Genomic DNA, 136,774 nt, shown 5'->3' on the forward strand with positions numbered 1-136,774 from the left:
ATCGTAGAGACGAGGAAGAGTCCATCGTTCATCTTTGCAAATGTGTGGTTTATTTTGTTGCTGACCAAAAATGACGTAATGTCCGGATTATAAAATCGCGCCAGCCGCCCTCCTCGCACAGAGAAAGCCGAGTCGGCAACACGGGAGAAGTCTGTGACAGTGTCCAACCCGCGTTATTCCCGGGATATCTCTACATGTGTGAAAGCAATGACACATGAATTTACCAGGATATAAAACTATATATATCTGCAAATCACATATACCGTAATGTCAAGTCTCAAGGTTGCAAAGATGGAAAAAATAAATAAACACGTTATTTAAATAAACATTTGTCTAGCCAATGGCTTAATATCTTCATAGTGATCATCAAGCATGACCTTGAAAGTGCTCATCAACATCTGGCTAAATAGTGGCATTATCTGCTTGCATTAGGAGAGGTCGATCATCAAAAGCGGCAGCAGCAGCATCATGAATTTCCAGAGGGGGGAAAAAAAAAATCCTTTCGCACACATTTGAAAGAAACAGACGGCGTTAGGTTGCCAAGCGGGAGCGACCCGACCTTCCAGCCCGAGACGGATGTGCACGCTTGATGAAATTGGAGTCGGTGGATGGTATTGAATGTGAAAGTGTTAGCGGTGAGACCTAACTGGAGGAATACAGGTTAACTGTTATGTGATCCAAGTTGGAAAACTCAGAAAGGGATATCTTAAATTTTCATTTTCTAGAATTCTAATTTTTGTCGTTTATAATTTCATCCTGTTAAAATTTTAACTGGATCACATAAACAATATCATACTGACATTTTGTTCCGGTGTGAAGGCAATTCTCAACAGCAGTGCTAAATTTGTAAATCATAAGGTGTCGGAACGCAAAGTACATATGACAGTGCAGGGATGACGAGATGGGCACAGGTCCCAGAACATACGCAGAAAATGGTGCTGAAAACAACACGCAAATCCCCACTTTCCATAGACTGGACTTACAAGCCTGAATTTATGATATCCATGGTATAAATGATATGACAACAATTTACTTAAAAATAAATAAATAAATCAGATTACAATAAATAAAACAAACCCATTCTTTTGCGAGTTTCATCCCCCCTGTCTTTGCTGACCCCAAAGTTCCAACCGTCTTACAAATTGTGCAGCCTAAACCTGAATTTCCCATAAGGGTACTGGCCTGTTGCTCCGGCTGTTGGTGGTCCACTTGGCTGACTGCTGGCACTGCAGGTGGCCCCCACTCCAGGTGGCGCTGGACCTGACCAGCTGCTACCACGGTAGCAGCCTCCTCCCCCGGCTTGGCTGGCTGTCCGTGAACCTGCCAAGCTGCTGCGGCGCTAGCCTCCTGCTGTACCTGGTGCTGCCCGTTAGGATGATCACTGCAGCTGCTCTCATTGCCACTTGATGGTTTTCTGACTCGTTTTGAACCATCTTCCTTCTTTTTGAAAAATGACAGTAAATGCAACCGTCTTTTTGGCATGTTGAAATATCGTTTGATCCTGGCTGCTTGCTCCCCAGATGCCGCAAATTTCCAAAGTTTTTTTTCAGGGATGTGATTTGTTGGTCCAGCCTTTCAGTGCAGCAACAAATCTCCGACTCTTAAATGACGTTAAATTTTTATAAACAACATGCAATTCTTGGGATTTGCTCTGTAAATGAATTTAAGCATATTATTATTTTATTCTATAATGTCCGTAACAATGCACAATCCCTTTAAGAGATGCTCGGACTGGAGAGCTGTGAGGTAGTAGGAAGTGAGGGGGAGACGGGCGAGGGTCAAAAGCTAGTTTCGAATGTCGCGGCAGTGCACTGTTATTTTGTTTATTGTTTTCTTATTGTTGCCACAAAAAAGTGGAGAAAGACTCCTCTCCTTCTTTCTCCCCATTCGGAGCTAGGCGCAATTACAATACATTTTTTAAAAACGTTTTGATATTATCATTATTTTCTATTCTCTAAACACAAAACGTGCCGGATCTGCCCTAATCAGTCCCGGAACACAGGGAGGCCAAAATCAAGAGGTGCCGGATCTTGTTCTGGTAGGATCCGGCACAAATTAACCCCTGCTCGTCAGTAAAAAAACATTTGCTGCCAAACTTTAGCTCAGTATTTTAGCAGTTCTTCTTGGAATCTTGACATATAATCATCGTAAACAATTCAATCGTTTTTGAGTGGGTCTTGTAGTATTTACCAACCATACATGGGGATTATGCTTATTGTACAGAATTCGGAAAGCTCCATGAAAAAAAAGTCCCTTAAGTGTTTTATTTACAAAATTGCTCGTCAGACTCATGTTAAAAATGGACGGGTAACCTATAGACTATGTATAATCGTCCTCCTCTTGAGGTTCTGCACATACTCATTGGCCCGGTCCAGGTTAGTCTTCTCCACCTTAATGGGCGGTGGACCCTCAACCAGCTTGACGAAGTAGTGGCAGTAGACTTTATCCATGATGCCAAACATGCCTCTCCCGTGGTAGCGGATGCGCTTCAGGTACATGCCTTTGCCCGTGTTAGACTCCGCTGCAACATAGCAAAGAGAACAAGAAAGAGAGCATTAAATAAGATGAGGCAAAAAGGAACATTTAGCTCACCTAGATGCCAACATTATTATGCCCCAGTGGTCTTCAAAAAGTAAAAATTGCTTTAATGAGGGCTGAGATGTGAATGTGAAAGGTAGAAACAATACTTTGAATCATTTGATCCAATGTCAGTTGATGTTACAATGCCCTCTAGTGCATTGAATTCACATTGCATTGGTAGGGTAGATACTTGACAATAAATTGTTTTGGATTTCTTTTCATGACCATTTTAATAATAGAAACGAGTACCAGCATTTTATACTAATAAGTAACCATTATTACGTTTTCGATGTTTACATGGTTTTATTCTGATCGTTTTATTTCAATCTTAGACCTTTTTTTCCCATTTAATTTTCCTTTATGTTTTATTATTGAGCCTTTTTTGCACCAAGTATTTGTGCATTTTTACTTTAAAAAAAAACACAACATTAATACTTGTAATTTTGCCATTTTCACCTTTTAAAGCGTTTTTATTCCTGTAAAAATATGGTTTATTTTTTTTTCCATTTACATTTTTACTCATATACTATAAATTTATTTGTTCACTAAATCTTATTCTTATCCATGCCATTTTTTGCAGTGAGAAATGATGTGCCACACAGCGATGCATGTAATGCAACCTAAAACACTGATTGATTACTTGTGTCCTTATTGTATGAATTACATTTTTGCATGCAGCAGACACTCACCTACATAGAGGTTGGACTTGTACTCCACGTTGTGATTCTTCACCGCCATCTCCTGAGCTTCCAGGAGCACCTGGAATATAACATGGGATTCAGTCACGAGCGGATGGGGTGAAATCAGAAAGCATGCACGGAGCTCATGAACAGACTTCTTTCATGATCTTTGCCCCTTTTTTGTCATTAAACTCCAACTGTGCCACAGCCTGATCGATGCTCATCCCCCGGATCTGTGGAGGGAAACATAGATGCGTCTTTAAAATGTCTTCACTGTTCAAAAAACAGATTTTATGTGATTTGTAAAACTTTGCATTTCTTACCAACAGTGCTGTTAATAACGGCGTTAGAGTATAATGGTGTTATTTTTTTCAGTAGTGAGTAATCTAATTAATTACTTTACTCATCTTTGCAACTGCCGTTACCGTTACTGAGGATGTAAAGGTGTGCGTTACTATTAGGGGTGTTCAATCTTAGGCACCCCACGATTCGATTCGATTATGATTCATGTTGCTACGATCCGTTTATTAAACGATGATCGCGATATTGACGATGATCGCGGTTATTGCGATTATCACGATTATCTATGTATCGTTCATTACAACTTAATACAGTAGCCAAACAAATTTATGTCCATTGTGTATTTAAAATATCCTAATGAAGCAACAGGAACGATGGAAACATGCCCATACAACAAAAAGCTGCCCTTAAGCTTTTTTATTTATTTATTTTTTACAAAAAAGTGCAAAAACATTAAACATTTTAAAGGGAGTACTTATTTCTCTCAACAATACAATAAAATTTACACAGGTGGAATGAATTCTGCAATTTTCTGCAAACAAAGTGTCTTTAGAAATAAGACTTCTTTTCACCAGTATACTTTGTTTTCACAGAATTCTGTACTATTTGCATGTTTGTAGTGTTACCGCTGTACTTAATCGTGGTTTTACACGTTCTGCATATGAAATGAAAAATGAAAAAAATATATATATACGAAAAGTAACACCAGTTACTTTACAAGTAACTAATTACTAGAGGTGGGAATCTTTTGGCACCTAACGATTCGATTACGATTCAGAGGCTCCGATTTGATTATAAATCGATAATTGGATAATTGATGTTACACCCCCACCCCCGGGCGCTTTTAATGTTTTGTAGTTAGTTTCAAAATTGTTCAAAAATCCTCTCAGGCTAAACCAAACTAATATTTCAGTATCATGTTAACAGTTTAAAACAGTAAATAAAATACTGAAGTCCCATTCTGTATCAGCAGCTTTAAATTACATTCAATTAATGTAATGATGTGAATCAACCGTTAAAGTTGTTAAAATGCTTCCGTTATTCCATAATTTCCCTTCTGTCTACTTTCGACATGTCAAAGTTTTAAAACTGTTTCATCATTTAAAGATGGATTCAAGTTAAGATTTTGCTGATTTAGGAGTATTTTAGATAAAAAGTTAATTAGGTTCGCTACAACAGAGCCTTTTAGAGAAGTCTACTGCTTAAGATGGCGGCTGTTAACAACGCGGCAACTACTAAACGGCAAGTCTGTGATTTTGCATCTAGTTCTTTTTACATGTCCTACCAGCGACGTCGTCCGTCATTTAGCATCTAGTTCTACATATATATGTGATATCTACTATCGCCGTATGTGGCCGTATGTTTGTAGCAACTAGCAACTGGGCGTTGTTTGAAGCAGCTGTCGGCCGCAGTCCGCTATTACTGTTTTTTTTTTATCTAGCGGCATGAGTTGAACATGATATTTACTCTCGGTCCATTCCTCATTGCGTCCCGAAGACTGCGTTGACTGTGTTTTTGGTCTGCTTTACCTGGTATAATTTAATCATCAGAATTTGGATTTGTGTGAATCGTTCTCGAATCTTCCACGGCCGAATCGCGAATAATCTCAGAATCGGAAATTTCGCACGCCTCTACTAATTACTCTTACAGTCAGAGTTACTAACTCAATTACTTTTTGTGAGAAGTAATTTGTTACTGTAATTAATTACTTTGTTAAAGTAAAATTAACAACACTGCTTTGTGCTTACCAATTTAGCCAGGTACCACATCTTGTCTTTGCTGTACTTTATCTGTCGCCTCGAATGATGGACCTCCTGCGTGTGTGATCGAAATAACATATTACATATTTGCCATTTATTACACAATTTTAATTCGGAAAAGGACACACAGCCGGTCTGCGAGGCTCGCCGGGCAGCTGAGGCGGATAAACAATCTTGTTCTTCTTTTCCCAGTTTTTTGATTCAAATGCAGTGCTGGTGTGTATACATGATGACCTCTGAGGACCACTGCCTATTGCTGCTAACCTGGACAGGAACAGAGAATAGTGGCTGAAATGAATATCATTCGGTTTCAAGTGGATTTCGTCGCTGCATCCATGCTTCCATTTTCAATAGCGCTCAGTACTTAGCTTCGTTAGATAGACAAAGCTGTAAATGTGTGAAACCGTTGTTTTACTTCAATCATGTGATTCATGTCTAACTGTGTGGTTCACAAAGTGCTAAATAGTAATGACGATGTGTCCTTGTGATTGCTTTGCACGCAAACATAAGCACAACATACCTCGAATGAATAAGTCCAAATATACTCCTTATTGACGCGATACCTGTACATAAAACGTCAACATGTCAGTAGAAAAGCATGCCATACCAGGACTATAGGAATTAAAAAACGTCCTATATTACTTACCACATCCTTTCATGGTTGCAGCCATTTTGGCTCGGGTCAACGAATCACTTTGCGGCAGTTTTCAGTTTACGTTTATTTATTTATTTTTTTGTCGTACCTTTATTAAAACCAATACCGTATTTAAAGGAAAAGAATATTCATTTTCAATTCAAAACTCAATTAAAAACAAAATTTAATTAATTTAAAAAATACTTTATACAATATTTTGTAAATCTATGTCTGTTTAGAATAGTCGATTTGTGCTAGTCCGATTTCCGGAGTTCCTTTTTTTTACGACACTAGTGTGCCATACGGTCGTTTCCGCGACGCAAGACCAGTCCATGTGAAACATGTGAGCAGGGATTATGTTCTGTTACTTTCCGAAAGAGTTTTATATTCGGTAATCATTGAAAAACATATCATTATAATCATGCACGAACGTCGTCTTCCCGCCTCTCCCAATTGGTACTGCTCCCGCTGCTGTGACGTCAGTATTAGTGGCTTGCTGGGCGTCGGAGCCAAAAACTTTATCTACTTGATTGACGTGTCAGCATCCACCTGCCAAACTAAAGGTGAGCGTGTCACATTAAACACCTTCATATATTACTCTTCGTAAATCAATGCAGGTTTTGTGTCTTTTGTGTTAAATTATATGTTCATTGCCTAGCATGAAACATCTCAGCATTTAAAAAAACAAAATCTTTTTTTCTTGTAATCTTAGTTTTTCATAGGGGTGTAACGATACATCGATCTGGATTGATACAGCGACTGGTTAAGCAACGATCCAATCTAATTAATCGAGAGGCAAAACTTTGATTAGCATCGTCATCTGTTGTGAAGATAATAGTACAATATGGCAGTCTTTGTATTTCTGCCAAGATATATGGCGGAAAACACAGACAAGACTGAAAAAGCAGTTTCTGCTCTTGCACCCGTCTCTTTAAAATAAACTGCTGTATTTTAAGCCAAAAGAACTGTTGTGTTTGATAGGACAATATGTCTATATGCTGCCATAGCAGATTCATTAAGCCCCAGAACTATTTTTAATTTGTCTGTCTTATCCTGAAAACCCCCGCTTACAGTCCACCCAGCCAGAAAAACAAGGGAAGTAATTACATGAATTATTCAAAATGTCTGTAATTTTTAGCTTAAAATCATTACTCGATTAACTTTAAAAAGTTATTCACTCGCATATTTTAAACTTTTAAACAAATTACGTCACAATGAAAAAATGGCGTCTGTAAAAAAGTCACGGATATCTACCTCATAACTATCGACTAATTGTATTTTTTTGTTACTGTCACATTTTCCTCAATATTTTAGATGCTAAATAATCGATCCAAGCAAAGAAACATTTTTTTTTTTTAATTCAAAAGGGAAATATATGAAAACGCACATTTCGACCACTCCTTGATGTCTGCGATTTCTGCATTGCGACCCTTGTTATATTACCATGTTTCACCCATAAAATCCCCCCAAAAATCCGACTGTGGCCATCTACATCTGTTTCTTGACACTCGATGATACATGCTACATAGAGTTTTTGGATCGAAACAAGGTAAGTACACGATGATATCTCGTTAATCGTAGCGTCTTTAATTCTGCTCTCGTGTGCTCTCGTTTCCAGTTAGGGTTTTGCTGTTTAATTTTTTTTTTTTTTTTGTAATAAAAATGCTCTCCTGTTCAAAAAATTTCTTCCCCCAGAAAATTAAGATTTTAAGCTTTCCAATGATGTGTCACACATGCATATAGAACAATTTGGAAATTTGGTCAAATTGGGGGTCTCAAGAACTTCAAGTCACCTGAATGTTTTCCGCCATATATACCTAAGCCTCCAAAAATCGGCAAAATCCCAATTTCAATGTTGTTTTTACTAACAATTGATTCATTCACTATTTTGGTTTGCATCTTTTCCCTCAGTGTCATCTTTATAAGATTGTCTAAATGTATATTAACTTGATGTTTCAGGTGTTCTTGAGGGCCACCGAGGCTTGGTTTCAGGTGTTTCCTTCTGCCAGGATGCGACGCAAAGTCACATCTGCTCTAGCTCCTCCGGTGATGGCGTTGTCCTCTTCTGGGATACCAACACTAAATCTCTGTTACGGGAGCACACGGCTCATAAGGTCAGTTCTGAACTTCAGCGTCTTGACCTGATCCCGGATAACGAGTACCATTTTTTCCCCTCAGAGCGCAGTCTCGGCCTTACATTGGTCTCCGCTGGACAAAAATCTGGTGGTGTCTGGTGACGAAAAGGGGATGGTCGTGTGCCACCGCTACAACACTGGAGACACGGCCAGCTTCTTCCCCGAAGCCAAGAGCATCGTGTGTCTCACCTGCTCCCCGTATGAATGGAGCACAGTGGCTGTCGGGTAAGACGAGAATGCAGACGTTGAACTTTATGATTACCCTTATCGTGCTTTTGTTTTATGTGGTGCACATTATGGCGAAGCTTCAAATCTTGTTAGACTCTGAACCAGAGGTTGCACTACACTTTTTAGTTGTCTGTCATTTTGACTGACAGGGTCATAAAAATCCGGTCATAATATATTTTTACCCGTCACTTAAATTTTTAAAATGATGATAATGACATTGTGGTGACCCTTTGTTTGGCATAATTCACCTTCCGTACTTGTGTGTCCATTTGGCCGAGCGCGTTACCGGTGTTCGGCCATTCCTTACTACGCGGCGAAACGTATGCGCACATCGGTTAGAAGCGGCGAGTACTCGCTATTTTTGTTTTTATTTAGTTATTTAGAACCTTTTCACTGTCTCAAAGATACTTTTTGCATGTATTACCCTCTCATACTTTTAACCATTGTGTTTTTTTGTGTTAGCTTTGAAGCAGGTGACCACATTAGGCACGTAACGTATTTAAACCATCCTTATTTGATATAACTACATTTAAGTATTTTCTGCAGGCATTTTTTTAGTACGTTATTCCTGTATGCATCTAAACAAAACAAGTTTAGAGCGCACGGTAGTACTTTGGGTGTCAAATTCGACTAATTCGACTAACGTTTCGCCGATGTAGGAGATTTTGGCAGAACACCGTTGTAGGTTCAAGCGCCTACACCGGCTACGACAGTCACGTGACAGAGACACTTAAGAGCCGCGGTCCCCTCACTATCCACTCGCTCTCGCTATATGATTGGCTGAAGAGTCGAAATGCTCTCCCGTGAAATGCCTGTTTAAAAATGTTCCCGTTGTTACTTCTTGCGTTCGCTTATAAGGAAAAGCGATGGATGATGCTACACACAGAGCGTATTATTAAAAAATGTTAAAGTTGTATAATCATATAGCGAGAATAAGAAACGCCACTGAGGCCCCAGTAAGTAGGTAGCCTACCATATGTAGCATATGGAACAATGAAATTAACAGTTCACCTGCTGTGGCCTGAACGTAGTCTCACACTTTCCTCCTGGTGCGCATGGACTTGAATTGCGTGCCCGCTTGTGCGGTCCCTGTTTTTTCACCTCTTTTATCAACACCATCGTCGTTTTGGGGCTTTTTGAAGAAACTTCAGACACTCAGTTGCCTTGACATTTTTTCAGAGTAAGGCCAATGACGTCATGCATCAAGAGAGACAATAGCTAATTAATATGCTCACTCGCCACCCTGTGGTCTGGGGTGTGAATTGCAACCGGTCAAAATGACGGATGGACTTCAGTTTTTTTCTGTCACCGTTTTAAAAAATCGGTCAACGACGGAAAATATTCGGTTAACGTAACCCCTGCTCTGAACAATGGTGTAATCGAGCAAATGTCACGACTATTGCACAAATGTGCTTTTGATATGTGTTTTGTTTGCTCTGAGATGTGAGAACATGCATAATGAGGCTTTGTGCATGTAGTTACGGTATTGGTCGTAGGGAAGAAAGAGCAGGCTTTCAAGTTGGGCAATTCAGATAAAGCCAGCTAATGTGGAAGGGAGACAATTTTATGACCAACAGCAGCAGGACAACAGTCAATAGAATATCTTCTACCCTTCTATTTTGATTATAAAGTTCAAAGACAAAGTCATCCTGTCGTTGTCTCCTGTGTTAAGACCCCATCGTTTGCCAGGCTTCAAGGTGCTTGTTTGGAATATTGCACCAATAAAGGCTTTCTATTCTATTCTATTCTATTCTATTCTATTCTATTCTATTCTATTCTATTCTATTCTATTCTATTCTATTCTATTCTATTCTATTCTATTCAAATAATACTTTAAAACAACTTTACACATTACAATGTGTTGCACCTTACTAGAGATGTGCGAAATTTCCAATTCTTAGGTTATACGCGATTCGGCCGTGGAAGATTCAAGAACGATTCACAAACATCCAAATTCCGATTACTGAAATATGCTAGGTAAAGCGGAACTAAAACACAGTCCGCGCGGTCTTCGGGACGCAATGAGGAACGGACCGAAAGTAAATATCATGCTGAACTGCTCAACCTCCCCACGGGTCTGGCACAACTCATGCCGCTAGATAAAAAAAAAAAAACAATAATGCCTGACTGCGACTGACATGCACTGCAAACTACGCCCACGTAATGCTACAGTAGATACGAAATGACAGAAATGCCGGCGTTTGTAAACAGCCGCGTTCTTAAAGCAGTAAACTTCTCTGGAAGGCTGTTGTAGCAAATCTTCCGAGCGAACCTAATTAACTTTTTATCTAAAATACTCCTAAATCCGCAAAATATTGACTTGAATCAATCTTTAAATGATGAAACCGTTTTAAAACTTTCACTTCTCGAAAGTAGACAGAAGGGAAATTATAGAATAACGGGAGCAATTTTAATAACTTTAACAGTTGATTCAGAACATTAAATGAATTGAATGTAGTTTAAAGCTGCTGATACAGAATGGGGACTTGAGTATTTTATTTACTGTTTTGAACTGTTAACTTGATACTGAAATAGTAGTTTATTTTAAGCCTGAGAGGATTTTTGTACAATTTTTGTAACTAATGTACGAAACAATAAAAGCAGCTAATAGCTAGGGGTAGTGGGTGGGGACATCAATAATCGATTTTATAATCAAATCGTAGCCTCTGAATCGTAAACGAATCGTAAGGTGCCAAGATTCCAACCTCTACCTTACACATAATGGAAAATATCACCCCAAAAAAAAAAAAAAATCCTCAAATTTTATTTTATTTTACTGGGCACCTTTATGTTTTTAGTTATGGAATGTATATATTGCAGAAAACACTCAGATGACTTGAAGTTCCGCTCTGAGACCCCCAGTTTGGCCAACTTTCAAAATTGCCCAATATGCATGTGTGATACATCATTGGAAAGCTTAAAATCTCAGTTTTCTGGGGGAAGAAAAATTCTGAACAGGTAGGCATTTAAAAAAAAAAAAAAAAAAAGTTTTTTAAACAGCAAAACCCAATTTGGAAGTGAGAGCACGCGAGAGCACAATTACAGACGCCATGACTTTCATGAGATATTATCGCGTACTTACCTTGTTTCGATTCAAAAACTCCATGTAGCATGTATCACTGAGTGTCAAGACACAGCTTTGAATGGCAACAGCTGGATTTTTGAGGGATTTTATGGGTGAAACATGGTAATATAACAAAGGTCGCGATGCAGAAATCGCAGACATCAAGGAGTGGTCGAGAGTGTTTGGATCAATTATTTATCATCTAACATATCGGAGAAAATGCGACAGTAACAAAAAAATACAATTAAGCGATAGTTATGAGGTAGATATCTGTGACTTCTTTATAGACGCCATTTTTTTCATTGTGACATAATTTGTTTGAAAGTTTAAAATATGTGAGTGAAATTTTTTTTTTATGTCTTTTTTTTTTTTTTAAACGAAATATGACACCTCAATTAATGATTCTAAACTAAAAACGAAAGACGTTTTGAATCATAAATATAATTACCTTCGTTTTATGGCTGGGTTGAAACAAAAGCAGTTGAGCGATGTCTGTTAACGGGGGTTTTCAGGGTAAAACGGACAAATTAAAAATAGTTCGGGGGCTTAATGCGCCATGAATCTGCTATGGCAGCATATAGACATATTGTTCTATTAAACACATCAGTTGTTTTGGCTTAGAATACAGCAGTTTCTTTTAAAGAGGAGTGCAAGAGCAGAAACTGCTTTTTCAGTGTTGTCTGTTTTCCACCATATATATGTATGTATGTATGTATGTATGTATGTATGTATATATATATATATATATATATATATATATATATATATATAATATTTCCCATTGGCTTAAAAAATACAAAACATGTTCCTCAATCTTTTTGCACTTAAACAATTTTATTGTATTTTAATTAGCATCTTATATCTTTACTTTTTTTGTAGTAGCTTACTCCTGTTTATATTTTTAAAGGTTTTATTACATCTTACCTGCTATATTGTTGAATTAGAAAATACAGATTTTTTAAATTCATTATTTTAGGTTCAGTCTTCAGGTTTGTGATGGGGGGGTAGCAACTTCAATGTTAAAATATTTCTTTAATGTGCCACCTTTTAGACAAGACACCTTATTTTGTGTATTGCTCTTTTCTCTGTCTTGAAGCTACAAAGACGGCCTGATTGCACTGATTGACGTGAGCAAGAAAGGCCAAGTGATGCTCCGTCTGCGCGGGCACGACGATGACATCCACTCGCTTGCGTGGTCGCCATTCACGAACGAGGCAGAATCCGGGGACGGCATCTATGAACTCCGAGGTTAGCCAACTTTTTTTAAATTCAATATTCTCCCCAAGTGTGAGGAGTTATGATGTTGATATCTTTTGATCATTTCAACTTCAAATGGGGATACTGCAGCAGAGGAGAACTGCGGCTTCCTAGCATCTGGAAGTAAAGACCAGACGGTGAGAATCTGGAGCACTTCCACTGGAAAAGGTAAGATAATGCTTCTTCAAGAAGCCAGGTCAGTAATGTGAAAAGTGTACTCTCCAAGCAGTTGATGAAGTAAATTATGTGTAGGGCGGCAGCTATCGATTATTTTAGTAGTCGATTAATCTTTTACCTAGTTAGTTTGAATAATCAATAAATAATTTTTTAAAAGTTAGTTTGAATAATCGAGTAATCAGATTAGGAACATTTAATGTGTTGCAGAATAAATTTTAGGAAATGCAAAACAAAGGCAGGCTAAGATTGCACTTTCAAAAGAGCATTAAATGCAAATACAAAAAAAAAATTACCAGTTGTTTCTTCAAACTATGCAGAATTTTACTTTTATTTAAATAAATGATACTAATGGTTCATAAATTTAAATCAATTTAAATACCTTAGCTTAGCCTCAAACAGTATTAAAAAAATAAAAATAAAATGAGGATCTAAGTAAAACAAGAGAATAATTGGCTAACTTGCATACAAAATCTGATTGCTTAAATGCTATAAAATTTTAACTTTTTATTTTTACAATGCTCTTAACAAATCGTTCAAACACATATTCCCACAAAAAACGGCTAAATATACCTATATAATCTACAATAATTACAAATGCATAAAAATACATATTAGCTCAAACAAAAACTTACCCTATGTTAGTCTTAACAGGGAGAAGCTGGATTCAGGCATGGGAATTGAGTTATGCCATATTCACTGTTGCCACTAGAGAGCAGTGTATCCACCCAAATCAATAAAACTAAATACAAACACTTTCAAAACAAACCATTACAATGCCACTCTAATTAAATGAATACAGGAAGCAGAAAAATTTGATTTTAAGCTTTTTTCTAATCGAATTACTCAAGTTGATCGATTAATCATTGCAGCACTCATTGTGTGCAGGTATAACCACCTTGAAACTTCCCTACTTGAAGAGACGAGGCTCCGCTGTCGACCCCACGCTTAAAGAAAGACTATGGCTCAACGTCCACTGGCCCAAAAGACAGCCCACGCAGCTCGTTTCTAGCTGTTTTAGGTTAGTTGCTCCTTCCACCACTTCCACATGCCAATTTGTTTAACTTCTGTTGCTGCGCACAGTGGCGAGCTGGTCATGTGGGACCTGGCTCGCAGCAGCAAGCAGAAGTGGACTCTGTTTGGCTCTTCCGCTGAAGGCCAGAACCACAGCAGAATTGTGTTCAATACTGCCGCTTTCACAATGCCAGATGGCCGAGAACTGCTCATCAGCACGTCCTTGGACAGAGAGGTGCGTCTCCTCCTCGCTTGACAGCCACAACTTTGAGGTTGCCGCACATTGACCTGCGATGAACTGTTCTTATGAGCGGCCGGTCACTGATATTGGGTGATTCTTAATTGGAATTCATGTAACAACGTTACAGATTACAGCCAATCCAAATGCACATTAACTTTCTGTTCTGCAGAAAATTTCCCTATTAATTAGAGCCAGGTGACTGACTGAAAATTTAACGTTCTCGAGCTGGTTCACGATGACTGACATAATTTTAACCATGTCGGTAAATTTGTGTTTTTTAATGAAACGAAAAACATTAGTCTTTTCAGCCCGTTTTGACGATGTGTTGTTCGGCTATGCTCGATCTCCTTTATTAAGAAAGTACAGCCAGTGTGCTTACGTTTTAAGTCACGTGGCTATCAAAAAAATCAAACAGAAGCATGTTCTTATCAACCGGTACGCTAACGCTATAAGTGAACGTAATGGAGATGGGTAATAGTGAAACGGCGACCTGTAGCCTGTGAAGGAATCTGACCTTTTGGCCAGACTGCCAGAATTGGGCCAGCCGAACCGCCGGGCGCGTGCTGGCACAGCTCCAATGGCCCAGGAAGGCGGGAATCCGACATCTCAGCCAAAAGGCCAAACTCCGCACATTCACCTTAGTCTTAACCCCTTGTACTGACTCCATTCTTAAAGGTTTAAAGAAGGCGCACAGAAAACAAGTTGACAATTTATTCAGGTCGACAGCGATCAAACAGCAAGGCAAACAGGGGACGGAGAGGCAATTCTAGATCCAGGGTCAGCAAAACAACTAGCACATCGGAATGTCCCCGAGAAGCGACAGTGGTTAGCTAAACGTTCAGTCTTTTGAAGGCTGCAGTGGGGTGGGCCAGGCGAAGGGTGTTGTTTTAGGATAATTCTTCTGTTGCGGTTTTGGCGTCACCTTTTGTTGCTGGGTCGTGGTTGCTAAGGCAACTGAGGTGGGAGGTTGGGCCTGCCTTGACGTCTGAGAGGCGCCAACCTATAAAACTTAAGTTCTCCTTGTTTTCGGGTGCTGCTCTGGTAGGCCGGGATGTCTTGGCCCCACCGAAGAGATGACGAAGGCATCTTTTCCTTTATCAGGGCTGATATGGAACGTACTGATGACTCAGCGCTGGCCTCCTGCTTTGTGAGGAGTGCCTCTGTTCATTATAACTAGAATTATAATTCTTATTATATTAAACTATGGTTAAATGTCTTTTTTTATTATATCGAGTGTCTTAGAATAATGCAAACGGTTAGACGGTGCCTATGAAAAAAGGTACTATGTCCTTCACCTGGCATTTATTACGATTTTCAAATTATTTTACAGTCCGCTTGGGCGAATTTATCGTCATTTATCATTATCGAGGTAAATGTGCTCAATTTACCGTGATAAGTACTTAAGGCTGTATCGCCCACGCCCTACTATTAATGCAGTTTTCAACTTAACAGTCATTATACGTGCGACACAGGTGAAATGCTGGGACCTGGCCCACCTTGACTGTTGCTGGACATTGCCCACGCTGGGAGGCTTCGTGTACAGCCTGGCCTTCTCACCCGTGGCCACTGGTTGCTTGGCACTTGGCGTGGGGGACAACATGATCCGAATGTGGAACACGCTGTCGGCACAGAACCAGTACGACGCCCGCTGCTTCTGGCAGGGTATCAAGTCCAAGGTCACAGCGGTAAGAAGGCCTTTTTTTTTTCTATGAACGTTGTATTGGTTTGCAAAAATGAGAAAAAAAAATCGGGCATTTAGAAAATTAGCAATACTACAAAAATCTGTATTTGGAATTTGCTATTACTAGGATCTATATGTACTAGTATATTGTATATGTATATATTTTAATGTATTATTTGAAGCACATAAATTGTTTGCGTTTGTAGCTGGCTTGGCATCCTCAACGAGAGGGAACCTTGTCGTTCGGAACCGATGACGGCAAAGTTGGAATCTATGAAGTCTTTTCCAGCAAGTAAGTTATTTGAGAACATTTTCTATTACCCGGCACGTTTCTCGACTTTGTCGTCTCTTTGCAGGCCGCCGCAGATCTCGAGCTCCTACCACAAAATGACAGTTTACTCGCTGGCCTGGGGACCGCCGCTTCCTCCGATGTCATTTGGTATATGTGTTTTTCCAGCTTTGACCTAACAACAACACAATTATAAAGCAAGTCAGCGAAAAAATCTCACACATCTCTTTCCAACCGCTGTTCTTGTAATTGACTGTGTAATTGAACGAGCCCAGCTCATTTAAGCTGCTTTGGGCAGATGGCGTTTTAATGAGTCCATCCGTCAAACCCTGGCTCCCAAACCCCGATTGTTGCCATGCCGACCATCTGCCGTTGCTCTTTAACAGGACAAAAAGAAGCCTTTAATGTCAGCACAGGTCATTTGTCTTAAGAGTGTTAAAGGTTTTTTTTTTAGATTTGAACACCTGCATGCTGAGTGGACACTATAAAACAGATGCTCTCCTGACCTCATTTTAAGAGGCATTGCCAATACTGTCAATGGAGGCATCTGTCTCATGAAAAATGATCGTTCGGTTACTCGACTTATGAGTAGGCTCAATTCTTGTTTCTATTTTGAGTGTTGAGTGAGTGTTCGCTATGGTGCCATACAACTTCACTTATGCTGGAAATGGAAATTACCTTTAAAATTTAATTTAATTTTAAAATTCTCATACGTATGTCTGTGTGTGTGCCGTACAGGCGCAGTGGAGGGCAAGGCGTCCCTCAGCCTGTACAGCTGCGCTGGCGAAGGAATTATCTTGCAGCACGACCCAACAAGTCCGAGCGGTGATGCCTGTGACATTGATAAACTCATCAGGCAGACAAACAATATAAAGGTTCGAAAAGGTTTTTCAACTGTTATTTTCTCACAATATCTTTATCTATATTGTGAATAAATGAAGTGGTCAACCTGTGTTTTGCTAACAGCACAAGCTTTCTCCTCACACCGACCTCAGCTGGAAGCCAGACGGCAAAGTGATCGCTATTGGCAATGAGGACGGGTATAATGAACGACGGAGCCTGGTTGCTCACCATTCACCAGATCACCATTAACGCAATCCTTTTATCTTGTAGATGCATTGATGTCTACCTGGCTCCATCGCTGAAGCTGCTGTGCAGCATCCAGCAGCACCACAAGGTCATCAACACGCTACGATGGCACCCTGAAGACAACGCGACCCCGGAGCTTCATGGCCTACTGGCCTCAGGCTCCTCCAATGCCATCATTTATGTGCACGACCTGCGCCAGATTATAGGTAATTGGAATTTATTAGGGCTGCAGCTGTCGAATATTTTAGTAATCGAGTATTCTACTGAAAGTTCTATCGATTAATCAAGTAATCAGTGTGTTTATTTTTAGATGTACATTGTTGAAAAAAACGGCCAATAATTGCATCTCAGATGTGATGAGAAAAAAACAAATTCACTGCTTTCACTAAAAAAAACTTAAGATCTTATGTAAAAAAAAATTCATACCTAAAAATGTCATTACGCTTGATAACACACATCACTTAAAAGTTTTTCCACGTGTTTCAATTGAATTTCCATTTGTTTCAAACTATTTTAAAGTTCTAGTTAAGATTTAAGTTAGTTTAAATTGTAAGTCCTGATAGGATGACGAGTTTTTGCAGTGTTCAAAATAATGCTGCAACGATAATTCGATCAGAAAAAAGATTTGAATTAAATTTTGCTATTTCGAATATTTTTTTCTAATTAAAGTGGTGTTGTAATGTTTTTTTTTTTTTTTAAGTGTTTGCAATTAGTTGTATTGATTTGGGCAGATAACTCCCCTATAGGGTTGACAGTGAATATGACCTAACTCATTCCACATGGCTGAAGCCAGCTGCTCCCTGTCGAGACCAACATAAGCTAAGTTTATGTTTGAGCTATTTTTTTTTTTTTTTGATGCATTTGTAATTTAGTTTATTGGTATATTTAGACATTTTTGTGGGAATCTGTGTTTGAACCATTTGTTAAGAGCATTGTTAAAAGTTTTATAGCACTTTTGCTATGTAAGTTTGCCAGTTGTTCTTTTGTTGTTCTTAGATGCTCATGAATTTGTTTTTTCATACCGTTTGAGGCTCAGCTCAGGTATTTTAATTTTTCATGTTCCGTATCTGGTTACTCAATTATTCAAACTAACTAGTTCATTGATTAATCGACTATTAAAAGAATGGATAGTTGCAGCCCTTGGTTAAAAATAAATGTGTGATACCTGCTGTATTGGAGTACATTAGGCACCAGAGCTACTTGGTGTTTTATCCATCAATGACTACTGAGCTAAAATTGACAGTTAGCTATATTATGTTTTTAACACCCTATTCACTCAACAGTGCTGTGTTTTTATAGATTAAATAAAGCCTGTTTGAAATCCACGCATCGACAGTAATCATAATTAATAGAAACCTAGCCCTCCACAGGGCTAACGTTACGTTAGCAAGGTACAGTAACGTTAATCTTATATTTATTAACGCTACATTAACTTAATTTTACCTTGTCTCGGGTATCGGTCGTCCACTCTCGGAGTAAACAGGGCTCCTTTGGTGGAGCGCTGTCTTACAGTGAATACATGAAACAGTGTTCGCCTTGGTGTCCAGCTTGAAATGCTCCCACACTTTTGACAATTTCTGCTTTTGTTTGGTGTCTTTGCCTTCGCTTTCGTCGACGTCTTCGTCGTTACTTCTATGTTCATGCAAGGTTGAAATCAAATGTATCCGCCCCTTCTCTCTTCTTGTATGCACGTGACGTCAGCGAGTTGTGCCGCATTAAAAGTAGTCCGGGCAAAACGCCATGCTTAGAGATGGCAAAGTTAAACGATTCCTCGAGGCGGAGAAAATTCCTCGATCAATTTTTAAAATCGAGTTACTCGAATTATTCGAGTAATCGTTTCAGCTGTAGAGTTTATGTACAATTTTGTCCTAAAAAAGGGGTTTTACATGGCCTGACAAAATTACTGGTTTTATAGCACATTTGATGGAAGCAAAGGCAGCCTTACACAAAGTAAACACGTAACTAAACAGAAATTCACTAAATGTGAAAAGGTTTTCAAATCAGGTGAATTTTGATTGTCACAGCATATATGTTATATCTATTCTGTGTTAACCTTGACTATTAAAACATAAAATATGCTCCGGTAGATCTCTAGAGCTGCAAAGAACAGTGCAGAAAATCCTCAAACATAAATGATTCTGATTGAGTTGCTGTTTAGGTTTGTAACAAGTCAGAAAATAGGCAAAAAATGTAGCTCATTGTTTTCTCAACATATTTTTTTTCTCAAATGTCTGTTTTTATTAACAGATAATACATTTGCTTTAAAGAAGGACAACATAAATGTGAGAATATTTACAGTTGAGACATAAGTAAATTAGCTGTGATTCGCTCTATTGGGGGCAGTGTTGCTTTTGGCAGCTTTTTAATTTTCGCATTTGTCTTTGCGACAAAAATATTGTCCGAGTTAAATTTTAGTCATTTCAAAATGTGTTCGTCTTCGTCTAGTTTTAGTTGACCATTACTCTAGTCTCAAAATGTTTTCGTCTGTAAAATTTAAACATTTTAGTCCAAAAATAAAGGTTTCCAGCAATTTTTAATGAACATTGACAGACAAGACTTTGTGATGATAATACACTTTGCAGGAAAACATTATTTTCAATTAATTGAACCCACCTGGATGCCACAAACTATATATTACAAAGGTTGTCCGAGAGTGTAAAACCGCGTTCGCCACACTTAATGCTAATGGTCACGCGAACGCTCTGCTAATGCTACGGGTAACATCTAGTGTGTGATGATCATTAAGCACATTCCTTTAAACGCTGAAGCAACATTGCATATTCTCTCTTCCCAAGATAAAAAATCTTACCATGTGTTTCAAAACAAGCCTTGGAGCACAGCCTTGCTTGAAGATGAAGGGGGTTGGCACAGCACATCTCACATGAGTGACACGAACCAAACACAGCTATGATGCAGGCTGTTGCACTACACATACAAAATGTCAATCACTGTGACCATATGACACAGACTTTCGCATTTTCCTCTCGTTCTATTCTCGTCTGACGAAAACTGGCGTTCATTTCGTTATGTTTTAGCCTCTCAACACACGTGTTTAGCTCGACATTGTCACGAAAAAACTGTCGACAAAATATTTTTGTTATTGTTATCGCGGACAAAAAAAACAATGACTGTGGTTAATATTATCAAAACAAAAATGTTGTAACCTTAAGAAAATGTGTTTCAGAGAATCCTCCGGAGAACCCGTTGGTGTTGACGGAGCCCTATCGTAGACTGTGCGGCCACACGGCCAAAATCACCGGACTGGCTTGGAGTCCACACCACAGCGCCAGATTAGCCAGCGCCTCATACGATGGAACGGCCCAGGTCAGGGAAACTTTGCTAAGAATAATGCTTTTGAACTTAAGGGAACTTTTGTTGTTCCTGCAAAGGTGTGATAGTTTATTTGTGTTGCATTCAGGTGTGGGACGTGCAGCAAGAGGCAGCGGTCTGCAACTATCGGGGTCACACGGGCTCCTTGCTGAGCGTGGTCTGGTCGCCGGTGGACCCCGATGTCATCTGGACCGGAGGGAAGGACTTCACCGTGCAGGAGTGGAGAGTCTCCAAGCAGGAGTTCACCAAACCGCCCAAAGGTGACACTCGGCTGCCGACCCACCAACCCGTGAAAGGCAGTCTTGTGATGGTGATTTCCTCTCAGGGAAAAAGATGGTAGACCTGAAGGAGAAAGCCAAGCAGAAGAAGAAGAGTAAAAAAAACACAGACGCAGCATCTCTAGAAGTCAACGACCAGCGTGTGACTGAGGTAACGACAGCAACCAACGGAAAGGAAGTCTTAGATGAAGTCGAACAGGATGAAATCCGCTCTACAAGCAGTCCTGTACCACCACAAGGTGAAAATGACACCTGTTCTCTTTGTGTTGTTGAACCCTCACGCTAATGCAACAGCTCTGTGTTATTATTCAACAGCCACATTTGCAACTCAACACAAAAACACTACTGGAGTTAAGAGCAAAGACAAACAAGGTAAGTTATACACTGTTGTGTGTAGTACTAGTATATCATGCTTGAGTTTATGTAGAAAGATAAAAGTGAAGTCTTTTGTCAGTTTTCATATGTATTATTCCAAAAAGATGTAACGTAGGTTTGAAAATCTTTTGACACGTTTTCCATTTCTTTCTAAATCGACATCAATGCATTTATATCAATATCGAATAGAAACGGAATTGTGACTTATAGGACAGACAGCACCGAGTATAAATGACCTTCATGTGAAAGATGGTTGCTCAAAGTAATTAAGTATGCAAATCATGACATTCCGAAAACTCGAGAAATGACGAAAATAACTCGTTATTAAAACGCACTTATACGAACTCGCTGGGAGTACCACCATTGATAAAATGTGGCAGCCACTTAGCTGAAATGCTGCTTTTATTCATATTTTTGTCCACTATATTTTATACAGGCGGCAGAGTGGTTAGCACGTCTACTTCACAAGTTCACAGTTCTAAGATTGAGGCTCTATGGCAGTCAGTGGCAGCCAATGCTAGGCAATGATTTCATTTTGGCATTTCACGCCATTTCCTGTTGATTTTCGGTCACTTTCTTTTCCTTTGGGGGCATTTACGGGTCACTTCCTGTTGAATTTAGGGCATTTACAGGTCACTTCCTGTTGATTTTGGGTTACAGAATAGGAAGTGACTAAAAAATGTCCCCAAATGCATAGGAAATGACTCCAGATTAGTGTTGTTTTTGGTAGCCATTTTTAATTTTCGTCTTAGTCTTTTGGACAAAAATACTTATTAGTCGACAATTCTCAAAATGTTTTCGTCTATAAACTTCAAAAGTTTTAGTCTGTGAAAAAAATATATTAAAAGGTTTGAAACAATTTCGAATGAACATGACAGACGAGCACATAACTGTAAAGGACATCACCATTTTCATAATGACTTAGCAGGGAAGCAGCACATTATTTGCAATTAATTAAACTGACCTGGACGCCACGAACTGTGTGTAAAAATTAGGGCTGTCAAACGATTAAAATTTTTAATCGAGTTAATTACAGCTTAAAAATTAATTGTAATTAATCGCAATTCAAACCATCTATAAAATATGCCATATTTTTCTGTAAATTATTGTTGGAATGGAAAGATAAAACACAAGCTGGATATATACATTCAACATACGGTACAAAAGTACTGTATTTGTTTATTATAACAATAAATCAACAAGATGGCATTAACATTATTAACATTCTGTTAAAGCGATCCATGGATAGATAGAAAGACTTGTAGTTCTTAAAAGATAAATGTTAGTACAAGTTATAGTAATTCTATATTAAAACCCCTCTTAATGTTTAATTTTAATAAAATTTGTAAAATTTTCAATCAAAAAATATACTAGTAGCTCGCCATTGGTGATGTCAGTAATTACACAATGCTCATTCATGGTGCTGAAACCCATAAAATCAGTCGCACCCAAGCGCCAGCAGAGGGCGACAAAACACCAAAAAACACAAGTAACAAGTGGACATTACACTGTGCTGTCATTTTAATCTGTTTGAGCGGGGCATGTGCGTTAAATGCGTCAAATATTTTAACGTGATTAATTTTAAAAAATTAATTACCGCCCGTTAACGCAATAGTTTTGACAGCTCTAGTAAAAAAAAATTCCCAAGAGTTTAAGAAGACATCGCGCTAAATGCTCATGTTAACGCTATGCTAACGCAAACGCTACGAAAACGCTACAAGTTAATTTAATGTGTGATGATCACTCAGCACAGACCTTTAAAGACTGAAGCAACATGGCATATCTAGCCAAGATAGGAAAGCAAAACGTACCAAGCAGCACCTGACACCTATGTTTAAAAAAATAAGCCTGGAATCGGCACAGGCTTACCGGCCGGTGAGCAAGCATGTGTGTGGGGCGGAGGGGAGGGGCAGCACGTCACATGAGTGACACTACCAAACACTGCTAAATGCGTTCCAAAGACACATACAATAACAAAATATCACACATTGTGAATTTATGACAGAAACAATGGCAAATTATCATCTCATTCTCGTGTTGTCAGACGAGAACATCTCCCAAGACACGTTTTCAGCACGTCATCGTGACCTCATCGTCATGAAAAAAATTGTTCTTTGGCGAAATATTTTCGTTATTTTCATCGTTGACAAAAACGACACTGCGGGGTCTAAATCAACAGGAAGTAATCTGTAAATGCCCTAAAATGAACAGGGACTGGCCTGTGAATGCTCTGGTTTCAGTTCCATTGACGGCATTAGACGTCCAATCCAGTCAAAGTGAATTGGATATCTAGCGCCGTCAATGGCAGCACGTGAGCTAACGTACACGCTATTCTAATGGAAGATTTTAGTAGGAATCTGTTGGTTCCTATTTTTGAACTTTGACCCTTTTTGAAACAATATATCAATTCTTCGTGGGATCATATGGATAACCTTTTGGGCCACGAAGTATTGGATATATCACCTTTATAATATATTGTCAATGTCACACCCCTATATTGTATATAACGCTTGTGTAATTGCGCAGACGCAACCTTTCTCAAGAGAAAGAAGGCTCGCTCCATCTTGCCCCTCAGCACATCGATGGACCACCGGCCCAAGGAGGATCTGCTGCAGGATTGCCTCACACTGGCCGCAATCACGCACCGCGCTGGTCAGTGAGCTAGAGCGATGGGTTTAACAATGTTTGAATAGCATGTAATGCTCAAGAGACGTGTTTGTGAAACGTGCACGTTTATAAAATGTGTGTTTGATTGCATCTCCTTGCCAGTAAGTGTTGACTGTGGTCTGCTTTACCGCCCCAGCAGCCCCTGCAGACTGCGTCGCCGGCCAGGGCCAGCACATCCACCTGGGCCTTTTCTCCGACAGAGCGGCCCTGCAGCGTATGTTCCACTTGGAAGGTGCGTTTGAGTTTGACATTTTCTGAGTCCTTTAAGGTAACATAAGAGAGAGAACAGGATTTTTTATTTTTTCAGAGGAGGCTCACGTAGAAAGCGGCCACGTGGAGTCAGCTGTCTACTTACGGCTGTGGAGCGGTGATCTGAAGGGGGCGCTGCAGCTGGCTGCCGAGAGAGGAGAGCTAACCGACCACCTCGTAGCTATGGCACCCGCCGGTGAGCACTTTGCTGTCATTTTGTTATAGAAGGCTGTGTTGAGCAAACGGGTCATATTTTTGGTTGGATACGGTTTTGGCAGCGGGCTATGCAGTGTGGTGTGCCACCGTCGAGCACTACGTCAAGCAGTTGTGTCTGCAGGAGCAGTACTTGAAGGCAGCGGCACAACTACTGGCCATCAATCAGGTGTATCAGGCTGTTGACTTGCTGCGTTCCCACAAGCTCTACAGGTACATTAATACATGGCATTTCCAAACTTTTACAGTATCAAGAATCACCTAAAGAAACAAAGACAAGTTGCACCTTCATGAACAACATTAAGTACAACAGCTTAGTAAAGGTTTTATGTTATTACAGTGAACCCTCACACTTCGCGGTCTCAGTAATCGCGGAGGTTTCAAAATATTAATAGAAATGTTTATTTTATTGTTCTTCAAAGCTTACATTATAATTTGATTTTTTCTTTTAACTTTTTCCTGGACTTCTCAAATATAGTAAAACTGTAAATTGAAACAAGTTAATATTTATTTATGTTTAAATCGAACAGTGAACATTTGCCATTACAGTATTTTTTTTTCCCCGTTAAAATTATTTTTCTTGATTGAAAGCATGAAAGCAGACTTAAATGTGATCGTGTTTGTGCTCGAGGGAGGCGATTGCGCTGGCCAAAGCGCGACTGGCAACTGAAGATCCCGTCGTGAAAGAGCTTTACACCAGCTGGGCCGTCATGTTGGAGCAAGACGGTCATTTCTCTGCAGCGGCAAAATGGTGACTTGACTCTTGAGCAACAATAGGGGTTGGAACCTCTGGGTACCTCGCGATACAATGCAATTGGCGATACATAGGTCAGGAAATCATTCTAGGATATTCTACAAAAGAACTAATCAACAGGAACAAGCTCTTTTTACCCTTCATCTGTGAGTTTATCACTAGTAGACGTCCAATCCGTTTGAACTGAGAGGAATGAACATTTTATGCCATCCCTCCCACTGCAAACAGATTGGGCGTTCATGGCTGTAAGTGGCAGCCATGAGTTCACTTTGGGGTATATCACATGTCACATGTTGATTTTTGGTCACTTCCTTTTGACTTTGGGACATTTACAGGTTACTTTCTTTCTGATTTGGCGTTACTGAACAGGAAATTAATCAAGAATATCCCCCAAATGAATAGGAAGTGACTCAAAATCAACAGGAAATAACCTGTAAATGCCCTAAAATGTGAAGTGATATGTAAATACCCACTAAAGACTGGCTCTGAATGCTATGGTTTCAGTGCTATTCATGACACTAGACGTCCAGTCCAGTCAAAATGAATTGGATGTTTAGCGCCGTCGAGTGCGCTAACATAGACACTATTCTAATGGAAGATTTTGGTACCTACCTGTTTTTTTTTTCTTTTCAAACAGTCCCACTTTTTTTATAACGATATGCAGTGTTCTTGGTGGGAACATATCGATAACCTTTTGGGCCACAAAGTATCGCGATATATCGCCTTTTCGATATATTGTCACACCCCTAATGAGCATTGCAATAACATTTCACCCCATCTGCCAGTTATATCGCGGCCGGCGCCAGCTTCGACGCTGCCAAGGTGATTTCCCGCAAGAATGACGTGACATCGCTAAGGACGGCGGCGCGTTTGGCAGACGTAGCGGGTGAGGTGGTTCTGGCCCAGTCACTGGCACTGCGCTGCGCCAAGGATCTGGCAACTGCGCAGGACTGGGTCGCCGCACAAGAGGTCCTTGCTTCTCACCGTGGGCTACTGGTTAGTAGGAAGAAATTTTCTGACTATAAGCCCCTACTTTTTTCCCTCATTTTGAATCCTGCAGTTTATAGTCCAGTGCGGCTTTTTTGTAGATTTATTTGGGTTAACAGGTAACACTTTATTTGACAGCGGCATCATAAGACCGTCATAATTATGACACTATCATGGGCATTAATAAATGCCTATGACAGGTGTCATGAAGTGTCATCCGGAAAATTATGTCGATAACTCCATTTATGTCCTGCCTGGATCTTTTACGTCCGTTCAAAAGTGAGATAATTTGCCGGTTGACACAAAAATGACATCCGTCTTAAGCATTCATTAATGCTCATGGCAGTGTCATGTCATATTATGATGGTCTTATGACAGTTTTATAGCGCCACTGTCAAATAAAGTGTAACTGGCGATTAATGAAACAACTGGAACAGTAACTTAAGTAATTAGCACAGAACATGAATTTTTATTGTTATTTACATCTGTAGCGCTGCAGTGCATGCGAGGAGGCATGTTGCACGAAAACAATGTTGACAATAGGTGGCAGCAGAAGTTGAGTGTCTCCCTTAAGGGAGCAGTGATGGCCAAATAAGGCTTCTTGAAAAAATGAAGGTTTGCAGTCAATTGATTCAAAGCTAAATGGTGGTTCAGTAGGTCTTATGACAGTCTTATAATGCTGTCAAATAAAATGTTACTGAATAATATATTTTTGTGTAAGTACACCATAATACAATGAGGGACAGCTGCGGCTTATCTATGAACTAGCTGTTGTAGTGTCAAATTTGGTGGGTCGCAGCTTATTGTCAGTTGCGCCTTATAGGTTGAAAATTACGGTACATACACTGCAAAAACTAAAAGTTATGAAATGAGGATTGAGGAGTATATTTGTTTTAAGGATGGTAGAAAACACCACATTGTTATTTTTATTGATATGCCAGTTATATGTACAGTTTTCACAAAGTATGTTTTTGGTAGTTGGTAAAAGAAGAAAATTAATATTAAAAACGGCAATAGACTATTGCCATCATTGACAGCCAATGAGTTTAACAACAATGATGACAAGTAAAAAAAAAACATTTATTAAAATGTAGTTTTCAACTATTACAAATGCAAAATAAGTAAATAAAAATGTGTAATGTACTTTGAATTTGTAGCAATACAATAACAATCCCTGTTATTACACAGGTTCACAGGTTGCACTTCAGCGTGGCTGAGCTGCTGTGCGCCTCAGTCGCAGATATCCTCCCCGAGTTGCGTGGCGTCGGGCATGCGTGGGCGTCCCCAGGCAAGGATGGTGTCCTGAAGTGGGCACAACACGTCTGGGCCCAACACTTTGGCATCTCTCGGCTCGATTCAGACACCGGCGCATGTGACCTCCGAGCTTTGCTTGTGGAACTCCAGAATGTGGAGAGCCCCGCACCTAGTGCCAGTCTACCTCTTACACAGGTACCCCTCGTACATACAATATGTGAGCTGCTGACTATTAAACACAATATGTAGTTACTTGTTACCGCATTTCTTATGAAGTCTGAATTTTACCGAATTTCCACACACATTGACATATTTCCCAGCTGGGTATGGGACCTCAAATGCAGCAGCTCAGGATACCGGAGATTTCCCTGGTGGGCCGATGGTCAAATGAGCGAACCCTAAAATTAGCGCTCTCACATAATCCAAGCACTATGGTAAATGCATTCCGATTGAGCGCCGAGGCAGTTGACTTCTGTGTGCTCGCATTGTTTCCACCTCCTAAAAGCACTTAAAATATATACCGCTACAATTGTCATCATTTAAAAATGAAATAGTCGCCTGATCTTAAAACAACTCCATCTACATGTGTGTTACGCGCGCTGTCACGTCATTAGAATATTCTGCGATTCCACTGAGAAACAGGTCGTTTTAGTAGATGGTAGGTTACAGTTCTCATTTTTGTAGCACTCTAAGTCTACATATCTGAATAAGTACTGTTTATGGTTGGTGAGTATTGTTAGTGGACCTCTTTGACTACTCCCATAGTGAAACTATGCATTTTACTGTTCCAATATTTGGAAGCATGAATAAAAAGTCCTGCATTTGAACTTTAATCAGGTTACAGTTCTCATTTATGTGGAACTGTAAACCCAAAATGTTGTATAGGTTCTAGCCAACGTTGTCTAATATTAGTATTGGACCTCTCCGACTACTCACATATTCAAAAATGCATTTTTACTGTACAAAAATTTAGAAATGTTGAATTAAAAGTCCTACATGTATACTTACTTTCACTTATACTTAGGATTAGGTTACTGTTATCATTTTTGTGGTACTGTAAGTCCACAAATCTGAATAAGTTCTGGACAAGGATGGTGAATTTTAATGGTGGACCTATCAGAATACTCCCGTAGTCAAAGCTTTGCATTTTTACTATACCAGTATTAAAAATTAGAATTAAAAGTCCTGCGTGTGTTCTTTGATCTGGTCACAGGTTAGTTCTCAATTTTGTGGTACTGTAAATTCACAATTCTGAATAATTTCTGGCCAAGGTTGGTGAATATTACTAGTGGACCTATCTGAGAGCTCAAATTCTCAAAACTATGCATTTTTATTGTGCCTTGATTTACAAAATTTGAATTAAAGGTCCTACATGCATACTTTGATCAGGTTACAGTTCTCATTTTTGTGGAACTGTCAACCAAAAGCTCTGAATAAGTACTAGCCTGGTTGGTGAATATTAGTAGTGGATCTCTGTGTTGTCGGCTGGATGGCTTCCAACATCGTCCATGAAGTGGGCCCCTTCAGTAGCTTCTAGAGTTACATTAGCCAACACATTTCAGTTAAGTGTGCCTTGTTATGTTAGGTTACTAATTTTAAAATTAAATTTGTGGCTCTAAATTTAAGTTTTGACTTCAACCATTCCAAAAAGGAATGTCTGAATAACAGTAAAACTTTCAGGTGCTGCTGTGTTCATCCCGTCATGTGGCTCGCGGCATGCTGGCCTGGTTACTCGACGACGGCATCGTGCTTGCGAAGGAGCTGTGGCTGGCTGCGGCTTGGCTCCGGGAGACCGCCCACTTCCAAGTCTCAGCCATCCTCTTTGGAATTCTAGCAGATGCCTTGGGCCAGGTTCAGTCTCTACTGGATGATAACGCCAGGGCCGCCACCGACAGCCTACGGGCATGGGATGCCTACCATCGTCTGTATGAGTTCTGGTGGCGAACCCCAACTAGTATCGTAGCTAATGGCGTCCATATGGAAGAATCGCCAGAAGAGACTAGGGCATCGGCCGAACCAGACTTTGACGCGTCCTCGCTCCTGTCTGACGCTCATGCCGCCTATCAGGCAGAGCGACGGGCAGCTCAAGAAGCGAAGGACCGATTGGCCGCTATGGTGGCGCAGCACGGACGCAACCTGGCTGCCAATGGGGAGAACCCTGCTGGACAAGAGTGAGTGGTTAATAGAATTGGAAGGTTGAATTTACAGTAACCCTCTACATTTCATTTTTGCTTCCTCAGGCCTGAAGAGGAGACATTTCTTTCCTTGACTGCTAAAATGGCCAAACACCAGACGCAGCTTGCTGACATTCCTGACACGATCAAGGTAGCATTAGGATGAGTGTATTCAATAGATTTCATGACTTTATCAGTCCTAAAATGTTTTTCCTGTTTCCATTGTCTAGCTATATCCTCGTCCCGATGTGGTGGAGTGCTGTATGGTCATTCTCCACCTCGATTCCGCCATCCCAGAGTCCCTACAACAGAACGCCAAGGACCTGGTGCGGAAATACGGAACGGACGCAACGCTACAAAAGGCCTGCAGATTCTTGAGTTAAATCATGTATCCGCTATCCAATGTACAGCCATTTTTTTGTTGAATTAAACATATAACTTGTCAAAGCTTCCTTTCACGCATACAAAAATCAAGAAACAAGTATGCATTGAAAATACAAAACAATTTAATGTACAACAGTTTAAAACAAGTCAGAACGTAAAAACAATGGTAACATCTTCACGTCGACAGTATTTGGCCCGGACAAAAAACGGACGCATGCTTTTAAAACGTTCTCTCGGTCTCTGGAGAAAAATTCTAAAACATTTTTATTTCTCTTCTTTCCCCCAAAAATGATACATTAGAAATTTACAATGGGTGGTGGAGGGCCCGACCGGCGTTCACTTTAAAAGCAAGTGAGCGCAGCTTGGTAAGAAAAACGGGCGCTGGTGTTGTGGTCCCACGCTCGCTAATGACAAGCGAACCCAAAAACAAAAAAGAGGGTTTAAAAGGTTTTTAAAACAAGTGCAAGGAAAGCGAGGCCAGCCGGGAGTCAGTGCTTGTTGTTGCTCTCCTCCGGGCCTGAGCTGGAGATGCCATTCTGGGGTTGCGTGGAACCCGAGCCCAAACCGTACAAGCGGCCGCAATACTTGGCGTCGTCGATGTTGTCCTCGAAGAAGAGCTGGGGAAACAAAAAGCGCTTAGTATTGGAGAACCTGAGCACCACCGAGTGGAGAAATGTGTGCTACCTCTTTCATCCTGAAGAAGGCCATGCCGGTGAGCAGCGAGTCAGAACCCGCCTGATGCTGCCGACCGATCCGTTTCAGCTCGAGTTGGTCCGCTACTTCCTGTAGGCCGCCCTGAGAAAGTGGCTGAAGTTAGTAAAAGGACTCCAATTTTATCTTGAAATAGAGCTTTTAAATTATAATTCTAGTTTTTTTTTTAATCATTTCATTCTGCTTATTTGCCTTTTTTGTTATAACTGTACAGCATCTTTGAGCATCTGTATAGGTGCTCTACAAATAAATTTGTTATTATTGTCCTGGGCATAATGTGGAAAGGCCACCTAGATGTTTCTATACCAGCATTTAACTCTGTGGCTGCAGTTGATGGTGCTTAGTAGAGGCGTGGGAAATTTCCGATTCTTAGATTATTCACGATTCGGCCGTGGAAGATTCGAGAACGATTCAAAAACATCTTAATTCCGATTATTGAATTATACCAGGTAAAGTGGAAATAAAACAGCGCGGTCTTCAAGACACAATGAAGAAAGGACCGAGAGTAAATATCATGTTCAACTCATGCCGCTAGATAAAAAAAAAAAAAACAATACCTGACTGCGGCCATCAGTTGCTACAAACATACGGCTATGGTAGTTATCACATATCTAGAACTAGATGTGAAATGACGGACGACGGCCGCGTTAGTAAACAGGCGCCATCTTAAAGCAGTAGACTTCTCTAGAAGGCTCTGTTGTAGCGAACCTAATTATTCTTTATCTAAAAAAAACCCTAAAATCGGCAAAATCTTGAATCTATCTTTAAATGATCAAAGTTTTAAAACTTTCACTTGTCGAAAGTTAGAAGGGAAATTATGGAATAACGGGAGCAATTTTAATAACTTTAACGGTTGATTCACAACATTAATTGAATGTAGTTTTAAGGTGCTGATACAGAACGGGGACTTGAGTATTTTATTTACTCTTTTTAACTTGATACTAAAATAGTAGTTTGGTTTATCCTCAGAGGAATTTTGAACGGGGGGGGGGGGCATCAATAATCGATTTATAATCGAATCGATAAGTGCCCAAAGATTCCCACCTCTAGTGCTTAGGCATGTGCCTGTATGATAACCTTCAGCAAAAATATCACGGTATTGCAATTACAGGTCTAAAATGTGTTACATTGAGATCTGCATTAAAAAAAATCTATTGAAAAACATTGAAAACATTACCAAATTGGAACATAAGTACAGTGGTACCTCTACATACAAAGTTAATTCGTTCCAGGGCCTAGTTTGTATGTCGGAATGGTCATATGTCGAGCATGATTTTCTCATCAGAATACATTATAATTCCATTAATTCGTTCCACTGCCTGAAAACCTACACTAAATCTTTAATAAATCCTGCTGGTACTATTGCAAATCGCAATTAAGCAGAGCAAAACAAGCAAATTGTGAATAAAAAATTAATAATAATAACACCTTTAATAATGTAGCAAATCGGGTTCTAATGTGGCAGTTGTATTTTTGCGTGGTGTACCTGAACGCACCGCGTGGTTGACGTGCCAGAATGAGGGAGGACTTTTCACTTTACATGGTCAGCAGTGGGGGACTGTAGGCGTGTTGTGTAGCAAGTTGATGGAATAAATGACTCGAAACCTGACTAAGCTAACTGATTTCTTTGACGATGTTACCACAATAATAATTGTCACCTTAACTTATAACGACTGGCAAACGGAGGTCGGCGGAGGACCGTCGAGAGTAGACGGCCATATTGTCGAACCAGTGCACGGATGCGCACACGACGCTATTTTCAACTTCATTTCAATGGTAAGCATCACCTTTTTCACCACCTGTACTAAAACTATTGGAACCCATGTTGATTGCTCTCACAAGAAAATCTTCTGTGCACCCGTCTTGTGGGGAAAACACTCAACACTGACAGTTGCCAGAGAGAAAAATATACATGTTTTACCACTGCTAGACACACTAAACATGCTTGAGTTAACTCTCTGGTGGGAAACGGTCATGATAGTGTTTACTAACCTTTAATTTTGTATAAAAGCGAAATCATATTGGAGGTAGACGTGTGCGAAATTTACAATTCTTCGATTATTTGCGATTCGGGCGTGGAAGATTCGAGAACGTTTCACAAACATCCAAATTCCGATTACTGAAATACGCCAAGTAAAGCGGAACTAAAACACAGTCAGCGCGGTCTTCGGGGCGCAATGAAGAACGGTCCGAGAGTAAACATCATGCTTGTCATTACCCGGGTAATGACAATGCTCAACTCACGGCTGATGCATAGAAAACTAGATGCAAAATGATAGACTTGCCGACCTAAGTAAACAGCCGCCATCTTAAAGCAGTAGACTTCCCTGGAAGGCTGTTGTAGCGAACCTTCCTAGCGAACCTAATTAACGTTTTATCTAATACACTAAATCGCTAAAAACTTTACTTGAGTCTATCTTTAAAACAGTTTTAAAACTTTCACATGTCGAAAGTAGAAGGAAAATTATGGAATAACGGGAGCAATTTTAACAACTTTAACGGTTTAAATTACATTAATGGAATGTAGTTTAAAGCTGCTGGTACAGAATGGGGACTTGAGTATTTTATTTACTGTTTTGAACTGTTAACTTGATACTGAAATAATCGTTTATTTAGGCCTGAGAGGCTTTTTATACAATTTATGTAACTAATGTATGAAACATGAAAAGCAGCAAATAGCTTGGAGGGCGGAGGGTGTCATCAATAATTGATTTATAATCGAACTGTCGCCTCTGAATCGTAATCGAATCGTTAGGTGCCCAAAGATTCCTACCTCTAATTGGAAGTATTGCCCCCTCGGCAGCCACCCTCCGCAAACCTGGTTTACATGTTGGTTGGCCCTCCTCCTCTAATCCGCGGCCGTCTAACTATTCTGTACACGAAGTATTGCCATACCAGCAATTTAGTTTTCTTCGATGGGGAAAAAAGTTCAGGAGTTTCACCTCCTCTAGCCTTGTGGGGGAGGGTTGGGCCTTGCAACTGCAAGCGAGGGATTAATAGCTAATACCGTAGGGACCGTATGACGGAAAATTTTGCGGTTTTGAAACCATGACGTTTTCATACCACGGTATACCCTGAAACCAGTAATTGGCACATGTCTAATGGTGCTAGAGGTACAATGCATTTTGACAGGGAGGGAGGGGCGACTGATTATTCATTCGCCAGAAAATGTAAAAAGTGGTGCGATCTATTTTTTTTAAATTGCCTTTTCAATTAGCGTCAAGAGTATATATTCACACATTTTCATTATTCACAGTCGGACCTGGTCCCTTAAGGACTGCATATTAATTTCAAAGAAAAATACAGGTAGTCCCTGGGTTACGACATACCCGACTTGTATGATTTTGACTTTATGACGCCAGAGTCTCATCTGCCAATTTTTCTCCAGTCTTTGTTTTTTCTTTTTTTAAGTTGCGTAAACAGTACCTTATTGTACCTCACAGTATCTTATGTTTTACTTTCTACTATTCTGCCCTTTAACAAAAAGTGTATTTGATTATAATGTTGACTTTTGTTTTGTGATGCATAGTTTTATTTTGGCGCAGGAAGCGTGGAGCAGGTCGTACTTCCGCACGCGAGTAAGCGCATGTACACACGTAGAAAAACGCACGACACACACACACGAGGAAGAGCGCATATGCTCCCACGAAGAAGTCGCGCAGCCAAGTGAGAGAGAGAAAAGGAAATGATTAGAGCTTAGCTGTAACTGTCCAACTCGGACTTAGCTCCAACATCTTGGCGAGGACAATAAAATGACATATAATACATGTTTTGGGGTAGTTATTTTGAGATTTAGAGGGTATTTAGGGGTACTTAAAGGGTTAATTCCAATTTACGCTGAAATTCGGGTTATGTCGCCAGCATAAGATGGAACTCGTTCGTAACCCGGGGACTACCTGTATTTTGTGGGTTTTGAAATTCAGTCAAAAAGCTCTCTGCCGGCCTTTAATTAAAAAAAATGCACGTGTGTTGCGTACCTTGAGGTTCTTGCAGCTCTTCATTAGGTACTTAACATCGTAGATGGCAGGAAAGAAGAGGTTTAGGATCTGGAAGAAGTCATGTTCTTCTTCAGGCAGCCTAGCATCCGTCAGGAGTTTCACCAAGTAACCAAAGTCGTACCCGCTGGATAGAGGAAGACATCGTTACGACAAACACAACGTCGCTAAGAAAAAAAAAGCGAGAGCTGCGGACACGCACCTGTGGAACGAGAGCCACTTGACGTTGTCGCACAGAACCAGGCCCGACGTCATCAGCAGCTCGGCGAAGTAGAGCGTGTCGATGCCTTCCTCCTCGTGCTTCTTGAACTGAAGTCCTGAGTTCTGCAGAAGGTCGATCGAGTCCTGAGAATACATGTCTTCTCTGGCGGGACGGACAGAAACTCAACAATTAGTCATTTCCATTATTCCATTGCACTCAAAGGCAATAAATGATACAAAAAAATAATGAAATGTCGTACGTGAGGTTAAATTTGAAGTTGAACTGCCAGGTGGTGGTGCCGTGAGGGTAATCCCCATCCTGGTTCATGAAGGTGAGGCCCAGCTGGATGATCTTGAGCAAGTCCACGTTGCAGCGCAGCAGCTGGTACTGGTAGTCCACCGTGCTACGGAATTCGCCGATTGGACGCACCACCACTCCTGGGAACTCCGTGTCCTGTTGATGGATTTATTTTTTAAGTGGTCCTTTCATATACGGGACAAAATCACAACTCAATGGAACTGAAATATTATCATCTACTGCAAGCACTTCCATTTCATGTGGGTTGGACATTGTTCCGTGGCATGGAGTTACGGGACGCATTCCGTACAGGTGAAACCAACATAATTGTTTGTCCTTTGTTCGCTCCCAAAACGATATGTAATGTAAACTCATCAAAACATAACATAAAATTGACCAAATGTAAACCTTCTTACATATTTTTACATTCGTGTTTTTTTATTTGTGTCCTTTTTTTAAAAGTTCCGTTTCACCAAAAGCAAAAAGGATGATGAAGGAATGAATGTGTAATGTTATAGAAAGGTTACTTGCTTATATCAAGTCTAAAAAGTGGAGTTGTCGCAGCCAAATACACTGACAAAGTCTGTTTTGAAGTGTTTTTTCCAGCTCACCATGGCGATGTAGTTGTAGCTCTGGATAATGTGTCGGATTTTCCTCATCTCATCGTCAACGTTGCTGGCCCAAACCTCGCAGATGATTTGGCTGGCGTCCGTGAGTGCGGCCGGCATGCTGGCGACGGCTGGCGGCGGCTTGGACGATGCCCACCTACGCGTCCGCGGCGCAATTAATATCTGTCAAGGTAGGAAAAAGACGTTCTTGTGACTTTTTGAATTGCATCAGTGTAATTCTAATACTTTTCGATTCCGCAGGGATTTGGGGAATTTTTCCACACAACGAATGGGAGCGTACCATTAACATCCTTATTTAAATTAACACCAAACAATCAAGTTTCACTCTATTATGGATTAAAGCCAGTAGTGCGAAATAATGCTGCAAATATTTTACACTTATTGCATAATTAACAGGACAAAAATATGAGTCCCATCATTTCAACAAATATGAATACTATATAATTGCATAAAGATGCACAACATCCATTGAAACCATCGGGCTCATTAAAGCCGATTCATATTAAACTCAGAGAGGATATAAAACGTCATCCAGTACTTTGTTTTAATTCTTATGCATGTTGGCTACTGTTGTTTACCATTGTCAGACGAGGGAGCACGTCGCTTTAAATTGTGCACATTTGTTAAAATACCAACAAACAAACGGCTCCAACTCTGCGGCTGAAAGAAATAACATAAGCGTGAAAGTTAAGAGATGTTATAACGGGAAGACTAACGGCACCGTCGTCGGCAGTTCAGCACCAAGGCTAAGAATTTGTAACTAGCGTATCCCCTCGCTAACGACGGCACGCAGGTGATGTTTTGAGATTATTTTTTCTATTTTTGTCTCTTCCACGAAAAATGCAGCAGTTTAGAACACAACAACGCGCAAAAAAGAGAGTGGTAGTTAAAAAGAAATAAGAAGTAATTGTGTTTACCTGATAATTTCGCCGTTCTACCCGTAGCTGAGGTTGTAAGTGCGCACCGGACTTCTTCGTGGTTTCCGTCCGCGTTTTTGGATTGCTTCCTACTTGCTGGCGCGTAAGGCTTCCGGTTTATTTGACTACCGCCATCTGTTGGCTGTAGAGTGAACAGTGACTTTGCGACAAATTTTCAGTACAGTATTTTATATTTTTGATACAATTTATAACGGTACGTTGTTTTTCATTCCCAAATCAAGTGGCAATTTCAAGCACTGTTTTATGTCTTTACTGTCCTTTTAAAGCAGAGGTGAGTAGAGTAGCCAAAGATTTTACCCAAGTAAGAGTAGCGTTACTTCTAAATAACATTACTTAAAAGTAGTCATCCAAAAATTTAAGTAAAAGTAAAAAAGTATTCGTTGAAAAGAATACTCAAGTAATGAGTAGCATTGTGAGGAAAATGACCCAAAAAAATAATCGAATTCAGAACAGAACAATATGAAAAATCACCCATCTAAAGAGCATGAGTGCCCTCTCGTGGAGAAAAAAACATTGTTAACTCTAATTGGTATAATGGGAGTCATGTGGTTATTGTGTTGACATCTCATTGGTGAAACTGAGATGGCCACTGTCGGCATCTCAAGTCAATAATAAAGTAAATTTGTAGAATAAACACGAAAAATGTAACGAGTGGCAATAATAAAGTCAATATGTAGAATAAACATGAAAAATGTAGTCTAGTGTAGCCCAAAGTAGAGGAGTAAGTAGTGTTTCTTCACAAATCTGCTCAAGTAAAAGCAAAAAGTACTGCGTGTTAAAACTACTCTAAGAAGTACATTTTTCTCAAAAAGTTACTCAAGTAAATGTAACTGAGTAAATGTAACGTGTTACTACCCACCTCTTTTTTTAAGTCTTATTTTATTTCGGTGGTGGTTTGACAACATACATGACAACACTTTATAGCAGTAAAATGTTTTATTTTAAACCATCTGGTAAAGATTTCCACACACGAGCACTTTGTTTATAAACACCTGAGATTTGAGACTATTAAAAAAGAAGCTTTTGTACTGATGGAGAAGGTAATTTTACTTTTCTGCAGAAGCGAGTTGACAGTTGAATACCGACATTTGAAAAACAACTATAACACTGACATGGTTAAGATAAAAACAGGAAAAAAATAGCAGTCCCCTCCTCAGTTGTCATGGGTTATGTTGGCTCTTCTCTGGATGTGGGATATTTCCAAGATGGGCATCAGAAGCTGGAAGGCATCTTGAATGTACGACGCACTGTTGGACGCCTGCGAGAAAAACACAACTATGGTTTAGCACTTAGGATACATGACTTGTGCTAAAAGGCAGAATTCCAGATTGCTCTCTAATAGGGATGTTTTTAATTTAGTAAAAATAAATAGGAATGGGAATATTTTTTTAGATTTGATAATTCATCTAAAAGTCAGGTACAAACCTCAAGGAAGACTCCTGTTATCAGCGGATTGAGGACCTCTCCCTTCTCATTTGACTGAAGAAAAAAAAAGATTTAATCCAAATAAATTTTAAATGTTGTTAAATTATGTCATTTTACTCACCCCGGCTTCTGTTAAACAGAAGGTAAACTTTTTGGAAAGCAATGAGACTTCTTTACACAGCAAGACTGTCAACCTGAGGTTGGGGAAAGGAAAAGGAAGGATAAGATTTTTATTGATATTGTTACAGTGCATTAAAAATTATCCTGTTGTCAGGATGTGAAAAAAATAACACCTACATTTGAGTTCATTTGGCAAAATGTGCATTTTGGAACCAAAGAAAAATTTTAAATCTTATACAAATAAAGGACAAAGGTGATCATTTTTAGATTTTTGTTGTTGTTGTCGACAACAGTGAAACTTTGGCTCGTTGGCATGCAGTTGGGAGGAGCATACCACCCATCCACCACATTTTTAGATAACTCCCGCTGCCCGCACTCAAACACGCGTGAATTTTCGCCAGGTGAAGATTAGATTCCCATCCACCGCAAATGCATCACGAGAAAGCCCCTGTTTTCAAAGACAACAGCAGTCTTACTGTGATAGGACATTTGCCTCCACGTCGCCGTTGGAGAGGAGCAGGCTCTCGCCCAGCTTGTGGAAAAGTTCAATGGAGCGCGCTGTCAGCTCGGCCAGACTCCTGATGGCGGCGGCGTTCACTTCCTAGGGAAAAAAGTTAATGAAAAGTAGATTCAAGGCATAAATTGAATGAAATCAAGCATTAATGTCTCGTAAAATACTCAAACATGTCACGTACTGTACACACATAAAATGTAAAAACACACTCAATAAATTTTACTTACCACAAATATTTCAAAACCTTCTAATAGATTTATACTTTACCAGCTGCTTTCTGTCCATGAAATAAGTTTTTTAATTGAACATACAATTGGCTAACCGCTTGTACTTTTAGTAAGTTAACCGCAAAGTAATCTGTTCATAAAACGTAAAGTACCGATAAGTAGCCAAATGTAGGTCTTTATTTATAAAAAAAAAAGTTGCTTCATTAATTATTTTTTAAGTCAGTTGTTGACTAAATTGAAAAAGCCAAAAGTACAAGTATTCACATTCTAATGAATCGTGCCTCGTTCATGCATTTTTTGGGGTAAAAGATTTATTCATCTGCGATCCATATAAAGCTATTGTTCACAAAAATACGAAATATCACCCTGAACCCAAAATTTGCTTCAGGTTAGCATTGGAAATAAAAAAAAACTTTCTCATAAACATTGACCAAAAAAAGTTATTTATGTCGCGCTATTGAATGTTGTACAGTTAGTCCCCAGGTTACGACGTATTTAACGTACGTGATTTCGAGTTTACGACGCCGGAGTGTCGTAGTTTTTTTTAAATTATTTTTTTTATGTTGACTTTTTTTTGTGATGCATGCTTTTATTTTGGCGCAGGAAGCATAGAGCGGGTAGCACTTCTGCACTCGAGCGCATGTACACACGCGCCCACCCCACACGAGGAAGAACGCAACTGAGAGAGGTGACAGCCTGCGCCCACATTTGTTGCTTGTGAAGTATCCTGAGGCGACTGCTGAATATAACCCCATTTCTACTGTTTATTGTGCGTTTTCAATTGCGGTGAAATACTGTACTTGGGCCGAGTTTATGTGATTGTTATTAATGATGTGCGAATACATGCTAATCGTTTCTTTATTGGTGTTTTAGCAGCTATAGACCCTACTCACCTACATCACAAAATGACGTGTCGCTGTATCCGGCCGCCATATTGTCCGTCATTTTTTAGCCCTATTCTCAATGGTTTCAATTAGTCGTGCAATTTATAGAGCAATTCATGGAAGCCCCGGTGTTATCTGACGCTGTAAACTCATTGGATGCGTTGCATAAAAGGCGTTATGTGGAAAAGCTTCAGTTTATCCATTCGCCAGATCCATATTTGATGCCTAAATCGATGTTTTTCGACCCTCTATCTTCACCGTCTCTGCCTGACATCTGCTACCATGATATTTACAACTATGTTGTCCACACAAAATCAGCCTATTCTCACGAAAGTTTGAAAAACTTTAAGAGCTTGGAGGCTTATAAATACTTCGTTGCTGGTTGGGTGAAACAGGTCCTCGTCCACGAAAATTCGGCAGGAATCTATCTTGTGCTCGGGAAGGTGAGTTACGAAATGTTCAATTCAAAATCTTTTGTTCTTGCTAACATCCACTGTCAAGTCTAATGTATTTCATGTCATTTGTCAATGGAGCTAGGGCTTTTAATGTTTATATGGTTTAGCGATAGCACTCTCACTACATACATATATAATATGTAATAAATATGAAGTGCGAAGTGCTAAGATAAATTTCCCCTCCTTAGGGGACAATAAACTTGAACTTGAACTACTCCAGATTGTCCCTAGTTGAATTTATTTTTTGGCTTTTGACCTCAATAGTGAAATTGTAAATTAATTGTATGACAACTGTCTTATAATCCCCTTATAATTATATATTTTCAGGTAGTTCATTCACAACGTCTGAGTGTATGTTGTCGGCGATTAGCCTAGCAATGATCTTAATTGTGGTTGTCAGCCCAAAAACCTCTAAATATATATTAAATGAATCTTACCAGATATAAAATGACTACTACATAATCTGTGGTAATCGTATGGAGCCCAGTTTTCTCGTTGAATTGCAGCAGCCCATCTCGCTCTCCTCTCTGGGTCTCTCGGAATCCGGTAGAACTTCAAGTCTCTCCGTCTATCTTCTCTGTTATTGCAACCGACCGCCACACACGCCTTCACCATTTTGATTACTAATGTTAACGAGCAGAAAAACACCAGCCATAATAGGAGGAATTTACGTAGCGGTAATACATCAACAGTGACGAGTTGACGGACAATATGGCGCGGGGGCGTGGTTGTGACGACATGTGAGTAGGGTCTATTGTACACGCAAATTTGAATCGCTGTGATTGAAGATAAAACGGATTTAATTTCATTCTGCTAGTGGTGATGTCATGAACAGCTGAATAAAGTCAGCAAACCACACGGATGTCTGACATCGTCATTTCGGCGCTTAGCTCACTGTCTGGCTAGGACTAAGCTCCAACGTCTTGGCGAGGACAGTGCAATGATGTATATAATACATGTATTTGGATGGTTTTTTTCTGTTTTAATTTAGAGGGTGTTTAGAGGTATTTAAAGGTTTAATCCCGATTTACGCGGAAATCCGGGTCACATTGCCAGCGCATGAATGGAACTCGTTCGTAAACCGGGGACTACCTGTACTGTATTTCCCTGTTATTTTTATGCTTGTTGTTTGTACTGCGGTTGGAGAAGAGTTCAACTTACTCCACAAGATGTTGCTGTTTTACTCAGTGTGTCCATACCTCCACAGTAAGCTTGGTCCTTTCGCCTTCCTTGACGTCCTCCGCCGGTTTGCTCAGGTCGACAATCACACCACATGCTTCTTTACAGGCCTGTCAAGGGTTGAAGTCACACGCACTTAGAAAACAGAGGAATGAGGTGTTTGGATTCATGAGAAGATGTTTCAGCATTCATTCCATATCCTTGATATCAAGCTTGAAGCACTACATGCTTTGTCCTCACTCGAAGGATTTGGAATATCGCTTGAACAGTTTCCATTAGATATACCTTGCTGAGTTTTTCGGCTGTGGTGGAGACAGCTAGATCCTCCAAGGCCTGGGTGAGCTCCGCCTCAAATTCAGACCCGTCTTGGTCTGAAAATGACACCCTTGTTGACCACCATATGACAGGAAATACATTTTTAAATGTAACGCACTAATTGGCGTTGCACCTTTCTTCTCGTCTACATCCTCGTCGTCAAACTCCATCATGGAGAAGGCATCCTTGATGAGCTCCAGCTCTTCCCGGAGCTTACTTAGCTCATCTCCCGACAGTGTCGTCAACACTGATTTCACCTGTCAGGTGGAAAAAAAATCTGCAGAATGTCCTTGTTAAAAAACAATGATCATACAGTGGTACCTCTACTTACGAATGTCTCTACACACAGAATTTTCAGGTTATGATACGCCTCAACGGGAAAATATTGCCTCTTGTTATGAAAGAAATTTCAGGATACAAAAGTCTAAAATACAGTACGGGCTGGTAATCGCAGCTCCCAGTTTACTCAATCTAACAATTATAGCTGCTCTTCCATTAGCTATTGCCTATCATCTTCCTAGGATGCAAATGGCTAAGTGGGACCTCTACTGTATGTGTATTTGTGTATCCCAGCGTCCTCTTCATTCGCCCCTAGTGTTTTGATAGCTTTATATGAGTGTATTAAGTTTTATTCTTTGTCTTTTATACACTCATTTCATGTTTATTGTGCTATTATGATATTGCAACATGTATTTGTTACACGTTTTGATGCTTTATCAAAGATTTATGTCTGAATTTTGGGGGTGTTGGAACTGATTAGGCCATTTCCATGGAAAGCACGTCTCTACTTACAGAATTTTCAGCATATGAAACTACTTCCAGAACCAATTAATTTTATAAGTAGCGGTACCACTGTACTGCACTGCACAGTTTACCTTTGACTCGCTTTCCCGAGAGAGCATCTCCAGAGCCTCGAGGTGGGCCAAGCCCTGGTACTGGTCAAAGAGCACCCCATAGTGAGCCACCGCCTTTTTCTCCGACGAGTCTGACAACACCTCTGTTTGAAGCTCCTCTCGCTCTTTGGCCTCCCTTAATACCTGATCAAAAAAACATAAATGTCACAGAAACTATCACTGGTCTCTCTGCCCGAATTTTTTTGCTGACCTGAGAGAGAGTGGAGTTCCTGATCATGAGGCCTTTGGTTTTCTTGAAGCCGGGGTCGCCTTCAGCAATCACGTCCATTGTCTTTTTCCCAATGAACTCCAGAGCGTCCAGGCCACCGCTGATCACGGTCTTACCCTGAAGGCATTAGAACGCACCGTATAAGGCAGAACGGCTCGCGCTACGTTTTGCCTGCAGCCTAGCGCTTTACCTTGTAGGCTAAAGTCCTTTGTTCCCAAAAGGTTTTAAAATTTATGTATAATTTATCTCTAAAGAGTATCCATATTGAATTTAGTATTTACCCCAGAGGTGTTCATACGAAAGCCCGTGGCCAATTGCGGCCTGCAGCAAATGATGAAATATCATTAAATATGGACAGCACAAGAAGCTTAATTTCAGCCTACAATCTGTAGCACTTCTCAGCTTTTAAAACGAGATGGAGCTAGTCACTTAAAAAGTGCCTCTCCATTTACTCAAGGGTCAAAACATGGCATGTTGAAATCAATGTAGGAAACTATTGAATTTCAGTATTTTGTTTTACATTAATAAACCGATATAAAAAATAGTACAATGTGATAAACTGAGGTTGTGTGACTTTCATGACTTTTTTTCTGTCGCTGGCTTTTTTCTCTCTGTTCTGCAAAGTTTGTAGCAGGAGTGTAAATATAATTATTAGGGCTGTCAAAATTATCGCGTTAACGGGCGGTAATTAATTTTTTTAATTAATCACGTTAAAATATTTGACGCATTTAACGCACGACCTGCTCAAACAGATTAAAATGACAGCACAGTGTAATGTCCACTTGTTACTTGTTTTCTGGTGTTTTTTCGCCCTCTGCTGGCGCTTGGGTGCGATTGATTTTATGGGTTTCTGCACCATGAGCATTGTGTAATTATTTACATCAACAATGGCGAGCTACTAGTTTATTTTTTGATTGAAAATTTTACAAATTTTATTAAAAAGAAAACATTAAGAGGGGTTTTAATATAAAATTTCTATAACTTGTACTAACATTTATCTTTTAAGAACTACAAGTCTTTCTACCCATGGATCGCTTTAACAAAATGTTAATAATGTTAATGCCACCTTGTTGATTTATTGTTGTAATAAACAAATACAGTACTTATGTACCGTATGTTGAATGTATATATCCGTCTTGTGTCTTATCTATCCATTCCAACAATAATTTACAGAAAAATATGGCATATTTGGATGGTTTGAATTGCGATTATTTACGATTAATTAATTTTTAAGCTGCAATTAACTTGATAAAAAATTTTAATCGTTTGACAGCACTAATAATTATATCCCTGTACCTTCAAATTATTTTGCTGCTTGCAGCCTTTCAGTCCCTGTCATTGACAGGTATAGACATGAAATCAATTTCACTGGATGGCTAACAGTGAGCGATCATGTTTCATTACCATTAACGGCGAGAGACGTCCGATCCAATTCGATCGAACTATCGCTGCCACCCTCCCAGTCAAAAACGAATGGACGTTTGTCCCCGCTAATGGCAGCAAGTGAGTCAATACTAAAATAATAGCAGCTGACATACAGTATTTTGAACCACGCTGGTGAGCGACGTGAGCATCCCCATGGCGCCGCCCACTGGTGCGGTGCCTTCTCCCGCCGCTTGTTCGGTCTCGCCACGCCCGCCTTCGTCTTCCACTGGGGTAGACAATGCGGTGGGGCTCGGGATGCCTAACGACGTCTCGGCTTTCTCGATGACTTGAGTCAGCCCCTGGCCTGAAGGACCGCCACAATGGGCAAAATGATGAGGATGGTGAAACTGGTTAGGTCACATTATGCAGAGGTCGGTGGGCAGGGCGGCTTCTCGGGCATGTACTCACCCACTGTTGCCACAGTGGTCGTGGCCGTGGACAGGATAGATTTGCCCCAGTCGCCCCAGTAACCCCAACCTCTGTGGGCAACTGGAGACTGACTTGGTGGCAACTAGAAGAAAAAGCAAAGGCATCTAGTCAATTGTTGAATCAGTATTGTCAACTTTAAAAACTTTTGTGAAAAAATGAGTTTGAGTCTTTATTGTGAGCATTAAACAAAATAACTTCTAAAAAATGTTAACCATTAAAAAATTTTTTTTTTAGATTTGTAGATTTGTTTCTTTTCATGAACAAAGGACAATATTTGAAAGAAAGATGCATACCTGTAAACTTTATTATGTTATTTTGTATTAGTATTTTTTTTATTATTATTATTATAAGCTAAAGACCTGTCAAGTCGCCACTCAGGTTGTTGTTTTTCTTCTTGTGACCACTAACTTTGAAGTCCTACTCCTCCATCATTCATTAACCGATCGTTTTGAAGTTTGTATCTGTCATCCAGTATCCAGTATCTATGAATTCTCTGTAGGACTGAATCTATCAAATATTTTAGTTGTCGATTAATCGATAAACTAGTTTGTTTGAATAATCGAGTAATTGGATAAGGAACATAAAACATTAAAATACCTAAGCTGAGCCTCAAACGGTATCAAAAAAAAAAAAAAAAAAAAAAAAAAAAAAAAAAAAAATGAGGATCTATGTACAACAAAAGAACAATTGGCTAACTTACATAGCAAAAATCCGCTAGCTTAAATGCTATAAAATGCTAACTTTAATTTTTTTAAAATGCTCTAAACAAATGGTTCAGACACATATTCCCACAAAAAAAAAAAACGGCTAAATATATTATAAACTACTTGACAAATGCATTTAAAAAAAACATTAGCGCAAACAAAAACTTAGCTTATGTTGGTCTTAACAGGGAGCAGCTGAATTCAGCCATGTGAAATGAGGCAGAATAGAGGGCAGTGTATCCACCTAAATAAATAAAACTAAATGCAATCACTTTCAAAACCATTACACCGCCACTTTAATTAAACGAATACTCGAAGCAGCAAAATATAATTCAAATCTTTTTTTCCTAATCGAATACTCGAGTTGATCGATTAATCATTGCAGCACTAATTCTCTGAGCCTTTTTTGTAGCAGGGCTGATTGATTACTTGCAGACTTACTGTTGCTGCAGGTTACGAGTTAGCAAGTAGAGTGCATTGCGGTCTTCATCAAAGCCTTCAGCTTATAATAAACTGTAGGACACTCACGCTTGTTTAAAAAGCATTTAATAGCCGAATGACTATTTGATTTTCATTGTGAACCAAATACATTACTTATATGGCGAAATATAGTGAAAAATATGATTACTTAAATTTAAATTTGAAATGTAACACGGTACTTAGATTGGTGTAACATTTTGTGAACAAACTTTCTTATTTTGTATGATTGTGTATCAACTACCTTTTCTGGCTGCTTGTCTACTTTAGATGTGTTCTTCACTTGGGCTTGGGCGTCCGTTCTCCTCCGGGCTTTCCTGGTAGGTGCCACATCTGTCAAAAGGTCGGGCGAGCTTGGTGGGGAGCCTTCAGGCGTCTCAGCATCTCGGGCCTCGGGCACACTGTCATCGCTTTCCGACATGTTCGACTCTTAGGGCATGCCTGTTGTTCAAAGACGTGACTTATGAAAGCTGACAAGTATTTATAAGTGAATTCTGGAGAGAAATTCATAAACAGGGTGAAGCAGAAGATGGAATTCACTTCAAGGTTTGGGTTGCAAGTCAGGTTTTCTATTCTGCATTGTTTTAAAATCCCAGTTTAAAGCCAGGGTTAATGGTTTGACCGTTTCCATCTCTTCCTTCATAAATCCTTGCTGTACTATGTCCTTCCTCTCTCCCTTTACACTCTTACATCACATTCCCTTCTTCATCTCCCCTTATTCTTCCCTACCTGTCCTGAGCATCCATGGCTTTAACCCTCCTATCCTTCCTTTTAAGCATACCACGCCTCCTCCTGTTCTGTATGCTATTGAACTGCCTCTCTTTAGGTCATATAAAGAAACACGAGTATATCTATACGTGAGTTGAACCTTATCTGATTTAAACTCATGAAAGATTACGTCATTATTCAGCCACATGAATTCGTCAAGGGTATTTGATTTTTTGGCATTAATTCAACCCTGTTACGAACAGAGACACGATAATATAGCATTAGAAAGCCAACATGACCAGGGGGGGAAATATACCAGGAACGGTTACTGCATTTATAGAGACATTTTTACTTTTTTAAGACCATCATCATTGTAAACAACTCACCTCGTCGCTTCCTTTACAGATGTCAAAGTGTGTATGCTAGCAAGGACGCTAGCCTACCTGCAAAGTTTTCTTTCCTCTTTACAACAACAAAATGAATACATCCAAGGTTTGAGTTTAGGATTCGATAGCGTCTCAATGATCTTACTGAGTTATAGGCCATAAATAATGTAAATATTATGCATGTCGTTAATCTTTTTGTCTTCGACTTGCAGCCACGTCACGCTCGCATTTCGTCATTCGATTTCGAGACAGTGTATTGGGCAACAAGATCCGGTCAACTGTTACAAAATAAGAGCTAACAGTCAATTAAAAAAAAACAAAAAAACAAGTGCACTCACCTATTATTTATACTCGTGTATACAAACTGTATATTGAAATATAAATATAAGTAATGTTTGGCGTACACTTTTTAAAAATGCAAACATTTATTCGTGGCTTTACCTCACAAGCGAGATCAAGCCACACCTACCCACTTTGTCCTACCTGAACGCGGAAGTAAAGGAAAAACCGTATCGGACGAAGGTGTTTATTCAACTTCCCAGTTCCCACGCAGATTCGATTCTGACAAGAAAGCTTTATGTGAAAGACCAAGTGACTTTGTAAATGTATATGATTTATGAAGAGTTTAAAAATTTGAAAGTTTATGTCGGAATATTTCAATAGTGGAGCGTCCACCTGGCTTCAAGTAAGACCTTTATAAGTAAATATTTGTTTCTGTGTACGTGTGAGATATCAAATAAATGTTACAACCAAGGACGTAGGTTTTGTCTCAACATTGGTAGGGACAATATGACATAATTACCTGCATGTTGACTTTTTGCTGGGGACGGGACATTAATAAGACCAAACAGATTGGGTGAACAGGGGTCAGGGCTACATTTCTCACGAATATAAACCTAAATAAGTCATATGCAACATCAGGGGTGCTCATCGATCAGTCGATCGCAATGCTAGTGGGGGTGGCTACCCAAAAAAAGAAAAAGATTTTAATATACAGTGGTATGAAACAGTATCTGAACCTTTTGGAATTTCTCGCATTTTTGCATAAAATCACCATTGAATGTGATCTGATCTTTGTCAAAATCACACAGATGAAAAAACTGTTTGCTTTAACCAAAACCACCCAAGCATTTACAGGTTTTCATATTTTGAGGATAGTATGCAAAAAATGACAGAAGGGGGGGGAAATAAGTAAGTGAACCATCACATTTAATATTTTGTGCCCCCCCCCCCCCCCCCCCCCCCCTTTGGCAGCAATAACTTCAACCAGACGCTTCCTGTAGCTGCAGCTCAGTCTGGCACATCGATCAGGACGAATCTTGGACCATTGTTCTCTACAAAACTGCTGTAGTTCAGTTAGATTCCTGGGATGTCTGGCATGAATCGCTGTCTTTCGGTCATGCCACAGCATCTCAATGGGGTTCAAGTCTGGATTTGACTTGGCCAGCCCAGAACGTGTATTTTGTTCTCCTGAAACCATTATGCAGTTGACTTACTTCTGTGGTTTGGATCATTGTCTTGTTGCAACATCCATCCTCTTTTTAGCTTCAACAGTCTGACAGACGGCCTCAGGCAAAACATCCTGATAAACTTTTTAAGTTATTCTTCCAATGATGATTGTTGTCCAGGCCCTGAGGTAGCAAAACAGCCACAAATCATGATGCTCCCTCCACCATGCTTCACAGTGGGGATAAAGTGTTGATGTCGGTGAGCTGTTCCATTTATCTTCCACACATGACATTGTATGTTACTCCCAAACAATTCAACTTTGGTTTTATTAGTCCACAAAATGTTTTGCCAAAACTTCCAAGTGCCTTTTTGCGAACATTAAGCGAGCAACAATGTTTTTTTTGTTTGTTTGTTTTTTAAGACAGCAGTGGCTTCCTCCGTGGAGACCTCCCATGAACACTATTCTTGGTCATAGTTTTACATATAGTTGATGTATGCACAGAGATATTGGACTGTGCCAATGATTTCTGTAAGTCTTTTGCAGACACTCTAGGGTTCTTTTTTTTACCTCTGAGTATTCTGCGCTGTACTCCTGGTGTCATCTTTGGTGGACGGACACTCCTTGGGAGAGAAGCAACAGTGCCAAACTGTCGATTAATGAACATCCAGACTTTTAGAGATGGTTTTGTATCCTTTCCCAGCGTTATACAATATTTACAATCCTTGATCGCAGGTCTTCAGACAGCTCTTTTGACCGAGCCATGATGCACATCAGACAATGCTTCTCATCAAGACAATTCTTCCCAGGTGTGTGATTTATAGTGGACTGGGCAGCTTTTAACCACTCGTCAGTGATTGCCACACACCTGACTTAAATTCTTTGGTAAAAATTGGTTTCAATTGCTCTTTCAGTCTCCTTAAGCAGACGGTTCACTTACTTACCCCCCCCCCCCCCCTTTCTGTCATTGTTTGCATGCTATCCTCATTAAAATAGGAAAACTTATAAATGGTTGGGTGGTTTTAATTAAAGCAGACAATGTTTTTACATCTGTGTGATTTTGACAAAGATCAGATCACGTTTGATGGTGATTTTATACAGAAATGTTTGAAATACCAAAAGGTTCAGATACTTTTTTATACCACTGTACATAGTTAATTGTGATTATGTTGTATTGTGTGAGCTGCATATGAGGTTAAGCAGCACCATTTAAATGGATATAGTTATTTATGTTGTGTGAGCAACGTAAGAGGTTATGCAGCACCTCTTGAAACACAGACTAGAACCTCTCTCTTTAAGCAGCTTCTTCATCATGTTTTTCTGGTTCTATAGTTTCCAGCAGAGTTCACTACATTTCTCACAGTTTAATTAACGTTAACAGTAGAAAACACAAAAGGATGGACAATTCTCTCTAAGCAGCTTCCTACTCGAGTTTTGCAGTTTAGCAATTTCATACAGTTTAATGTTATTCTAACTGATGCAGGTTGGACTTTAGGGAGCAAAGATAGTGGTGTGTTTACCCCCTCCACAACATTGATGTCTTTTACATTACTTACAGTTGCTGCTGCTGGCCGAATAAAACTTCTAATATCCCTCCTCTTCGAAGGGGGCGGACGAGGCGGCATGTTGTTGACATGAATCAGGGCTGTCTTGGTGTGCATGTGCGCGTGTGTGTGTGTGTGTGTGTGGGGGGGTCAAATCATCAGCCAATCAAACGTGCTTTTGAGGGGGGGGGGGGGGGGGGGGAATGGACCGTCACATTCAGCAAGTCAGAAGGGGTCAATGTAAGTCTGAATATATAGAAATGAGTTCACTTAATAATGGTAGGGTTAATTCTATCCTTACGACATTTAGGAAGAAAATCTAAATCGCCTATATACAGTAACTGAACTCATAATATAATGCAAATAAGGTTGCTTAAAAGTTGGTGGCGACAGTTGGAGCTGAAAAGTTGGTCGTGTTATGTCCCTACCGTCCCTATGCTAACCTACGCCCTTGGTTACAACCTATTCTTAAGTTCTTCGAGTTTGTTTTCAAATGTGGGTAGCTTTCAATAACTCGTTTTCTGCCATTGTTAGTCATACACGTCCAATTCATTATGACTGGGAGGTGCTGTCAGCTAATTCCAGAGTCCGAGTCATAATGTATTGAACATCTATCGTTGTCAATGGCAGTGATTCGTTGGGTTTCAATGTCAGCCGTCCCAAATCAAATGGACTGGACAACTATGAGTTAATTTAGGAGTTTCCACTGCACATTTATCTATAATGGCTAATGATGAGGTCTGTCAAAATGGGACCTTATGCGATTGTGCAGGTCTGCCCCTCGTCGAAATGCTAGCTGTTACGACCATCCCCATGCTGCTGCCCTTCTGGATCTGCGCAGTAGACTGCGCCGAGAACCGAACGGAGGTGGAAACAGTCTCTGGCACTGTTGTGCTGAAGGAGGGAACCAGTATGCTGATCGAGTGTAACGTGACTGGTGTCCGCGGTGACGTCAGATGGTACGGCCCCGGTGGACGACTGCTGTTCGAGGAACCGAGTAGGTAGAACTAGTGATGTACTGATGACCACACTATCCGAGACTAAGACTTGGGTGAGACCAAAACTCTTCAAAGGAAGATGATATTATGATTTTGAGGATTCAAGACCGAGATGGGACCAAGACTAATTTAAATCCATTCTATAAATCAATTATACATACTGTATGTATATATTAGAGCTGAAACGAATACTCGAGCAACTCGAGTAACTCGAGTTTAAAAACTGGTCCGAGTAATTTTATTCACCTCGAGGAATCGTTTAATTTTGCCAGCTCTAAGCATAACGTTTTGCCCGGACTACTTTTAATGCGGAACAACGCGCTGGCATCACGTGCATAGAGAAAGAAGCAATAAAAAAAATACCTTACCACAGCAGACAGCCACTACAAACTACTCCGACGTTGCTAAAAACTACGACCGCATGATGCTACGGTAGTAGCAGGTAGCGTCTGAGGGGTCTCATAGATATCACATCTATGTAGAACTAGATGCGAAATAACAGACTGGGCAGTGTTAGTAAACAGCCGCATCTTAAAGCAGTAGACTTCTCAGCGATAATAAATAAGATGTCGCTCGCTGTCACTCGCTCACGTAACGTTAGCCCTCCGGAGGGCTAGGTTTCTTTGGAGGTAGATTTGTCTTTATTATTCAATCACAAAAAAAAAGTCGCTTCAATCAAAATATATATTTTTAATTAAAAAAAAGTCACTTCAATCAAAAAAAAAAAAATGTGAATGCAAAAATAAATTTGAAACTAAAAAAGAATGCAGTTGAAAACTATATGATTTTTTTTCTTTTCTTTTTTTATTGAAATAATGTAGTTTTGCATTCGGGCCACATTTTGGCTTGGACATTTGTGTCTTTATTATTTAATCAAAAAAATAAGTTGCTTGAAACAAAAAAAAAGATTTTCAAAAGAAAAATCAATTCAATCAAAAATAAAAAAATTTCAATCATAGAAAAAAAGTTTTTGAATGCGAAAAAATATTTGAGACTCAGAAATTTGCATTTGAAGACTTAATTTTCTTTGATTGAAGCAATCCTTTTTTTGTTTGGGCCGTATTATGGGTAGGACATTTGTATCTAAATCATTCAATCCCAGAAAAAGTTGCTTCAATCAAAAAAACTATTTTCAATCAAAGAAAAAATCATTTGCAAAAATAAAATTGCCCTTCCCCCAAAAAATATTTTTTTTTTAAATTTGAAAATATATATATTTTTTAATTTGAAATATATATACTAGTATTTTTTTTTTTTTATTGAAGTGTCACTTTTTTTGGAGAGCATAAACATTTGAACTCATTTTTTATTTGAAGTACTAAAAGTTTTGAACATATATATATATATATATATATTTTTTTTTTTAAGTAGAAAAAGTTTTGATTGAATCATTTTGACACAAAGATCCAACTTTGCCGCTACTTCCGAAATGTTTGAGTGACAGGTGATTACGCCAATAGCATAAAAGCATGATGAAACAAGAATAATGGCCACCAGGGCTCCAGGCAGCCATCGGACTCAGCTCGAGGAGTTCAAGCTGAAAATAGCGCACCTAAGGCGGATAACTTCGATGCGAGGCAGTGCTTTTATGATCCGAGAGTACATCTGATATGCAATTGTTGGCTGTTTTCAACAATGTACATCGAAACTAAAAACATTGATTGACTGAAAATGGTTCACTATTAGATGAAATGTCTTGTTTTCTCATGTATATTTATAATTGCTCTTTACCAAAAAAAAAAATGTTTTATCCGATTACTTGATTAACGGTAGAATTTTTAGTCGATTTCTCGATTACTAAAATATTCGATAGCTCCAGCCCTAGTACATATATATTAGGGATGTACAGAAAGCAAAAATTATTTGCCAAAACTCAAAACCGAATAATGGAAACACTTGGCCGAAAGGGTGAAAAATACACATGTATATAATAATTATTTTTTCTTTCTTTTTGTTATTATTTAATTTCTTTTTTTTTTATTTTTTATGCACTTTGACTTGGCATTGGTTCCACAACCCAGGAGGCTCAAGAATTTTAGTTTGATAGGTGCCAATTCTGAAATCTCATGGGAGGGTGCGTTCCGGGTATTCTGTCAGATTTTTCCCCCCATCAGAAATTGCAACTGACGGCAAGTTTTGGACACTCGAAAAAGGGTTCCCACGCCTCCAGTTGCTTAGTTAAATGAGATCTCGATGTATGTTTTTGTCAAACTGTAGTTCACAACAACAACAAAAAACTATTCCGTTTTCAGCGTAACTAGTAAAGCTCTATACAAGGCTAGACATGTGCCGATTACCGGTTTCAAGGTATACCGTGGTATGAAAACGTCAAAGTTTTCTGTCATACCCTCCCTACGGTATTAGCTATTGTTTATGTTCCTAAAATGCATGGAGAAATCCCTCGCTTGCAGCTGCAAGGCTCAACCCTCCCCTATTGGTTGTTGCTAAGTATCAGTGAGTCAGCTGTGCTACACGATGGCTGGAGGAGGTGAAACTCCTGAGCTTTTTCCCCCATCGAAGAAAACGAAATTGCTTGTATGGGAATACTTCGGTTACAAAAAAGTAACAGACGGCCGCGGGTTAGAGGAGGAGGGCCAACCGACATGTAAAACATGTTTTCGGAGGGTATCTGGCAAGGAAGCAATACCTCCAATATAATTTTGCATTTATACAAAATTAAAGGTTTGTAAATACTGTCATAAACCTTTCCCACTAGCTACAAGAGTTAACTCTAGCGTGTTTAGTGTGACTAGCGATGGTAAAACGTGGTGTTTTTTTCTCTCTGGCAACTATATGTGTTGAGAAAGAGTGTGTATAATATAAACATGATACGAATCATACATACACACTTTTTATGGAAAATTTTATTATTTTTGTTCTTATGGTAATAATGTTGAGCTGTGGCTGTGGATTTAAGCTCACCGAAAGGACTGCGTTTATTTAGATATTTTATTTAGAATATTTGTTTTTTTTAAAAATATTTTTAAAAATTCATATTAACTTAACATTATGCTTGTGTTCCAATTTGCTAATGTTTTGAAAAATAAACATTTTGTTGAATGGAATTTTTTTTTTTAAACCCAGATATCTCAAAACAACACATTTTAGAGCTGTAATTGCAATACTGTGATACTGTGAAACTGATATTTTGGCTTAAGTTTATCATACCGTCAGCATTTCATACTGGCACATGCTTATACAAGGCTATTACAATCGCTACTACTATCAAGAGCCAGGCGAGTGGGCCAAGTCCTAGCGGTGACGAAGCCAGCCGAGCGAAGTCGCTCCTAGCCGGATTAAACGGCGACAGGCAGACGGGGTATTGAAGTCACAGAAAAAACGTGTTTTATTTGTATACTGTTCCCTTGATTAAACTCCAAACTATTCACGCACGGGCTCAAATGCACTATACTCGATGTGACACCCAACATCAATGGAAAGCAACTTCAGAACGAGTGTGTAGTAGCTATGAAGCAAATTTATTTTCTTTTCTTTCATGTAATTTGATTATATTTCTTTGATACCTCAAAATACTTCTACTGCGTACACGTTGGCTGTGAGCCAGTAGTGTTAGCTCGCCATGTTTTGATTACATCATCACAAGATGACTAAGGTTCTTCACACGTTTCGATGGTAAACTTTCAGCCTTTTAACCGAAAACCAGAAATGTAATTTTAGCTGTTTTCGGCCAAATGTTTTCGGTCACATCGCTAACACATATTTGATATTTTTAGGGCTGTCAAAACTATCGCGTTAACGGGCGGTAATTAATTTTTTAAATTAATCACGTTAAAATATTTGACGCAATTAACGCACATGCCCCGCTCAAACAGATTAAAATGACACCACAGTGTCATGTCCACTTGTTACTTGTGTTTTTTGGTGTTTTGTCGCCCTCTGCTGGCGCTTGGGTGCGACTGATTATATGGGTTTCAGCACCATGAGCATTGTGTAATTATTGACATCAACAATGGCGAGCTACTAGTTTATTTTTTGATTGAAAATTTTACAAATTTTATTAAAACGAAAACATTAAGAGGGGTTTTACCGTCATTTCCCGAATATAAGGCACACCCGTGTATAATGCGCACCCCAAATTTACTTGTAAAATCTAGGGAAAATTATTGTACCCGTTTATAACGCGCACCCTAATTTTAGCACCAATAAATAGAAGAATACAAGAAAACAGAGCTCGTGTACAGATACAGAAATGTCATTTTACTGACTGGTGAAACACAGCACAAGCACATCACATTGGTAGTTCAAAACATTACCATAAACTGACAATATTTACGGTAATAATATGATTTGACAACTTCTCCAACTTACCAGAATCTAGGAGAAAACAAAACAGATGTGACTTTTCTTTTAAAGGCTGCTGTATAACTTGCTCGTTTCATCATGATGAATAAATGTTTCTTCCATGGATTGATACGGTAAAATTAAAGTGAGAACGTAAGTAGGAAATCCGTGAGAGCTCATCACTGTCAACACGACAGTAACAATAGGAACTATTGTTATTTGGGTTTGAGTTTCCTGAGGGACCGATATATTTGACGAACACAGGAAGTGTGTGTGCTTACGTTTGTTATGGTCTGAGTTGCGGAGCTGCAATAAACGTCGACTCAAATGAGTTCAAGAAACTAAATTCTGTGCTTTATGAAGAGTGAAAAAAGCAGAATTTAACACAGACGAAATCATTTGGCCGATTAGAATGAAGTATTACCGAAACAAAATGGTGACGTCACGTACCGTAATGGTCGGCAACGGATCGACCCATACGTTTCTTCAACACAACGTGGCCGTGTCAATAAAAAATAATCGGTTTATATATATATATACATATATATATATGTAATATATATATATTTGTGTCTCCATCCATGTACCCGTTTATAATGTGCACCATGATTTTACAATTTGATTTTGGGGGAAAAAAAGTGCGCGTTATATTCAGGAAATTACGGTAATATAAAATTTCTATAACTTGTACTAACATTTGTCTTTTAAGAACTACAAGTCTTTCTATCCATGGATCGCTTTAACAGAATGTTAAGGTTGATGCCATCTTGTTGATTTATTGCTATAATAAACAAATACAGTACTTATGTACAGTATATTGAATGTATATACTCTATCAGTCTTGTGTCTTATCTTTCCATACCAACAATAATTTACAGAAAAATATGGCATATTTTATAGATGGTTTGAATTGCGATTAATTACGATTAATTTTTAAGCTGTGATTAACTCGATTAAAATTTTTAATCGTTTGACAGCCCTAATATTTTTATAAACAACCACAGAAGGGAGTATTCTTAACTGGCCTGTGGCACATTAAAAATGTCTGAACAGGACAGATTAAAGATAAAAACTCATGTGTTATTTGTCTTCATAGGCGGAAAGTGGATTATCGAGGAAACAGGGCAACTCAACATTACCACTGTCTCCTTTGAGGACCGTGGTCGCTACATGTGCGTTTCAGACGGTGGCAACTACAGTGTCACTGTGCGCGTGGCCTACACCTACAGCGGCCTGGGTGTCTACTACATGGGCGTCTGCCTGGCTGCCTTTTCCGTGACATTGATCCTCAATTTAGCCCTGCTGGGCATGGTCCGCAGCCACCTGAAGAGGACGGAGTGCGCTGTCAACGAGTTCTTCCGCACAGAGGGTACTGAAAAACTCCAGCGGGCCCTAGAGATAGCCCGCCACATCCCCATCATCACATCGGCCAAGACGCAAGAGCTGGCCAAGGTGACACAGTACAAGACCAAGGAATTCGCGCGACACATGGAGGAGCTGGCGCGCAGCGTCCCTTTACCCCCGCTCTTACTCAACTGTCGCACCGGTGCCGAGGGGGAGGCCAACGCCGAGCCTACGGTGAGGGGGAGAGAGGTGTCCGACAGCGGTGCGGTTGCGGGACTGATGGCGGGGGAGGAACCAAAAAGCCAGGAAGCCCACGTGCAGGTGTGAAGATAAAGAGGTCCTCATCAGTCGACTTTGCTGAACTGGCCTTGGTGTCTTCACTTACAAGTTCAGTGAGCTGTGACCACGCTCATAATGCACAACACTCATACCTCAAATCATCTTAAGAAATGCATCCCAGCAAGCAGAGTAGCACTCTACATTTGTGGGCATTTTGATTGATTGATTGATTGATTGATTGATTGATTGATTGATTGATTGATTGATTGATTATCTCGAAAACATTTATCTCGAAAACATACATCCCATATGGCTATACAAGAAAACAATTTTGAAAAGGAGTAGGAAGAAGTAAAAAAAAATTTATATGGCGGAAAACACTCAGGTGACTTGAAGTTCTGCTCTCAGACCCCCAATTTGGCAAATTTTCCAAATTGTCCTATATGCATGTGTGATACATCATGGAAAGCTTAAAAACTCAATTTTCTGGGGGAAGAAAAATTTTGAACAGGAGGGCATTTTAAAAAAAAAAAAAAAAAAAATTTTTTTTTGAAACAGCAAAACCACAGGTGGAGTTTGACCTTTGGGGCAGAGGGGGGTCACAACATGTTGGTGACCCTGAAACGCAGTGTCAGCAATAAAATTAATTTACAAGAATATTTATAATAATAAGTTGGCAATGAGGATTATTTGTTTCCCATCATTCTTGAGAGGAATTCTAAATCAGGCTGCTTAGGCATTACTTTTCACCAAGATCGTCAACCATTGAATATGGTATGCCCGCCGGTGTCGTGCCAATGTAGTTACCCCAGTCAAAAATTGTATCCCCTGGGCGGAGCCATATGGAACAAAACAAAGTTGCTTCAATCAAAATATATATTTTCAATTTTAAAAAAGTCGCTTCAATTAAAAAAAAAAAAAAAAAATTGCAAAAATAAATTTGAAAGCAAAAAAAATTGCATGTGAAAGCTATTTTTCTTTGAATTTTTGGGGGGGATTGAACCGACTTTTTTGATTGACGAAATGTTGATTTGTGTTTGGGCCACATTTTGGCTAGGATGTTTTTGTCTTTATTATTCAATCAAAAAATAGGTTGCTTAAAAAAATATATACTTTCAAAAAGAAAAATCACTTCAGTCAAAAAAAGAAGAAAATTCAATCATAGAAAATGTTTTTGAATGCGAAAAAATATTTGAGATTGAAAAATTTGCATTTGAACACTTAATTTTTCATTGAAAAAGTTTTATTTGATCGAAGCAATCCTTTTTGTGTTCGGGCCATATTATCGGTAGGACATTTGTGTCTAAATCATTCAATCCCCACAAAAGTTGCTTCAATCAAAAAAAAAATATTTTCAATCAAAGAAAAAAATCATTTGAAAAATAAAATTGCCCTCCCCTATTTTCTATTTTTTTTTGTGAAAAATTATATGCAAAGTAAAAGACCGTCTAAGGTGCTAGTCACATGATCTGTTCGAAAAATAGACCCATTATAAAAATGTATTTTGTTGTTCATTTAATTCATTTTTGTTGCAGTTTTATTGCTTTACAACTTTTATATATATAGGCAAGTCATTTTCATGCAATGACATTTTTCGTCCACCGGGGGCGGGGGGGAGGGGGGCTGGCCCCCCCTTAAAATCCGCTTATGAGCAAAACCCTAACTGGAGGCGAGAGCACGGAATTAAAGACGCCACGATTTTAACGAGGTATTATCGCGTACCTACCTCATTTCGATCCAAAAACTCCATGTAGCATGTATCTCTGAGTGTCAAGACACAGCTGTGAATGGCCACGGCCGAATTGTTTGGGAATTTTAAGGGTGAAAGATGGTAATATAACAAGGGTCGCGATGCAGAAATCGCAGACATCAAGGAGTGGTCAAGATCTTCATTTTCATATATTTACCCTTTTAAACATTTTTTTCCATTTTTTCTTTGTTTGGCGATTTGTTAAGCGATAGTTATTAGGTAGATATCCGGGACTTTTTTACAGACGCCGTTTTTTTCATTGTGACGTAATTTGTTTAAAAGTTTATAATATGCGAGTGAATAATTTTTTAAAGTCATTTTTTTAAAACTAAATATTAGACATCAATTAATGATTCTAAGCTAAAAATGACAGACATTTTGAATAATAAATATCATTAATTACCTTCGTTTCATGGCTGGGTCGAAACAAAAGCGGTTGCACGACGTCTGTAAACGGGGGTTTTCAGGGTAAAACGGACAAATTAAAAATAGTTCGGGAGCTTAATGAGCCATGAATCTGCTATGGCAGCATCTAGACATATTGTTCTATCAAACACAACAGTTCTTTTGTCTTAAAAGACAGCAGTTTCTTTTAAAGAGGAGTGCAAGAGCAGAAACTGCTTTTTCAGTCTTGTCTGTGTTTTCCGCCATATATATAAATAAATATGTATCATGAATCCTATCCCTTTGTCCACTACATAATAATCAGCATGAATCAGACATAACAAATACAGTTCTCAACATTTCAATATGATTCACCAATTCTCGCATTTCCTAATGCCTCAAGAACAATGGTTGGCATCACTCAACATTTTCTCAACATAAATACATTCGTTTCTAAAAAAAGATCTTTATATTTTCTATTAAACACATTCAAATTAGCCCTTTTCTTTTGGTCCTCTAGGTAAGTTTATTCCACAAGTCCACTCCACACCACAAACTGAAGGACAAAAACTTTTTTTTGTTTTGTTGAACCGTGAAACTGCTTTTTAAAGTTTAAATCCCCTCTCAGATTATACCCTCGTCTATTTGAAAACAAAACTTGTATATTACCAGGTAATGCGTTTTTCCCTGCCCTAAACATGATTATGGCCTTTTTAAATTCGACCAAATCTAGAAATTTTAACTCCTTGGATTCCAAGAACAGTTTTTTTGGTATGTTCAAGGTATCCAGCCTTTTGCATTATTCTTATTGCGTTTTTGGGAAGTACCACAAGTGACTGTAAATTGCTGATATATATATTGCCCCAAACCTCCACACAGTAGCTGAGGTATGGCATTACTAATGAAGAGAACAAGATATGACGTGCTTTATAGTTTGAAAAGGGTTTAGTTTTTTTCAGTAGTCCAACAAACAGTCTTTGCCAGTTTTATTTTTATCATTTTTATATGTGACTTTGAGTTTTTTTTCCATATTTATTGATAATTTGTTTAGCCTGAACCAGTGATTCAGATATGTTCATTGTGTCATTACATCATGCATTAGATTCTTTAATTAATTTCCTGAGCATAGGATGTTGGTGTCATTTGCAAAGAGTATAAATTTAATTTTTTTAGATGTCATACATAGGTCATTGATAAACAGTGTAAAGAGTTTTGGACAGTACTCCAACTGTAATGTCCAATGATGATGATCTGTAATCACCAATCTGTACATAATGCCTTGTGGCTGACACTTTTTTTCTTAGAATTTCCACAGGTCCAATAGGAGTTTCATATAGTCATATCAAAGATGACTAACAAAGATCGTAAAAAAAAGTAAAATACATACATATGTAATTAAATAGTATTATGATAATTCAATGGGCATTGTGAAACGCATGAAACAGAGTTTGCAAGACTGTCTAACCTAAACTGCAAATATTTCAGTTCATTTTGCAAAGAAATAATATACAGGACATCCTCTCACATTTGCAGTTCATGACCTGCAAATTCACCTATTCACTTAATGATTAATTTACGTCTGTATTTTTTTAGATGCCAGTGGAAAAGGAATAAATGGTGCTTATTCAATAATTTTTTGGTTTTGGATTTTTGCTACAGTGATCCCTCTCTACTTCGCTCTTCAAACACCGCGCCCTCAGTCCATCGCAGATGTTTTTCCAATTAAACACTTTGAAACATTATGAAAAAAAGAGGGTAAAAATTAGCATAACTTTAGCTTGAAATATCTACGTAAAATGAACTGCCAGTTATTTTGCTTTTAACCAAGAATCTAGACTGTTTTTATTCATATCTATAGAAATTCTAGGATTTAGGCATTTATTTACATGAACTTTCAACTTAAAAATCTGTTTTGTGATGGCCGCCATGTTGTATCCATAAACAATAGCGTAACTTTAGCTTGAAATATTTACGTAAAATGAATGATGACTGCCCTTTTTTTGTTGTTGCTTTTAACCAAGAATCTAGACTGTTTTATGTTCATATCTATAGAAAATCCAGGATGTACACACTTATTTACAAGAATTTTCAGCTTAAAAAACTTTTTGTGATGGCCGCCATGTTGTATCCATACACAATAGCTTTACATTCAAATAATAGTTATTTTCGGCCAACTGCCCGTTTTTGGGCAAACTTTTTTTTCGTAATTTAGACATTTCTGCATCCATACAAAAAGAAAAAAAATCGCATTTTACGTGTTTTATTTTATGTAACATTTCAATCTAAAAAGGACGAGGGCCAGTTAGCCGGCAAGACGTGCTGAGGCAATAGTAACATGGGAATTAAAACTAAAGAAGTCGTGATTGTATATAGAGAAATGCAAATTTTCCTTTTGTTGAGTAAAATTAGGATGATTCTGCATGCTTTCCTTAAGTATTAAGTTATGATGTGAAAATTGAGTGATTTATTAGCTGTTCAAAACTTGCACTAAATCAAAAAACCTAAGTCGTTCTTTTGGGCAAAAACTTATATGTTAAATATTGCTATTGATCCTGAAAATATAGGTGATTATCTCTGTATTTGTTGATTTTGTGCATCTAGCATAAAATTTGAGAATTTTATAGCCATTTTAAGTTTTGTTATACTTATATGATAAAATAATCAGGATTTAATTAGGGAACAACTTTGAACTTTGTGATGTCGTTGCTCATGGAGAATCATATACGTATGCCTAAGGGTGGTGCCTGTTTTGGTTTTAGGTCACTAGCGGCTTTGGTTTTGAAAATACTTGAATTTTAAGTTCTTAAAATAGGCCCCCTGTGGATCGGACTCCAGCCCCGTGTCCCGTCAACTAATAGTGAAGTCTATGAGAGGTCCCATACAATCACGTACGGCCTCTCACTCTCCCACCTGATACTTTTCTTTCTCACCAGGCAGCTGCAGCTGGTTAAACATAAGGATGAATGACAAGGGAGCTGCTTTGAACTTGCTAGAGAATCTTGAGAGTGCTTCCTTTCAATGGTGCCGACTCATTTAACTTGTTAAACATTGGCTGTAGTGTGCTATGGCAACTCATTGCGTTGGTTGTGTGCTGTTTTGAGCAGCTTTAGTTGATATGAGAGGACTCGCTCAATGAAGGATTTAATAAAGAAATATTTTGGGGGGAAATAAAGGGTTAAAAACATGTTTTACTGTAGCCTATATGTATCTCTTTCTACTGAACACACACACACACAAAAAAAAACTTTTTCTTTTAATGCAAATAAGCTATATCTCTACTTCGCGGATTTGGCAACTGCGAAAAACGAGGAATCACTGTATTCGCGATCTGGTGGTCCCTTTCTCCTGTGATTTTCCTGTTCTTTCCACTGTATGTAAATGCCTATTAGTATTGTGTTGTGCTCTGTGTGGGCATGTTATCACTTGTGCTCAGATCTATTTAAGTTTTAAATTGTTTCGAAATGATTGTGATGTCATTATTCAGTTGAGAGTGGGTTTCATAGTGTGTGAAAATTAAGCAAGTGGATTTAATGCATAAATTGACAAATTGGTTTGATTAAATAAAAAAAAGTCATTGGCACTATCTCTCCTGGCCCAGTTTTATTTAATTGAACGTATACAGCAATATTCTCAAAAACACAATGTTTCCTAAAATACCGGTACTTGATTTTTTAATATTCTTAGAACAGATATATACTGTATGACCAAAGAAAATGTTGTAAAAGGAATTAAAAAAATTAATATAAGTTAATATACACGCATTTAAAAAAAATAATAATAATAACTTGAACATAAAAAATAATTTCAGATAAACAGAAATCATAAGTTTTGCAGTAGTAATAAATGGAAATGCTGATCGATATTTTTTATAAAATTAAATGTTCGATACAAACTATATATTTTCAGAAATATTGCATAGTACATTGTCAACTAAAGGTAAAAGTCCTGTCATTTCTAATAGACCACAAAGGGGAGCTGTGCCTTTTTGTACCGGAAAGAGCCTGGAGTCGTTTTGGTTAGCACGCCTACTGTGTCGTAATTTACATTCATTCTATTGTATCTTGCATTTAGCATGTTTCAGGTAGTGCATTATGCAAAAAGCAAATGCACTCCCCTTTATTTAAAGCCTTTGAAAGTGAGCATGAGGAACGAACATACTGCACGACTCGAGTACCCCTGTTCTGTGCAATGCGTTGTCAAGGTAAAAAATGTTGTTCGCTCTAAAATTGCACGTTCAATGTTCTTAGTGGAAATTGAGTTTTCAAGTTGACACGATTTGCGAAAAGGTGGCGTTCCCATACCGGGAGTCGAACCCGGGCCGCCTGGGTGAAAACCAGGAATCCTAACCGCTAGACCATATGGGACCTGCATAAATTGACGAAACTGTGGTTTATATTCGGTGCAATTTTGGTTAAGAAAAAAACTAATGTTATGCCAAAGGTGCGGGGTGTTTTCTGTGCAAATGAAGAAAAAACATTTTAATTGTATACAATTGTACAAACTGCAAATGAGCAAATTAATATAGTTTGTTTGATTGTTGTAGTTCTAAAACTGTTTTTAAGCCATATTAGGTCAAATGTTAAGCTAACCGAGCTCAATTGTTCAAGAAAACACCCCGAACAGCCCTAAAGTAGAGACTTGGAAGTAAGTTTCACATTGGGCACAGTACAATTTAAAGTATTTTGTCAGTTAGTGAATTATAAAATTGTGCTAACCTTGCAGAAAATATCCACTTTGGATTGAAGAAGAGAAAAGTTGATGTTATCTAGAATAGAATAAAAAGAACACGTAAATTCTTTTTATTCTCTTAAATGAACAGGATAAATGACACACAATTCAGGAATAAAAAAGAACGCAATCAGTTAAGCTAAGTATTTAGTCATTAATGAACAATTCATAGCAGGATCCATGTTCCTAGTGTGCCCCAAGGTGCCCCCCAGAAGATTCCGTCTTGACCTCTGAGGCATACCCTTTTTGGTATTTTAAAATGTGAATATTGGCAGGTTGATGCCAGCTGACATGTTAACACTTTATGTGGCTCACAAGAAAGTGGAAAGTTACTAGGCGTCTGTTGTATGTAGTTATCTGCTTACAATAGGGTGACCAAACGTCCTCTTTTGCCCGGACATGTCCTCTTATTACGTGCCCTCTGGAGGGTCAGGCCGGGTTTCATAAAGTCATCGTCCGATTTTTATGATTTTTCACGGGACCAATTTGAAGAGAATCCCTCCGGCCGCTAGGGGGCAGCGCCTCCCTGCGTTGACAAGGCTCCTACTAGTAGGGGCGGGAGAAGGAATAGATCTTCTTCTTTTTTGTTGGCAGTTTACCCTTTGTTTCATGGGGAATTACCACTATCTACTGACGGTTTGGCGAGAGATCATACTACAGTAAGGAGTTCAATAAGGAGTTCTAAAAGATGTGGCTCCATACACCTTTCTGTAAATTTATCTACTGTTAATGTCGATCACGTGCCTTCTGTTGTATATTGGGTTATATGTGTACACAGAGATGCAGTATATTGTATGAGTCTCGTAATTGTTCTGCGTTAGTTTATTTGGTTGAATGCTAGCATTACATTCTAAATACCAGTGTTTCTTATGAGTTTTTTTTAACGATAAATACGTTTACAATGGCAAATGTTGACTTCTGTTGGAGATTTATACTGGTGTAATCTGTAAAATCCCGTTTGGTGTCGCATCTTTGCGCTGCCGATGATTGTAAACTTTTATAGCAAAGTCTGATTTTGCCTCGACTCCCGTACTCGCAAACAGGGTAGCAATCAGTGAACTCAGTCGCGCTAGGCATTATGGGCAATGTAGTTTAGAACTGCTGCGTTTGGAAACATGTTTATTGTTTGCGTACAATCGAGAACTTTGAATGAGAATAAAAATTGAGTGGGAATAATAATTTGTCAACGACAATTGGCGTGATAGTAATTTAAAAAATTGTTGAGTTGGCACATAGCCTACTGTGTGTGTGTGTGTGTGTGTGTGTGTGTGTGTGTGTGTGTGTGTGTGTGTGTGTGTGTGTGTGTGTGTGTGTATTGACTGGACTACATTTCCATGGGTCTGCATTATACATATAGTTTTTAATCATTATTCGTTTTTTTTTTTTTTTTTTTTTTTTTTGAGTATTTTTTAGGGAAGAATAAAGCCTGTTGAGTAATAAAAAAAAAAAGTGGGTGATATAGGCATCTTTGAGTGCTCTTCGAGTAAAATTCAAGTATCTCGAGGTAGGGCCGAGTGTCCTCGTTTTTGGAAATCAAAATATGGTCACCCTAGCTTACAATAACCTTGGGAGAAAAATTTATTTCAGTCGCCCAGTGAATAACACATTATGGAAATGAATTGGCCAAGTAAAATGAACAATTGTGTGTTCCCTTGAGTCGTATAAACAAAGGGAAACATTTTCTGATTATCATTCAAGAAAACAATTTTCAGAAGTTAAAAATTTAGCACGGTTCTCAACTACTAGCACACCAAAAACAGTAATTTAGCCTAAATTACTGCTATCGGTGCGCTAGCGGGCGCAAAGAAATGTGGGTAATTGCTTTTGGCTGCCGCCAGGAGTTTTTAGTGGGGTGAATAATTGTTTTGATTGGTTAATGATGATAAAACATCTCCAAGATCGTGCATGTGATTTGCAGAATGAACTAGTTTTGGACAAAAAACACTGTAAACAGTACAGTTCAGTAAGTTAAAAGCTTGCCGGCCGCGGCTGCTGAACATCAGGTTGGAGAGCAGCCCCTCAAAATCACAATAACCTTGAGCCTCAGTGTTGTTGACTCACTCCAAAATAAATAGATAAATAAATAAAGAAAAGAAAATCCATCCTCCTTTCTTTCCCAGACCTGTCGTCTCCGGAGGCGAGCTTATCTAAATAGAATTGATCGGCCCCAGAGATCATTCATCACACCGGGCTCGGCAAGACGGAGAGAGGAAGGCCCGATTTGAAGGATTTGAATTTTTCCAGCAGATGTCACGGAGGTGAGCTACACACATCGATTGGAATGGAAATAGCTTCGCGTGTGTACGTTTGTCTGTGTACGTGGCGAGAAAGAAAACAATTTATGCAAATGAGCTGTTCATTACTTGAAATGACATTTATATGAACTCGTGTTTGTTCTGTTCTGTTTACTGTGTCGTCACGCTAACAGGAAAGCAAGAGATGAGAGCCAAAAGGACGACAGGCGAGGTGTTTGATGACATTTTCCTTTATTAGCTGCTGAGCAGCTGTGAGCATCTCAGTCCTCTGTCTTTGTGTGTTTGCGCTCCTAATTTGTTGGCCTGATCCCATATATGGTCCGATTTTCATCATGTTTTTGGCGCTGCAGGACAAACAACAGGGTTTCTCCTATCTTCCAAAGTCCAAGAAAGAATGATGAACAGCCCTCACAAACTTGATCTTTTTTTTTTTACCCTTAAAGGGCACTCGTTTAAAGGCACTATATGGAGTTTGTCACTTTTTTACTCGCGACTCCCACCTCCGGCCTAAATTGTAACTGTACTCCGTGCATGGCACGCATGCTTGTACGAGCATGAATATAATGCAACGAGCGTTTGGCCCATCAAATCAGCAACAGAAACACAAAACCATTTAGTAATAAGTCATAAGAGGGTTAAAAAAGTGATTTTGCCAAGCAAAGTATAGGCGAAGGAATGGAACTTTTTTGTTTTTAATTACTAAAAGTAGTCACTTGCTCTATGAAGGCTTAAAAGGCTTAAATGTCAGCTTATTATCTCTGTCTACTGTAGTGACCACTGTGCCTAAAGGGTTAATAATATTTGCGACTATATGAATTGCTTTAACCACCCACCACTGCTGTAGATTTCTACCAAATCCCCCCATTTACATCCCGTTTTAAACATCAAGGTGACAATAGATCAGCCATCGAGATTCCGTCCCTGGGTGGGACCATCAAATGACATGCCTGGCTTTTTCTGGGCATCTGGGTTAAAGATCGCCCGGTGGCGAACACTCAGACGGATTGACTGAATGGTAAAATGCATGATAAATATGCAGTAATGAAACTCATGAAATATTCATTGCCTTGCCTCCTCCTCCGCTTCCTCCTCCTACTGTGTGTTTTCTAACACAGGTGAGAAAAAAAAAAAACTCTTGGATGACACCAATGTAATAACTGTTACTATTCAAGCCTCCATGCAAATGGGGCTGGCATATCTGCTTGTATTTACATAATTCACTGTCAGAGAGCCAGTCTCTGTATGTTCAGGTTTGCCAAGGCCCAGAATGAGCTGTAGAATTCGGTCATATTTGGGTCACGGCTACGGGCCAGTAAAGCAGTTCCAGTACATGAACTACATGTTTGAATAATTTAGTTTGGCCAACTTTCAAAATTGTCCAATATGCATGTGTGATACATCCTTGGAAAGCTTAAAACCTCAACTTTCTGGGGGAAGACACATTTTGACCAGGAGGGCATTAAAATAAATAAATAAATAAACAGCAAAAACCCTATCTGCAGTTGAAAGCACTCGAGAGCAGAATTACAGACACCAGGATTTTAACGAGATATTATCGCACACTTACCTTGTTTCGATCCAAAAACTCCATGTAGCATATATCATGGAGTGTCAAGGCACAGATGTGAATGACCACAGCTGGATTTTTTGGGGATTTTGTGGGTGAAACATGATAATATAACAAGGGTCGCGATGAAGAAATTGCAGACATCAACGAGTGGTCGAGATTTTCTTTTTCATATACTGTATATTCCCTTTTAAATGTTTTTTTTTTTTTTTTTCCAATTTTTCTTTGTTTAGATCGATTATTTATCACTTTACATATCGGTGAAAATGCGACAGTAACAACAAAAATGCAATTAAGCGATAGTTATGAGGTAGATATCTGTGACTTTTTTACAGACACCGTTTTTTTCATTGTGATGTAATTTTTTAAAAAGTTCAAAATATGTGAGTGAATAATCTTTTAAAGTCTTTTTTTTTTTAAACGAAATATGAGACATTAATTAATGATTCAAAGCTAAAAATGACAGACATTTTGAATAATAAATATAATTAATTACCTTCGTTTTATGGCTGGGTTGAATCAAAAGCGGTTGCGCGACGTCTGTAAACGGGAGTTTCAGGGTAAAACGGACAAATTAAAAATAGTTTGGGGGCTTAATACGCCATGAATCTGCTATGGCAGCATATAGACATAATGTTCTGTCAAACACAACAGTTGTTTTGGCTTAAAATAAAGCAGTTTCTTTTAAAGAGGAGTGCAAGAGCAGAAACTGCTTTTTCAGTCTTGTCTGTGTTTTCCGCCATATACTAAAACCCTATGAATTCATATTTTATCATTAGAACATTAAATAATTAGAACCCTAACAAATAGTTTGAAAGTTAGTTTCACTTTATATAAATATATATATATATATATATATATATATATATATATATATATATGTATATATATATATATATATATATATATATATATATATATATTTTTTTTTTTTTTTAAAGAAATGAACCTTTGCGCAATAATTTTTATTGGCAGAAATCCCCGTTACAGTATTTTGGAATGTAACACCACAAACCTAGCCTATATTTCACTAGGTTTTTTTTTTTTTTTTTTTTTTTTTGGTTCATGTACTGTAATTTTTGAAACAATCATTCATAACACATTCGCAGTACCTAAAAAATAAAATAAAATAAAATAAAAAAGATCTTGTGGTGGTGATAGAATAGAAACCCTTTCTTTTCTTTATAGTACAGATACACCAAAATTAGATATCATGTAAAATTGCAGTACAAGAATAGCATGAGTCTAGACTGCTTTACAACAACTACCCGAATTTGAGGAAAATGCCACCCCCGTCGAAATGTATCCTGGCAAGGATGAAAGGAGCGTCTCATCTGTCTCACCGCCTTTTGTTTTAGTGGTTTGGCGCGGTTGTCTGCAAATGCTATCAATGTGTGTTTTCTCATTTGGCAGTAAACTCAACAGATTGATTCGGGAGCTTCTATAGATGGGAAAAATGGCAGAACACAGAATAGTACATGAATGAGCACTTTGGAACCCGCGTTCAAAGAACTTATTGAACCAAAATCTTATTTTCTTTATGGACTTGCGTGCTCTGGTTAAGATAAGATGCCATTTGTTCTTAAAGCAGGCTTCCAGGGGAGTAAAATAATCCAAAGCCAAGGTTTAAGATAGTCAAAATACCGTATTAGCCCGAATATAAGACGGCCCTGATTATAAGAGGACCCCCTCTTTTTCAAGACTCATGTTTGAAAAAAGACTTTTTGAGCACCAAATTAATTTTATACAAAAAATAATTACAGTGCATCCGAAACAAATTATTATAACAATATTTTAGAGAAAAAGCATGTTATTTTGCCTCATTCAAATCTTAATATCTGAACATTTAAATATGTAAACTAAAGTGCAATCACATTCGTAAATGAATGGCTTCTGGTTTTTGAAATGTAAATAAACCAATATATTGTGATAAGACAACAAAATTGCAATAACTGCATTAAACATCAAAGTGAAGTCTAACTGTAACTGTAGTCTTGAAACAAATCTGAATAAGGAAAAGCATTGCAATAACATAATGCAAACTGGTTAAACTAAAAAGAGTAGCTGAGATCTGTCATGACAGAACATTGCTTCAATGATATCTGGCGCCATCTAGCGTCGTGAATGGGGAGACTAGCTGAGATCTGTCATGACAGAACATCCCTTCAATGATATCTGGCGCCATCTAGCGTCGTGAATGGGTGTAATGTCTAGACCGCGAATATAAGACGACCCCCTCTTTTTCACTGTTATTTCAATGCAAAAAAACACCGTCCTATATTCGGGCCAATACGGTAATTTAGAAAATTATTTAAAATAATTGAAAAGTAAGGGTGTAATGGTACATGTATTTGTATTGAACCGTTTCGGTACGTGCTGCTCGGTTCGGAACGGTGGCGTACCGAACGAGTTTCTGACGTAATGTAACCCTTACTTTTCGAGGCTGTGAGTCAATCGGGTTACAGTTTCTTTGTGTAGATTATATTTACTCCGTCTTCTTTACTATAATGAGGACCAACACGGTAGGACAGTAACCCAGAAACGTCAACGGCGCGACAACGTGGCCGCCGCGAGAATGCAGTGAAACGCGGGCGTTAGAGTCAATCAGCCAATGCACACCAGTCGCAGTGCGGCCGAGTGTTAGATGCGTCCCACAAGCGGCTCAACCCGACGCACGCGAAAAGAATGAGTTTAATATTTGACGCAAGACGCGGCCCTCCTGCGTCAATACTACTACCGGTAGCTAGGATCGGGCCGGATTCACTCTTGTAAAAATACGGTGGATCCGGTCGATTTTCAAACTAATATGCAATCGTAACCTACTTTTTGAGTCCATCAGATCTCTTGAATGGTAGATCGGGGCACAGTTGACTTGTCTTTGTTGATTTACTGCTGTCTTCTCTGCTATAATAATAACCAACACGGCCCCATGTTCAATACAAAACCCTCCTACCACAACAAAACAAGTAGGAACTAATATTCACATAGGAACTAAAGTTATACAACATAAAATATACAATATAAATGAATACTACATCATATTTGTAAAAAATAAACACATAATAAAATAAATAATAGCCCATTTAAATAAAATAAATTGACATGAGCTAAAACACCTGTAATTAAATATAGGAATAATACACACATCCTGCTTACACAATTAAATTTATTAATTTCTGTGTGGCGTTTTAGCTTGAGAAAATCCACCAACAAAGCTTTTGAAAACCGTTCATAAGAAAAAAAAAAAAAGATTCATTGAGGCATTTCATTTGTAAAATACATGTTAAAATCTTTGTCATTGCGATTGCTTTTCTCTTTAGCACAGGACTTCTTTTTTCTTCTTTCTTTTAGAAAGAAAGCTGACCAATGCACGGGGTCTGAAAGGCAAATTGTTGTTGGATTATCTTTAAATACCCGCTACTTTTTGAGCAGAATTCGGGCTTTATATAGGCTAATGTTCCTATTGTTGAAAGCACACAGGTGTGTAATAAACAACTAGCACATTTATATTTTGCATTTTGTTTTCTTACTGTACCGGAAATTAACGGAACCGTGACCTCAAAACCGAGGTACGTACCGAACCGAGATTTTTGTGTACCGTTACACCCCTATTGAAAAGATATACAGTATAAGATGGTTGAATAAATGTAGAACTTAGAGACACAAAAGGCAGACAAAATAAATACAAATTCATAGCAATTGCTAAGCGTGCGTCATATTCTTGGTAATTGAGCAATCCCCTTTGATGCTCTTTTTTTTACCATTATACGTGTATGTCAGTATCTTTTGTAAAAGAACTGCAGGCGCATCTTTTGGAGACAATCAAGAGTGTGTAGAAATAGCTTTGATTAGGGAGTGTGTGTTTGTTTGACTGTATTTTTTTTTTTTTTTTTTTACGTCCACGTTGGATGTCGAACAGCAAGGACAGAATCTTTTCATGTTATTAAATTGCTTTTTTTTTTTTTTTTTTTTTTTTTTTTTTTTGCAAATCACCCAGTTACTGAAATTTCCTCCTGACAGCTCACTCCTTATTTTTTTTTCCATTTGAGAGTTGATTGCATGCTAGCTATTTCTATCTGTAAATCTGTGTTTTCCTTGAGTTATAAAGTGTGTTTTTGACTTCTTCCGAAGCAAAAATGCTCATGTACTTATGTGCTCCATATACAAATATAGCGCTGTAAAAACATATACAGATATAAGACATGAGTGACCACCAGTGTTCTTAATACCGGGGTCAGAGTATAACGGCGATACTGACGGCGTTACTAACGATGTTATTTTTGTCAGTAGTGAGTAATCTAATTAATTACTTTTCCCATCTTTGCAACACCATTACCGATACTAAGAATGTGAAGGCGCGCGTTACTGCAAAGGCGTACCGCACGTAACACGTCACCTTTGCTCATTAATAATCATGACGTTAGCAACTGTTGCTTGGCAAAGATGTGGAAGAACATACAAATGTTCAGTTAAAAAGATGGCTTGAGTGTCGTGGGCTGAAAAAGGCGGGAAAAAGGTCGACCTGCTCCAGATGTAGCTTTTTTATCGACACCTTCTTCTTGTGTGCATTGACTGACGCCACTGACAATGGCATTCTCCTGTTTCAACAAGCTATCCTTTAGCACCATATGCCCAGTATTTCTTATATATTATATCCTATGGTTGTCTTTCGTCTCTGGGTGTAATTTATATTGCTATTTTTGTGTAGCGATCGCAAATGCTACTCAGTGACAGCCAACGAACACAATTTTTTCATTAATGACAAATCTTAATTCTGTTATTTATTTACACTTCCCCCTTACTAAGGTTTTTTCTTTACAACAGAAATGGTAAAGCTGTTAAATATGGAGCCTACCTGTAGGCATGAACAGGCTTACTACAAAAAGACCAAGACTGTTGTGATATATAAATATTTTTTTAAATGTTTTTTCAGGTCATTCGTTGTCAGACAGAAGCGGCATGGCAAAACGCCACACTAAAAATATCAAAATCGCTTACCCCTTCGTGGCAGGCAATGGATCAGGATTGTCATCTGTCGGACCATGGCCCCCAACATAATGTTTACTGCATATGAAGGTGAATGGCTTCACGTTGCTGGCATTAAACTGGTCTTTTGGACGTCCGCACAAGTTGATCCATCGTTCTCATTATTTCCCTCTGAGTTGTTGGCTTCGGGAACGTATGAATAAAGAATCCTTCATATGTAGACGGTCGTTATGTCTAGAGTCGTTTGTACAAGTTCCATAGCAGCAGTGTTTACTCTGCATGTTAATTTTTGGAAAGATTATTGGCAAAAAACAAGCAGTAGTAGCATGGGTTGTATGGGAGCGCACTTCTATGTTGACTCCCTTCAGGATTACGATGATGACTTCAAGCAGCCTTGCGGTCTAAAAACAGCATTCGTGCGGTACGCTATTCAATCAGTTAATATAAACTGTTCCCTTCAAAACATTTGATGTGACAAGATGTTACAGAATGGATCATGTAATAAGGTGTAGAACATGAAAAGTAGTGCAACGTAATGTTTGCCGAGTAACTAATTACACTTACATTGAGGTAACTGCGTTACTAACTCAACTATTTTTTGGAAAAAAAATAATTTGTAACTGTAACGAATTACCTTTTTAAAGCAGGATTAACAACACTGGTGACCACTCATTTGTTTTTTTAAATACAAACAAAAACTTGAGATATGAATGATGTGTGGTGGCAGTGAACTCAACTCGCTTCACAACAAGTAGTAGTTTGGCAAATATTTGAACATTTTCCAAAACCAGTCTTAAAGTTGTTTAATGTTACAGCCACTTGAACTTAGAAAACGTTGAAAATAAAAACAGCCGCAAGGATAGTGTCTCTATCCTCTGGGGGAAAAAAACAACAACAAAAGAAAACCATTAAACTTGTTACTCAAGGTCCCACTATATCCAAAATACTTTTCGGAAGGCCAGTTTCCAATTTCTTCCTTTTTTCAAAATTCAACATGATTGTGGTTTATTCTTCGGGGTGGGGTGGGGGGTACGTTTTTCTTATTTGGAAACTTTAATCCTCAACATAAAAAAAAAAATTTTTTTTTTTTAAATCATTTTGTATTTCACTCTGTGTTTTCTCAATTAAACTACTGTGCGTACCTATTGAAATCAATCAAGTTGCTCAAGGTAGGCCTATTCTAATTCATCGGGGAAAAAAATGAAAACTCAAGTACAAGTAAAAAAAAAAAAAAAGTATTCGGTGAAACGAATTTTCAAGTAACGAGTAATGTAAGTCACTGCTTACAATGTCTGTTTTTTTGCCAGCAATGGTGTATTTTTTTCCTCAGCTAAACATCATCTATTTCAGTGATCCCCACCCACCGGGGCGGCGACTGGTACCGGCCCGTGACGCATTTACTACCGAGCCGCAGAGAATAATAAATCATTTGTTAACGACCACAATCTGGCCTGTGCCTCTAGACCAGTGTTTTTCAACCTTTTTTGAGTCACGGCACGTTTTTACATTCGAAAAAAAATGCCGCGGCACACCACACACCAAAAATGTTCCAAAGTTAAATTCTGTACAGTATATTTAATTATAAAATAATTTCTCAGTATGCATACTTACTCACACACAAAGTCGATATTCTTCAACAGCTCTCAGTCTTTCTCTGTTTTTATTATTATTACCTTTTTTATAGCAGTTAGGCTTGAAAAAGCTCAGAATTATCAGACAGGGCGACTTGAGTAATGTCTTTAACCGCATCAGGGCCGAGCATCTCGCAGACAATGGCTTTGCAGGCAGGTAGTATTAATGTCTCTGTCACAGTGTGGGACTTTTTGGAGTTAGCAACAAGTTCAGCCACAAGCTAATTGGCTTTGAGGGCTTTCTCATTTACCTTTGTAGTTTTTTTTTTTTTAAAAAGTTGCCTGTTTATCTGTGTTTTCACGAAGGCGAACAAAATAGTCCATCGACTTGTTTTGATGCGACGGGTGTTTCGTTTGAAAATAACATTTAAACTTCCTTGGCACCATGGCGCTGTTGTATAGCTGCTCGTGTCGCTTTCAAGAACTGCTCGGATTTTTAGCCATTAGCCCCCTTGCTGTCCTCAACAATATGTTGGAATAAAACACAGGGGAGGATTGACGGTCGTCACCTATGGATAAAATAGAAAGGACACTTTCGAGTATATCGACACATGACGAGTCTAACCAAATGATGTGCAGTAGACGTGCTGGTGTCCGCATTGTCGCGGACAGCAAGGTCGCTGATGGCTAGAAATCCGAGCAGTTCTTGAACGCGACACGAGCGATACCACGCTTATCTGCACACGACCGAGAATGTTCTACCTACTCCTCCCTTCCTTGCTACTGCAACTCCAGCCTACGACGTTAAATATCTCTCACGGCACACCAGTGTGCCGCGGTACACTGGTTGAAAAACACTGCTCTAGACACATCAATATGCCTGTCTACTCTATGGACTAATTCGAGTAGAGATTTGTGTACGTCACCCTCTAGTGGTTGGCCAGCATTACTGCCGTATTTGGAAAACTATCAGCCCAACGTCAGTCAATGTAAACAGTAACTTTAGCTGCTGTCCGCTCTGTGCTGCGAGCAGTGACGTCTTTGGACAGCTGTGTTACGGGGAAAAGGCCACCTCTGAGCAAGAAGAGGAGTCACCGAACAAGGTCCATTCTGTGTAAAATGTTGCTAAAAGCTAGCAAACGAGGCAACAAAAGCGAAAGCACTGAGGGCATCATACCTCATGGCAAACTACTGCTAAAGCCAAGAAACCTTTCACGATTGGAGAAGAACTCATAATGCCTGCGACCAAAGATATTTGCCTACAAGTTTTAGGAGAGGCCGCTGCTATAAAAGGTTGATTCAGCGTATGTTAAGTTACATTTTCCCTGCAATTAATGTTCGTTTTTGGCCCCGTTGTGTTATTATATTATATTATATTATATTATATTATATTATATTATATTATATTATATTATATTATATTATATTATATTATATTATATTATATTATATTATATTTAGGGCTGTCAAAATTATCGCGTTAACGGGCGTTAATTAATTTTTTTGATTAATCACGTTAAAATATTTGACGCAATTAACGCATGCACTAACTGACCCGCTCGCCGATTGCCTCAAACAGATTACAATGAGGCCGTTTATGGACATTAAGAGTGAAGAGAATGCCACCGGCCGCTTGGGGGCAGCGCTGTTCCATACTCATACTGTTATTTCTTCTAAACGTGGGAGAATTAGTAGTTGTGAGACGTTTATGCTGTATTCACAATGCAAATTGCTATTTGTGCTCCACACATATTTCAGTAAGTTTTCTTTCTTTTAGTGGCAATTATGTGTCTCTTGTTGTATTTTGGGTAAGATATGTACAGATATGTGTTATACAGTAAAGGCGAGTGGACACAGGCGTTCTTTGGACCGCGCCGTTTATTGGCATGAGCTTCTCCTTCACAACAAACATAAGTATCGTTTAGTGAAAGAACAACAAAAATAATATTCCTATCTCTCAAAAAAAGAAAAAAAATGTTCTTAAAAAGAAAAGCACTTCAGTCTATAGTAATGAGGCCCTATTCTGACACACAGTTAAACAACAATGCAAAATGAACTGGCATTCCATATCAAAATAGCTATGCAAAATACACGTAAAACTTAGACTTTGGTCACTCTATTTTTATTATTGTTATATTAACTCTACTTTTGATTGAAAATTTTACACATTTTATTAAAACAAAAACATGAAGAGGGGTTTTAATATAAAATTACTATAACTTGTAACTATAACACTTATCTTTTAAGAACTACAAGTCTTTCTATCCGTGGGTCACTTTAACAGAAAGAATGTTAATAATGGCATTTGTGGATTTATTGTTACAATAAACAAATACAGTACTTATGTACAGTATGTTGTATGTATATATCCGTCGTGTGTCTTATCTTTCCATTCCAACAATAATTTACAGAAAAATACGGCATATTTTAGAGATAGTTTGAATTGCGATTAATTGCGATTAATTACGTTTAATTAATTTTTAAGCTGTAATTAACTCGATTAAAAATTTTGATCGTTTGACAGCCCTAATTATATTATATTATATTATATTATATTATATTATATTATATTATATTATATTATATTATATTATTTACTGTCATTTTCTGCCATTGTCGGTCTGTGAATAAAAGGCCCGCATCACACCGGTCTGTGGTGCAAAAAAGGTTAGGGACCATTGATCTATATGAACTGTTATTATTATGCTGTACTATAACCTATTACATGAGCATATTAGACAAAAAAAAATACAATAATATTTGAATTCCGAGTCGAAAAATGAACAGAAATGAATCACCACCCGTCCGTCCTTTCTAGTGGAGAAACATATTTCCTACCATGAAATTAAAATGAACATATCTACATTTTTCCGTGGTCTATTGGTGCCAAAGATAAACTGAGAGAGAGGTTTTTGAGTAATGTTGACGGCATCGTCACTACGTAAAATAATTTTTTACGGTGCTTTAAAGACTTCAGGTGATTGAACAGGCCGGCATGAACCATAGACTTCACTTTAAGTTGGCGGGACACAGGGCTCGGGGCCGATCCATTGGGGGCCTATTTTCTAAAATTTACAATTCAAATACTTTCAGAACCAAAGCCGCTAGCGAGCTAAAACCCAAAACAGGCACCTCCCTTAGGCATATATGAGTCTCCATAAGTGGCGACATCAAAAATTCAAAGTCGTTCCCTAATAAAATCCCGATTATTTTTTTTTAATACAAGTATAACAAATTTTAAAAAGGCTATAAAATTGTCAAATTTTATGCCAGATGCTCAAAAAATAACCAAACGCAGAGATAATCACCTACATTTTCAGGATCAATAGCAATATTTGACATGTAAGTTTTTGTCCAAAATAGCAACTTTTTTTTTTGGTGCAAGTTTCCAACAGCTAATAAATCACTCAATTTTCACATGACAAATTTAATGCTTGAGGAAAGCTTGCAGAATCATCCTAATTTTACTCAACAAAAGCAAAATTTGCATTTTTCTATATACAATCACAACTTCTTTAGGTTGAATTCCGATGCTACTATTGCCTCAACACGGAGGCACGTCTTGCCAGCTATCTGGCCCTCGTTGTTTTTAGAATGAAATGTTACATGAAATAAAACACGTAAAATGAGATTTTTTTTCTTTTTGCATTGACGCAGAAATGTCTAAATTACACGTTTTTTTGCCCAAAAACGAGCAGTTGGCCGAAAATTACCTGATCATTTCAATGTAAAGTAATGCTAGTGTGTCATCATAAAATAAAGAGCTTTTTAAGTTGAAAATTCATGTAAATAAATGTGTACATCCCACAATCTATAGATATGAGCATAGAACAGTCTAAACTCTTGGTTAAAAGCAAAAAAAAAACAAAAAAACGGGCAGTTACCATTCATTTTACGTAAATATTTCGAGCTAAAATGACGCTATTGTGTAAATCCAATGTGGCGGCTTTTACAAAACAAAAAAACTTTTTAAGTTGAAAATGTCTTATACATAAATGCATACATCCCTGAATTTTTTAAATTTCTATAGCTATGAACATAGAACAGTCTAGATTCTTGGTTAAAAGCAAAAAAGAGGCAATTATCATTCAATTCATTTTACGTACTGTACATATTTCGAGCTAAAGTAACGCAAATTTCTTCCATGCATTTTTTTCACAACGTTTCTAAGTGATACATGGGGCTATTTTATATGATAATTACAGTGCTGGCCAAAAGTATTGGCCCCCTGCAAAAAAAATTTTTTTTTAAATTAATCATTATCTTTGTACACAAAACTCCAAAAAATGGGCCGGACAAAAGTATTGGCACCCTCAGCTTAACACTTGATAACACAACCTTTAGACAAAATAACTGCGAACAACAAGGGTGCCTTCTCCTAACTGCATTTTCAGTTCTCTCCACAGGTGTTCTATGGGATTCAGGTCTGGACTTATTGCTGGCCACTTTAGAAGCCTCCACTGCTTTCTCTCAAACCATTTTCTAGTGCTTTTTGGGTCATTGCCCTACTGGGAGACCAATTATCTCTGAGGGAGACCCAGCTTTCTCACACTGGGCCCTACATAATGCTGCAAAAATTGTTGGCATTCTTCACACTTCATAATGCCATACACACGGTCAAGCAGTCCAGTGCCGGAGGTAGCAAAGCAACCCCAAAACATCAGGGAACATCCGCCATGTCTGACTGTGGGGACCGTGTCCTTTTCTTTGAAGGCCTCATTTCCCCCCCCCAGTAAACTCTATGTTGATGCCCTCTCAAAAAACTCTCATCTGACCAGAGAACATTCTTACAAAACGTTTTTGGCTTTCTTGGGCAAGTTTTGGCAAACTCCAGCCTGGCTTTTTTTATGTCTGTTGGTCAGAAGTGAGGTCTTCCTGGGTATCCTACCATTGAGTCCCTTTTCATTCAGTCACTGACGGATAGCACGGGTTGACACTGTCCTACCCTCGGACTGCAGGACAGCTTGAACTTGTTTGGATGTTAGTCGAGGCTCTTTATCCACCAACCACACAATCTTTCGTTGAAATTTCTCGTCAATTTTTCTTTTCCGTCCTCATCTAGGGAGGTTAGCCACATTGCCATGGGCTTTGCACTTATTGATGACACTGCGCACTGTTAGACCAGAGGTTGCGCTAGACTTTTTCGTTGTCTGTCATTTTGACTGACAGTGTCATAAAAATCCGGTCATAATCTATTTTTACCTGTCACTTACATTTTTAAAATGATAATAATGACATATTCAATAGTATTTAGTTTTCATTCATTTTTAATTAATATTCTGTCCGAACAAGCTTAACAAGAGGCAAACAGACAGCGGAGTGCACCAATCAGCGACGGGCAGACGTGCCGTTAGCAAAGCGACGAGGGCAGGACGAGGGACTTGCGCGCGGAAGTAAACATACGAGGAGAGCGGAGTTTATTCAACATAGCTAGCGCGAGACAGACTGTTGTCAATGACACGTGTCGATGTGTTTTAGCTCATTTAAAACTGAATTTACCGCAGATTGGAACATATTCTCGGCTCTCCCGTTCGCCATCCGTGTTGCTGTAGAGACGACTTTCGGCGCACAAGAGTGACGTTGCTCGTGAAGAACACGTCGCGCAAATAAACAAATCTGATTTGTCGATTGATTTTGTACCTACTCGAGAGGCCGTTAATGGGCTGGGTCCCAGACTTTTCTCTCAGTGTTTGAAAAATACAGGGAGAACAGTCTCGCCGTGCCAGGCAAACACTCAGTTACCTTGACATTTTTCCAAGTAAGGCCAACGACGTCATGCATCAAGAGAGACAATAGCTAATTACTATGCTCACTCGCCACCCTGTGGTCTGGGGTGTGAATTGCAACCTGTCAAAATGACAGATGGACGTCAATTTTTTCCGTCACCGTTTTAAAAAACCGGTCAACGACGGAAAATATTAAGTTAACGCGACCCCTGCTGTAGACACATCAACATTCAGGTCTTTGGAGATGGGCTTTTAGCCTTGAGATTACCCCTGCTTCCTCACAATTTTTCTTCAGAAGTCCTCAGACAGTTCTTGGGTCTTTTTTCCTTTCTCCTTGCTCAATGTGGTACATACAAGGACACAGGACAGAGGTTGAGTCATCTTTAATCCATTTTAACTGGCTGCACGTGTGATTTAGTTATTGCCGCCACCTGTTATGTGCCACAGGTAAGTAACAGGGGCTGTTAATTATACAAATTAGAGAAGCATCAGATGATTATTTTAAAGGGTGCCAATACTCCATTTTTGGAGTTTTGTGTAAAATGATAATGATTTTGGTTTTTTTCCCCATTCTCTTTTGTGTTTTTTCATTGCAAGCAAAATCAGTGAATATATTACTACCAAAGATTTTGTAATTGCTATCATTTTCTGGGAGAAATTGAGCATTATCTGACAGAATTGCAGGGGTGCCAATACTTTTGGCCAGCACTGTAAATGTAACGCGATACTACCCACATCTCATTGAGATGCAGCTGTTTTCTAATTGAAGCTATTTCAAACACCTTCAACTTTTATTTATGTCAAATGAAGGACTTGTAAAAACTCAGATTGAGTTTTGTTTAGCCCCATGTTTTTGCATTTGAGTAATACATAAATAGATACATTAACAATGAGGAGCAATCACACGCATCACTTCACACTTTCTTTCTCAATTACAGAAACAAACCATTTTTTCTCCATCAGCAGCAAAAGAAAAACAACCGTAGCGTAGGAAAGCAAAAGAAGAAGCGACGTGATGGATGGCGCAGGCGAGGCGGCAAAAAGACTCCGAGGATCGACGACTTTTCAGGCTTTTTTTTCTCCAACAGCTCGCTGTTTGTTTCTCTTCCAGGTACTCGTCAGACGCGTGGGGCGAGACGCCGATGGCCATGATTTGAACATTAATCACATGAGCGACGTGGCACACTGGCGCAGCAGCACAGCAGGCCTCACACTCTTCTGGATGGCAGGTGGCGGCAAAAGTCTAGCAGGTGCCTCTTAGTACCTGAAATAAATGACACGCTAATTTTTTGGTTTCAATCACATGGGAGAGCTTTTTGGAAGGAATTTGACAGCTGCGGAAACTTTCTGTCGTATCTTTCAACACTTTGACTTTTTCACAGAATCCAGAGAAAATATAATATTGATGCATCTGGGTATGTGTTTGTATGTGCTGTGGTGGGAAAGTATTTATATATAGTGTATCACAAAAGTGAGTACACTCCTCGCATTTCTGCAGATATTTAAGTATTTCTTTTCATGGGACAACACTGACAAAATGACACCATTTCTGCAGATATTTAAGTATATCTTGTCATGGGACAACACTGACAAAATGACACCTTGACACAATGAAACTGTTTGTGTGCAGCTTACATAATAGAGTTCATTTATTTTCCCCTCAAAATAACTCAAAATATAACCATTAATATCTAAACCCTTGGCAACAAAATTGAGTACACCCCTTAGAAACTACATCCCTAAATGTCTAAATTCAGTACTGCTTGTCATTTTCATTTCCCCTCCAAAATGTCATGTGACTCATTAGTGTTACTAGGTCCAGGTGTGCATAGGGAGCAGGTGTGTTCAAATTTTGAGTGAAGTTCTCACACTCTCTCATACTGGTCACTGAAAGTTCCAACATTCAATTTTATTTGTATAGCCCTAAATCACAACAAGGATGTCTCAAAGGGCTTTGCAGAGGCAATGTGATACACAGTCAGAAACAGCAAATGAAGTAAACAAAGATGAATAAAGAAAGTTCAAGTCCTGGGCATCCCCCATCCTTAGACCCTCCATGTCGGCAAGGAAAAACTCCAAAAACTCCAAGCTCTATGGGAGAAAATGAGAAACCTTGGGGAGTACCACAGTCAGGAGAGAGCCACTCCCAGGACAGATAGACAGTATGCACCAGGACTGCTAATGGGAATTAGCAGACAGGGTTACAGTCTGTAAAGATGCAGTAGAGCAAAGGAACAAGATGAGGTCCATCTAGCCAGATGAGACGGGGGTGGCAACGAGGATGTCCATCCAGCCAGGGGACCGGATAGTCAGGAGGCTGCAGCTGAAAAATAGCCCCTCCCCAGAGGGGAGGGGGGAGAGGGGACACCGGGTGACTAGTGATGAAAAGACTAGTTAACTAGATATTAACATTGGAAAATAGAAATAAAGTAAGAAAAGTGGTAGGTAGAGTGAGAAAAAGGAGATAGAACTCAGTACTCTACTTCCCCCAGCATTATAGCTTCTAGTGCAGCTTAGACTGAACTGTGAGTCTAATCTGAATTCAACTAGCCTGACCATAAGCTTTGTCGAATAGGAACGTTTTTAATCTAATTTTAAATGTGCAGACTGTCTCGGCTCCTTTAATATTAGCTGGAAGCTGATTCCATAAAACAGGGGCTTGGTGTCTATGGTGTCTAAAGGCCCTAGCTCCGACAGTACTTTTAGAAACCCTGGGAACTACCAGTAGACCTGCATTCTGAGAGCGGAGTGTATTGTTGGGGCGGTATGGAACCAGAGCATCGGTGAGATAGGATGGCCCCAACCCATTAATGGTCTTAAATGTAAGAAGGAGGATTTTAAACATTCGCTGCTCAACCTTCGCCATGTACAGACGCACTCCTGAAGCACTCTCTTATCTTAACCGATGAGCGCTCAGGGCCAGCAAGCTCGACTCCCAGTATGGCTCCAAAGAATTTGAAACCTGGAGACTTGGATTGTTAGGGCTCCTTGATTACAGGCTGGAGACCAGACGGGGGGAAGCGACGACAGCTGCAAGCCATTAACATCAGCCGCCTACAAAAGCCTGATCGTCGTTGCCACTCGTCGCCAGACCAACTCTTTCGGCATTCCCGTCAGTCACGTCCAGCACTCAGGTATTTACCGACATATATACTCCCGGCTAATCTGACCTTTGTTCCGTCCCAGGAGTCCTCGTGCCTGCTCCCTAACCTGTACCGTTGCCTGAGATCACAACTACGCTTGCCAGCTAGCACCCAACGTGCACATGCGCTACTGTGACCATCTGCGCGCACCTGACAATAAAACTTGTGAATAATTACAGTCATCTCCCTTGTCTGCTTTGGGGTCCAATTCCCCAGCACAACCTAACATGGATGAAATAAAATCCTCCATACAGAAGTTGGAGGTCTCCTTGACTGGCTTGACTCAAAACCAGAATCAAGAAATCGTCAGAGAGCTCCATTTAATTCGCGCTGAAAACGAGAAACTCAAGCAGGCGATGAGGAGAGAGATGTTCGCATCAAGAGGCTGGAAATTTTGGCTGACGATCTCGACCAGTGCCAATGCGCAAATGAGCTCATCATTTCTGGATTACAACTGACGCCTGGCCCAGGGGACACAGTGGCGCAACTGGCAATTGCTAAGCTGAAAGAGTATGAATAAACATGGAACCGCTGGACATCCGTCGCTGCCTTCTGCTCCTATCTTGGGGGAGAGGACCAGCGACTGTGCTCATGAAGCTGGCAGACCACAAGACCAAGACTGCCCTGCTTAACCAGCGCTGCCACCTGATAGGGTCGAAGATTTTTTTGAATGACAATTTGACTCGCCGAAATGCCGAAATTGCAAGAAAAGCACGTCAACTCAAGAAAGCTGGGAAAATAGCCAACACCTGGGTCACGGATTGCAGGATCCTTGTCAAAACGCAAGATATAAAGATTAAAGCTATCATGAGTCTTGACCAACTGACTTCAATAGCTGGATAACTGTAAATACTACACAGCCGACCAGTATAACAACTCGTGGGTGTGGACGGTAAGCTGAAACTTATCAACGGCAGGAGTCTCTACAAGAATCTTGAACACATTAAGGATTATCTACTAAAGAAAACAAAGGCTCTGACTTTAATTTGCACGGATATAACATGACAAAAATGTATCAGACATCTAAGGGGGGGAGGGGGTGTTGCAATTATGATTGACAATCTCCTGGAATGGATTACAATTACAATTACAATTACAACTCCTAATCACCAATTGTAAAAACATAATTATCTGCTGTAGGGGTGTGAGAAAATATCAAAATGGTGATATTTTGTATCCCAAAAGGTTATTGATATGCTCCTGCCAAGAATCGAGATATCGTTTTAAAAATACATCAATGTCTAAAAAAAAATAAATAAATATGAACCAACAAGTTGCTACCAAAATCTTTCACCATAGTAGTGTCTCAGTTAACTCTAAAGCTGCAGTGAAGGTGCACGACGCCCAATCCATTTAGACTGGGAACGTTCGTTCATTCGAAACCAGAGCATTCACTGTCATTCTGTCCGATTTTCAGGGCATTTACAGGTCACTTGCTGTTCATTTTAGGGAATTTGCAGGTCATTTCCTATTGAGTTTGAGTCACTGCTATTCATTTGGGTGATTCCCAGGTCACTTTGTGTTCTGTAACTCAAAACAAACAGGAAGTGACCCATAAAATACTCCAAAATCAACAGGAAGTAACTGAAAATCAACAGGTAAATGACCTTAAATGGCCCAAAATTACCTCATTGCCTGGCATTGGCTGCCACTGACGGCTATAGACGTTCAATCCGTTTGAAGTGGGAGGGATGCCACCCTCCCAGTTCAAATGGATTGGACATCTACTAGTGATAAACTCATTCCAATTCACAGCAGAAGCTTGTTTTTTCTGTTTATTAGTTGTTTGTTGTAGAATATCCTACAGCGATATCCTGACCAATGTATCGAAAATAGTTGTATCACTTATCATCAGATCATCGTTATCGTGAACTTTGTATCACAAATCGTATCGTGAGGTACCAAAAGGTTCCCACTCCTACTATAACACATGACTGTGTTAAATGGTAAATGGAATTACACTTTAATGACACCTTTCCACCTTCAAGGTACTTTGACACTGTTTTCTCATTTACCTAATGATGACGCAGCATCAGGAGCAACGTGGGGTTGAATATCTTACTCAAGGATACTTATATGTGGTCACCAGGGCAGGGAATCGAACCACAGTTTTTAGGGAACGACTACTCTACCACAGAGCTACACTGCTCCATGTTGTGTTTGGAACAATAAAAGAAAAACCTAATTAAGAAGGCTCCAACTCGACTGGAAACTCAGTAATATGAACGGTACTAGTGGGAGGAAACAGCAGTAAATTCTCCAGCATGCAAAGAGCCAATTACCATGCATTTAATATTAATTGTTTACATGACAAGGAAAAATTCCCCAACACATATTTTAACCTGAATTCTATTGTATTTGTCTTAATCAAACAATGCATGCACGCAGAAATACATCATCTCTTGGTGTGTTTGATATGCTGTTCGTGTTTGTGGTCTTTGTTTTTGTTTTATTGTTTTTTTGCCATCAGTGGCGTGTGGGATGCCATCATGCAGAACAGCTGCTCAATCGAATTATCACCTGCTTAATCGGGCCTGCCTGCTGCTTTGTAGTTTTAGCAGCCACCCCGAGGTAAGCAATTCCCTGGAAAACAAACTTGTGCTCTGAAAGGAGTTTCACTTTTATGTCCTTGGAATCAATTTTTAGCATCAAGGCAGTCGCGTTGGCAGGAAAACAAATTTTTGGAGTGTCCTTCAAGGAATTCGTTTATGAGCAAGCTAGAATCCATTTTGATTAAACATCAATCAGCACATTCTCCCAATGCCACATCAATCAATGAAAAAGCAAAATGTTTTACATTTAAGAGTTCATTTCTTTGTCGGTGTATTCTTGTATTCTTTAAGTAGAGGTGAAAAACCATGTCGTCAGTGTAGTTGCTAAGTACGACAGTGTAGTAGAAAGTGTCGACTTGACTTGCCAACAACAGAAAAGAATAAGGACTTGCTTGAGACTAAATGACATTTGTTTGAAAATTACAAATATAAATTTGATTTCATGACCATGCTCATGACTCAAATCACTTGCATCTATGATAATCTTCGCTTTTGAATGAATGGAAGTGCTAATTAAGCTTCCTCAAAAAAATGTAATGAGAAACTTGCAATGAGTTTTAATACTAAGAGCAGAATACAGGTAGTCCCCGGGTTACAAACGCGGGTGATGTAACATGAATTTTCGCGTAAAAGCTGATTTATGCTTCTGTGTAGCGGTGACGGTGGACCTACGCCATTAACTCAGACCCGATTTACGACCCTACGACCAGACGTGCACCTCCAAAAAAAAACGTGAACGTCGAAGGACTGTGATTGGGACGCTCAGAAGGTTGTTTCCGGTTCAGCACAACAACACCGCCGTTTTCAAACATTTAAACATTTTCTGTGTCACCTACGCTCCAACCATAGACTTCATAATATATTGACAGGACACGGGCACGGGCCCGATTCATAGGGGGCCTATCTCCATCAAAGCTGACTGAGTGGAAACAGACAAAGAGCTTTTCATGTTGAAAATTCTCGTGACTAAATGCTTGAATCCCTGAATTTTTTATAGATATGAACGTAAAACAGTCTTGATTATCGGTTAAAAGCAAAAAATGGGCAGTTAGCATTTATTTTATGTAAATATATCAAATGTGATGCTAGTCTTTTTGCCAATGTGGTGCCGCCTTATCACAACAAAGAGCTTTTTACGATGAAAATTTTTGTGAACAAATGCTTAAATCCCTGAATTCTTTATAGATGTGATCGTTAAACAGTCTTGATTCTTGGTTAAAAGCAAAAAAACGGGCAGTTAGCATTTATTTTACATAAATATTGCAAAGTAGGACGCCATTGCTGTAGCGGCTAATTTCTGCCATTGATTTTTATCACAACGCTTCAAAATGCATGCATGGTACGAAAAATATAGTAATTACCTTGAATCCTTGAACAAATCACTCCTGAGACAATCCTTCCTGTTTGTATGCGAGAAAGCTTTTGTACTTTTTAACCTAAATCCGGCGTTAGATCGCTGCGTATGTGTGTTTGAGAATAACTCCTCTTGATTCTAGGTGTGGGCAGGCCCCCTACCCTAAGGCGGGGCGCAGTGTCAACGCCCTGTGTCCCGTCAATATATTACAAAGTCTGTGCTTTAACATTTGTAGTTTAATATTGATTAGCTGCAGCTGCAAATACACACGTTCCATCTCCGTTGCCACTGCTGTCAATGACCGGAGGAGAACTAAAGGAATTTGACAAGAGTCCCCCAAAACCAAGAAAAGATAAGCAACACCCCTATAGTGGCATGGCGGTGAATTACAGCGCAACGCGCTCCCTTGAAACAGAACTTCGAATGCGCTACGAATGAGGCTCTCGCAGGGCATTTTCAATCGTCTGAAGGACTATCACATGTCTGATGAGTTTCACGCATAACTAGGTCCAATTAGACACGCTCAAGTAAAAAAACTTGGTGTCAGGATTAGTGATAAGGCAGCATAGAATAGGGTGTCAACATACTCACACTCACAAGGGATTCACACAGATACTGGGTTCTACACTTCACATGGCTGATTTGTGTACACTCCAGCCCTCCAAGTCACTTATCTTTCTGACTCCCCACCCCTCCTCTTTCTCCTTGGTCATTAGGCCCCCCACATGGTGTCAACCGGAAATATAACTAGATAACGATAGCACCAACATATTCATAGCTAGTGTAGGCGTTCAATGTATTTCTTGTTGTTGTTTTTGCTTCTTCTGTCTCTCTCTCCTTCTCTCTTTTCTTCTGTCCCCCCCATTACCCCTTCATGTTCGCTTTCTCCAAAAAAAAGAGGCACGTTGAATGATCACAAAGGGAGTATGTCATGCTCTCATGTGATACATTAAAATTGTTCAGACCAATCGGACGCTCAGATTTCCATTCTCCGTGTCAATCAGCGGAACAAGACAGGTATAAAAAAAGAACTTCAAATGTGCAATGACGACGTCGAGTCGACGCCGTCACTCCGCCGTCACCGGAACATGGAAGAAAGAATCAGTTGGAACTAACCATTTAAGTACCCCTGAATACCCCTAAATCTCAAAATAACTATCCAAAAACCTGTATTATACAACATATTATTAAAATAAAGTTTAAAAAAATGGCGGGAAAATGGCGGACAAGACACTGTTACGTGACTTAAAAAAACGACGGGAGACAAAATGGCGGATGAAACTCCGGCGTCGTAAAGTCGAAATCATGTAAGTCAGGTACATCGTAACCCGGAGACTACCTGTTCTATAATACTGTCATTAAATTAAATTAATACACTTTTCACTTTTTTTCTACATGTCAAAAGTAATGGTCTGCTAGACGTTGTGAAGTTTGCTTCAACTGCTCATAACTCCCTAAACCTTGAAAGGAATCCACGGTTACAAAAGACTTGTAGTTCTTAAAAGATAAACGTTATTATGAGTTAAAATAATTTGATATTGAAACCCCTCTTGATGTTTTCGTTTTTATACAATTTGTAAAATTAGTTTAACTAGTAGGTTGGCATTGTTGACGTCGCAGGGCGGTGACGTCACATGGTTACGCTGCCGGACTTCCAGAGTGTGACTCCAGCAACATAAACATGTCATCCGTTCAATCCTTGTAATTTGAAGGCGAGAGGAACATTAATGAGCATGACAACACAGTAGATATTTCACAAAACGAGCAGCAAAGGAAAATGAACAGGAAAGACGGGATGAGAAGAGACGAGTAGGAAAAAAAGTGTTCTGCCAAAATGTACTACACCGGCGAAATGTCTACAAGAGGCGAATTTGACACCCAAAGTACTACCGTGAGCTTTCAGCTTGTTCTGTTCAGATCCATACAGACAGAACATACTAAAAATGCCTTAAAAAATTACTTAAACGTAGTAATATCAAATAAGGGTGGTTTGAATAAGCTACGTGAGTAATGTGGTGAACAGATCAACAATCCGCTTTAAAGCTACCACAAGAAAATACAATGCTTAAAAGTATGAGAGGGAAACACATGCAAAAAGTATTTTGAGGCAGTTGAAGTAGAATTGTAGTAACCTGGTAGTATTCGTCGAGTGACAGTGACAATCTATGTCATCACCCCGAGCGTCCATAAAAAATTGTGCCTTCTGTAGGTCAAAACACTTACTAAATATAGATTTATAAATCAATGGTAATATTTTATGTGTTTCTAATAACATAATTTAGTAAAAGAGAACAAATGTGGCTTATTAGAGCCTACAAGTCTTTAAGTCCGAGGTTCCCTTTAAGTTAAGTACTCGCAAGTCAAAGTACTGCTTTATTGTTTTATAAATGGACTTCAGAATAAACAAAACAATTACACAACACGTTTGCATTAATTCTCTGTCTCTGCAATTACGTCAAAACCATCCAGCAAAAAAGCAAGCCAACATTAATATTGTCTTTCATAACCAACATGTAATTACATTAAACCATTAAATATGTATGATGTGTGCTCACGGCACTGACAATAATAACAACAAGGACAGCAAAATATGAGCTTCATAATTGGTGTTCTTGTAAATTGTATTTAATAACACCTTGAAGGCTGGCCATGTGGTCGGCCAGTGATGAATAGCTGGCATTGTGTGATCTGCCGATAAAAAATGACAGCCGGCACTTTGGAGTTTGTATTAGTGCTGCACAGTCTTAATGAAAGACCAAAACTCAAAAAGACTGATGGTCATGATGCAAAAATGAAAATGTTCAAATGAAAAAGGTGGCAATGTAATTGCAAGCTGGGATTTAGCAGTAAACGTATTCCAAGGATAACGTTGAAATGTTACATGAATAGAGTTTAAAACCTTATGAAAAAGTCTGGAAATGATACCAAAACATAATTTTTCATATTTCTTCCCCTTAAAAGAATACAACGTCATTCATCATTACTTCCTTTTTTTTTTTTTTTTTTTTTTTTAATTATGAAAGTTGAGTTGATATGCTAATGAAATCTTGAAAAAAAAAAAAAAAATATATATATATATATATATATATATATATATATATAGACTATGCATCATAAAATATCAATTACGATTGAAAAATAGCCATCTTATGAGAATAAAGTTGTAATTTCCTGAAAAATAAATATTTACTTTTTCTTTTCCAGTGGACATTAATCACTCCAAGAATAAAGGAAAACATGTAAATATTGGTAAAATAATAACATTAGTATTGAATAGTGTTTAAAAACATTAAAAAAAAAAAAAAAAAAAAAAACTATGGCTTTTATATGCCAAAACATAATTTTACATATTTCTTCCCCGAAAACAATAAAACTTGATCATTACAATTTTGTTTTGTAAGTTTACTTTTTTACCCTAATAATAACAATTAGGTTTATAAGCTAATCAAATCTTTAAAGAAAAAATAAAAATCTATAATAAAACGAGAAGTATGGCCTGGCGTTGCTGAAATGGTAGATAAAATATACTTTCCTTAGAGATGCAGCTGTAATGTAGTAATAGTAAAATGAGATCATAAAAAGGTTCATGCACAATCGCTTTTGCATCACTATGTACAGCATTGTGGTGAGTGACATGGAGAAGTTTGAGAGAGACAGTTTTTATGTTTCACACTTGGTGCTTTTTTGCCCCATACACATCACGACCCCAAGAGACAGCCCCTTTATTGAACAGAAAACACCTGAACATAACAAGGGCAACCACCTATGAACCATTACGGGTGTAACACATAATAAATAACAGTTGCTACAATATGAATATCCAGCCGAAATGAATCCCTTTGTGATATTCTGGAAATTTTTACATTTTTTTATTAATCCAGCGTCTTGTTGTGGAATACTAAGAGCCAGCCACAACGTATTGTCACACCACATTTAAATGTGTACATGAAAGCTCAAAGTTTGAAAGCCAACTGTGACATTGCCATCTCAAGAGACCCAGGAAGCCGCAGTTGCCTCCGCATTCAGGGATTTTCCATGCAAATTTTCGTAGTTAAGAATTCATTTTCTGCACGAAAGGCCTAACGAGATCAAGCCCATCTAAGAACACTCCCAGAAACATAAAGTGCAACTGTGTAAAATTTTGTCGAAATCTGCCCACCCGCTTCAGAGTCCATCGGGAACGAACACACAGACACACACGCACAGACAAAGTTCGATAGATTTATATACAAGTATAGATATCAGTTAAGATTCAAGAAAATAGTAATCTAATGAGAATAAAGTTGCCATTTCCTTAAAATTAAATATTTGCAATTTTTTTCCTTTTCAGTGGACCATTAAAGCAACACTACGTAACTTTTCAGTTATGGTCGATTTTAGCGAAGCCGGTGCAGGACAAAAGTGATATTGTTTTGCCATAGGGAAGACTGCATTTCCCATGAGGACCAGCACAAACTCGCAAAGTCGGCCGCCTGGAAATTGATTAAACGACATTTCTGTTTTGAGCAGATGTGTAAAGGATGAATAGTAATAAGGTATTGAATCCAGTTGTGGCTGAACAATAGCATGCAGGGTGACCCAAAAAAAAAAGTTTACACTGCCATAATACAACTTAAATGCCATGTTTATTCATCTTAGAATTAGAATTTAATCACAAATTATACATTATTGTAAAGAACATGTACAGTACACTCTATTTTTCAATGTGTCCTCCCTTAAGTGTCACAACAGCCTCCAGGCGCCTGCGGAACGCTTCTTTATGTAGGATGCTGTCATCTTTTCCCAAGATCTAACAATGGACCTCTCCAAGGCTGCCACAGAAGTTTGTGGCTTCTTACAGGCATTGTCCTCCACAGTTGCCCATATGCTATAATCCAGGGGATTGAGATCTGGACTCTGGGGTGGCTTCATATCACCTTGTCAATCAACTTTTTTGTCCGCACAGATCGGCACTTCCAGACCCAGGTTTTCGTGAGGCTGTTCCAGTATCTTTCAGCTTCTTTTTAACTTTGTAGACTGCACATCTGGATATTCTCAGATTTGCTGCAATCTCAGTAGGTGTCAGACCGGCACGCAGCAATTCAGGTACAGCTAAAGTTTTCTTCATTTTCAGCAGAAGCACAGGAATTGTAGAGACGAGAGATTACCAGCTGCATTGAGTGACCTTAATGCATCACTTAAGCATGACAACCTATTTAGATATGTTTCAATGGCTTTTAAACAAGCAGTCAACTGAGTGTAAACTTTTTTTTGGGTCACCCTGTATGACGGTTAGCAACAGTATGGCTTAGTGTGGATAAATCCCCCCCACCCTACCCGACCTCGTCAGCGTTGACGAGTTCGGTTGGGGAAGGGGGATCGTCATACCAGCAAGTGAAAGCCGGGCCAGTGTTTATTCTGGAGTATCCTGGTAGCCTCCCTTTTTTTTTTCTCCTTGGACAAATTTTTTTTGTCTCTTGTTGCTCTGCCATCTTTTCAGAATTCGCGCGAAAGCGTTCGCATCGACTTCCGTCCTTATAATGAATGGGGAAAAGGGAAAGGTGACATATTTGTAGTTTTTTGCGTGCCAGGTTTCCTGCCACCCTCCTCGAAGTTACAGTAATTTTCGCACTGTAAGGCACGCCTGACTATACGCCGCCATCCACCAAATTTGACACGAAAACAAGCATTTGTTCATAGATAAGCCGCAACTGTTCTCACTGTATTATGGGAAATTTACACCAAAAGATATTAACTGGTAAGACTTTATTTGACAGCGGCATCATACGACTGTCATAAGACCAAATCAACCACGACGAAGCTTTGAACCAAATGACTGCAAAGCAGACTTGAAAACCTCTCACCTTTCGGCGAAATTTGCCGTTTTGAAGTAAAAAAGGGTCACCAACGTGAATTGTGTAGATCCGAAGAGAAATTTTCGGGAGAAGGCACGTGCTGTTTACCGGTTTCACGGTTTACCATGGGATGAAAACGTCGCGGTTTCAAAACCACTAAAATTTTCCGTCACGTACGGTACGGTATTCGCTATATTTCATGTGTCAGAAATGTAGCCAGAAGTGGCTTGGCGCGGCAGCGCTCACCCATTCCCCTGTTTGTTGCTGTGTGTGTCAGTGACGCTATTCCAGCGGACCCAAAAACAAACACAGGGTGTACTTTTCCTCAATGTATTGAGCTCTCAAATCGTGGTAACTGAAATATACAAAATGAATACATTTAAAACATTGCACAATAGTTTTTTTCCATGTGTGAGTAGCTTCAACAGGTTAGCACCATGAAAAAGTTCGCCAAAAACAAAACACACATTTTCCTTTCAAATTCAATATACTAACTAAAAACTTACAAAGACGAATGTTAGCCTAGGCTTAGATGGGAGAGCAACTTTGTTGAGGTTATAATCACAGCCGCTGAGTGAGAAACAAGTTTGAAGTGGAAAAGGGATAGCGTCAAATATCGCTAATAGCGACAGATGATCTTGCCCTAAGCACAAATTCATGTTCGCTGAACGAGGAGTGGTCTCACTCCCAATGTTTTTTTAGATGAATGTATTTGCCAGCATAATGAACTTGGTGAGTAATGGTTTCAGTCGTTTTCATATTTTGTGGTATAAGGAAGTAGTGCTGCAACGATTAATCGATTAACTCGAGTATTCGATTAGAAAAAATTATTCTAATTAAATTTTGTTGCTTCGAGTATTTGTTTAATTAAAGTGGCGTTCTAATGGTTTGTTTTGAAAGTGATGGCATCTAGTTTTATTGATTTGGGTGGATACACTGCCCTCTGGTCTGCCTCTTTTCACATGGCTGAATCCAAATGCTCGCATTAAGACCAACACCAAGTTTTTGTTTGAGCTAATGTTTTTAATGCATTCAGAATAGAGTTTATAGGTATATTTAGCCGTTTTGTTGTGGGAATATGTGTCTGAACCATTTGTTAAGAGCATTGTAAATAAACTTTTGCATTTTAGAACATTTAAGCTAGTTGACTTTTTCTATGTAAGTTAGCCAATTGTTCTTTTGTTGTACATAGATCCTCATTAAGTAAATAAATGAATAAATTATTCTGTTTGAAGCTCTGCTCAGGTATTTTAATTTTCATGCTCCTTATCCGATTACTCGATTATCCGAACTAACTAGTCCATGGATTAATCAACTACTAAAATATTCGATAGCTGCAGCCCAATAAGAAAGTTACTGCCGTTTGTTGCAGCTTGCGTTGAACACTGCCAGAACTAGCCAAATCTCCAGTGAATAAAATAGCTCCCGTTAAGTTAGAGTCAACCTTGTGTATTTAATGGAAATATAAAAGAAGAAACACAAGCTCCTTCCTAATACCGCTGCAATTGGTATTTCAGGGATGTGTGGCACCTTTTTTTTCAGTGCGACATTCGTGTGCAGTGTTGAACACCTACCGTAATTTCCCGAATATAACGCGCTTTTTTCCCCCAAAATCAACTTGTAAAATCATGGTGCGCATTATAAACGGGTACATGGATGTAGACAGAAATATATATATATATATTATATATGTATATATATATACAGTATATAAACCGATTTTTTTTATTGACACGGCCACGTTATGTTGAAGAAACGTATGCAGCGGTCCGTTGCTGACCATTATGGTACATGACGTCACTATTTTGTTTCGGTAATACTTCACTCTGATCGGCCGAATGATTTCGTCTGCGTTAAATTCTGCTTTTTTCACTCTTCATAAAGCACAGAATTTTGTTTCTTGAACTCATTTGAGTCAACGTTTATTGCAGCTCCGCAATTCGGACTATAACAAACGTAATAAGACTGATTAATTGTCTTATTAAGTTAATTGTGTAAAATATTTTAACGTGATTAATTAAAAAAATTACCGCGCGTTTACGCGATAATTTTGACAGCCCTAATATATATATATATTTCTGTCTCCATCCATGTACCCGTTTATAATGCGCACCATGATTTTACAAGTTGATTTTGGGGGAAAAAAGTGTGCGTTATATTCGGGAAATTACGATAACTACATTTAAGTATTTTCTTAAGGCATTTTTTAGTACGTTCTGCCTGTATGCATATCAACAAAACAAGTTGAGAGCGCACGGTAGTATTTTGGGTGTCAAATTCGCCTCATATAGACGTTTTGCCGATGTAGGACATTTTGGCAGAACGCCGGAACATTTTTCCTCCACACCCTTCTCACCTTTTTAGCCCTTGACTCATTTTCATGCCTGAAAGCTTCATTGCTTCAAGAAGCTTCATTTTGTCATTACTGCTCCCTTGGGAGAGACAGTCAACCTCTGCTGCCACCTGCTGCCAACACTGTTGTCGTCCAACATGCCTCCTAGCATACATTGAAGTGCAACAGATGTAAATAACGATTCATGTCCTGTGCTAATTATTTCTTCAGTTACTGCTCCAGTTGTTTCATTAGTTGCTAGTTATGGTATTTAGTAACACTTTATTTGACAGTGGCGCCATAAGACTGTCATTAGACAATCATAATTATGACATGACACTGTCATGAGCAATAATGAATGCTTATAACAGATGTCATTTAGTGTTATCCGGCAAATTATCTCAGTTTTGAATGCTAAATGGTAAATGGTGTTATACTTGTAAAGCGCTCTTCCACCTTTCAAGTGTCATATCATAATTATGATGACACTGTCAAATAAAGTGTTACCCATTAATCCAAAAAATTGACAAATAAGATGCACTGGACTATAACCAGGGGATTCAAAATGAAGGAAAAAAGTAGCGGTTTATAGTCCGAAAATTACGGTAATTAGTGCTGGTGAAAGTGATGCAGACCTCCTCAAGTTATAAAAGAGGTGTCATTCAACTCATTGTCAGTCGACATATCATCACAAATATTATATTTTATAAAGGTTGAAAAGTTACATAGTGTTGCTTTAATCACCCAGAGAATAAAGTAAAAATATGCAAATATTGGTACAATATTAACATTAGTATTGAATAAAGTAAAGAACGTTTAAAAAAAAAGTTTCAAGTTTGTGATGTATTTTGTTTTTCTTTCAATCTTGCAACTTTAACTTTCCTACTAAAGCTATTATTGGGGAAAAGCCATTCTTTTAACTACTATAGCAGAGAAAACAAGCATTGTAAAGAGATTTAATATAATGACAATGAAGCTAAAGTTTTACAGCGAAAAGTCATAATACTAAGCGAATTAAGTTACTACTGCAGGAATAAAAATTTAGGAGTGCAAGAAAATGTCTCATAAAGTGTGAAAATATGCAACTGGTAGTATAGCAACGTAGTCATTTCCCATGTGTGGTGGGGGAATCAGTTAATATGAAAAGCCTTTTCCCTGTGAAAAAAAATCAGCCTTCCTTCTTATATTTGGTAGAATCAATAACCTGCGAGACAGAAAGCTAATTCCGCAGCTTTTTCATTGAAATTATCGACTGCACACGCCATCTGTGTTTTATTAGACTCGGTGGAGCTGTTTGGACTGCTAATATGTAAATGAGGGAAGAAAGCATTGTCATGTGACATGTAGAAAAAAAATGGTAAATGGAAATGTACCAGCGCGAGCTGCTACGTGTGATCAGATAATAAAGCCTTGATGAAGCAGCATGTGGCTCATTGGCCAAGGTTTTATTTTTGTATGCTGTTCCAAGTTAGATTATCCTTGATTGTTCTTTCCAAGTAAAATCAAATTAGTACAGGTTTTTTTTCCACCTCGTTTAAAGCAACACTTGGTAGGTTTCAGTTTTGGTTGATTTTAGCAACGCCGGTAGATCAAAGCTGTTGTGTTTTGTCTTAACGAAGACTGCATTTCCATGAGGACCAACACACCCGCACTGTTGTAAAATCATCAATCAATCAGAACTCAATCTCCAGGTTGCAAGTAGATACATTAAACAACATTTCTGTTTCCAGCGGATGTGTGAAGGATGAAAAGTAATAAGTTAATGAATACAGTTGTGGCTAAACAATAGTATATGACGGTTAACAACCGTGTGGCTTCTTGTGGCTAACCACCCCACCCAAACTCATCAGCGCTAATGAGTTCAGTTGAAGGGGAGAGGGCAGTGAAAGCTGGTCCAAAGTTTATTCTGTATATCCTGGTAGCCTTCCTTTTTTTTTCCTCCGCAGACAAAACTTTTTCTCTCTTTTGTTGCTCTGCCATCTTTACAGAATTCGCGCGAAAGCTTACGCATCGACTTCCGTCTTTATAATGAATGGGGAAAGGGGGAAGTGACGTACGTGGTAAAGCAATCAGCACATTTGTAGTTCTTTTGTGTGGCAAGGTTCCTGCCACCTTCCTCAAAGTTAGTGTCAGTGAAAGTGATATCGACCCCCTCAAGATATAAAAGAGGTGTCATCCAACTAGTAGTGAGTCGACATATGATCACAAATGTTGTGAAAATACTTTATAAAGGTTGAAAGGTTACCGATTGTTGCTTTAATATAATCACAAAATCATGATTTAAACAAAAAAAAAGGGCTCAGTGTATACAGTGGTATGAAAAAGTATCTGAACCTTTTGGAATTTCTTAAATTTCTGCATAAAATCACCATCAAATGTGATCTGGTCTTTCTCAAAATCATACAGATGTAAAAACAATGTCTGCTTTCACTAAAACCACCCAAACATTTATAGGTTTCATATTTTTTAATGAGGAAGGCATGCAAACAATGTCAGAAGGGGGGGAAATAAGTAAGTGAACTCTCTGCCTAAGGAGACTTAAAGTGCAATTGAAACCAATTTTACCAAACAATTTAAGTCAGGTGTGTGCCAATTCACTGATGAGTGGATTAGTGGTGCCCACTATAAAACACACACCTGGTAAGAAGTGTCTTGATGAGAAGCATTGTCTGATGTGCATCATGGCTTGGTCAAATGAGCTGTCTGAAGACCTGGAATCAAGGATTGTTAAATTATATAAAGCTAGGAAAGAATACAAAACCATCTCTAAAAGTCTGGATGTTTGTCAATATACAGTCAGAGAAGTTGTCTACAAATGAAATTTGGCACTGATGCTTCTCTCCCAAGGAGTGGCGGTCCACCAAAGATGATGCCAAGAGTTCAACGCAGAATACTCAGAGAGTTAAAAAAGAACCACAGAGTGTCTGCTAAAGACTAACAGACATCCCTGGCACAGTCCAATACCTCTATGCACAAGTCAACTATATGTAAAACTACGGCCAAGAATGGTGTTAATGGGAGGACTCCACGGAGGAAGCCAATGCTGTCTAAAACAAAACATTGTTGCTCGTTTAATGTTTTCAAAAAGGCACTTGGACACTCCACAGAAGCTTTGTCAAAATATTTTGTGGACTGATGAAACCAAAGTTGAATTGTTTGGGAGTAACACACAGCGTCATGTCTGGAGAAAAAAAATTAACAGCTCACCAACATCAACACCTCAACCCCACAGTGAAACATGGTGGAGGGAGCATCATGATTTGGGGCTGTTTTCTGCAAATCATTAATGAAAAAAATGAATTCAAAAGTTTATCAGGATGTTTTGCAGGAAAACCTGAGGGCTTCTGTCAGACAGTTGAAGCTAAAAAGAGGATGGCTGCTGCAACAAGACAATGATCCCAAACACAGAAGTAAATCAACCTCAGAATAATTTCAGAAGAACAAAATACAAATTCTGGAGTGGCAAAGTCAAAGTCCAGACTTGAACCCCATTGAGATGCTGTGGCATGACCGAAAGACAGCGATTCATGCCAGACATCACAGGAATCTTACTGAACTACAGCAGTTTTTTGGAGAAGAATGGGCCAAGTTTATTTCTGATCGATGTGCCAGACTGATCTGCAGCTACAGGAAGCGTCTGGTTGAATTTATTGCGGCCAAAGGGGGGGCCACAAAATATTAAATGTGATGGTTCACTTACTTATTTCCCCCCCTTCTGTCAATGTTTGCATACTATCCTCAAAATATGAAAACCTGTAAATGGTTTAATTTATAGCAGACAGTTTTTTCATCTGTTTGATTTTGACAAGATCAGATCACATTTGACGGTGATTTCATGCAGAAATGTGAGAAATTCCAAAAGGTTCAGATACTTTTTCATACCACTGTATATGTAATTTTTTTTTTTTTAAGTGGTCTTGATTGAATATTCTTTAAATTATGGTGTTATTTTGTTCCACAATTGATTACCTTGTTCTGACGTGGACTTTCTACAATTTGTTGAGTTGCCGAATATAATAATAGCAGTTCTTTATTTGAAAATATTGCTGAATATTTGAAATACTGTATAACCTTCAGAAGAAAAAAAATACAGTATTTTTCAGACTATGAGTCGCAGTTTTTTTTCTGTAGTTTGGCCGGGGGTGCTGGTGCGACATATGTGTGAAATTATTAACACATTATTATATCATTCCACATGTAATTTTGATGTTTTGGAGTGACACTGATCATTTGGTAAAGTTGTTTGCACGTTCTTTATGTAATAGTTATCGGAATAAATCTCAATAGCTATGTTACGTTAACATACCTTGCACGTTCAGTTGTTTATGCGACATATAGCGTAAGTATACAGTACACTTATTCAGCTTGTTGTTCTCTGTTCCTTTTTTATTTTGAATTGCCTTTCAAAATGACATGTCTGTTGTTGGTGTGGAATTTCATCAAATAAATTTCACCCCAAATGCGATTTATACTCCGGTGCGACTTATATGTATTTTTTTCCTCTTCTTTGCGCATATTTTGGCTGCTGCGAGTTATACCTACGTGCGACTTATAGTTCGAAAAATACACTAAATCATAAGAAGTTTGAAAATAGCTGTTCTAATCAATGAATCAATAGTAATCTCAAAGTTGTTATATCACAAGAAAAATGTCACAATATGATGAAAACGAAATCGCAAAACATGCTTAAGAGGGTAGAATCTTAGTTTACTGCAATTAAAATATAAAGTCACCACACAAAAGACAAAGTTGTAATGTGAGCAAAGTGGCAATTTTACAAAAAGTTAAATGGTGCAATATTGCAAGAATAAAGCATTCATATTCTGGCACTGAGCTGTAATTTCATGTGGGGAAAACAAGTTGTAATATCCAGGGAGTAAAGTTATACTATGTCAAAAGTTTAATTTGACAAGAGTTGCTTCTCATATTCCAACTGTAAAAATGACAGAAACTTTATATTAGAAACAACTTCACTTTGCTTCCAAACGAAAGCTTTATGCAGCTCTTACACTCATAACTTAACTTTCCTTCCCACGCATGAACACCTTCTGTCTGTCTGTCTCCCTAAAAGCATCATCATCTTCATTTCTGCCTTCCTCCCAATCTGCCATGATGAAGGTTCTTCTTGTGGTATTCACACAAACACAGCTGTAGATAAAAAGGGAAAAGGGACCAATTAGTATGTCTGTGCCAGACTCAAACCACAGGAGAGTCTCCAGTCATCTCTCTTCATTACATTATACGCACACACCCATACTCCTGTAGTCATTTCTAAATTCTCAAGGAAAAAAGCAGACTTGGAAAAGTTTTCAAGAAAAAGAACAAGTGTAAACTTTGTTTATGCAATCTTGCCCTTAATTTAACACATACATTGTGTTATTTTTCTAAGTGTAATTCAATTTGGCAGGCACATCTACAGTATAATGAATGGAAGCATAGAGAATTGTAAAAAGATGTGTCTAAAAGGATGCAGGAAGACAAATCATTTTGGTTTGAAGCAGCCACTTTCGTCATTTTTGCCATTTCCTATTAAGTAGCACATCTCAGATTTTTATGGGAAAATGGATTCCTATTTATATTTATATCCCAATCAGAGACGAGAGATGACGCACAGGCAGAGGGCGAGGCGTGTCGCTTGCCGATGCCGTCGCATCGCACCCCATATGTTGGCTTTCAGCTCAACGGCGAAAACTTTCTCATTTCGCCATCGTTTATCACTTCCCCTGTGTTTTGCTCCTTAGACAAAAATTAAAAGGGCTTCCAAAAAAACAACACTGGAGAACATTCTTAAAATGACTTGATAAATCACTGAGCATGAAATCTGGAAGAATTTTTCTTTAGTACACCTCTAGTAGCTACTTGGACAGTACATCATCAATAATGAACCGGAGGTCATAGGGTGTTTCGGGTTTTTGCTCATCAGACACCAGTGCTTAATTTGTAAATCATAAGGTGCTGGAAAAATTTCAGTGCAGAGATAACGAGACGGGCACAGGTCCCGGAACGTACGCAGAAGATGGTGCTGAAAACAACACGCAAATACCTAGTTGCCATTCTGTGGGACTTACAAGCCTCAATTTCAAATAATATCCATGTTATCAATGTTATGACAACAATTTACAATTATTTAAGCTACTGTATACTCTGCACAGCATGGGCAATTGCCCAGATAACCAGAGGTGGGACTTACAGTAACGTACAGTCTAACATGTAAAACATAAAAAAATAAAAAAAATCAGAGATTACAATTAATTACACAAACCAATTATTTTGCGAATTCCACCCCTCCTGTCTTCTCTGGCCCCAAAGTTCCCACCGCTTTACAAATTGTGTAGCCCCAACCCAAATTTCCCATAAGGGCACTGGCCTGTTGCTCTGGCTGTTGGTGGTCCACCTGGCTGACTGCTGCCACTATAGCTGGCCCCCACTCCGGGTGGCGCTGAACCTCACCAGCTGCTGCCATGGTAGCAGCTTCCTGCCCCGGCTTGGCTGGCTGCCAGTGAACCTGGTTAGCTGCTGCGGCGCTAGAATCCTGCTGTACCTGGTCCTGCCCGTTAGGATGATCACTGCAGCGGCCCTCATCGCCGGTTGTTGATTTCTGACTAGTTTTGAACCGTCTTCCTTCTTTTTGAAAAAAGACAGTAAATGGAACTGTCTTTTTGGCATGTTGAAATACTGTTTGTCTGATCCTGGCTGCTTGCTCCACAGATGCCGCAAATTTCCAAAGGCGTGATTTGTTGGTCCAGCTTTTCAACAAATCTCCGACTCTTTCAAATTAAGTTAAATTTACATAAACCACATACAATTCTTGGGATGTTTTTCCTCTAAATTAATTTATGCATATTTATTACATTATTTATATTTAATACTTTACTGTAACTATGCACGGTCCCTTTGGGAGACGCTGGGACTGGAGAGCTGTAGTACAGCTGTAGTAGGAAGCAAGGGGGGGTTAGTTCTGGGATTTTTGCTCACCGTTCTTGTTATCATTTTGACGATCTTGCATGGAGCCCCAGATCGAGGAAGATTATCTGTGGTCTTGTATGTCTTCCATTTTCTAATAATTGCTCCCACAGTTGATTTCTTTACACCAAGCGTTTTACTTATTGCAGATTCCTTCTTCCCAGCCTGGTGCAGGTCTACAATTTTGTCTCTGGTGTCCTTCGACAGCTCTTTGGTCTTGGCCATAGTGGAGTTTGGAGTGTGACTGACTGAGGTTGTGAACAGGTGTCTTTTATACCGATAATGAGTTAAAACAGGTGCCATTAATACAGGTAACGAGTGGAGCCTCGTTAGAAGAAGTTAGACCTCTTTGACAGCCAGAAATCTTGCTTGTTTGTAGGTGACCAAATACTTATTTTCCACTCTAATTTGGAAATAAATTCTTTAAGACTCAAACAATGTGATTTTCTTTTTTTTTTTTTCCACATTCTGCCTCTCAAGGTTGAGGTTTACTCATGTTGACAATTACAGGCCTCTCTAATCTTTTCAAGTAGGAGAACTTGCACAATTGGTGGTTGATTAAATACGTATTTGCCCCACTGTATGTTTATTCCCTCGCGCTAGAGTTTCTTGACGCTTTGTCTACGACATGTCCGCCTGTCGCTGATTGGTCCACTCCGCTGTCTGTTTGCTGTGGCTTACTCCGGCCTGGGAATTTGATCCGCCAAACAGTCGCCAGACTCTATTGCTGGAACAGCGTTGAGTCTGGTGTACCAGGCAAGAACTTTGCTACCTCCAGGTTTTTTTTTCTTTCTTTCTAAAATAGAGATGAATGAATTATTTATGCTGTTAACCAAAATATAACATGACCTAAAGTATGATCTTTATGATCATCTTTCAAACTAGAGCAATTTGTTAAATGTTATAGCATAAAACACATTTATTTCAGTTGACCACTCTCATGAAAAAGTCTTGTTACTGTGAAGTCACGCATCAGTGGGTAATGCAAACTGGAAGTGCGAATGAATAATATAAGTGAGCTAATCAAGCCAAATTGACTTGAATAATTCAACCGATTGACAAAGAATAGTGGATTGTTTCACGCAGGTGCACATAAGCAATTATCTGCACAAAAAGAATGCCATATGAAACCTGTTGAACTCTGCTGCTTGAAAGGAGAAACATAAGGTGTACAGGCAGAAAAGGTGGCATTGATAGCAATTCATTATCTTCAGGGCGGGAAAAAAACTGCATCGAGCTAAAAATGGGAACGTGATTGACGTGTGCGAGGATGCGGCACGACGACTTTTACGCCCACAAATGCGATGGGAATGTGATCATAAATGCGGCAGCTGAGCACACGTGCTTCTTGTCTCTTTCCTTTATAAAGTTTCCAACATCTTGAGTACATCGTACATTGTACCCGTCGCCCCCTTCTGCCGCTTTGAGACTTTGTATTTATCTCCTTCCGTGTTCTGTGCTATTTCTCCTTTGCTTTTTATCCATCAAACATTCCAAAGCTATAAAGAAGCCCAGCTGGAGTTGGAGTGCAATGAAGTCGTGTTGTTAGATCACAGGAGAAAGGCAGAAACGGAACATTTCACTAACTAGGTTAGGGTTTTGAGTGAGGGGTTTAAGACAGGAGTAGGGTTACAAAAAAGGGTGAGGGTGTAAACCAGGTTATGCTTTTCAGCTTTAATAGCATAAATATTGTGTAGCATTTGATTAACATTATTGACAGCAAATATGTAAGCATACAGTATATAAATAAAGAGAGCTCATGTCTGGGGTTAGTCATTTATTTATTCCAGTCTCTGGCAAGTCTAAAGAAAAAGTAGGGGAGGCAGCATCTTGTTATTCTGTTCAAGAAACTGAATTGAAATGCAAGCGTCAAGTTCATTTCTATGGTGGTTTATGGCACATTATTAAAGAGACACGGGGTGAGCATCATTTCACAGTCACTTCAAATTAGTCTTTTCAAAAATGGATAAAAGAGCTCACAGTATGCGCAGTAATATTTATTGGGTATATCTACATGTAATAGAGTCAACACTGAATGACCTTGACCCTGAAAGCAGAGCTCAAGTTAATTCACATTTCATGCTGTGCACCACTCATGTTACGTGGACACATTTTTTCTCGTTGTCAGCGACACGGTCTATTTACTGGGTAAATAATGGCGTCGTGTCGACGGGCTTTCAAAACTATCACCGGGATTAGGTTTGGACCCGAGATGCTCAGCATGCCGTTTCCTGCCGCCAGCGGGGTGTTTCCGATATTCCCTTCGTGGAAATTGAAGCATTAAAATGCATGCACATCAGTATGCTAATACGCGGGAAAGGCGTTTTGAGATAAAAGGGAAGATAAATAAGCTCGCGGATTCTCTGTAGTTTTAATGTCAGAGCTGAAAATTCAATTTTTTGTGTAATCTTCAGTAATGCGTGGTGACATGTCTGGTTTATTTATTCTGTGATTGTCGGGGTTAGACAGGGAGTCATCTTTTCTTCAGGCTGCATAGGCTGTTGACGATAGAGCAGGGATTTTCAAACTACAGTTTTCATAGGAGTTGTCCGATATTGCCTTTTAAACCGATATCCTGACTTCAGAAAATCCGATACCGATATCAAACCGATATATACGGTTGCACACTTAACATTTTACGGCTAATTGTATTGTGATGCCCCACTGGATGTTTTAATAATGATAAATGTAAGAACTTCAAGTTTTTCCAAATAAACAGTCTGTGAAAAAGAAGAGAACAACTTTTTTTTTTTTTTTTTTTTTTTTTAAATCAACTTTTTTTTAAAATTGAATTTTCATACATTAATGGGATCGGTACAGGCAAAACACAACAAGGGTAGAAACACATACATGATAGTTGATGCTAGATAAGGTTTTGATAACACAAAGTAAGCTTCTTTCCAATAAGGTCAAGATAAGGGTACCTTCCCGGCACGATCAAGACAGATCAAGACAGAGAACAACTTAAACTGAATTATGGGGAAAGTGCATATACAGTGTATTGCACAACTATATTTATTGTTGAAATCAAAATGCCAATTAGGCACTGCCATATGCGTATTGGCCGAAAACCGATAATGAAAAAACGATTTCGATATTATGTGATATTATTCTGCTGCTACCGTATTTTTCGGACTATAAGTCGCGTTTTTTTTCATATTTTGGCTGGGGGTGCGACTTATACTCAGGAGCGACTTATGTGTGGAATTAGTAACACATTATGATATAATTTCACATGTTATTTTGGTGTTTTGCAGTGACACTGATGGTTTTGTAAAGTTGTTAGCATGTTCTTATGCTATAGTTATCTGAATAACTCTTTATAGCTATGGCCACGTTCGCGTTCTGCCTTTGGCAGTGTATGTTCAATTGTATTATTGACTTTTTTATCTTGAAATGGATGCATTTTGTTTGTGGCGCTTTCACGCCCACGTGAGGGCGCACTCGCACTTGTTTACGTGACACGCCAGAAGAAGACGGACAGCTACGTAGCTCTGAGTGAGTGAGTGGGCGAGTTAGCTAGAGAGAATAGACGGATGCGAACCTACTTTCATTGTTTATGCTTTTAAATCATCTCTACAGAGGCAACGCCTGCGTGTATCATCTTTTCTGTTGTTGTTGTGTGGTTTCCACCCGCGATCGGACACTTAGAGCCAGTTGTGTGGTTGTTTGAACGATGTGCTAATGATAGCGAACGCATGCTAACCTGTTACTTATTACTAATAGTACTAAATTATCATTTATTTACGTTGATGCGAACCTGTTTTCTATCGAGGACCAAATTGATTCAGCAAATTATACGGACGTCCAGCATTGTCTTTTGCGAGTTCGCTGTATAGCCAGGACAGGCCGTAGCGTAGGACAGTATATTCACATTTTGTTGTTCATGCACTGTACACTGTACATTTATTTAGCATGTTGTTCTCTATTGTATTTTTATATTAAATTGCCTTTCAAGATGACATGTCTGTTCTATGTGTTGGATTTTATCAAGTAAATTTCCCCCCAAAATTCGACTTATACTCCGGTGCGACTTGTATATGTTTTTTTTCTCTTCGTTGGGCATTTTATGGCTGGATCGACTTATACTCAGGAGCGACTTGTAGTCCGAAAAATACGGTAATTCTAATGCTTTCATCAGCCGATATTACCGGCTACGAGATAATATCGGACAACTCTAGTTTTTATTGGCCCGCACCAAATTATGATACTATCATTAGCTCCTTTCACACATACCTGACAACTGTTTAAATCCCGGGATTTAAACGAGTAGCCATTATGTGTGAAAGCAATTTTCCGGGTCGACCGACACGTAGATTACGCGGACATTTACCAGGTCGCGTCATAGTAGGTATGTGTAAAAGCCGGCGTTTAATTCCCGGGTCACAGCACGAAGGCTGATGACGTAAATATCTTGGCGGGCCGATGGTCATTTCCTCTTCCTTCGCAGTAAGACGAAAAGCGGTAGACAAACATCCCAATTATCAACATGGCAAACTGTAAATAGCTAAGTTAAACTGGAAACATAATTAAATTAAATTGCTACTGAATTGCTGAGCCGATGAAGAGTCCATCGTCCATCTTTGGAAATGTGTGGTTATTTTATTGCCGATGCCGACCAAAAATGACGTCATGTCCGGGTTATAAAATCCTGTCCCCCACCATGCCCGCATAGTAAGTGCCGAGTCGCAGACACGGGACAAGTTTGAAAGTGTCCAACCCGGGTTATTTCCAGGATATCTCCCTATGTCTGAAAGCCATGACACGGGTAAATCCCGCGTCACCTTAAACGGAAATTTACCGTGATATAAGTCTGAAAGGGGCTATGGAATATGATTTTTTAAACTTTTTTTGCAGTTTTCTTCTACCTCCTAATTATTTTGTTGCTTGTAGCCCTTAACTCATTCGCTGCCATTGAGAATTATAAACATGAAATCCATTTCAACTGGCTAGCATTGAATGATTTTTCAAAGGCAAGGCAAGGCAAATTTATTTATATAGCACAATTCAACACAAGGCAATTCAAAGTGCTTTACATCACATGAAGATCATAAAAATCACATTTAAATCAATACAACGTAAAAACCAAGACAAAAGAACGCATTTAATCACAAATAAAATAAAAATAAATAAATAAAAATAAAACAAAAATATAACAAAAACTACTACCACGAATAATAATTGAAATCAGCAATGGAGATAAGCACCAGAGGAATAGAAAGCAGGTAGATTGAAATATATAGCCAGTTATGGATATGCAGTGCTAAACAAAAGCGTTTTTAGCCCTGATTTAAAAGAGCTAACAGTTTGAGCATACTTCAGGAGCATAATAACTAAATGCTGCCTCACCCTGCTTGGTTCTTGTTCTTGGAATATGCAGAAGACCCGTTCCAGACGACCTTAGGGGTCTAGATGTCTCGTAGGAATCTAACAAGTCAAGCATGTATTTTGGTCCAAGGCCATTAAGTGTTTTGTAGACGAGCAGTAGTATTTTATAGTCTATCCTTTGACTCACTGGAAGCCAGTATAGCGATTTCAAAACTGTTGTAATGTGGTCCAGCTTCCTTGTATTTGTGAGGACTCTGGCTGCAGCATTCTGTACTAGCTGCAGCTTCCTGACTGATTTTTTATCAAGACCCGTAAATATACCGTTGCAATAGTCCAATATGCTGAAAATGAATGCATGCATAAGTTTTTCCATGTCTTGTTGAGTCAGAAGCCCCTTAATTCTGGTTATATTTTTTAGGTGGTAATAAGCGGATTTCGTGACGGACTTTAGATGGCTATCAAATTTTAGGTCTGAGTCAATAATTACGCCAAGGTTTCTGACTTGATTTGTAGCTCTAAGTGACATTGTGCTAAGTTGCCTGCTTATGTTTGACCTTTCCTTTTTTGGCCCAAAAATGATCCACATTTAACTGGAGAAAATTCTGGCACATCCATTCATTGATTTGATGAATGCATTTACTCAGGGAGACTAAGGGACTATAATCATGTGGGGACACAGAAATGTACAGTTGTGTGTCATCTGCATAGGCGTGATAGGAGATGTCATACTGTTCCATTATCTGAGCTAACGGAAGCATATAGATTGTTCTGTCCTCACTAAACGTGAGCCTGTTTAGCTAGACAGACAGCACAACGAGGCAAAAGTGGATTTTGAAGTCTTTACTTCCTCACTCTTGATGAATTCGTAAAACTGAAAACACACATACAAAAATGTTGAAAATGACGTACATATCAATACTAAATATTTCACACAAAACAAAGTCGCCAAATGTCCCTTCCATTCAATCAATATATACATTTAGTAAATTAAATCTGCACCATTTGTATACAAAAGTCCGCTAGCTTTGATGCTAAAAATGCTAACGTGTTCTCCCTTCTCTCCTCGTAAAACGCTAAATATAACTATACAAACAATATCTCCCCGCTTAAGGACAAATACACACACCAACATACATTCATTGAAACAACTTACAGCCTCATGTGGGTCGAACCAGAACGTAGCTGTCCTTTAGCATTGTTAGACACGTCTGCTTCATAGGAAAAGAAAGGCAGGAATTCAACTACACCCAAAGCCGCCACCAGAGGTCATTATTTGACAAATACAATTGAACAAACCATCACACTCCCCGTCTGGTATAAATACTTTATACCACTAAATGTATAAACTTAATCAAGTCTTTTTTGTTTCACTATGACGAGGGAGTAACAAAATCAGTTGGTTTATCGGTCGCAAATAGACACGCGGAGTCCCTTGCTTGACAACTCGTACTTCCACTTTTCGGATTCTTTTGTCTTCGCTTGGGATGCACTTTGTAATGAGTCCGATGGGCCATTCGTTGCGTTTCAGTAGTTCATCTTTAACTAAGACGACATCTCCTTCTGAGATATTGTCCTTGTCCTGAGTCCATTTCTTTCTTACTTGAAGAGCTGTCAGATATTCTTGTCTCCAGCGTTTCCAAAAGGCATCTGCAAGACTTTGAACATGCTTCCATTGCTTTTTGTACATGTCCTTGATGTCGAACGTACCTTCTGGAGCAGGAGCAGCACCTTTCTTTTGGGTTAGGAGCATGGATGGCGTCAAAACTGTTGGTGTCTCTGAATCCGTGGTGATGGGAACTAATGGTCGGCAATTCATGATAGCCATAACTTCTGACATGAGCGTTGTCAGAACTTCGTGTGTGAGGCGAGTAGGACCTGCTTGCAATAGCATGGCATCAAGAATGCGACGGGCGATGCCTATCATTCTTTCCCATGAGCCTCCCATATGCGATGAATAAGGTGTGTTGAAAGTCCATGTGCAGCCTTCTTTGCTCAAGTAATCTTGAATCTCAGAGTCATCGGTGCTTATTTTCAACTCTTTACAAGCACCTATAAAGTTAGTGCCACGGTCTGACCTCAAAACTTTGGCAGGACCCCTGACTGCGAAAAACCTTCGTAATGCATTAATAAAACTTGATGTAGACATAGATTCTATGACTTCTATGTGAACTGCGCGGGTGCCCAGACAGCTGAACAAAACTGCCCAACGTTTGCTGTCAGCGCTACCGCCTCTTGTTTTGCGGGTGACAACAGTCCAGGGCCCAAAAACATCTAGACCTACCCTTGTGAAAGGAGGCTCCATTGTAAGACGGTCTTCGGGCAAGTTGGCCATTTTCTGTTCAGCAGGCTTACCCCTAAGTTTGCGACATGTGACACATTGATAAATGACACTTGAGACAAGTTTTCTTGCGCCAATTATCCAGACACCTGCAGATCGAAGTGCTCCCTCGGTGAGGTGACGACCTTGATGAGCGACATCTTGGTGGTAATATCTCACAAGCAAAGTTGACACATGATGCCTTTTAGGGAGTATCAGTGGGTGCTTTTCATCATATGGAAGATTGGCAAGAGATGTTCGACCTCCCACTCTTAACAGTCCTTCTGAGTCTATGAATGAGTTTAAATTCCACAAGGGACTTGTTTTTGCGATATGCTCTCCTTTTTTAAGCTTTGTCATTTCCTCTTTGAATGCATTTTGTTGAACACTTGCAATGACTGACAGTTTTGCTTGAGTTTGTAGATTTGTACTTTTTTTGTCTGCAGTTTTGGATTTGTTTCTGATGACTGCAATGAGTTTTGCCATGCCTCTTATTAGATGTTTCCACGATGAGAATCTTTCAAAGCGGTGTGGGCTGAGATGTTTGAAGCTCACTTGGGTAGCACAGACATTAACTTCCGGTCGAACCTCGACATCTTGTTCTGGTTCGATTAGTTTGAAGTTGTTGTTATCTTCCATTGGAGGAAACTGTGACAGGTCTTTGTTCAGGAAAGGTGGGCCTGTGAACCAGTAGGTTTGTGGTAGCAATAGCGCTGCTATTGGACGTGTGGCAATGTCTGCCGGGTTGTTTTCCGATGAAACATGATGCCACTGCGATGGTACAGATGACTTTCTGATTCTTGAGACTCTGTTTGATACATAGACATAAAACCTTCTTGAGATGTTATAGATGTAACCTAGCACAATCTTACTGTCAGTGTAGAACCTGACATCATGGAGCTTAATGTCGATTTCTTGGCATATGAGCTCAGCCATTTCTACAGCGAGGACAGCTGCGCACAGTTCTAAACGTGGGATTGTGTGCGCTGGTCTCGGTGCTAGTTTGGATTTTCCCATGACAAATCCACTGAAATACTGTCCATGGTCATTTTTAACTTGAATGTAAGCAACTGCTGCTATTGCTGTAGATGAAGCATCGCTGAAAACACAAAGTTCTCTGTGCTGTGTTGAGGACATAGACTGTGGTACATACGACCTAGGAATGTGTATGTTCTCTACCTCGAGAAGTGAATCCTTCCATGCAGTCCACAATCTCTCTTTGTTTGCAGGCAAGGGGTCATCCCAGTCGCATGGTTCCAAGGTGAATTCTCGGATGAGTGCTTTTCCCTGTACAGTTATAGGCGAAACAAACCCCAAGGGGTCATACAAACTATTGACAGTGGATAGTATGCCTCTTTTGGTGAAGGGTTTTTTCTCTTTGCTCACGTGGAAGGTGAAAGTGTCAGATTCAAGACTCCAGCTGATGCCTAAACTTCTCTGAACAGGCAACGGGTCATTGTCTAGGTTTAGGCTTTTAATGTCTTTTGCCAAGTCGCTTGTTGGAAACGCCTCCATGACTTTGCTGCTATTAGAAGCGAATTTATGTAGGCGCAAGTTTGACACAGCCAACATTTTCTGAGTGTTTTGCAGGAGCGTGATCGCTTCAAGTTCTGTCGGGAGTGAGACCAGACCATCGTCCACATAAAAATTTCTGATAACAAACTGTGATGCTTCTTTGCCATATTCCGTTTCTCCTACCCCAGCAGCTTTGCGTAATCCGTAGATTGCAACAGAGGGAGACGGACGATTTCCAAACACATGCACTTTCATGCGGTACTCAATAATTTCCTTTGCGACGTCATTGTCTTTGTGCCAAAGGAATCGCAGGAAATTGCGATGATCTTCTCGCACTTTGAAGCAGTAGAACATTTGTTCCACATCTGCCGTTACTGCAATAGGCTCCTTACGGAATCTGATGAGCACTCCTAGTAACGCATTGTTAAGATCTGGGCCGCTTAAGAGGACATCATTCAACGCTACACCCTCATGTTTGGCACTTGAATCAAAAACCACACGAATTTGATGGGGTTTTTGAGGGTGGTACACCCCGAACATTGGGAGGTACCAGCACTCTTCCTCAGGTTGCAAGGGAGGTGCGGTTTCTGCTTGCTGGTTGTTTAAGATTTTTTGCATGAACTGTACAAAGTGCTCTCTTGTTTCAGGCTTTTTGTCAAGACTACGTTTGAGTGTGTAAAGTCTCTTTAAAGCTTGTTGTCTGTTGTTTGGTAGACGCTGTCTGGGTGTAACAAATGGAAGCGGTGCAACCCAATTGTTTGTCTCATCCTGGTACATTTCATTTTGCATTATTTTGAGAAATTCTGCATCTTGTTGTGACGGTGCCAACATTTCATCATCCTCTCTTTTGACGAAGATTGTATCCCCAAGATTGTCTGATCGTTTTACTTGATAAGTGTCTGTGAAGCTGTGCATGTCATCTTTTACGTTGGTTACCTTTTTTTCTTTGACTTGTAGGACATTTGTGCAGGCATCGAGATATGATGGCCGTCCATTGAACAAGGTGTTTGTTTTGTATGCTGTAATAGAGACTGGTTTGTGCACTCCACTTACACATACATCACCCACGATGACCCAGCCTAGGTCAAGGCGCTGCGCGAATGGTGCATTACTGGGACCATTACATTGCTCTCTCACTTTGTGCAACCTCAGGATGTCTCTACCGAGCAGCAAGAGGATCTGTGCGTTTGGATCTACAGGACTGATTTTGTGTGAGAGTGCCTTTAAATGTGGATGGTGTTGTGTGACTTCTGGTGCAGGTATCTCAGAACGATCTTCTGGGATCATGTCACATTCTAGCATAGGAGGAAGTGGCACTTTTACACGACCATCTATTGACTCAATAATAAAGTCTTTGGCTTTCCTCCCGCTCACTTCCATGACACCTGAACATGTCTTCAGAGTATAAATCTCTCTGCTTCCGTTTACTCTGAAGATGTCAAAAAAGTCTGAACGAGCAAGGGATTGGTTACTTTGTTCGTCCATGACAGCATACAAGTTTATAGCCTTTTCTCGTTGGCCTGCTGGATAAACTTTAGCTAAACATATCTTCGCACAAGATCTAGGACTACGTTGTTCCCCACATACCTCGGTGCACATTGTGGTAGCGGAAACGGGTTGTAGACTTGACTCGGTCTCCCCGCCGTGCTGACGCGCCTCTGAAGACGGTTTGATGTCGGTTGAAGGAGGACCTGGATGAAGAGCTGTATTGTGTCTTTCACTCTGACATTCTTTGCATGTGACTTTAATAGTACAGTCTTTCGCTTGGTGTTTGGTTGACGCACAGCACCTGAAGCATATGCCTTTCTCTTTCAGGTACGCCTTTCTCTCATCAAGAGGCTTGGTGAGAAAAGTACGACATCTTCTGAGGGGGTGTGGCTTGTTATGCAACGGACAATGTTTGTCTGGCTCTTCACATACCTCTTTTAACTCAGTGTCTACAGCAATTTCAGTCTTTTTCACGGATATCATTGGGCGAGTGCTGCTTTTAACTTGTTTATCAAACTTGAACTGAGTTGCTGAAAGAAATGAAAAACTTGGGTCATTCCTTATGCGTGCTTGCTCTTGCACAAATCTAGAACAGACTGAAAATGGTGGAAATATGACACCATGATCTAGTTTGTATTTAGATGCATGTGAAATCCACTTTTCTTGTAGTGAATATGGCAACTTCTCCAAAATAGGATTGACACCCCTGGCGGTGTCTAGAAAGGCTAACCCTGGAGAATGACCTTCTGCTTTTGTAAGTTCAAGTTCCATTAAGAGATCCCCCAGCTCTCTTAGCTTAGTATTTTCTCTAGACGCAATTCTAGGAAAGTCCTCAATTTTCTTAAAGAGGGCATGCTCAATTACCTCAGGTGCACCAAACGTTTCTTCTAGTCGCTGCCAAACCATTTTGAGCGCAGAAGTTGTGTTATTGACTTGAGCTGCACTGATTCTCTTTGCTTGTTCAGTTGACTTGGGCCCAAGCCATTTCAGTAGAAGATCTAGCTCTTCTTTGTCTGACAGAGCTAGGTCTTTAGTGATGTTCACAAAAGATGATTTCCAGCTGCGATAATTTTGTGGATCATCGTCGAATCTCTGCATGGTGCCTGTTACAAGTTCACGTCTCATCAGATATTTTGCTACATCACTTACATTTGTTTTCTGCTGAGGGTGGGGAAGAGATGAACTGAGTGGCTGATACTGGTGAATTGGAGCTGGAGATGTAGCGCCAGGAATAGGTGATGATATGCAGTTGAAAGTGTGGGAATTTTGTTGAGGTAATGGTTGAGGTTGAATGCTTGAGTTGTCAATTTGGTGGAAGGGGTTCCAGCATGGGACTGGGTGTTGTACTGGCTGGATTACTTGACTGTCGATATAATTTTGAACCTTTTGTTTAGAGTCCACAAAGTCGATGGATGATGGATGACAAAGTGGTTGTGCTTCTTCCTGCTGAATTGCTGCTTCCAGGATGTCCGCTTCTGCTGATGCAGCTGCTGCCTCCTTCTTCACCTTCAGTACATGAAGTTGAGCTTGGATTTGAGCCTGTTGCTTCATGGCTTCAGCTTCCTCTTCTGCAAAAGCCAACTGCGCTTGTGCAGCCCCAGCTTTGGCTCGCGCTTTGAGGGCTGCAACGCTTGCTGATGACCTTGTAGACTGCTTTGAGGATCTGGAGCAACGAGACCTTGTTTCCCATAACTCACCTTGACTACTTGGTGAGCAGCTTCTCTGCTGACTTTGCGATTGAGCGTCCACTTGCTTCAACATTATGTCTTTATGCTTGGAGTAACAGCTTCTGGCTCCAACTGTTGATAATGAGGCTTTTTACTGTTCTGTCCTCACTAAACGTGAGCCTGTTTAGCTAGACAGACAGCACAACGAGGCAAAAGTGGATTTTGAAGTCTTTACTTCCTCACTCTTGATGAATTCGTAAAACTGAAAACACACATACAAAAATGTTGAAAATGACGTACATATCAATACTAAATATTTCACACAAAACAAAGTCGCCAAATGTCCCTTCCATTCAATCAATATATACATTTAGTAAATTAAATCTGCACCATTTGTATACAAAAGTCCGCTAGCTTTGATGCTAAAAATGCTAACGTGTTCTCCCTTCTCTCCTCGTAAAACGCTAAATATAACTATACAAACAATATCTCCCCGCTTAAGGACAAATACACACACCAACATACATTCATTGAAACAACTTACAGCCTCATGTGGGTCGAACCAGAACGTAGCTGTCCTTTAGCATTGTTAGACACGTCTGCTTCATAGGAAAAGAAAGGCAGGAATTCAACTACACCCAAAGCCGCCACCAGAGGTCATTATTTGACAAATACAATTGAACAAACCATCACATAGATGTTAAATAAGAGTGGTCCAAGAATTGACCCTTGAGGGACTCCACACGTGAATTTGGTTCGTTCTGACTGATAGTTTCCGACTGAAACAAAGAAATCCCTATCATGTAAATAGGATGTGAACCACTGAAGAATAGTGTCAGTAAGCCCTACCCACTGTTCCAATCTGCTGAGTAATATGTTGTGATCAACCATGTCGAATGCGGCGCTGAGATCCAATAGTAACAGAGCAGATGATTTTCCTGCATCGGTATTCCGACGAATATCATTTAGGACTTTGATAAGCACAGTCTCGGTGCTGTGTTGTGGCCGAAATCCAGACTGAAATGAGTTAAAAAGATTGTTTTGCATCATAAAAGTCCAGATCTGTTCGAACACAACCCTTTCGATCATTTTCCCCAGGAATGTCAGATTTGATATTGGCCTGTAATTGCTAATGTTTGAGGCATCCAGATTAGGTTTTTTTTAGGAGAGGTTTTATTACTGCAGTTTTTAAAGTCTGTGGAAACTCTCCTGTTTGGAGAGAAGTATTTATAATCTGAAGTATGTCTGGGGCTATGCAATGAAAAACAGTTTTGAAAAAGTTTGAAGGAAGGATGTCAAGGCAGCATGTTGTGGGCTTTAATTTTGACACAATTTCTGGTAAAGTGGCATAGTCCAAGAGGCTAAACTGTCTAAAATTGACGTGGGGGACATTTTGGGAGGCATTTAGTGTACCAATTGTTAATCTGGAGTTGCACACAGTCTGTCTAATCTTTAGTACTTTAGTACAAAGCCATTAATGGCGATAGATGTCCAATCCAATTTCACCTTTAAGCTTACCAAACCAACAAAAACCACTTAAAAATTCGCGACGTCGAGATATAAAATGAGTTGCAATAGTTCGATTCTGTGTTTTTAACGTTCAACCACCCACTTCTTAGCTGTTTGACCTGCACAATTTAATGGGTCGTTTTCCCAACAGATCCGAAGTGCTGCAGATGGGTCATTATTGCCCTGGTGATCGGGCTAAAAACATGTTGTCTCTTGTTGCCATGGATACTGCTCACCGCTATCTTAGACCCTTCCAGCTCATTGTCTCTGTGGTATTCATTTATTTGGGATGTGCAAGCAGACTCTCCAGTTATTTGTTGTCACTTCAAACACACTTCGAATGTGGCCATAGTTTGGACACCCATGATTCAACCCTTTAACACCTGGGCCTATTTTGTCCGAATTTGCATGCCTTTGATGTTACCTTTATATTTCAAAGAAAAAAATGTTCACAATGGCCTGGTTGGGTCCCTTTTTTCAGGACACCATAACCTTCATGTCCAAACTGTTGTTTTCTTCACTGACAAAATATAATCAACATTTTGGACCCAAAAAGACTAAATAATACCAACATTTTTTTGTCAAAATTTGTAATATTGATGTCCTTTTGAGAACCAAACATGCTGAAGGATACATTTTGAAGCGTGGTAATAGTCGTTTAACTTTACTAGGGTAAACATTCAACAGAAAAAAATGGGACTGAATAGTTTTATATTGGATAATTCAACAGAAACAACAGGTATGGTCAGAGGCGTTTCTGTCCTTTCTACATTCTACGGTCAAAACAGGTTATGTACAGTAGACCAACAGTGCAAAATAGGGAATATTATATATTATGCAGAATATTATACCATCTAACACAAAAAGGGTTTGGAGGATATCTTTTTGTGAGGTTAGGTATTGCACCCATCACCTTCTCAAAGCATTATACATACTGTACAGTACAACACACACATCTAAATGGCAGAAAACACAGACAAGGCTGAAAAAGCAGTTTCTGCTCTTGCACTCCTCTTTAAAAGAAACTGCTGTATTTTAAGACAAAAGAACTGTTGTGTTTGATAGAACAATATGTATATATGCTGCCATAGCACATTCATGGCACATGAAGCCACCGAACTATTTTTAATTTATCCGTTTTACCCTGAAAACCCCCATTTACAGACGTCACGCAACCGCTTTTGTTTCAACCTAGCCATAAAAAGAAGGTAATTATATTTATTATTCGAAATGTCTGTCATTTTAAGCTTAGAATCATTAATTGATGGCTAATATTTCGTTTAAAAAAAAAAAAAAAAATCACATATTTCAAACTTTTAAACAAATTACGCCACATTGAAAAATTTGGTGTCTGTAAAAAAGTCACGGATATCTACCTCATAACTATTGCTTAATTGTATTTTTTTTGTTACTGTCGAATTTTCCCCCATATGTTAGATGATAAATAATAGATCCAAACAAAAATAAAATTGAAAAATAACGTTTAAAATGGTAACTCTATGAAAAAGAAAATCTCAACCACTCCTTGTTGTCTACGATTTCTGCATTGCGACCCTTGTTATATCACCAAGTTTCACCCATAAAATAAAATTGAAAAAATCCGGTTGTGGCCATTCACAGCTGTGTCTTGACACTCGGTGATACATTCTACATGGAGTTTTTGGATCGAAACAAGGAAAGTACGCGATAATATCTCGTTAAAATCGTGGCGTCTTTAATTCTGCTCTCGCGTGCTCTCGCCTCTAATTCGGGTTTTGCTGTTTAAATTTTTTTTTTTTTTCTAAAATGCCCTCCTGTACAAAATTTTTGTTCCCACAGAAAATTTACAATCCGAAAAGATTGATTGTGTAAAAAATATAACATTGAAAAAACATATTTAAAAAAATATTTACAATAAACCACTTCACTCTCGTTGTACAACAAGACACAGGGCTATGCTACTCAGCTAAAACTTCCAGGTGGTGTCATTTCTTCTACCGCCTTTTGCATACTGCTTTCTCTCTTCTCGCTCGCCGACTCATCTGAAGAAAACATACAAATCAGGCCCAGTCTCTTCCTAGAGTTGATGAAAGAATGCATTTATTTGCGGCAAATTTAGTTTTTTTTATTCATCCTGCGCGCTTCACAAAGTCGCTCACTCAATCCAACTGGTCGTTGCTCGCTACCTCGCCTCCCTCTCTTTGGATGGCGTCTCGCTCGGCAATATATAAAAAGTTTTTGGATTATGTCCTTCCTTTGTGAACTCACAATGGCTCCTAGGATAGGTAGTTTTTCGTGGTGCTTTCCGTTTTGAAAAGGGACAAGAAATGATAGAAATATGGACATAAACACATGGTCCATGCAGTGTTTTAATCATAATGATATTGATAGGACACGTGGCGCGGTGTCGATTGATAGAGGTTTCCGAGTGGAAACACAAAGAGCTTTTTACGTCTTGATTCTTCGTTAGAAGCACACAAAAAAATACAGGCAATTAGCTTTTTATTTGACCTAAATATGCCGAATGTGATGTTAGTCTGTTAGCCAATGTGGCGGCCCCCACAGTACAACAAAGTGAAAATTCTTGTGAATAAATGCTTAAATTCTTTATAGATATGGACGTAAAACAGCCTCGATTCTTGGTTAAATTAAAAAAAAAAAAAAAAAAAAAAAAAACAGACAGTTAGTATTTATTATATGTAAATATGTCGAATGTGCTGCTAGTCTTTAAGTCACTGTGGCACCAAAAAGAGCTTTTTACGTTGAAATTCTTGTGAATATAGGCTTGAATCCCAGAATTCTCTAGATATGGACGTAAAACAGTGTCGATTCCTGGTAAAAAAACAAAAAACAAACCAAAAAAAACGGGCAGTTAGCATTTATTTTACGTAAATATGTCGAATGTGATGCTAGTCTGTTAGCTAATGTGGCGGTCCCCTTAGTACTACAAAGAAAATTGAACATTTAGAATTGAAAATTCTTGTGGGGGGAAGGGTGGGCAGTTGCGGAGGCGCCGTGGGTGGTCTGGGGCGGGGATTGATCGAGGCCCTGGCGCTTCTCCCACCCTGCGGCCGGTGGTTCCGGTGGACGGGGCCACGCCCGCTCTTAACTCACGCACTTCTCACTACGGCACAGTAAATATCTTCCACCCTGGCACTTACATACTCATACATTTCACTGGGGAGAGTTGAGACGGGGCTTTACAGTCCCGGCCCGGCTCCCCCCTGTTTTTAATGTATCACACACCAAGGTTGTGGGATGGTTGGGACCTGTTGGGGGGGGGGTGTGCCTCATGGTTACCTCCTCACGACGGGCCCCGCCATCCCTGCACCTTTTTTAACGCACCACACACATCATACTCCACAGGAGAGCTCTGGCAAAGGGCGGTGGGACGGGCGGCTGGGTAGAAACTCCATGCTGCGGTCCCACTGCCCCAAGCCAAGCTCTCCTATTTTAATGCATACATTGCACTACCCTCCCCTCACAATCTCAGCACGGGACTGGGTGATGGCTGCCAGCCGGGAACCTGGCAGCCACAGTAATAGTGGATTAATAGGTGGATTCCACACTTTTTCCCTATGGCGTGGCTCCTGGATCGTGGCCTCCCCTCTGCCTGGGCTGTCGGCCGCGGAAGTGGGGGTGTGAGGGGTGGGCCGGGGCTCCGATCTTGCGTCGCCCCGTGGCGATTCCTCGGCGTTCTCCTACCTTCGCCTTCCCCTCTCTTCTCTGATTGGATATCTGCCCTGTGCTCCATCGCGGGTCGCTGGCTGGGCGCCGGTGTATCAGCTGGGTGTTGCCTGCAAAGGCGGGGGACCCTGCCCTGCCCTGAGCTTAGTGGGACACTGGGGGTCCTGTGCCATGCCGGTTGGGGGCTGCGGCTCATGGTCCGGGTGGGCGGGCGTGGGTGGGGGTACGCGTGGTGGTGGTTGGTGGTGTGTCCCTGAAGGCCGGTTGATGGGTGCGCGGGTGGCCCGGGGGACCACCCTGGATCCTGGGGGGACGATGGCTCCTTTGCTGGGCTGTGGGAGGAGGGATGGGCTGCGCTTGACCCCCCCCCTCCCCTGGCCGGCTGGGTGAGGGCCGTGGCCATGGGTTGGCTTCTCCGCTCATCTGCGTGGCTGTCGCGCGCCTGCTGGGGCTCGCGTGCGGCTGGATGTGATAGGGCGCGCTCGGGTGGGGGGTCCCGGTGCCGGGAGTGGTGATAGGGCGCTGTAGGGTTGGTCGCCAAAGGGCTTACACTCATAAGGGATTCACATGATTACTGGGTTATAGATCACAGAGCTGATTTGTGTACACTCTACCCCTTTCAATCATTTAGCTTATAGACTCCCCACCTCCGTCCCCCTCTTTCCCTGCTCAAAAGGCCCCCCACATGGTGTCAACCGGAAAAACACTGATGATGTATTGCTGACGATAGCAACAACATATTAGTAATTGGTCTAGATGTTCAATGTATTTCTTGTTGTAGTTTGTGTTTTTCTTTCTTCTCTTGCGTTTCTTTTCTTCTGTTCCCCCATAACCCTTTCCTGTTCGCTGCTTTGTCATCATAAACGAGGTATATTGAATGATCACAATGGGAGTATGTCAGACTCTCAATGTGAAACATCAAAACTGTTCAGACTATCCAGGCACTTAGACCTTAATTCTTCGTGTCAGACAGCTGAACAGGACAGGTTTAGAAAAAAAAAAAAAAAAAAAAAAAAAAAAACGGGCAGTTAGAAGTTATTTTACGTAAATATTGCAAACTATGACGCCAATGCTGTAGCAGCTAATTTCTCCTATTGATTTATTCATGATGTTTCAAAATGCATGCATGGTATGAAAAATATAATAATTACCTTGAATCCTCGAACAATCGAGACAATCCTTCCTGTTTGCATGCGGTACAGCTTTCATACTTCTGGCGTTGGATCGCTGCGTGCGTGTGTTTGAGAATAACTCCTCTTGATGTGGGCAAGGCCCTTACTCGAAGGCGAGGCGCAGTGTATGATGGAGGTGACCCATCAATATCATTATGAAGTCTATGGTTTCAATGTTTATTTTTGAAGGCAATAAAACTACAAAACTGTGGCACCTCCGACACGTCCGGTGTTAAAGGGTTCATATGTTTTTAAAAAAAGGAATTAGTAATGTTGCTTTGACTGTTACATGTGGCCCTAAATAAACTTCTCGCCTGTATAATTTCCAGCTTTCCTATTAATACACTATTAGGACAAGTACAATTCGTTGTGGTGGTGGTTGTGACAGTGATGTTGATGGCAAAGCAGCGCTCCTGCTCTCTCTAGTTTTTGCCTCCTCTTTTACTTGTTTTTAGCTTTTTTGCTCTCCCGGAGCCCCTCTAGCTTCCAATTATCACTCATTTATTCTCTAATCTCTCCATCCAGGCGCAGCCTTGGTCCACTTCCATATGGCCGAGGGCTGGGGTTGTGAGGGACAAGAAGGGTGGGGGTTGGGGGACAGCTGGCCTTTTACTACAATGTCAAAACTGGCTAGGTTAGGCACACACACATATGCAGTGTAGGACAGTGCAGCGCATACCTGGCAAATGGTCAAGAGAAAAAGAATGTCAGCAGAGCAAAAGAACACAGAGCTCTGATCCGCCTTGGGGTGCCTTAAAAATGACTTGGTTGCACACTTTTGAACGGGAGGGAGGAGCATTCATGCGTGCCATTCCCATGCTAATATGAAAACTATAAATATAAGAGGACCATCTTTGATTCTCAGCAATGGGGGGGGCGGGGAGTGGAACAGTTTCATCGTGACTAAGGGCAAAAATAGAAAATGATATGTGAGAAAATGGAAGAATATTCCGTTCATTTGCCTTAACTGCCTATAGTTTTGTCTAAAAGGCATGCTTTATTATGTTGAGATCAGGTGACCATTTCAAGGATTTTCAATTTGTTTGCTTAAAAATAATTGTTTTGAAAAAATTATTTATTATTAATAATTTACCGGTAATATAAATTATTTTGATAGACTCTTGATTCTAAAAGGAGCCAGATTTCTCCTCTGTGTTTACTTGAGTGCCATGATTTAGTGCATGTTACACCTTCGCACCCTTCACATCACTTTGACTGAGGCTCATCTGCATGGAAGCCCATTAGTTGGAGATATGAGCCACTCGGGCACGAGACGATACGGTCCAAATGAATTCATGAATGCGGGATTTTTTTTTTACCCGCGCACTTCATCTTCCTCTTTATGCATTCATTTCCCCGGCGGTTTTCTGTTGGCCACGAAAGCCTGGCAAAGTGATCGTTTCCATATTGATCGACGGAGGAAGATCCCCCGGTCTCAGCGGCTTTCCTGCGCAAGCGGTAAGGGGGCCTAGCGCATAGGCCGAAATGATGGGTGTATGAATTTCATTTTCAAGGGTGATATTCTCACAGAAAGAAAAGATTTGGTGCCACAATGCCTTCCGCATGTATTATCCAGCAATATTTAGTGCTGGGAAACGAGAGTACTTGCACTAGTCTAGTTACATTTAAAAATTTTAGAGGTTTTATGAGTTATATTCTGCAATTTTGTGCCTCACCAATACAAAGAAATTGAATTTTTTTCAATGGCTAAGTCACAACCAAGTAGCACATGCTTTTAGATTACCAAAGACAAAAGTGAAAGGCAACACAATTCAAAAGCTAACCCCAATAGCAGGCGACAGTATGCCAGATCCGGCCTCAGCTCGCCAGATCCGCATAGCAATCACACCAGCTTAATTTCAGTGCGCCAGATGCGGCCCGGACCAGCACTATTGTGACAGTGTTGCCTTAATTCAGTACTTCTCAAATGGTGGGGCGCGCCCCCCCAGGGGGGCGCAGAGCGATGCCAGGGGGGGCGCGAGTGACCTCGGGGAACATGTTTTTTTTTTTTTTTTTTGCCGTACTAGAATAAAGTGTACTTGCACATCCACTCCGTGGGTGGCAGTGGCGCTCTCATTTTCAAAGTGCGTGCAGTATTTTTGAAGTAAGCAAGAGCACACGGAAGAGACTCATGCAGAGCTGGACTCACGCAGCGACCCACTGTCTTTCTCACGTGTCCGGCCGAGAAGTGCCGTTTTCGGCTTGGGATCGTCACGACCACCGCCCTCACCTACGGTTCTCCCTCGGCCGCCGAGAATGCGCTTTTTTCGGGCCGTTTGCCTTTGATTTTTAATATAGTGGGAAATGAGGAAAGACCACTGTTTACTGAGTCTAAAAATGATTATAGCGGAGAAGCCAAATCAGTTAAGACGCCACTTAAAGACATTAGACCTCAATCTCATTGATAAGTCGCTTGAATGTTTTTCAGCGAAAATGTGCCGAATATTGCCAATTGTCACAATCGTCCCGCTTTGTCAGTGTTATATCAGTAAACCAGTGAGCACTGTGGTGAATCAGCGAAAATAAAAACTTTCCTTCTGTCCAGAGACCTTTTCCCCCCCCTTCTATTCAGTTTTGTTGTTTTTTCGGTCAAATTTTTTGGCATGTTGTCCTGAAGAGTAAATGTTTCTAATCAATTTGAATTTGTTATTATTTACTGATTTTATTACATTTTATTTTTCAGTATCAAATGGTCAAAAATGTACCTTGAGTGTATTTTTACAGTTTGGATGTGACTTTTTTTTTTTTTTTTTAACTTCAGGCAAATTGATGCGCATTAAGTCTTTTCTGTTACAAGCAACACAATGTTAAAAAAGTTATACTTTATTATAAGTTGATCTATGTTCCTTTTTTCCTTTAATAGAAAAAAAGGACACAATGTTAGGCTGAGGCGTACTTATAATAGTAATATAGACGAATGATACTATTTACAGTGGCGGCAGAGAGTTGGGGGGGCGCGAAACATTTACGTCTTCCTTGGGGGGGCGTAACAGAAAATAATTGAGAAGCACTGATATAGCCGAATGATACTATTTACAGTGGCGGCAGAGAGTTGGGGGGGCGCGAAACATTTACGTCTTCCTTGGGGGGGCGTAACAGAAAATAATTGAGAAGCACTGCCTTAATTGCACAGATGGGTCAGCCTGAGACCAGGTGCCGCTGATCATCGTCACCTGCTTACTTAAACCGGCCTCACATCATCACCAAATCAACAACTCACCTACAGGTATGTGACTTTCAGCTAACAAAGAATCTTGTAATCCTGATACTGAGCTCATTTTTTTTGTTCCCCCCCCCTAGATCCAGTACTGTTTGCCTGGCAAAACGCCTGCCTGCCCGTTCACCTGTTCCATCACCAAACTGCCCACCGGATTCTTCGGGCACTATCTACCACTCCCTCTCATTGTCAATAAATTAGGTCCCCTGTTACCCCAGAACCTTAACAAATACAATATGTTGTTTACAGTCTAAAAATAGGTCATCTTTAAAGTGCTTATGACATCAAAAAGCATGTTTATTTCATATTTCACGCAGTGTTTTATGGTCCTGAATGAATTGGACCACTTGGATGTGTGTGGAAGCAATCGTTTCATATATTCAATTTTTGAATCCCTCACCATTAAAATGAGTGACTTCCGGCTTCAGTGTCAGGTTTAGGACGAATGACAATGTGATGTCACCTGGGTCAGTATCTCACAATACAGCATTGCTTTATTGCATGCAGATTGACTGCGGATTCAGCTGATTTTGCGGATTGTCATCCCCCCCGCTGACAGAGCGCTGTACTCTGCTTATTGCCCTCTTCGTATGCCCAGTGTTCTTTCAAATTTTCAACCCCATCTGAAATTGCACCTTAATGTTAAAAATGACCGAAAATACAGCGATTACAAATTAAACACTACAAACTTTCTTTAAATAAATAAATAAAACAATTAATTATTAATATTATTAAATAAAGCACAAATTACTTACGTTTGATCAAGGATGGACATGTAGAAAAGACACATCCTGCCATGTTAGCTGCACAACAACTGCATTCGCTTTCGTATGACTCTCCCACTGTTTACGTCTTCGCCATGTAGTAAAGCAGTATTTTACGCCATATTCTCGTTGACCATGTGGCAGCTACGCGCTCCTCCGATGTCGGCTGGTTTGTCCGGCGGTCATTATCCAGCTGCTTCCCTACAAACGAGCCCTCTGCCCGCAGCACGGGAACGACGAGCTCTAACTTGCTCGCTGCCAGGCGGGTTGCCGATCGGTGCAGACAATCAACAACTCTACCGGCGTGTGATATGATCCAGGCTAGTTTTGTGTGATTTTCCGCTTCAAAGAGTTTGAAACATCACTCGGTTCGGGTTAGCATGTTGGCTAGCTGTCACGCCTCTTGGTTCGTTTACATTCTCCGAAGCTGGGGCAGGGAAATGACAAAAGCTTGACTAACTACGGTGGCATAAAATATCATTCGAGATGTGCGACAGTAAAGGTGAAGTCGACAGTTATGACCATTATGGAGTAATTTTGCCATGCCGTACTGAATAACTAAATTTTTATTATTTCTTCTTTCATTTAGCACAAGACACATTTGTCATGACCATACCATTTATTTAGCTTTTGGGGAAAAATACGTCGATCAAAAGAATATCCTGTAAACATATTGTAATAGAGAGACTGAAGCAATGACATTTTGCAGCTCTTTTCGTCGCATTTTTCTCGTTCTGAATAATTCCCCCTCAAAGGGCTGAATTCCAAATCAGATGACACCATGACCCTGCGGACGTCCTCCTCTTGTTGGGGACGCTAGAGCCCTATAATGGTAGGCGTGGCTAAACGGCGGATTAAAAGACTAATTTCTCGTCATCTGCGCTTTGCCAAATTGTTCAATATAGTCGAATCGTTTCAAAATATGATTCCAATTCACACTGGTATTTAAGACTTTTTTTTTTTTTAATCCTGTCGTACACACTTTAATGTGGAGTTGCTTGTTCCAATTAAAATATTTTGTAAAAAAGCAATGTTGTATTGTTGTTGTATGTTGCATTAATATGTTAGCATTAATAAATGGCATGAAAAAGAAGTGTTGTCATTATTGCTTTTAATAAACAAATTTAATTTGCAATATAACACATTAAAGTATGATACATTGAAAATAATACACCCCAAATTTAAAACTGAAAACTGTTTTCATACAAATCTGGCCCAGATTGGGTAACGTGTGCCATATCCGAGCCATACATTAATGTAGTGTCTGCTACTTTGGACCAGTTCTGGCCCCAAACTGTTGCTGATCCAGCAATGACTTCTGAGTTTAGGCCATTGTTCAAAAAGACACTTGGGCGGATCCGTTTTACGAAGTTGGGCCGGAATTTGCAGTACATCTGGCCCATGTCCGCTCCAGTTATATTTTGCTATCTGGGAAGGATTCCTTTGGAGAAATCGAGATGGAATAACCTTATATGGCCAAATTGGTCACCTAACCTCAACCCAATAAAGCATTTGGTGTGAAAAGTGAACTCAATACTTTTTCCGAGGCAGACAAATTTAAAATTATTTAATTGTTAACAGTACCGGTTCTAGGATTTTTCTGAAACAGAAGCCGAGAAGGGGCCACATATAACCCTCAGGGACCAGATGTCGTTGCCATCTTTGTTCAGTGTTTACTTTTATCAACAGGGAAATATGCAGATTATCCTGCATGTGGTTGTAAAAGAACCAGTACGGTTTGTAATAGTTTGTATTTAATCATACTGTGTGCAAGTAAGGATGCAGTACATGAAACAATAATTTTAATCACTTTTTTGAAGCCATTTCAAACACGAAAAGCAGCATTTAATATTTAACATACATACGTATATATTTAACATGGTCCAGTCTTCACTAAACCCTATAGCAATTATATTTATGGACAAAAGTGAAGAAATTGTCACGGAGCGCGGGCGAGCAAGGTGGACCCAAATGCAGGGAAAGTGGGGCGAGGCAGGTAGACGGTGCAAAAACGTTTTAATCAATGCCAACAAAAAACAAAGTATGAACAAAACGACCGCGGAATCCAAAAGGTCTTAACACTGAGGCAAACAAAAGTATCACTAACAAAATACTGCTTTTCAAAACTTACACAGAACACGAGGGCTTGGCAGATCTTGGCTTTGACATGGACGTAGACGTTGACATTGACAATGACGCAACCAGGGGTGACAAGAAACTGGGTCATTATATACACACGCAGACAAGGGGTAACGAGACGAGAAACAGCTGGGTAACACAGGTGGATGCAGATTGCAGGATACGCTGGGAGAACACACACAGGTGAAATCAATGGGTAATCACAGAGACAAGTCACACTAGGAAAAACCCAACACAAAACCTAACAGAAATTAGGAATCATAACTTTTTGAATTATTCCATGTAAACAAATTCAACAATCATCAATAGTGGAGCTGTTCGTTAGATCAGAACCTTGCCTGCTTTTTGGCATTTGTACAAAAATGTGATGGTAGCCTCACCTTTTTTCTTGTTTGGCCTTGGTGAAGTTCTTTGCAGCACTGAATGCCATTCTTTTTTCTTTCCAAACATAACTGACTGGTCACCGCTTTTGTCCTCCCATGTGAAAAATTGCTGCATATTCAGCCACATAGAATGATGAGAGAGAAAAAAGATTAGATAGCAAATGTCGGATGAGCACGGAGCCATAAAGCAAATTCTGCTTCCACTCAGCACACCAGTCATGGCCGATTTGCCGTGTGAAAGTGTAATTCCTCTGGTGAATTACCACTCCTCGACCTTTCGCGGCATTACGAAAGGGCACTTTCACGCATAAATTTCCCACGAAGCGGTAGCCAGGCTGCTTTATCACTTTCGGAATAGACGCCGAATCACCCCTGGTGTTTCCTTTGAGTCCGTATAAGCTGTAATAAATGCACTATTGTCGCGAAATCTGTTGACTAATGGAGGCATATGCATGGGTGTATGGGCTATTTCAGAATTGGAGGACAATTTGGGCAACATTTTTGAAATACGGACCATTTAGTTTAACGTGTTTTCATCATTCGGCCTGTTGCGAAATCAAATTTTAGTAGGCGATATATTGTCTCACAAATTATTGCCGATATGCGATATTACTGTAAAATAAAAAAAATTAACCAATTCAACCACTAATGTAGGGAGAATACATCAAAAATCCCCCATTCAAATGCAATACATTGTTATTTTTTAATAAAACACAAATTATCTTAAAAATTATATTTAAAAGATAACACAATATGAATAACGAGTCATTTGAAAGATAGCCAAGTGCCGAATATGAAATAGGTGAGAAACCAACGCTATTTTTGTTCTCTAACAATTAAAGCCCATTAAAAGTTTCCAAAATTACAGTCATCTTGTCCTGCAAAGTGCGCATGTTAGCAAATATGAAGCTAAATTATTCATTTCAAATCAGATTTTTCATAGTGGGTGTCATTTTAAAGCTATTCTTTGTGTAGAAACTGAAGTATGTAAGATTAACTCCAGAAATCTTTTATTTACATTTCAAACATGATGTGCTTTTATTTTGAAACGTTCACCAGAAGTACATTCGCTAAACCGCTAACTGTAAGTTTTACACTCAGTAAAAAAATTAACTGTACTTGTCTTCGAGTTTCAATTTTTTCATTTTTCATCGCTTTGTTTGGAAGTGTCACCATTTAACCGCAAGTTTGCGTTTTGGAGAAGACTACCACTGTTTTATAACAGGCATAAAGTGGTCAGTACTTAGTCTTTTATTCAATTAGCCTCAATGTTGCAATGCTAACGTTTTACAATGTTTAATATAGACGTGTTTCCTTATTTTGTATGTCTGAACTATTGATGACCAATAAACATCTGTGAAAGGAACTACAGTCTTAGTGCATGCAGCACACTCAAACGCACGCACACACAAATGTATGCACGCACGCACGCAATGCGGCGATCAATCGCAGCCGGGAAAACTACCAACCTCATTTTTATTTACCGTATGATGAATTGACTTATGGCATGTTGCGACAGGCTTAGTTTTCAAGAAAACCAGCTAATGATTGTTCGAGATCAAGTACTGTATCTACAATACACATTTTATTTGTGTGTGTGTTTGTTCTGTGCTACAAAGATTTAAGTGTCAATTGTTTTTGCTAGGGAAAATATAGATGTGTTGGCTGCTATGCTAAGTAGTCAAGACAAAAGCCCCTTTCACACGCATATCCCGGTAAATTCCTGTGTAAGGTGATTTACTCGCTTCATTGCTTTCACGCATAGAGATATCCCGGAATGACATGGGTTGGACACTTTCACAGACTTTCACTCCTGGCACTATTTTTTTTTATAACACATTACATCATTTTTGGTAAGCTACGGTTGTCGTATTCTGTTGGTCAGATTGTGGTTTGTTACAGAGCGGTTGTGGGAGCCTTCCCGACATCGTACCTGCAGCCAATTCAAGTTCATCAAGACTGTATTTAAACCTAGGCGATCCGAGAGAAGGGTGCCGAGATATTAACTTGCTGGGCGCCATTCGTCCCCTTGTACTCTCAAATTTCGTGCATTTGCTATCTTGTTCGTCTTGTTTGCTGCCATTGTTTTTAAAGCCCCTATGTTGTGCTGGTATTTGAGTGAATTTGTTTTGTTGTCTTATTGGCTCTCTGCCTACAGCTTAGGTTAGTATTATTGGTCCCCGTCGACTTACTGTCACGGACCCATTGTGTTATTCCCCGTTTTCCATGATCGTGTGTATTTTTGTTTGTATTTAATAAACCCTTGAACACATCCCTTTGTTGTTTCCTGCTTTCAGTTGCAACTTTATTTCCGCAGTTGCGGACCCTAACAACAGCAACAAAATAAACCATACATTTCCAAAGATGGACGATGGACTCTCTTCCTCGGCTCTACAATCCAGTAGCAATTTAATTTCAATATGTTTACAGCAAAATTTAGCTATTTCCAGCTTGCTATGTTGATAATTGCAATGTTTGTTTATCCACTTTTCGTCTTAATGCGAAGAAAGAGGAAGTGACGATCAGCTCGCCATGATATTTACGTCATCAGCCATCGTGCTGTGACCCGTAAATTTAACGGCTGCTTTCAAACACACTGCTTTTCGGGAAAGTCCCTGACATTATTCTAAGACGCAACTCGGTAAACGTCCGTGTCAGTCGACCCGGGAAATTGCTTTCACATATATGGGCTGCCTGTTTAAATCCTGGGATTTAAACATTGTTCTGGTGTATGTGAAAGGGGTTAAAGCAGGGGTGTCCAAACGTTTTGCAAAGGGGGCCAGATTTGGTGTGGTAAACATGTGGGGGGGCCAACCTTGGCTGACGACCTTTATGTTGAACAATATATTTAAGCAAATTTTAGCGAGCCATTATGTGTGTCACATTTGCTTTATTATTTTTTTTTAATTAATAATTTCAAAAATCTCGCAACTAGCCTTTGTGGCTAAGCTTTCAACTCTCGGGCTCTTGTGAAACACTGCTGCTGTAACATTAAACTAGCTTCAAGTTGCTTCAATTTCTCGCTACGTATCTTCCCTGTAATCTTGTCATACATGCCAACGTGTCTTGTTTGGTAAAATCGCCATACATTGAACGCTTTAAAAACAGCAACTGTCTCTTTGCAAATGAGGCAAACACAGTTGTTGCATATTTTAGTGAAGAAAAAGTCCAATTTCCACCTATCCTTGAAGCGTCGGCCGTCACAGTCAACTTTTTTGTTGTTGATTGTCACCATTTTAGAAAATTGTGAGTAAAAGGTCACACGGGGTAATGTTGCTTAGAGTAATGTTGCTTTTTAGTGGGTAAATGAGGAGCAGCATTTAGTGTGTAAGCTACCTCATATGCTAGTAGCAGTACTGCTGACCAATTTTTAAGTCTGTGTGCGGGCCAGACGTTATTGATTTCATGACAGAGGCTGGGGGCTGGGGGAAATTTGACCACGGGCCGCATTTGGCCGGACTTTGGACATGTCTGGGTTAAAGTGAGTTATAGTATCAGCAGTAGAGCTGAATAAGTTTGAGTGACACCTGCCAATGTGTTAAAAAACATTGGAAACTCTGTGCCTGGCTTGATGAAGTCATTCAGGTAGAATCATGTTGCTTTTTTTTCCTCCCGCTGCCCTGAGATTTCTGAAAAGCCTTTTGGTAAATGTAATAACTGCCATCAAAACTACCATTTGTCTTTGATACTGTAAAACGATAATTACAGGGAGGGAAACAGCGAAATACTGATACTGTATGTTTCTGTATTCTGTGCATGAATTACTTGAAATTCGAGGGGCACAGAGAGAAAATGTCCTCCAGTTTCTAGACTAACACACGTACTAATATTGAAGCAACCTCTAGTGGGAAACATTAAGTCGATTCCAGAGTTATCTGGCCACAGACACACAAAAAAGAGATTTGGCGCATTTAGGCCTAAAAGTGATTATCTTAATAATGATCATCATAAAAGCCTTTTTAACAGTTGCTGCTCTGGTCGCAATTTAGCGTGTAATGAGTCGGACGTGGGAGGGAAATGTTCTGTACGGTGTCCATTCCCAGGAAGGTGTGCCGGTCTCTGGCTCGTCGTGGGGGTAACGTTTAATTGGCCCCATTTGTCTGCTTTATCTGCTGTGAAACAGAGCTACCGGTAATGCATGAAAATGGCCATCCAGTTCAATTCTAAAACACACAGTTGTATCCCAAACTGTGGTGGGGTATGTTTGTATTGGAAAACTGTTTATTGCAACATTTTCAACATGGTGCAAATACTGTACTTACATTTGGCATAGTGTTTGTTCGTTTGTTTGTTCTGTGGAACCCTTAATGGCTCAAAATTCAGATAATTGGAATCTTCTGCCAATCTGCTTGGCTTTCTAAAGCTAATAAACATCTAGACTTGTGCAATGTAAATACTCACAAGGATTTATGCTCATTTGACGTTAAATAATTGGGGTTGTGCCCTCTCCCCATTGTATGGCAGAGCCGGAAATCTGACCCCCTTGCCCCCAGTGAATGTCCTGCGATAATCCATCATTGTTTGAAATGGCAGCCCATTTGGCCTCTCTGACACTATGACAAATCATTTATAATCGGGGCCCCCTCCAAATCTGAGGCAATCAACCGCACACGTGCAACATGTGTGAATGCCTCGCCCAGGCTAATGTGGACCTCTGGACGACGAGAGGAAAGAAGCTTTATCGCCGTCCTCCTTGCTTGTGACAATTCAATCGGTTCAGCGTCTCCAATGGCATGAATTATGGATGAATCTGGCAAGGGGGCTCTGGGATTTATGGCAGCAGGCTTTGAAAGGAAATCATGGGGAGAAAAAAATGAGGAAAGGCTGACCATTATTGACTTGATGGGGGAGAATGAATGACTGATTGATTGAGTGACTGTCTTTGGCTAGCATAAATACCTTGTGTTGTACTCACATAACTTTAATTGAAGGCATTAAGCCTGACTGAAAGCCGGAAAGTGTCAGAATATCAGTGCATAATCCTTCAAAATAAAACAGGTGTGACTAAGCAAGCTTGAAAATGACAGAGGGGCAAAGGTGTTATTGTTGGTTTGTTTTAAATGCAAAATATCAACAATCGATTGCAAAACGTTTAATACTTTTTTCATATTTTGAAGCACTCAATAAACATGCATATTTTGTTTCTTTCACATTGGCAAAAAATCAATACTGTAAAAATATATTGATAATCAAATAGTATATATATTGTTATTATTTTCTGTCATTTAAAGTGCTTTAAATAATATCCCTCAAACATATGTTTTCTTTTCTCCAGCCAATCATTTTTAACCCTGGTTATCCTGCTCAGGAGCCTATCCGAGCTGACATTTGGCGAAGAACAGACTGAAATAGACGCCAACCATTCACACTAAAATTTACATCACCTTTTGGGAACTGTTTTATAGACTCAATCACATTTTGATCTAATTGTGATATCTGCCTATAACTTTAAACTCCCAAAACAGCTGCCTTGTACTGTCTTCTTGCCTTTTAACCTCAGAGTATCCAAGCACTTCTTTCAATCCTGAATGGATTTACTCATATTACTAATGAACTTGCTGATTTTGTTTTTAATGACTGACTGAGCATGTGAATGTGTCAGTAAATGTGTATGTGTGTAAGTGTGCACCTCCATCAGAGGTGGGTAGTAACACATTACAGTCACAGTTACATTTACTTGTGTAACTTAAAATGTACTTCTTAGAGTAGTTTTATCACGCAATACTTTTTTCTTTAACTTGAGTAGATCTGTAAAGAAACACTACTCTTCCTCCACTACTTTAGGCGACACTAGAGTCGTTACATTTTTCGTCTTTTGTCAACAGATTGACGTAATTTTTGCCAAAGATGCCGACAGTGGCCGTCTCAGTTTCACCAATGAGACGTCGCAAGAATAACCACATGACTCCATTATACCAATCAGAGGTAACAATGTTTTTCTCCACTAGAGGGCACTCATGCTCTTTGGTGGGGTGATGTTTCATAGTGTTTTTCCTGTCTGAATTTGATGATATCTGTGTCATCCTTTTGGCCTCATATGGTCATGTAATGGGTTATAATACATTGATTGATTGATTCATTCATTCATTCATTAATTTTCCATGCCGCTTTTCCTCACAAGGGTCGCGGAGGTGCTGAAGCCTATCCCAGCTAAAAGTAGGCAGGGTACACTCTGAATTGGTTGCCAGCCAATCGAAGGGCACAATGAGACACATAGAACCATTCACGCACACAATCATACCTAAAGACAATTTAGAGTGTTCAATCAGCCTACCAGACATGTTTTCGGGATGTGGGAAGAAACCGGAATCCATGGAGAAAACCCACGCAGGCACGGGGAGAACGTGCAAACTCCACACAGGAAGGCCGGGATATAGTACAGTAATAACAGTTCATATAGATGAAGTTGTGCTGAGAAAAAAAATATATCTTAAAAAAAAAAAAAAAAAAAATTCAGACATTGTAAGCAGTTACTCACATTGTTACTCATTACTTGAGTATTAGTTTCAATGAATACAGTACTTTTTTTACTTATAGTAGTGTAAATTTTTAGATGACCACTTTTACTTGAGTAATCTTAAAAGAGGTAACGCAACTCTTACACCTATGGTCTGTATATGGTGGAAAACACAGACAAGACTGAAAAAGCAGTTTCTGTTCTTGCACCCCTCTTTAAAATAATCTACTGTATTTTAAGCCAAAAGAACTGTTGTGTTTGATAGAACAATATGTCTGCATGCTGCCATAGCAGATTCATGGTGCATCAAGCCCCCGAATTATTTTTAATTTGTCCGTTTTACCCTGGAAACCCCGTTTACAGACATCGCCCAACTGCTTTGGTTTCAACCCAGCCATAAAAAGTAGGTAAGTATAATTATATTTATTATTCAAAATGTCTGTCATTTTTAGCTTAGAATCAATAATTGATGTCTAATTTTTCGTTTAAAAAAAAAGACTTTAAAAAATGATTCACTCGCATATTTTAAACTTTTAAACAGATTACGTCACAATGAAAAAAATGTGTCTGTAATTAAGTCACAGATATCTACCTCAATAACTATCGTTTAATTGTATTTTTTTTTGTTACTGTCGCATTGGTGACTTGAAGTTCCGCTCTGAGACTCAAATTTGGCCAAATTTCTAAATTGTCCGATATGCATGTGTGATCATTGGAAAGCTTAAAATCTCCATTTTCTGGGGGAAGAAAAATTTTTAACATGAGGGCAATTTTTTAAAAAAATGTTTTTTAAACAGCAAAACCCTATCTGGAGGTGAGAACAGGCAAGAGCAGAATTACAGACGCCATGACTTTAAGGCAGTACTTCTCAAATAGTGGGGCGCGCCCCCCTGGGGGGGCGCAGAGCGATGCCGGGGGGGCGCATGTGACCTCAGGGAACATGTTTTGTTTTGTTTTGTTTTTTGCCGTACTGGAATAAAGTCTACTTGCACATCCACTCAGTAGGTGGCAGTGGCGCTCTCATTTTCAGAGTGCGCGCAGTATTTTTGAACTAAGGAAGAGCACTCAGCAGTCAGCACACACAGACAACAGATATGAAGAGCAGTGTGCCGCCGCCGTTTTCGAAAGCCGTTTTCCGACTGGACTCACTCACGCAGCGACCCACTGTCTTGTCCGGTTCTTACGTCGCCGCCCGAGAAGTGCCATTTTCGGCTTGGGATCGTCACGACGACCGCCTTCACCTACGGTTCTACCTCGGCCGCCGTGAATGCGCTTTTTTCATGCCGTTTGCCTTTTAGCTTTGACTTTTAATACAGTGGGTGATGATGAAAGACCACTGTTTGCTGTGTCTAAAAATAATTATAGCAGACAGCCAGAAGCCAAATCAATTAAGACGCCACTGAAAGACATTAGACCCCAATCTCATTGTTAAGCCACTTGATTTTTTCAGTGAAAACGTGCATAATATTGCCAACAATCGTCCTGCTTTGTCAATGTTATATCAGTAAACCAGTGAGCATTGTTAGCATGCTCATTGCAAAATAACTCCACACCATTGCAAAGGTGGTAAATACTGTGAGCAGCAAAAATAAAAACTGTCCTGTCCAAGGACACTCCCCCCCCTTTTATTCAGTTTTGTTTTTTCGGTCAATTTTTTTGGCATATTGTCCTCATGAGTGAATGTTTCTAATCAATTTTAATTTGTTATTATTTACTGATTTTATTACATTTTATTTTTCTGTATCAAATGGTCAAAAATGTACCTTGAGTGTATTTTTTAGTTTGGATGTGAATTTTTTTTTTTAATTCAGGCAAATTGATGCACGTCAAGTCTTTTCTGTTACAAACAAAACAATTTTAATAAAGTTATACTTTATTATAAGTTGATCTATGTTACTTTTTTTCTTTATTAGAAAAAAAGGACACAATGTTAGGCAGATGCGTATTTATAATAGTAATTTTATAGACAAATTATACTATTTACAGTGGCGGCAGAGAGTTTGGGGGGGCGCGAAACATTTACGTCTTCCTTGGGGGGGGGGGTGACAGAAAATAATTGAGAAGCACTGCTTTAAGGAGATATTATCGAGTACTTACCTCGTACTCCATGTAGCATGTATCACTGAGTGTCAAGACACAGCTGGATTTTCTGGGGATTTTATGGGTGAAACATGGTAATATAACTGGGGTCGCGATGCAGAAATCGCAGACATCAAGGAGTGGTCGAGAGTGGTCTTTTTCATATATTTACCCTTTTAAACGTTTTTTTTTTTTTTAACATTTTTTGTTTTGTTTTGTTTGGATTGATTATTTATCATCTAACATATTGGAGAAAGTGTGACAGTACAAAAAAAAAAAAAAAAAAAAAAAATACAATTAAGCGATAGTTATGAGGTAGATATCCGTGACATTTTTACAGACGACATTTTTTTCATTGTGACATAATTTGTTTAAAAGTTTAAAACATTTGAATTAATAATTTTTTAAAGTCGTTTTTTTTTTTTTTTTTTAAATGAAATATGAGATATCAATTAATGATTCTAAGCTATAAACGACAGACATTTTGAATAATAAGTACAATTAATTACCTTCGTTTTATGGCTGCGTTGAAACAAAAACGGTTGCGTGACGTCTGTAAACGGGGGTTTTCAGGGTAAAACCGACAATTTAAAATAGTTTGGGGGCTTAATGCGCCATGAATCTGCTATGGCAGCATATAGACTTGTTGTTCTATCAGACACAACAGTCCTTTTGGCTACAAAACACTTAATGGCCTTGGACCAAAATACATGCTTAATTTGTTAGATTCCTATGAGACATCTAGACCCCTAAGGTCGTCTGGAACAGGTCTCCTGCATGTTCCAAGAACATGAACCAAGCAGGGTGGGGCAGCATTTAGTTATTATGCTCCTCGCCTCTGGAACAAGTTACCTGAACGTCTGAAGTATGCTGAAACTGTTAGCTCCTTTAAATCAGGGCTAAAAACGCTTTTGTTTAGCACTGCATATCCATAACTGTCTATATATCTCAATTTACTTGCTTTCTATTCGTCTTGTGCTTATCTCCATTGCTGATTTCAATTATTATTTAGTAGTTTTTGTTTTTGTTGTTTTGTTTATTTTTATTCTATTTGTGATTAAATGCGATTTCTATGTATAAT

At 39.3% G+C, this 136,774-nt stretch overlaps 6 protein-coding genes and 1 non-coding gene across 12 annotated transcripts; 2 read left to right on the plus strand and 5 right to left on the minus strand.

Moving 5' to 3' along the window:
- Positions 1-2,242: 2,242 nt before the first annotated feature.
- Positions 2,243-6,087, minus strand: mrpl22 (mitochondrial ribosomal protein L22). Its single transcript, XM_057821423.1, has 7 exons — positions 5,967-6,087; positions 5,841-5,883; positions 5,449-5,584; positions 5,309-5,374; positions 3,416-3,493; positions 3,270-3,339; positions 2,243-2,521 (listed from the first exon to the last, which is right to left on the minus strand). Exons 1-7 carry the CDS (start codon positions 5,989-5,991, stop codon positions 2,313-2,315), a joined length of 627 nt encoding a protein of 208 aa, XP_057677406.1. The 5' UTR covers positions 5,992-6,087; the 3' UTR covers positions 2,243-2,312.
- A 163-nt stretch (positions 6,088-6,250) lies between these two features.
- On the plus strand, positions 6,251-29,854 carry gemin5 (gem (nuclear organelle) associated protein 5). Its single transcript, XM_057821421.1, is given in 26 exon segments — positions 6,251-6,517; positions 7,914-8,068; positions 8,133-8,314; positions 12,478-12,806; positions 13,701-13,833; positions 13,896-14,061; positions 15,540-15,752; positions 15,955-16,040; positions 16,105-16,187; positions 16,776-16,912; positions 17,004-17,077; positions 17,151-17,332; positions 20,311-20,450; positions 20,545-20,716; positions 20,782-20,973; positions 21,050-21,106; positions 23,636-23,761; positions 23,913-24,008; positions 24,084-24,221; positions 24,304-24,451; positions 24,870-24,989; positions 25,778-25,988; positions 27,168-27,428; positions 28,914-29,404; positions 29,474-29,558; positions 29,638-29,854. Coding segments are annotated over 26 exon segments (4,272 nt in total). The 5' UTR covers positions 6,251-6,375; the 3' UTR covers positions 29,791-29,854.
- A 41-nt stretch (positions 29,855-29,895) lies between these two features.
- cnot8 (CCR4-NOT transcription complex, subunit 8) lies at positions 29,896-36,626 on the minus strand. Its single transcript, XM_057821422.1, has 7 exons — positions 36,543-36,626; positions 35,608-35,787; positions 34,959-35,152; positions 34,700-34,861; positions 34,480-34,624; positions 30,476-30,586; positions 29,896-30,408 (listed from the first exon to the last, which is right to left on the minus strand). The coding sequence occupies exons 2-7, from the start codon at positions 35,722-35,724 to the stop codon at positions 30,280-30,282; spliced, it is 858 nt and encodes a 285-aa protein (XP_057677405.1). The 5' UTR covers positions 35,725-35,787; positions 36,543-36,626; the 3' UTR covers positions 29,896-30,279.
- An 845-nt stretch (positions 36,627-37,471) lies between these two features.
- fam114a2 (family with sequence similarity 114 member A2) lies at positions 37,472-47,206 on the minus strand. 3 transcript variants are annotated; one of them, XM_057821647.1, is made up of 13 exons: positions 46,934-47,206; positions 46,084-46,280; positions 44,638-44,740; positions 44,343-44,533; positions 42,787-42,921; positions 42,558-42,719; positions 41,801-41,939; positions 41,653-41,738; positions 41,388-41,477; positions 38,585-38,709; positions 38,110-38,182; positions 37,989-38,042; positions 37,472-37,821 (listed from the first exon to the last, which is right to left on the minus strand). In XM_057821647.1, exons 2-13 carry the CDS (start codon positions 46,258-46,260, stop codon positions 37,717-37,719), a joined length of 1,440 nt encoding a protein of 479 aa, XP_057677630.1. In that variant the 5' UTR covers positions 46,261-46,280; positions 46,934-47,206; the 3' UTR covers positions 37,472-37,716. The 3 variants fall into 3 exon arrangements, with proteins under 3 accessions (XP_057677630.1, XP_057677631.1, XP_057677632.1); XM_057821648.1 differs by lacking the exon at positions 46,934-47,206 and adding an exon at positions 46,569-46,691; XM_057821649.1 differs by having other exon boundaries at positions 37,473-37,821; positions 41,816-41,939; positions 46,934-47,205.
- LOC130906922 (microfibrillar-associated protein 3-like) lies at positions 46,930-62,555 on the plus strand. Its single transcript, XM_057821650.1, has 3 exons — positions 46,930-47,618; positions 50,697-50,921; positions 56,321-62,555. The coding sequence occupies exons 2-3, from the start codon at positions 50,714-50,716 to the stop codon at positions 56,893-56,895; spliced, it is 783 nt and encodes a 260-aa protein (XP_057677633.1). The 5' UTR covers positions 46,930-47,618; positions 50,697-50,713; the 3' UTR covers positions 56,896-62,555.
- A 718-nt stretch (positions 62,556-63,273) lies between these two features.
- trnae-uuc (transfer RNA glutamic acid (anticodon UUC)) lies at positions 63,274-63,345 on the minus strand. The gene has a single exon. It is a non-coding gene; the product is annotated as a tRNA-Glu (tRNA).
- Positions 63,346-99,727: 36,382 nt separating this feature from the next.
- LOC130907042 (uncharacterized) lies at positions 99,728-114,926 on the minus strand. Of its 4 annotated transcripts, none has more exons than XR_009061407.1 (4): positions 114,852-114,926; positions 113,505-114,569; positions 108,474-113,170; positions 99,728-100,177 (listed from the first exon to the last, which is right to left on the minus strand). XR_009061407.1 is itself a non-coding variant. In XM_057821882.1 (3 exons), the coding sequence occupies exon 3, from the start codon at positions 113,121-113,123 to the stop codon at positions 108,672-108,674; it is 4,452 nt and encodes a 1,483-aa protein (XP_057677865.1). In that variant the 5' UTR covers positions 113,124-113,170; positions 113,505-114,569; positions 114,852-114,926; the 3' UTR covers positions 108,146-108,671. The 4 variants fall into 4 exon arrangements, 2 of the variants coding, with proteins under 2 accessions (XP_057677865.1, XP_057677866.1); XR_009061406.1 differs by lacking the exon at positions 99,728-100,177 and adding an exon at positions 108,146-108,191; XM_057821882.1 differs by lacking the exon at positions 99,728-100,177 and having other exon boundaries at positions 108,146-113,170.
- Positions 114,927-136,774: the final 21,848 nt, after the last annotated feature.

Source organism: Corythoichthys intestinalis, chromosome 18 (genome assembly GCF_030265065.1).
Source record: "Corythoichthys intestinalis isolate RoL2023-P3 chromosome 18, ASM3026506v1, whole genome shotgun sequence".
NCBI classification, from domain to species: domain Eukaryota; kingdom Metazoa; phylum Chordata; class Actinopteri; order Syngnathiformes; family Syngnathidae; genus Corythoichthys; species Corythoichthys intestinalis.

What these genes read in the sequence shown, in the direction of transcription:
- mrpl22 (XM_057821423.1), bottom strand. Translation starts at nt 5,991, where the DNA reads ATGGCTGCAACCATGAAAGGATGTG. An exon ending in TTTGGACTTATTCATTCGAG is followed by an intron (nt 5,585 to 5,840) that starts GTATGTTGTGCT and finishes GTTCCTGTCCAG; the next exon opens with GTTAGCAGCAATAGGCAGTG. An exon ending in CAAGTCCAACCTCTATGTAG is followed by an intron (nt 2,522 to 3,269) that starts GTGAGTGTCTGC and finishes GCTATGTTGCAG; the next exon opens with CGGAGTCTAACACGGGCAAA.
- cnot8 (XM_057821422.1), bottom strand. Translation starts at nt 35,724, where the DNA reads ATGCCGGCCGCACTCACGGACGCCAGCCAAATCATCTGCGAGGTTTGG. An exon ending in GCTACAACTACATCGCCATG is followed by an intron (nt 35,153 to 35,607) that starts GTGAGCTGGAAA and finishes ATCCATCAACAG; the next exon opens with GACACGGAGTTCCCAGGAGT. An exon ending in AACTTCAAATTTAACCTCAC is followed by an intron (nt 34,862 to 34,958) that starts GTACGACATTTC and finishes CCGTCCCGCCAG; the next exon opens with AGAAGACATGTATTCTCAGG.
- fam114a2 (XM_057821647.1), bottom strand. Translation starts at nt 46,260, where the DNA reads ATGTCGGAAAGCGATGACAGTGTGCCCGAGGCCCGAGATGCTGAGACG. An exon ending in GAAAGGTGCAACGCCAATTA is followed by an intron (nt 41,739 to 41,800) that starts GTGCGTTACATT and finishes TGTCATTTTCAG; the next exon opens with ACCAAGACGGGTCTGAATTT. An exon ending in TCTGTTTAACAGAAGCCGGG is followed by an intron (nt 38,043 to 38,109) that starts GTGAGTAAAATG and finishes TTTTTTCTTCAG; the next exon opens with TCAAATGAGAAGGGAGAGGT.
- LOC130906922 (XM_057821650.1), top strand. Translation starts at nt 50,714, where the DNA reads ATGCTAGCTGTTACGACCATCCCCATGCTGCTGCCCTTCTGGATCTGC. An exon ending in ACTGCTGTTCGAGGAACCGA is followed by an intron (nt 50,922 to 56,320) that starts GTAGGTAGAACT and finishes TTGTCTTCATAG; the next exon opens with GCGGAAAGTGGATTATCGAG.
- LOC130907042 (XM_057821882.1), bottom strand. Translation starts at nt 113,123, where the DNA reads ATGATATCCGTGAAAAAGACTGAAATTGCTGTAGACACTGAGTTAAAA.